This window comes from Zootoca vivipara, chromosome 2 (assembly GCF_965207765.1).
Source record: "Zootoca vivipara chromosome 2, rZooViv2.hap1.1, whole genome shotgun sequence".
NCBI lineage: Eukaryota > Metazoa > Chordata > Lepidosauria > Squamata > Lacertidae > Zootoca > Zootoca vivipara.
In genome coordinates, this window is record NC_142584.1 from 60,587,315 (window position 1) to 60,688,837 (window position 101,523).

The 101,523-nt window shown below is 46.3% G+C and overlaps 3 protein-coding genes and 1 pseudogene across 5 annotated transcripts; 3 read left to right on the forward strand and 1 right to left on the reverse strand.

Annotated features, from left to right (window-relative positions):
* The first annotated feature begins 346 nt into the window (after positions 1 to 346).
* LOC118080028 (cationic amino acid transporter 2-like) lies at positions 347 to 12,355 on the forward strand. The gene is made up of 11 exons (XM_088664352.1): positions 347 to 722; positions 2,374 to 2,529; positions 3,434 to 3,602; positions 3,852 to 3,982; positions 4,315 to 4,537; positions 5,001 to 5,137; positions 7,043 to 7,145; positions 7,969 to 8,111; positions 8,894 to 9,060; positions 9,525 to 9,633; positions 10,712 to 12,355. The coding sequence occupies exons 1-11, from the start codon at positions 347 to 349 to the stop codon at positions 10,837 to 10,839; spliced, it is 1,842 nt and encodes a 613-aa protein (XP_088520478.1). The 3' UTR covers positions 10,840 to 12,355.
* A 2,564-nt stretch (positions 12,356 to 14,919) lies between these two features.
* On the forward strand, positions 14,920 to 27,517 carry LOC118080437 (platelet-derived growth factor receptor-like protein; annotated as a pseudogene). Its single transcript, XR_015948439.1, has 6 exons — positions 14,920 to 15,068; positions 16,998 to 17,334; positions 17,478 to 17,629; positions 18,319 to 18,612; positions 26,747 to 26,886; positions 27,315 to 27,517. The product of XR_015948439.1 is annotated as a platelet-derived growth factor receptor-like protein (transcript).
* Positions 27,518 to 28,877: 1,360 nt separating this feature from the next.
* Positions 28,878 to 62,176, reverse strand: CCDC69 (coiled-coil domain containing 69). Its single transcript, XM_035105696.3, has 9 exons — positions 61,937 to 62,176; positions 47,946 to 48,015; positions 43,695 to 43,858; positions 39,863 to 39,950; positions 38,127 to 38,200; positions 37,762 to 37,863; positions 35,896 to 36,015; positions 34,728 to 34,825; positions 28,878 to 33,575 (listed from the first exon to the last, which is right to left on the reverse strand). The coding sequence occupies exons 1-9, from the start codon at positions 61,982 to 61,984 to the stop codon at positions 33,410 to 33,412; spliced, it is 930 nt and encodes a 309-aa protein (XP_034961587.3). The 5' UTR covers positions 61,985 to 62,176; the 3' UTR covers positions 28,878 to 33,409.
* On the forward strand, positions 59,669 to 94,572 carry GM2A (ganglioside GM2 activator). Of its 2 annotated transcripts, none has more exons than XM_060271630.2 (4): positions 59,669 to 59,816; positions 83,958 to 84,110; positions 90,266 to 90,448; positions 91,441 to 94,572. In XM_060271630.2, exons 1-4 carry the CDS (start codon positions 59,784 to 59,786, stop codon positions 91,609 to 91,611), a joined length of 540 nt encoding a protein of 179 aa, XP_060127613.1. In that variant the 5' UTR covers positions 59,669 to 59,783; the 3' UTR covers positions 91,612 to 94,572. The 2 variants fall into 2 exon arrangements, with proteins under 2 accessions (XP_060127613.1, XP_034961588.1); XM_035105697.3 differs by lacking the exon at positions 59,669 to 59,816 and adding an exon at positions 76,108 to 76,258.
* The last annotated feature ends 6,951 nt before the right edge of the window (positions 94,573 to 101,523 follow it).

Here is a 101,523-nt window from a genome sequence, read left to right on the forward strand (position 1 = left end):
TTATACCCCGCCCATCCAGGCGGCTTCCAACAGAAAGATAAAACACAATAATCTATTAAACATTAAAAGCCTCCCTGAACAGGGCTGCCTTCAGATGTCTTCTAAAAGTCTGGTAGTTGTTTTCCTCTTTGACATCTGTTGGGAGGGCGTTCCACAGGGCAGGCGCCACCACCGAAAAGGCCCTTGCTGGAGGGATATTATGCTTGCTATTTCATTCTCGTGGATGTCAAAGGTCATCCAGTCCAAACCACAACTGAGGCAGATTGTCAGGAGGGTTTGCTGATGTCATTGCTGTTTTTATAGTCGCACCAGTGTTTATGAACTCTTTGGATTCTTTCTTTTTCAGATGTCGGTTTCGGATTCCGTGCTCTCCTTCTATCAAATGGTTTCCCGTAGAAAAAGAATAACAGCCTGCACCTGTAGAGAATCGAACTTGCGTCGCTGCCTTTCCACCTCAGACTTAGTGGCTCTGGGTGTGGGCAGTACTTTGGGTGCAGGGGTGTATCTCTTGGCGGGAGAAGTAGCCAAGACCAGCGCGGGCCCCAGTATTGTCATTTCCTTTCTGATTGCTGCTCTGGTGTCCATCCTGGCAGGACTGTGTTACGCTGAGTTTGGAGCCCGGGTGCCTTTGACCGGATCAGCTTATCTCTACAGCTACATAACAGTTGGAGAGCTGTGGGCATTTGTCACCGGCTGGAACCTGCTGCTCTCCTATATAATTGGTATAAACAAGTTTTGGGCTTCTGTGTTTTGACATCTACCAGGTGGTTTCATTGATAAGAGATGGGCCTAAGAAAGAATAACTAGGCAGGCAGAACTTTTTTTAAAAAAAAAAAGTTGATGTGAGTTGAATTTGTAGCTCAGAGCACATGTTCTGCATGCAAAAGGTTCCAGGTTCAGACTCTGGTATTTCCAGTAGGGCTGCGAAAGGTCCTATTCTCAATCTTTGGAGCACTGTTGACAGTCAGAGAAGGGTCTGCTCAGTAGAACTGACTCAATATAAGGCAGCTGCTTGTGAATGTTTCTGACAACCACATCCGTTCATGCCAATTTCATCATTGGAAAACCAGGGTAGCATTCAACTAACTTTTTTCTGTTAGTGCAAGGATTAGTGCTAGGGCAAGGGGATGTGTGCTCCACACTATCCCCATATCTTCTCTGGAGGCTTGGGAGAACCCACAGAACAAATTCATGGAAGAGAACCAGAGAACGTTCTGCTGCAGAAGGAGAAATCCTTGCACTGAGGGACTGTTCACCAAAGCACAATGTTGAACACAACCCCTAGACTAGACACAGTGTGGATGGAAACAAATGATGCATCTCCTGTCAAGAAATGACCCCCTATTTCTTTTGGGCCTCAGTGTATTTAGTCTGCAGTTTTCCAGCGATGTGGTGGGCACAAGAACGTCCACTACCAATCGCTGGCAGCCAGTCATTTATTCATTTGAAAAAATGATTAGCACAAAATCATGAAGAATCCATATGCGAGTACAAAATGTCAGTAGAGGAGAATAGGTCAGTATACACTTATTTAAGATGACCCCCCTCCAATGTGATACAGTGACAGGACATATCTCGTGCAGAGGTGTTTTTTTCTACTGAAAATATTGTGGTCATTTAAGACACATATTTATCTGGCACGTTTTGTACCCTGCCCTCATCCAATGAAGGTCAGTACAGAAATGTTTTAAATGATAAAATAAAACCCTATCGATGTCTAATAGCTAAAAGTTGCTGCTCATTTGACTTCTAAGGGATCTGTCCAGGGGGATCTTATATGATAGGAGAGAGAGAGAGCTTCCACTGCAAGTTCACATCATGGTGGGTGCATCGTTCCCGATTTGCAAAAAAGTGGGTTTTCATTCAGCTTTTTATTTTATACTTTTTATTTGACATAACATAGGTAATGTGCCGTCTGGACTGTCAAAAATTCAGTGTTCCCTATAAAAGCAGGATGAGTGTAAAAACTGCCCACACACACACACACCCCGGCAATAAACTGAGATGAAAAGACAGAATGAGAAAAAAAGAATTATGCAGCAAAGGGGTGAAATGGGAGAGCACGGAGGCAAGAAGAAAGACATGCTCTACCTGCCTTTGTAGTGTGGTAGATAATGTATGTGCTGCTCATATTCCTTTGAAAGAGAATGCTAAAAGGGCACAGCTTCATAGTACACAATGGAAATCCTATACCTGAGAATGCTGCTGTTTCGCACGGACCATCAGAGGTCCATAAGCCTTGAAAAGCTGATACTTTATACCTGCATACATAGAACAGCACTCAGGTCCCTGCAATATCCCTCATTTTTTAAGGCTCAATGTACTGTACCCATATTTGGCAGTGCTATTTTTAAACTGGCTGATTCTCTACAGGTACCTCCAGTGTAGCCAGAGCATGGAGTGCTACTTTCGATGAGCTCCTGGGCAAACGGATTGGCACCTTTTTCAGCACCCATATGGCCATGACCTCTCCGGGACTAGCTGAATACCCTGATATCTTTGCTGTTTGCCTCATTGTCCTACTGACAGGTATGTTTGTACTGATCTTTTTAAATTTATTTTTACTATTGTAAGGATCCTTGAAACCCACCCTGCACCAGTTACATTGGAGATTGCCTATTAAATTTTATACATGTAATGAGTTTTTCCCTTCCCACCATGGACTTAATGCAACTCTGGCAAATTGGTTTTGAACAATACTAACATCTCAGTATAGTTTCCAAACCCTGTAATTGTCACCCACAGTAGGGTCGGAGAAATTAATGGGGTGAGCTCCCGTTGCTCGGTCCCAGCTCCTGCAAACCTAGCAGTTCGAAAGCACGTCAAAGTATAAGTAGATAAATAGGTACCGCTACAGCGGGAAGGTAAACAGCATTTCCGTGTGCTACTCTGGTTCGCCAGAAGCGGCTTTGTCATGCTGGCCACATGACCTGGAAGCTGTGCGCTGGCTCCCTCAGCCAATAATATGAGATGAGCACACAACCCCAGAGTCGGTCACGACTGGACCTAATGGTCAGGGGTCCCTTTACCTTTACCGACAGGTATTTTGCATTTACTCTGTTGCTGTCTTTCTTGTTTCTGCTGGACTTGCCACTTGTTCTTTAACAGTTCTCCATGGTTTTGAGCCGGGGTGTTTCCCAGCCTTACCTGAACTTGCCAAGAATTGAACATGGGACCTTCTGCATGCAAAGTCCAGTAGTAAAGGACTAGAGGACATGCTTTGCATGCAGAAGGTCCAATATTCAATTATTGGCAAGTTCAGGTAAGGCTGGGAAACACCCCTGCTCTCAGATTTTCCATATGGTACCAGCAACTGCTCACATCTACTGTACTTTGCAAAGGACACTGCCTCAGGCCTCCATCCATAATAGTTGTGAGGCCCAAGCAATGAGACATTTGCATCACAAATGTCTTGTATCTGTTGACTCCTTAGGTCTCCTCTCAGTTGGGGTAAAAGAATCCACCACAGTGAATAAAGTCTTCACAGCTGTCAATGTGCTTGTCCTTCTATTCATTATAATCAGTGGATTCATCAAAGGGGACCTGAAGAATTGGAAGATGAGCAAGAATGATCTGTTAATGACTGCTACCCTCAGATTTAGGTAAGAGAATGGCTACACAAGCTCTTGGGCTGGTTACGGTTTATTTCTACAGAGAAGGCTACAAATTATTTAAATATCTATTTGCTGTCCTTTCATGAAATCCCCAAACAGCTACCTGACTTTGCCTAATGGTAGGGCAGATCCATGTCCACCTACCATTTTCCTGCCTCCTTTGCTGTACCTGTCTACCAACTATATCCAATCAGATCCTCCTGACATTGATTTCCTTTATGTCACCTTCCTTGACAGGAACCAATCTGGCAATGGAACTTGGGACTTTGGGGCTGGAGGGTTCATGCCCTATGGCTTCAGTGGGACCTTAGCTGGAGCTGCTACCTGTTTCTATGCTTTCATTGGGTTTGACTGCATTGCGACTACAGGTAAGCAAGAGAGGAGACAACTACAAAATGTCCATGATTGATAACCCCATCCGGCAGCTAATAAAGAAAGGAGAAAATATCTATTCACCTCACAAGGGAGCCAGTTGTTATTAAAGCGCTCCTGTGTCCAATTCCCCTCCTAAGAGGAGTGGAATGTGTTGCGACTTAGACATTGCTGTTGTTGGAACAGAAACCCATAGGCAATCCTTTTGGAATAACCGGAGCACCATGTAAATATTTGCTTAATCTCTACAGTGACAGGTTAACTACACTTGTGTGAGACAACGTGTGGATTTCAGAATGGTGTATCTTCTTGTGTTTATGTTTACCAGGGGAAGAAGTAAAGAACCCCACAAAAGCCATCCCAATGGGGATTGTTCTCTCTCTGCTCATCTGCTTCTTAGCCTATTCCGGTGTTTCAGCTGCCTTGACCCTGATGATGCCTTACCACCTTTTGGACACCATGAGCCCTCTGCCAGTGGCTTTTGAATACAATGGATGGAGCATGGCCAAATATGCTGTGGCTGCGGGGTCTCTCTGTGCTCTGACCACCAGGTAAGGACAGGATGTGCAATTTCCCCCATGCTTGCATTTTAAGGATACAAGAAGAGCATTGCTGGGTCAGACCAAGGGTCCATCTAGCCCAGCAGTCTGATTCCAGCAGAGGCCAGAGAGATACTTCCAGGAAGCCCACATACAGAGCATAGAAGCAACACCCTTCTTCCCCACTGTTTACTCCCCAGTTAGTGGTACTGTATTTAGAAGTTCTGTTTATCTAACATGATGACTAATTGACCTTGATAGACTTGTGCTCTATGAAGTCATCTAATTCACTTCCAGGGCTGTCACTGTATCCTGTGGCAGTAAGTTTTATAAATTAACGGTACCTTTTGGATCAATGTAATTAGCTGACCCCACACTCTAGTATTATAAGGGGGAAACACAGTAATCTTCCCTCTTTCTTTTTCCTCTCTCTCTCTACAATTCACAATTTCACTTTCTTGGCCTTCTTGTGTAGCTTGCTAGGTTCTATGTTCCCGATGCCACGGATTTTATTTGCCATGGCCAGGGATGGACTCCTCTTCCAATCTTTGGCCAAAGTGAGCAGCCGACAGAGCCCAGTGATTGCAACTCTGGTGTCTGGAGCTGTTGCAGGTATGCATGGGAAAAGGCCCTAACATTGACTAGACCTCAGAATGAACCTGCCAGTAGACAATGGGCTAAGAATCCTACTTTGGACTTGATCTAGTTTAAATATGAAATAAGGAAGCTAAGAAGACCCCCTGCTGGGTCATATTTGGGTGCACACAAGTATGGTCAACGTTCTGTCCTCCAGATGTTGTTGGACTCCAATTCCCATCAGCACCATTCACCGTGGTCAATCGTCAGGGATGATGGCATCTGGAGGGCACCATGTTGGTTTTCCCTTGGTGAAAGCAACACTAGTTGCTTTTAAAAAAGGTCTGGAAATGGGACATTAGGCTAGCATTTCAACACAGAGCAAGTCAGCCTGTGGGACTGAATATTAGACTGCCAGAGTTCCTTGACCTTCCCCATGCCAGAATCAGTCTTAGCTGCAGGCATAGCTGCCAAGTTATCCCTTATTTTAAGGGATTTTCCCTTATGCTGAATAGGCTTCCTCGCGAGAAAAGGGAAAACTTGGCAGCTATGGCTGCAGGTGGATTCCAGGGTGTATCTCTGTATGCTTGTAAAATGCAAGCTTTTCATTAGCAACTAGGGGCTGTGCCCCTGCTTGGTTTGCTTACCAGCCTTATCTATTCCCTCACCCACCAACCCTCCCACCTCAACCCCTTCCTCCTCCCTTCACACCTGGCCAACCTCTCCTGCCACTATACCTAAGCAACTCCCATCTACCCCAGGCACACTTCCTCGCCTCTCCTTGATCACATCTCCATCCTTTGGGTCCCTCTTCCTCACCTTGCCGTGGCTGCCTCCTGCTCACCTGCCTGCATTGCCATCCTCTAGTTCCTTCCTTCTTACCTTGCTCTGCATCTCTGTCCTCTGGATCCCTCCTCCTCTCTTCTCCTCGCTTGTGCCACCTACCTGCCTGATATTAGAGAGAAACAGAAAGAGACTCCAGCCAATATTCCTAACACCTTCTCCTCATGATGAGTGAATCCACTGAGCCATTTTTGTGGTTCCTTTCTAATATTGTCTTGGATTGAATGTGGGCAAGGTAAAGCAATCATTTAAATGCTGCATGTTATGATCTCATATCTCAGTTTCAAGGAGATTGCAGTGGAGTGCCGAACTCGGCACATGAGAGACCACTTAGGTGTACCTTCCACATTTAGCTTGATAAAATGCTATAGCTGACAAAAAAGTCTCTATGGATGGATTTCTTTTCTTTTTCTCTTTCTAAACAAGATTATGTAAATTGTCCCTCTGGCAGGATGCTGTCAGTGGCTCCTGGCTGGTTGCCCAGGAAGTATAAAGACAAGGGAAAGTTTCTTACCGTCCTTTTTTATTCAGTATTTACAGAGAGAGGCTATAGAACCCAGCCTCTTAGATAATGGCATTGTCCTGAGTGAATCTCCACCCCCCCCCATCTCTCCCACTTCCTCATTCGTCACTTCTACGGGTGCTGTTACGTGCCCTCTGTCTTTGAGCTCGTTGCTCTCCTACTTTTAAGGCTCACCGGGTTCTGGAAGAGGGAGGGTCTGGGATGCTTTCTAATGACACCGTGTCAGCCAGCTGCTGTTCTGATTGTGCCTCCTCCTCTCCTATTATTTCCCAACTTTTCCCCTCATCTACATCTGAGCTGTGACCTCCCAGAAACCACTGTAAATCTATACTGTCTTCCTCTTCTTCCTCCCTGGGAGGGTCAGGATGGGGAGGTGGTCTCCACCATTCCTCCTCTGCCCAGTCCCTGACACCTTCGTTGAAAGGCGGTACCTAGACCTGTACTTTCCTTGATGGGAGGGAAGCTCACTGGGAAAGGGTTTCTGCAGGAGAGCATATCTTCATCTACAAGGCTACAAGAATTAGCAGAAAATATTCGGTGGTGTTTTCTACAGACCCTCTTCCTTCTTCTCACAGGTTTAATGGCTTTCCTTTTTGATCTGAGGGCCTTGATTGATATGATGTCCATTGGGACATTGCTGGCCTACACACTAGTAGCTGTCTGTGTTCTTCTCCTCAGGTAATGAGTTGTTCGTTATTTATTTCTCTCTGATGCAGATATGGGGTGCTCATCATGACAACATCCCATGTAATATAAATGTCATTCCAGAGCAGTAGCTTCATTGGTCTGTTTTACTTTTTAAAAAAAGATCCTCCACTTATTGTAGGATAAATAAAACACCTTCTGGAGCTGGCTTCTGAGGTAGCTGTGGTGAAAATGGAAGCAAGGGCAGTCTTTATTCCAGATTAGTTAATCTAGAATACATGTCTGTGGCTCTTTTCATTATCAACGCTGTCTGCACTCACCACTGGAATGAGATCTGCAACAGGTTAGCCCTGACGAAATGCAGGGGAAATCAAAATTGGCTGGGTGGAATTTCAAACCATACTAGACTAGCTTCTATTTTACACATTTTAAACAGTCATGACATTACTTCAGGGCAGGCCCTTGCCATACTGATAGTTTAATCTGCTTTGTAGCAATTATCTCCTTGAAACTAGTAAGATATCAGTGGGAACAGCCTTTGGATTTCTTAACCACACACACAAGTAAATGATAAAAGAAGAAAGAACAATTCATCATAAAAGAGATTATTCAATCGCAAGGCACAGTCTGCAAGGCCTCCCTTGGCATCTCTTTGTTCAAAATCTTGTTGCATGTGAGTGAATGTCATCTTTACCTTCTCTGAGGCTTTCTTTGAGCTGGACATTCCTGGAAACCTTGCACTGCCAAAACCACTTCTACCGTCAGCCAGGGATGCTGCAGATCCCACTGACAAAGCAATCCAGACAAAAGGTGGATACTGACTGGTGTGTTCATTGATGTTTAACTTGCTTTGCAGGTACCAACCTGATCCCAGCTCCCTTGGCCCACCAGAAAAGAAAGGCCCAAGCAGAATAGCTTGGGTGGACCTCCTCATCCATCCTCAGATGATCCCGAACCAGAGCTCCTCCACACTAGTGTCCCATTCTGTGCTTGTCATTGGTGAGTATTGGAGCATCAATTGGAGGGGGGAATGCAGTTTGCATTTACGGTACAGGCAAACTTGCCTGATTCAGGCTTTGGGAAATGATACCCGGCCACTGTAGAAATTTGCACTTCTTTGAATTTTGCAGTGTATAGAAGTTATGCAGTGACCAAGGAATGTATACATCGATGCATTAGGTAATGGAAAATATAAATATTAGGAAAATGTGCTTTGTAAAAAATGTGTATATGAGGCAACTTTGCATATAAAAAGGTACCTATTAGAAGATACCGGTAGCTGTTCTCGAAGCTACCACAGTGTTCCTGAAGCTACCAACATGAGTCTGGCCAAACTGCGGGAGGCAGTGGAAGACAGGAGTGCCTGACATGCTCTGGTCCATGGGGTCACAAAGAGTCAGACACGACTAAATGACTAAACAACAACAACAATTAGAAGAAAATTCTCACTGAAATGCAGGTGAACTTTCATGAGGGTATAAAGAAAGAAGTCACAAACTGATGTGGAAATTGAACTTCAGATTGGAACAATAAGAAATGAGGTCTTTAAGTTAAGGGAGCAGGATGAAACCAACCAAGGAGCTGTTAAGTATAAAGAATCGCCCTGCTTAGTTATTAGAGGCCTCACTTGAAACAAGTACATAACATTATCCGGTCAACTGAGCCTTGCCATTTTGATTAGTTCTCTTCCAGTGCACTTGTTGTGGTGCATGGGGTGGTCTTTTGTTCCAGGAAGATGCCCCCCCTCACAGCATGGTTTTCAGAGTCCATTTTCTCTCCAGCTGTCCTAGTCTGCATCACGTGTGTGCTGAGCACAGCAGGACTGCCATGTTTGTTATCTGGAGGTGCCTGGTGTGTCACCTGCCTTGTTCTCCTCTTCCTGGGGATTCTGGTGGTGTCCCTAATCATCTGGAGGCAGCCACACAGCCAGAAGACAGCAGACTTCACGGTAAGGAAGAGACTTCATCATTGACACTGTCTAGCAAGCCTCACGACTATGTTTGACGTGTTGTGAATGTTCACGGGAAGCATGCATCTACCTAGGAGTAACTCAACACAGAGGATTGCACTATAAGGGTGTGTAGAGAAATACCTGTCAACAGGGGTTTTTCTCTGTGGGGTGAGATCTGTTTCTTACCACCTTTGCTTCTGACCTGAGGGCTGTTTGTCTGCTCCTCATTGTCCTCCTCTTTCCAACACAGCCTGTGTATTGTGTGCATGTGTGTGCGCACGCACGCCAGCTTGCCAATATCCTCCTTAAATTGTGGGGCCCAAAATTGGGCCCAGTACTCCAGGTATGGGAGCACTTTTCTCTCTGCATGCTCTCTCAGAGTTACCAAGGGCCATAATAGGGAATAATATTCTTTTTGTACTGTTCATGTCTAATCTCAAAATATCTCTGCACTCGTTTAGGTTCCCTGCCAGCCATTCTTGCCCATTCTCAGTGTCCTGGTCAATAGCTACCTAATGGTCCAACTCAGCGGCGACACCTGGCTTCGGTACATGGTGTGGATGGCTATTGGTAAGCCTTTAAGAAATGTGCCACAATTCAGGGAACTTCAGGAAATAATGATTTGGAAAGTAAGTGTCATCTGAATTTATTATGAGGCAGTGCTACCTACTATAGCTCTTATCGGAACTAATACAAGATGGACATCAGGTTTGGCAGTGGCCTAACCACCACGGTGGGTGTTTGGACCCCCTGCCCTTCCTTCTTTTGCCAGGATTAGGCAGCACAGCAGCAAAGATGCTGGTCTAACTGCTGAACCAACCATTGCAATTTCTAATATTTGGCTCCTTCTCATGGAATTGGTTCATGCACAGGGCCGCCCCTACGACCAGGCTGGGTGGCACAGGGCACCAGGGCGCCTGCCTGCCGGGGGGCGCTGCAGAGCTGCGCCCACCGTGCTGGGAAATGGGGCAGGGTGGGGGCGCCGGAAGGATCCGTTGCACCACGGCACCAGGGGGCCAAATATACTTAAGACAGCCCTGTTCATGCATACCTGGTGGTCACTTGATGACTGCAGTACCAGCACTGTAGCCCACCTGGGGACTCGGTGGAACCAGGCAGCAGGGTACGTAAATTAAATAAAACCAATGTGTTTAAATGGGCCCACCATTGATCTAATTCTGAGACAGAGCTTTCACATCACACTGCATTGCCTCAGATGCAGTGCTTTTCAACAGAGACAGTTCAGATGTTCAACAAGGCAAGTCAGTCAGCAAGCGCTGAGTAACTAAGAGAAATCAAATTAAATCCATGTATGTGTGAATTAGTCGGTGAAAGAATTTGTGCTTAGAAAATGACAGTTACAGAAGAGCATTTCATCCATAGGCTAAATCAGGGGTAGCCAACAGGGTGCCCTCCAGTCTTTGTGGACTACAACTTCCATAATCCCCTGGCATTGCCCATGCTGGTGGGGCTGGTGGGAGTTGTAGTCCAAAACATCTGTAGGGCACCAAGTTGGCTAACCTGAGCTAAATGTCCTAATGTGATTTCAGGTGAAGGAGCTTTCTCTAAAACGGATATATTTGTGAGGGGGAGGGCATGTTTGGGGCATTGTTGGTTCACCTTGTCCTCTTATGTGCTGTGCCTGTAGGCTTCCTAATTTACTTTGGCTACGGGATCCACCACAGTGCAGAGCGATCCAGCCACAAAGATCCATCCCCAGAGAAGACAAAGCAGGCAACAGGTGACATGGATCCAGCTGTCACCTGGGAAAAATAACTCCGTGGTGTGGAGCAACTATCTTCCCTGGTGAAAGGACGTCATAAGAATGGGATTTCATCCTTCCCTTAAATATCTATAGATGTGTCTATTTGTAGCACTCCAGCCTGGTGCTCTCCAGAGGTTTTGGGCAACAACTCCTATCAGCTCTGGCTAGTGCAGCTATACTTGCTAGGATTGATGAGAGTTGGTAGTCCAAAACACCTGGAAGGTACAAGTTTGAGGAAGGCTACTCTTGAGCGAAACAAATAATTGGATACTCACAGTTAAGTAATGCATGCAATTCATATCCACTGGCTGAGCTGGTGTAGCATCGTGGCTGAGTTCACCAACAAGCTAAGTTATTGGATGCATGGAATAAGGTTCACTGGTTCAGCGGGACTTTTCCCCACCCCCTACATCTGCTCTGCAGGGTTTGGAGAAGCCACGTTTAGAGGTTACACGGGGCAGGGGGAGAAGTCCCATTGCACAAGTGGATCTTGTTCTGTACCCGCATTTAGCATGGTTTTGTCAGACAAGCTACAGTTCCCACAGCTTTGCTCCTCGCCTCCACAAATCTGGATTGTGGGGATAACGGCAATAACAGTGGCACAGCTTGTTGTGCAGGTTTATAAGCCATTCAGGAAGTTTCCCTGCTGCCCAGTTGGCATTGGCCTTCCAAGGTATGGAGGGTAGCTGAGCTGGCAGCAGAGACACCTCTGATGGACCACATCCCCTCACTCCCTCATGTGATTCTAATCACATGGGGGAAGCTGAATACCCAAAGGGAACTCCATCTAGAGCCCAGCACCAAATACACGCACTTCATAAAGGCAATCAAATGGATGGCAGACCCGGCCAATACTTGTCAACTGGTCTTTCCTAGGGCTACCACTTTCCAGTGAGGCTGAGCACAAATCTGGCTGGACATACAGTCATACCTCAGGTTGAGTATGCTGCGGGTTGCATACTTTCGGCTTAAGAACACAGCGGACCTGGAAGTGTTTACCTCCGGGTTCTGCCATGCGCACATGCGCAGAAGCGTTCTGCCATGCGCACATGCGCAGAAGCGTTCTGCATGCTTCGAGCATGTGCAGAAGCACTCTGCATGCTTCGCGTGTGCGCAGAAGCACTCTATTGGCACTTCATGCATGTGCTAAAGCGCCGCTCGGGCTGCATACTTTTCAGGGTGCAAACGGCACCCTGAAACGGATTGAGTATGCAACCCGAGGTACCACTGTACCTGAGAAAGAGGAGGACCCACCCTGCCTCATGTTCCAGAGTGGGTGAAGCTGGGCACTGTAGTTTATCCCAAGTTTATGCACAACAGACCTCTGTCTTCTATTGCACATCCAGTTTCGCTTGCTGAAATTTTAAATGCACTTTATCACGCAGAAGTGTCTGTAGTTGTCTGTTCCTTTGGGTTTGGGAGCAAACAATGCTAAAGTTGCGACAAAGTTTGTTTTGACCATTATCTGTTACAAATCCTCCATTTTCACTCACCTAAAACTAATAAAAAGGAGCTTTTATTATTGTTATCATTTATTATCTTACTATTAATTGATAAAGGTTGCAGCTTATTGATTGAATCATGCATGCACACAAGCTAATTTGCTCAAAAGCAGGTTGCTCCACATGCTTAAGTATCACAGATTTCCCTGGAGTTACTCGCAGAATGGTGGTACAACATGCCATTATTTTATTCAGTCTGTTGCTTGTGATGCGCCAAAAAACTTTTTCTGTATTTTTAAAACCACTTCCCCATCAATTAACGAGCAAATATATTGCTACCATTTAACCCTCTGTTCTATTCATGCTCATTACCATTACAAAGACTGACTTTGGGTGTGTCCAGGTGTCATTCTATAACACTTGCCAAATTTTGACAATTCTAATGGTTTGTTTTAGAGCAGGCACGGCCAAACTTGGCCCTCCAGCAGTTTTGGGACTACAACTCCCATCATCCCTAGCTAACAGGACCAGTGGTCAGGGATGATGGGAATTGTAGTCTCCAAACAGCTGGAGGGCCAAGTCTGGACCATCAGAATCTGTATGTGTGGTTTCTCATGTAGTGTGCATGAAGCCAGCCACACAGAAAACCTATATATGTGTGTGCGTGTACACACACACACTAATAATAATAATAATAATAATAATAATAATAATAATAATAATAATTTATTTATACCCCGCCCATCTGGCTGGGTTTCCCCAGCCACTCTGGGTGGCTTCCAACAGAAAAATGAAATAAAATAATCTATTAAACATTAAAAGCCTCCCTAAACAGGGCTGCCTTCAGATGTCTTCTAAAAATCTGGTAGCTGTTTTTCTCTTTGACATCTGATGGGAGGGCGTTCCACAGGGCGGGCACCGCCACCATGTGTGTGTGTGTATATATATATATATATATTGTTGTTGTTTAGTTGTTTAGTCGTTTAGTCGTGTCCGACTCTTTGTGACCCCATGGACCATAGCACGCCAGGCACTCCTGTCTTCCACTGCCTCCCGCAGTTTGGTCAGACTCATGTTGGTAGCTTCAAGAACACTGTCCAGCCATCTCGTCCTCTGTCGTCCCCTTCTCCTAGTGCCCTCAATCTTTCCCAACATCAGGGTCTTTTCCAAGGAGTCTTCTCTTCTCATGAGGTGGCCAAAGTATTGGAGCCTCAGCTTCAGGATCTGTCCTTCCAGTGAGCACTCAGGGCTGATTTCCTTCAGAATGGAACACACACACACACACACACACACACACACACACACACACACACACAGTATATATATATATTTATATATTATAAACAATGAAGGGTACAAATCAGTTTTTAAATTTGGGGGGGAGGGAAATACCTGAAGGCTCTTTTCTTGAACTGGCCAAGTGGAAATCCAGATAAGAAATAGGGGCAGGATTCACTTCACTGAGTCCCATCAGAGTAAGTCCTGCTTCACTTGCTAAAAAGGAATTTCCCCTGCCTCCACCTGTACTCTTCTGTACCCCAGATTGGCTCTGGGGTGATCAGGAGTGCAAGGGAAGGAGAGGGAGGATCGTTCCATCTGACCAACTGCAATGCTTGCAACAATGCGTTGTTCACCATAGTGTGACGTTTAATTTCACCTTAAATATTTATGTCCCAGTTGTATAGTCACAGCAATATAAGCTGCAGGGGGGGTGCAGAATCTGTGCCAGTGTAACTCCTATTTAAGGAGTGTTTAAGACAGATTTACCAGTTATATGCACATAATATGTCCAGTATATCAAAAGATCTGACATAAGACATTCATTTTAAAGACGCTATAAAGCATTCATATTTTAATTTCTTTGTTACATTTGTATACTGTCCTTTATTCAAGGATCTCATCTTAGTATTCAGAGGATCTGATGAATATCTGCAGTTTTACAGCATCTCTGGAGCTGTGCTGGGGGGGGATTTTGGTTCAATTCCTATCTGGTTCAGGGTTCCTGAAACAATATGTATCCTGAAATGCAGCTACAGTATATATTAGTGAAAGTAACTTAGAAAAATGCATCGAATTAGGGGAAATTGCTTGGGGGAATACTAGTATATTGGGCAAAATATACAAAAATGTGTATCGCTATGAGAAATTCAAACTAAAACGCTGGGAAATTTCTATAAGGACTTTTAGAAATAAACAAATCTCATAATGACGTGGAGAACTGAATATTGGAGAAATGAAGAACTGAGAAAACAGAAATGAAGAGACTCTTCCACCTCTAATGGAGAGAGGCACTGGTCCTCGCCTGAGCTACTTTCATTAAATCTAAGAAACATCAACTACTTTCTCTGCCTACCCCCCACTGCTTTCTGTGGAATGCATCTGAAAAGGGATCAGCCATAATATTTTGTAATTGGAAATTGTTGGTTTTAAGCCTGGAGCGCGTCTGACCGAGTGCTGCACTGAATAGGCCTATTCACCTTCTCTGTAGGATCCTGAACCCTTGCGGCATTCATGTGTGAAAGGGATTTTGTTGGAAGGGGCAAGCCAGGAGTTTGCTTTGCTTTGAAATCTCCTGCCGTCCCTGTATGTACTACCCACCCCCTTGCCTTCCCCGCCCACCAAGGAGAACACTTTGGTGTGAGATTTCTACTAAGTTGTGAAAGTTGCAGCAGCACGTAGCAACTTCGCCACTTGTAAATTGGCTGTGCAGAGACATATTTTCTAGTCTCTGGTTCGTCCCAGGATGAATTTCAAAGTGCTGGCTGTTTTGAGCTGCTTCATCCTCCTCTTTCTTTGGGGTAAGTCATGTTTTCCTTTGTCCTTTGTCCCTCTGTGTTCCTACGATTCCTCTCCCTTCTCTGGCAGAAAAACAAATGTTAAAATGCTCAGTGCATTTCTCCATTTCCCACACAAGGAATTTCTTGTGGGGAGCATGAACACCCACAGCCTCTCATTGCTGCTGTGCACCGGGAGCCAATCTGTGGTAGAGATTATCTCCTGAGCTTTGACCTGGTCTTGGACTAGATTGCAAGTGCAGAGTTCCTACATGTCCAAACAATTGGGGAAACTACTATATAAATATGGGAAGGGCAGAGGCCTACCTAGGCTCCTTTGCACCCTTGGCAAGGAGCTGTATTGGCACCCTCCTACAAAACAAACCCACTTCACCACAATAATCACATTAGAAATTACTACATTTTACACGACCCAAATACTTGAAGCATCCAGGGTGAGGGCAATGCGAGGAGGAAGGGCAAAACAACCCCAAACGCCTTTGTGTCGTGGTGCATGAAGGATAGGAAGCTTCTCCCGCATTTGATCTTATCATCGCAGCATCACTGTGTTGTTACACACAAATATTTCATACACTCCATAGTCTGATAGGTCACTTTTGGGTACCAGCCCCTAGGTACACCTCTGGTGAAGGGGCAGATGAGAACAAAGCTGCTCAGCAAACTTGCAGAATCACATTCGCTGGAAGATTCTCTGAATATGATACAGTGGTGCCTCACTAGACAAATTTAATTCGTTCCACGGGTCTTTTCTTATAATGAAAAATTCATCTAGCGAATCCCATAGGAATGCATTGAATTTTTTTGGAAATTTTTTTCTGCCCATAGGAACGCATTAATTGAATTTCAATGCATTCCTATGGGAAACCACGATTTGCTAGATGAATTTTTCATAAAACGAATTCGTCTAGCGAGGCAACCTCCACTCGAAAAATCATTTCGTTAAGCAGGGCATTTGTTAAGCGAGGCACCACTGCATATCAAAACTGTTTGAGAATGTCATGGTTTGATTGGACTACACTTGGGGATACATGCATTCTGCAAAAACTACCAAGTCTGAGTCCAGCATTTTAACTGAGTGTTTTTAGAGCGGGAGAAATTCGTTCTGCAGGCAAAGAGAAGAAGTCTACTTTAAGGCAAGATGTTCTGTGAACCCCTAGGCTGCCAACTGATTCCAGTGCTTGTTGGTCTCATTTGAGCTCATGGGAGAAGTCCAGAGAAGCAATAGCAGATGGTGTGGTGGGGCCAAGATACTTACCTGACCTCCCTTCAGGTGAGTCACTGGCTGCTGCTTGCCAGGAGGGGTAAGGTGGCAGCAAAGTCTGTAGTGGAGCCAATTGGGGGCTCTTGCCCATGCATGTGCACCATGCCACCGCCAACTAGGTGCTCTCTGGCTGTTTTGGACTACAACTCCCATCAGACCCAGCCAGCACAGCAGCACTGACAAGGGTTGATGGGAGTTGTAGTCCAAAGCAGTTGGAAGGCACGCACTTGGGGAAGCTTAATATCTGTTAGTGCATTGTGTACAGTGGTACCTCGGAAGTCGAACGGAATCTGTTCTGGAAGTCCGTTTGACTTCCAAAACATGCAGAAACCAAGGCGCGGCTTTGGATTGGCTGCAGGAAGCTCCTGCAGCCAATCGGAAGTCGTGGAAGTCACGTTGGACGTTCGGGTTCCAAAGAATGTTCGCAAACCAGAACACTCACTTCCGAGTTTGCAGAGTTTGGGAGCCTAAATGTTTGACTTCCAAGGTAACTCTTTGTATTCAGTTGGCAATAGTCGTGATAGGTGTGGCAAGATGATGTTCATAAATAGAAAGTTTTAAACAATAGGATTGGTGCAAGAGACTGATGACACCAGTCCTATATCATGTATATATGAAGTGAAGGTCAAGGCCACTGCTGTGATGTTTCATATAAATGTTTCTCTTCATAGCTGAATGCCAAAAAGAAAAGCTTTCCAAAGCTACGGAGAAGGCAGCCACAAGGGAGCTGAAAGCCAGTGGCTCCAAATTTCCCAAAGTGCCGAGTAAAAAAGTTAAACAGGGGACTCCAAAGTTTCTAAAGAAAAGCCAAGTTAAAGCCACGACTGTTCCCAGGGAAGGCAAGCCGACCATTCTGACCAGGGCAGTGGCAAAGGGGCAGTTCCAGAAGGTGTCCAACACGCTGGTGCTAAGAGCAGGCGAAGCCCTCGACTTGCGCTGCAAAGGCAAGGCGGTCAAATGGAGATACCCTCCCTACTTGGAGGATGACGATGTGGAGAGGCGACTGCGGTGAGCATATTGATGGCAACTGTTTGTGTTGGATAGATGTGACGTGGTCCTGCGTTCCGTGGTGAATGTGCTTATGGATGGAACGCCCCAGGTCTGGAGGGGAAAGCGCTTCCTTGCCTCACCTTTGCCCTTCTCTCTTTCAGAATCAAACACTTTGAGAGGCACAGTCAGCTGACCGTTGCCAATTCCACCGCGGCAGACACGGGCGAGTACAGCTGCTGGTCCTTCCAGTGCCGTGACAGCGAGTGTCGTGATGGAGAGGACAAGATGGGCAAAACATTCATCTTCTTCACAGGCCAGGCTTTTTTCTTGGTTTAAGGTGTGGGGGGGGGTGGACCTCTTCCTCCCTGCTTCTGGTCTTCCCTTTCCTAGTCATTATTTCCTAAGACACCCCCACACACTTATGAGGGTCACTTGACAATACTGGGCAGGGCCAGAAGAAAACTGGGCAGAGCTGCAAATGTGAATATTGCTTGTGTGCAGTTGGCTACTTTTAAGCACACTTACAGCACCACCAGCCATCCTCGGTCCATGCATATAATAATAATAATAATAATAATAATAATAATAATAATAATAATAATAATAAATTTATTATTTATACCCCGCCCATCTGGCTGGGTTTCCCCAGCCACTCTGGGCGGCTTCCAACAGAAATATTAGAATACACTATTTTCTTAAACATTAAAAGCTTCCCTAAACAGGGCTGCCTTCATCCAGGCAAAACACTCAGGAGGGTGAGAGGAGGGCTGGTAAATGAAATGGCTGTGGAGGGGGGTGGGTATGGCCTGGGGATTACCGGTAGTCCAAAGGCGCCATTTCAAAAGCTGGGAACCCCTTTTCGTTGAAAGGGCAGCATCTTTTTTGACAAATGATTGTGCGTGGCTTTTATAGAGAGGCTATAGATGACAATAATGTAGGGCCCTGCCCAGGAGAAGACGCTGTCTCTGCACATCCAAGTGCCCCTTTCTGTTTTCCCCTCAGACCCTCAGGAGCTATTTGTGCCCACAGAAGATTACTATGAGGTGATTCAGCTGCGTACAAACCACCCCACCCTCCTGCCGTGCCAGGTGACAAATCCAGCAGCCAAAGTGACGCTGCACCGGGAGTTCCCCCCCGAAAAAGTGCTTGTGGATGGGCTAGACATCTCTCATGATGTGAAGAGGGGCTTCATCATCCACCGCCCACGACCTTCCCATGCTGGCTCCCTCTTCTGCATGGCCAATGTGGATGGGGTGAGGCAGATCTCCACAAAATACATGCTGATTTATGTGAACTGTAAGTTGCCTTAACAATTAATCATCTATCTCTCTATCTCCCCAGTGTGTCTATGTGTATAAGAGAGAGAGGGAGAAAGAAGAGTGCACCAATCTGCTTGCCTTTTTCATTTTAATGTTTTTTAAAAACTCAGGTTGTCAAATTCAGATTAATTCAGCCCAAACTGTCCCAAAAGGGTATGCGGCTGCTTTAGAGATAAAAGAAGTTCATCTCATCAAACAGTTCCATTCTTTTGCAAAAGGGAATGTGACTATGAGGTGTGTTAATTCTTTTTTTAAAAAAATATTTTTTATTAAAACAAATTTACCAAAACAATTGAACAATCAAAGTACCCAATCACATCCCCCCCTTTTATTCCCTCCCAACCCTCCCTCTCCCAGCCTCCCTGGACTTCCCTCAGCTCCCCTCTCTGGTTTGTTTATACATATTATTCTCTGCATGTTATAATTTGGTCCATATCATTCATTACCTTATCTATCATCTGTTTTACTATTAAAGTTGTGGATGTTTATTCAAAACCTGCCAAGGAGTCCAAGTCTTTCTGTTGTCTTTTTAAATAATTTGCAAAAAGTTCCCATTCTTCCTTGAAGTCACGGTTGTCCTTCTCCAATAATTTGTATGTTAACTTTGCCAGTTCCGTATAACTCATCAGTCTTTCTTGCCATTGTTCTTTTGTTGGGATTTTGTCAGTCTTCCATCTTTGTGCTAACAAGACTCTTGCCGCTGTTGTACCACACATAAATACAGTCAGTTCTTTGTTTTCCTTCGCAGGTCTTGTCCTAAAATCCCTAACAAAAATGCTTCTGGGTTTTTTTTACAAATGTAATTTTAAACGTTTTTTTCCAATTCATTGTAGATCATCTCCCAAAACTTTTTGACTTCTCTACATTCCCACCACATATGATACAAAGTACCTTCTTTTCCCTTACATTTCCAACATATATTTGACCCCGTTTTGTACATTTTCGCCATTTTTACTGGTGTAATGTACCATCTGTACATCATTTTCATATAATTTTCCTTCAAAAGAGAACTATCTGTAAATTTCAAATCTATTTTCCACAGTTGCCCCAGTCCTCAAATTATATATTATGTCCTATATCTTGCGCCCATTTAATCACGACTGATTTAACCTCCTCATCTTTCGTTTCCCATTCTAGCAGAATACTATATGCTTTCTTCAACAGCTTCATGGCTTCTTCTATAACCTTCTTTTGGAATCTAGAAATTGTATAACTAAACCCTTTTTTGTTGTCTTCCTTATACATCTCTGTCAGAGGGCCTGATATGGCTACTCTAGAGTAACGACTCCAGCATGGTCTTTTAAGGCTTTTATTAAGTGCTGATTATTTACAGTGTGCAGAGCGGTAAAAATGCATCCTTAAGGTGAGGTGTCAGAACCTCCGAATGGCGATTGGCGCGTTTTCTTCCAGCACCAAAGCTTTGGTAGACCCAACCTCTTCCCCCTACGTTTGCGTCGCAATTCGGGAGTTGGGGGGATTGGCCTCCCCCCCGTGCGCCCAACTTCCTGTCCCACCTGAGGCATGGGCTCCACAACCTTGCCTGAGCCTCGGACACCACTTCCTGACTCTCCGCTGGAGGCAGAGCTCTCCTTACTCTCTCCAGCGCTTGGGGATGGGCTGGAACTTAAGATGGGAGGGACTTCCCTGTATCCCTTGTCCCTCACATCCACCCCCCTCCCAGGCTCCTCTCCCCCCCTCCTAGGGGCTCTCTGTTTGCTGGGGACGAGTGAAACCCCAAGAAGTCTGTGGCATCAGAGCCTGTGGGTGTAAAAATTTCCCCCCAATCCTGCGATCTTTCCCCTTCCCCCTGAGAAGACGGGAATCCCAAAAAGTCAGTGGCGTCAGAGCTGGTGGGAGTAAAAATGTTCTGCCAGTCCTCTCCTGCCTCTGACGTGGTCGACCTCGGTGAAACCCACACCTCTTCTTCCGTATCCTCAAATTCCGCTTCCCATCTCCATGGAGAGCTGCTGCCTGCGATCCCTTCCTCCCGCCCCTCCCCCTCTCCCTCCCTTTCCATGTGCCAGGGCTTGGGCCTGTGGGGGAAAAGGGCGTGGAACTCTTCCACTAAAAATTCCTCAGGTACTTCCGTGGCCGGTATCCACTCATTGTGGGACGGCGGAGTGTCCTCCCATGCTATCAGGTACTCCAGCCCTCTCACCCCTCTCCTTGAGTCTAAAATCTCAGTTGCCTCATTGAGCTGTCGGGCGTCTCCCGTCTCCCCCCCTCCCTCTGGAGGCTGATCGCTGTCCCTGAACCTGGTACTTTCTCTGTACGGCGACAGCAGCGATCTATGAAACACTGGGTGCACTCTCATGTCCTCAGGCAGTGCTAGCCTGAAGGCTACCGAGTTGACCTGTTGCGTGACCGTGAAGGGGCCCAGCCTCCTGGGTGCTAACTTCTTGCATCGCCCCCTGGTGGGAAGACCTTCCAAGGATAACCAAACCTTGTCCCCCACCCTGATGACCTCTCCCGGTCGCCTGTGGCGATCTGCCCCCTTCTTGTACGCTTCCTTGGCCCTCTCCAAGTGTTCTCTGAGCTGCTGGTGCACCGTCTCCAGGTCCTCTGCCCAATCCTCTGCCTGTGGGCCCTCTTCCTCCTCCTCCCCCTCCCTCTCCGGGAAAGATCTGAGGTCGCGCCCGTAGTTGGCTTTAAAGGGCGACACCCCTGTGGAGACGTGCACCGCATTGTTGTAGGCAAATTCTGCCAGTGGCAGGCGATCCACCCAGTCCGTTTGCCTCTGGCTGACGTAACATCTCAGGTACTGCTGCAGAATGGCGTTGACCCGCTCCGCCTGTCCATTGGTCTGCGGGTGCCGAGCCGTAGACAAACTGACCTCCACCTGCAGGAGGTTCATTAGCCGCCGCCAGAACCTGGAAACAAATTGGCGGCCACGATCTGAAATAACTCTTAAAGGCAATCCATGCAGTCTGAATACGTGGTCAACAAACAGTTTGGCCGTCTCTTCTGCCGAGACCGCCCTGGCACACGGTATAAAATGGCACATTTTGGACATGAGGTCCACCACCACCAACACTGCGGTTTTGCCCCTGGACGACGGCAGGTCTGTGATGAAGTCCATGGACACTACTTCCCACGGCCTGTGCGGTGTGGCTAATGGCTCCAGCAAACCTGCTGGTGGCGCTCTGACCACCTTTGCTCGCTGGCAGGTGTCACATCCCCTTACATAATCCCGAACATCCTCCCGTACCCCTGGCCACCAGAAGTGTCTCATGACTAGGTGAGTGGATTTGTCCCTTCCGAAATGACCCGCCGTTGGGTTGTCGTGCATCTGCTTGAGGACCTTACCTCTCAGCTGTTTGGTGGGCAGGTACAGGGCTCCCCTGTAAAAAAGCAAACCCCTCCTTTCCTCAAAGTCTTTAGCCTGCTCCCTCCCCCCTCGCAGCTCTCCGAAGATGTGGGAGGCAAACTCATCTGCTGCCGTCAGTGCTGTGAGTTCTGCCTCACTCACCACTGCTGCTCCGCAGGACCATGCTGATGGGGGGAAAATGTGCCTGGGTGCTGGTGGCAACTCCTGCTCCATGTACTCTGGTTTGCGGGAGAGGGCATCCGCCCTGACATTCTGCTCCCCCGGGATGTAGTGGATGGAGAAGTTGAAGTTTGAGAAGAACTCTGCCCACCGTATCTGTCGCTGGTTGAGCACCCTGGCCGTTCTCCAGAACTCCAGGTTCTTGTGGTCTGTGCACACCTGGATGGGGTGCTTGGCGCCCACCAGGAAGTATCGCCAGTGCTGGAAAGCAGCGCGGATCGCAAGAAGTTCCCTATCAAAGACCGTGTAGTTGCGTTCAGGCTGTGTCAGCTTCCTGGAGAAGAAGGCACAAGGTCTCCACTCTCTGTTGGCGTCCAGTTGCAACAGGATCGCTCCCAATGCCCGGTCTGAAGCGTCTGTCTCCACGCGTAGGGGCGCATCCTGCACCACGTGGAACAGGTTCTGGTCGGAAGCGAACACCCTCTTGAGGCTTTCGAACGCTGTTTGCGCCTCTGGTGTCCACCTGAACTTCTGCTTGCCTCTCAGGCAGTCCGTGATGGGAGCCGTAACCCGCGAGAAGTTCTTGATGAATTTCCTGTAGAAATTGGCGAATCCTAGGAGGCGTTGGGCATCTTTGCGCGTCCTGGGGCTGTGCCAGTCCAGGATGGCCTGCACCTTGTCCTTGTCCATCGCCAGCCCCTTGTCTGACAGTTTGTAGCCCAGGAAGTCCACTTCCCTGGTGTGAAACTTGCACTTCTCCAGCTTCACATACAGGTGGTTCTCCTTCAGGCGCTGCAACACCTCCCTGACATCCTTCACATGTTGCACTGGGTCAGCGGAATAGATAAGGATGTCATCCAGGAAGACCAAGCAGTTCTTGAAGAGAAGGGACCCCAGGACGTGGTGCATGAAGGCCTGGAAGCATGCTGAGCCCCCTTGCAACCCGAAGGGCATAACCAGATATTCAAAAGAGCCCAGAGGCGTGAACATCGTGGTTTTCCACTCATCGCCTTCCCGGATCCTGATCAAGTTGTACGCCCCCCTCAGGTCTAGCTTGGTGAAAATCTTGCCCCTGCGTGCCGCTGTCAGGAGATCGTCCACTCTGGGCATGGGGAAAGCCACTGGCTCTGTCACTGAATTGAGCCGTCTGAAATCCACCACAAGACGGCGCTGTTGCGTGTCTTTCTTGTCCACCCAGAAGACCGGGCTGCCCCCTGCTGCCTTGCTTTCTCTGATGAACCCCCGTTTGAGGTTCTTGTCTATGAACGCACGCAAATCCTCCAGTTCCTGATCTGACATGGCGTACAGCTTGGCTGGGGGTATCGTTGCCCCTGGCACCAGGTTGATCTGGCAGTCGAAAGACCTGTGTGGGGGTGGGTGGTCGGACTCCGCTTCGCTGAAGACCTCCTGCAGGTCCCAGTACTGCTTGGGTATCGCCTCACCCCCTTTGACATGCATGGTGGCCACCGTGGCTATTGGAGGCCCCTCCCCTGGGTGGTGCTGCATGCAATGTTCCAGACAAAAGTCCGACCCAAACGTGATGCATCTCTGGTGCCAACTTATGGAGGGGTCGTGGCGCGCCAGCCAGCTCATTCCCAAAACGATGGGGGGGGGTCTGAGATGGTTGTGACGTTGAAAGCCAGTGTCTCTGAGTGCCTTCCCACCGTCATTCTCATGGGGGGGGTTTGATGAGTGATGGCCCCTCCCAGCAACTCCCTGCCGTCAATGGTGGCTACGTGCAGGGGAAAATCCAGCTGCAGAAGCTGGATCTGGTGCTCTTCTGCAAAGTTTCTCGAGAAGAAGTTGGCCGAGGCACCACTGTCAATTAGGGCGAGGACCGTCAGGGGATAGCCATTTGGGAGCGTTAGCGTGACTTCTAGAACCACTCCTGCTCTGGGAGGGGTGGGCTGGCTCTGCTCCTCTCTGTGCGGGTGGGCGGGCTGGGGCTGTTGTCTGCTGACTGTGCCTGGCTGCTGCCCCTTGTCTCCTGCAGCCAGGCTGTCTCGTTTCCCTGCTGTGGTGCTTCTTCAGTGGGGGAGGGTACAACCATTCCCGCCTTTCCTTGCCACTCCCTGCGATGAGGGCAGTCTCTGACGCGATGCCGGGGGGAGTTGCAGAGAAAGCAATTCCCGCCTCTTCCCTCCTTGCGTCTTGGCGCCGCCGGGGTTTGAAAAGTCCGCGCGCGCGCTCCACCGATCTCCATCGGTTCCGGCTCTGGGCTTGGTCTGGGCGGGTCTGGGGGCGGGCCCTGGGGTGGGGTTTGGTGATGTGGTCTGTCCTGGGAGCGTGGGAACCAAGGTTTTGCTGCGCGCGCCGCTTGTTTGTCATTCCATCTGGATTCCTGTCTCACCCCCACCGCTAGCGCCGCTTTGCTTAACTCATCCATAGTTCGCGGTTTAGGACCTCTTGCCAGCTCATCCTTAACGTCTGCGTGCAAACCCAGGTAGAAGGCTGATTTCACTGGCTCACTTTGCAGATCCCACCCCAGTTTGTGCACCAGCATGGTGAATCTCGCCCAGTAGTCCCTAACTGTCGATTTTCCTTGTGTTAAGTTATGAAGCTCCTCTTTAGTGGCCTCCATTTCACTGTCACTAGCGTACATTATTTTTAAAGCTTCTAGAAATAATTTTGCGTTCTTCATGCAAGGATTTTTTTGCGCGATGAGCGGTCTTACCCATTCTCGGGCGGCCCCCGTCAAATGCTCTATGATAAAGGAGACTCTGTGCGCGTCATCTGGGAATTCTGCTGCATGCAATTCCAGCGCATAATTTATTTCTGTCTCGAATCCTAGGTACTCCCTAGGGTCGCCGCTAAACTTGGTGACTAGGCTCTGTCCCCTTCTCACTTGGACTAGCTGCGGCTGGGGCGCCCCCCCACCTCTAGCGGCTTTCTCCTCTTCCAACTTTTTCTGCAGGTCCAATACCATCACCCTTAGCTGTTTCTCAGTCTCCTCTTTTGTCCTCACCTGGTCCACCAGCTTGTTCAGCTCCTCCTGCGCCCCTCGCGCTTCCTCCTGAGCGGCATGCAATTGCTGCTGTGCCTGCGCTGTGAGGTGCCGTAGCTCCTGCTTCGCTGCTTCGGCCTCCAGCCTCCAATGCTCAGCCTCTTGAGCGCTCATCGCTGCACTCCAAAGTAGCCAAAAAAAGATTCGGAGGTTGCTGTCAGAGGGCCTGATATGGCTACTCTAGAGTAACGACTCCAGCATGGTCTTTTAAGGCTTTTATTAAGTGCTGATTATTTACAGTGTGCAGAGCGGTAAAAATGCATCCTTAAGGTGAGGTGTCAGAACCTCCGAATGGCGATTGGCGCGTTTTCTTCCAGCACCAAAGCTTTGGTAGACCCAACCTCTTCCCCCTACGTTTGCGTCGCAATTCGGGAGTTGGGGGGATTGGCCTCCCCCCCCGTGCGCCCAACTTCCTGTCCCACCTGAGGCATGGGCTCCACAACCTTGCCTGAGCCTCGGACACCACTTCCTGACTCTCCGCTGGAGGCAGAGCTCTCCTTACTCTCTCCAGCGCTTGGGGATGGGCTGGAACTTAAGATGGGAGGGACTTCCCTGTATCCCTTGTCCCTCACATCCTCATTTAATTGTCTGTAATGTAACCAACTCTGAACATGGTCTTTAATTTCATCATAATCTTTTAATTTCCATTTTCCTTCTTGATCTCTGAATAAGTCTCTGTATGTAGGCCACTTCCCCTTTTTGCCGAGCAGTTTGAGTAATGAAGCTTCAATTGGTGATAGCCACCAAGGTGTTTTTTGTTCTATTAAATCTTTATATCTCTCCCATACTCTCATTAGTGATCTAATTAAATGATTATGAAATCCTTTATGTACTTTCCCTTTCCCATACCATATATATGCATGCCATCCATATCTGTTATCATGGCCTTCCAAGTCTAATGCTTCTTCCTTTTCCAGTTTTTTCCAGTCCTTAATCCAAACCAAACATAAAGCCTCATAGTACAGTTTAAGGTCTGGGAAGGCAAAGCCTCCTGCAGGTGTGTTAATTCTATCCAAGGGATGTGCTTATGATCAGGGAGATTCAGTCATGCCTATCAAGGAAAAGGAGTCTTGGTTTGCTGACCACAGGTTGCAAAGGAATGCCCAAAACCAATTAACCTAATTTAGAATGATTTACTGGTATATACAACTCCCAGGCAATTAGAACTCAGGCAGAGCCTGCGAGAGCCTATGAGAAGGGAGTGGGAAATATTGTCACTTTCCATGATGTCCACTGAATGAGGCCTTTTTCTCCAGGCAAGAAGTAATTAAGATTTGGCAGGGAGTTGGTGGCACCTGTCAAAGTTTGGAGTCATTATTCTATCAATGACACCTTGATACAAATCTTTGCCCATTGCACAAAGGCTGCCAGTCGGATTTAGAAGGCTTCACAGGCAAGGCCTTGTCACAGAGCATCACTAAGGCCGGAGAGTGTGGGAGAGGCCTCAGACTCAGTATCCACTGCCCCATTTCCATTCAATCTGTGCTCCAAGTGGGAGAACTGTAGAATTTCGCAATGCCATGCCTATCTAACAACTCCACAAGAAGCAATGAGGCAGTGGCAGAAACTGATGCCTATATGCCAATTTCTTTGGTGTGTGTTTTATTTCCAACTCTACAGATCCTTCTTCAGTTCCCAAGCCAGCTATCAGAGCTTCAGTGGCTTCCTTCCGTGTTGGAGACAATTTCAATGTCACATGCACTGTCTTTGGGGAACCAGAAATTGCTGTCGATTTCACATGGGAATATCCAGGACAGCAAGTAGGTAACAGGTTGCTGATGGGGTGAGTGGGTGTGGGATAAGAAAAGTGGCTTGTACTATAACAGTACAGGTCTTTTCAGCCCATCTCATTTCCTGCTGATCTGTGGAATTTCCCCCTTAGAAATTGAACAAAGGCTAGCCCAACCCACAAACCTAGCCAATGAGAGCGTACAAACCCAAGCTGAATTGGCCTGACCTCCTCAAATGAGTAGGCCAGAGGCAGAATGAAAACATAAATTGTTCCTCGGCAGATAAACACCAGGCAACCTTGTCATGCGGTTTGCTTGCACCTGAATAATTTCCAAGTTACAGGAGTGGGTGCCGCTAGACTTCCACACACTGGGAAAAGCCACTGCTAAACTCTTTTGTGCACTGACTACCATGTGCTCTGCCATGTTTCTCAAATAATGGCCTTCTTCACTTTCAGATTGGCAGACCACCCTACGTCCGTGAACGCACAGATTTGGTGCGACGTGGTGGGCAGGTGCAACAGGAATCCACGAAGCACGTGCTGTGGATGATGGTTTGTATACCTGCACTGCTGAAAATCTGCAAGGAGGCACTGCAGTGTCCACCCGCATTCGCTTGGTTCCTGCCTCACCAGCCCCGAAGAAGGCAAAGTCTGGGTAACCACCTCTGGTCCTGCATTGCTGAAAGTCCAGGTCCTACTGGAAATCCAAACACTAGAGGCTGCCATCAAAAACTAACAGTTGCCTTCTCTTATTTTGTCCTTTGCCCTTTCATGTTTGACTCATTAAAGTAGCAGGAATCTTTTTGAAGCAGAGGCAGAGAGTACCTTTTTGCCAGACGGGAGTGGGACAATTGTCTGGGTACGGAGGGTTAACCCTGCAATTTTCCCAATTAAGATCCCTGCCAACAGCTATACGCCCTGTTAGGGCATATATGTGTGTACATGCAACAGCAGTTTCGAAGGCAGGTATATGCATGAGCAGAATTTCAGTAAGTAGGGGATTTTTATTTGTTTTAAGTGCCCCAGCGCTTCAGTCCAAATCTGTATTACCCACATCCATACCCACCCCGTAGGTCCTATTGGACAAAATGTAGAGCTGGGAGTTCTAGCCATCTCATCTGCTCTGGCCCTTGTGGAGATGGTAAAACCTTTATCAGGTAGCAATTTGCATCACTGAATGCCTCTTTGTTGGGGGAAAAAAAGGAAAGGAAAAAAAGGCCTTCACAAAGAAAACTTAAGAGAGAAAATTAGAGATAGAACAACCAGAGATTTTCCAGGAAGGCACTGACCATTTTGGCAACATCAGCTTATTTTATTTTATTTTAATGACTTTACCCAATTATTTATGATGTCCATTTTCATCTGTACTTCTTAACTGGTTCTAAGTAACAAATTCCAGGGTGCCTGCTTTTCCTCTCTAGGTCTAAGTAGGCCTGCCAATTTAGGTGCAGGCCCAGTGATTTTCCACTGAACTGAAATGCTCTTCACTATAAAGTTTTTTACTAGGGCTGCAGAGTCTTCAGAAGCATCACCCATCAGGGAAGGGTGTTTAAATTCTTTGGCTTGGATCCAAGTGTTCCATGCGTTTAGCAGTGGGCTCCTATAAACCATCTCCCCGACTAAATAGCCAGATGGAGAAGTCAGGGCTGTGTGTACACAGTTGTGGAGGTCCCAAGCATGTACTCAGATGTCCCGCTCAATTCAGAAGGCCCCGCCTTCTATTGCATATGTGTAGGACCATAGCCATAGGAAGCTTGCAATTACATGTTGGGAGGTGACTGAGAGAGCAGCTTTCAGTCCTCCCCCTCCCAATTCTCATGACCTTCCCACCCCACTTCCTGCAAGAGTGCGCGCATGCGCACGCGCACGCACACACACACGCACACACACACGACATTGTTGCCAACAATCAGCATCACCCTACAGTCCCATTATCAGGAAAGAAGGATATGCACCAGGGGACCAAGAAATAAATCAAGAGGTTATGAGGATGGCAGAGAAGGAGGCCAAACACCCCTCCCCCTTATAAAGAACAAGTATATTTCAGAAATGGGAGGGAAAGTACATTTCATTCATTTGTATGCTGCAAGAAATTACATTCATTTTGCAATACTGGAAAATTTCCACCGGCTGCCATTTTACAACTTTCTCATGCTATTGCAGCAGGCTGAATAATATAATAATAAAACCTGTTATCATTAAATGAACAAAAACACAAAACACCCTTCCCTGTTTGCTAACATAGAAATGAGAGCGCCAACGCCTGGATCAGATCCCCAAACTCTCATCAAAATAAGCACCCTCCTTTGTTAATAACTGTAAACAGAGCTCCTGCCCTTTGTCTCCTTCGCTACGGCGTACTTCACGTATTTCATTAGCCAGTGGTTTCAAGGTGCGATTCTATGACGGAGGCTGCAATCCTCTACACACTTACCTGGGTGTAAGAATCAGGGAACTCAAGGGGGCTTACTTCTGAGTATACACTTTTAGGCTTATCCACTGGCCGCTTTGCAAAGTATTGAAAGCTGACATAAGTAATGGAGTGGCCCCTGTATTCTTCTGAAAAACAAGTGAGAGGTTTTATTCCTGTTATCCCTTCTTGGGCTGCTTCCAGCTCCGATTCTGGACTGGGTGGTTGAAGGCTTATGGTAAGAAACACCTTGACTGATGGTGGCCACTGCAAGGGGTGAGTCAAGAAAACCAGCTAAATAGACTGAAAGAGCCACCTGGCTAATGCTACTCTATACTATTTGCATCACCTCTTAAAAGTGCCTGGCAGCGTTTGGATCTGGTGTCAACTCTGGCTCCCTTCACTGGGACTGCAGAGCCTTTGGGGAGTTTCTCTCCTGAGAACTGTTGGCTCAGAAGTCTTCCTCTTCTGTGCTATGTGCTGCTTCACTTCCAGGAAGGGTTGGTAGAGGTGCCTCTGCAGGCTGTCTCAGGCCTTCAAGCGCTCTCGGCATAATGCCTCTGAATACCAGTTGTTGGAAATCACAGGTGGGCAGAGTGGGGTTGTGTCCATGTCTAGCTTGAGACTTCTCACAGGCATCTGGCTGACCACATGAGAACAGCATGCAGGACTAGATGGGTCATTGGCCCTACATTCTTTCAGCTGGCTAGAGATAACCCCCGCAAAAAGTGTTATTGCCCTTTCCCCCCTCACAAATCCTCTGAGACATACAGTGCAGACCCGGCACTTACAGTCACCAGGGTCGTCTTTAGCAGATGCAGCGCTGGGGTGCAAATATCCGCCCAGCACTCCCAAATTACCATGGATAGTGTTGGGGTGGCCATAGCTGCGCACTGCCAGCCATCGGGGGGGGGGGGAGACACAACTCTCCATGTCACTGTGAGAGAGCGATCCCTGCAGAGACTTGGGAGGGAAGCTGCATGCCCGTCAGCCTTATGGTTGCCGGGGCGCAGCTGGCGGGCGTGCAGGAAAAGCCACACAGCTCCCCCCACTTGCTGGGGTGCCCCTAAGATGCTGGCGCCCTGGCGCGATGCACCACTAAGCCCTATGGGAAAGATGGCTCTGACAGTCACATCTACATCCTATGTTCAAACCGTTCTTACACAAGTTTTTGTGAAGAATCCTGGGAACCAAGCGGCTGGTTACCATAGGTCTGTGTGGCCAGCACCCTTAAACTACAGTTCCCAGGATCCTTTGGTGAAAACCATGGTTGTCGTCTAAGAGTGCTTTAAATGTATGGTGTCGATAGATCTCAAATTTTGGACATCTTTGGGAAAGGGTACATTGGTGAGGCTCTGTGGTCCCAAAAGCCTACAACAGCGAAATAAGAAGAATATTTACCTTTTTCCGACCCCTGCTGCCGCTATAAGTGACACATAACATGCTCAGCAGTGCTTACTCTCTGAAGAAGTGAGTTGTTCAGGGAGAGGGTGAGCAACCTCCTTGGATTCGCAGAGCTATATGAAGTTTCGTTTGTGGAAGGGCATAGCTCAGTGGTTGAAAGCATCTACTTTACACACAGTAGGTCCCAGGTTCACTCCTCAACATCTCCAGGTAGGTCTGGGAATGTTTCTACTTTGAGGGCTGCTGCCGGTCAGTGTAGACAATACTGAGCTAGATGGACTGATGGTCAGACATATTATAACACAGCTTCCCAAGTTCTTTATGCCAAGTCGGATTACTGGTCCATCTAGTCCATATTGCCTACTCTGACTGGCAGCAGCTCTCAGGTAAGGATTTCCCCCCCATTCTGACTACCTTTACCTGGAAACTGGGATTGAATCTGAGACCTTCTGCATGCATGTGCTTTTCCACTGACACAATAGCCCTCCCCTGCCTCAGAATCCCTTTAGCAGCACTAAGGCCAGATCAGAAAAGTGCCGGCATGAACTACAGTACCAGAAACTCGGTCACTTCGATTATTTCCACCCCCTCTGCCAATTCCCTAAAATCCACACAGAATTTGCTTCATAACTTACATAATAAATGCAAAAAGAGAGAGAAAATCACTTTAAAATAATAATAAGCGGTGAGAGGTTTTCAGCAACACACACATATGTGATATTTACTGTGATCACTAGTTAAGAGTTGCTCGCTCTCACTTATCATCACTCTGCCCTACAGAAGTGACAGATTTTCCAACTGATGCCATACCGAAATTTTGTGGAAAGCCTCAATTAGATATAGCGTTATTACAAGCTAGCTGTGTTTCTCCAAGATAAAACCATTTCACTGCTGCAGACAGAGATGCGTTATACGTGAGGAATGACAAATAAAGGTTTGCCAAGACTGAGGGTTGGGAGGGATCCAATTGTTGGTTGCCCAAATTATTATTTCAGGAACTGAACATGTTAGCAAACAAATGTCACTGTCTCCAAGCCATGCTGCAGAAGCGGAACCCGCACCTTTGCGCTAGGCCTCCACAGCTGGCAGCCCACTGACTGTGACGCAGCCCACCGGCTGTGAACAATCTCCTAGTTTTGTCGTCTATCAGGTACTTCAAAAATGGGTGTGTGCATGTGTCTGTGGGAAACACCTGGCTGACTACCATGCACAGCTGGTGGGGCTGCGTTCAGCTGGGTGGCCCACACCGTTGCGGAGATCTGTGTGGTGTTCTCTCAAGGCAACAACCAGCGGTTCACTGATTTTTCCTGAGCGTCGCTACTGCGATGAGCCACCGTTTTTGCACTACATGCTATATTCACATACACAGTACTAACCACCGTTTCCACGCAGGGAAGTATAAAATGCTTCTTGATTAGAATCAAGACATTTTACACACCCTTTGTCTCAGTTCAAATCATCTTTTTTTTTAAAAAAACAAACAAACCCATAAACACCATTACGTGCGCCTGCTATCTATTTAGTCTAGTTTCTCCAGCCTGGAGCAACTTTGTTTCTCTGCAACTACTAGCACTGCTTCATCACAGCCAGTGGAGGGCACCATCTTCCGTTCCAGCTTCTCAAGAAGCTAAATCGCTTTTTTAAAAAAGAAAAAGAAGAAGGAAAACTCCCTTGGTTTCCAAAGGCTTGCAATTTTAAGGCCGTTTCCAATCTGTTGTTTTCTAAACTGACAAAGAACTCATAAAAGCAGGCAAAAAAATACCTTCTATTGAAAAAAAGAAGAATTGTTTTTGAAAGGAACCAAGCGCAAGGTGCCTGTTCAATTCTCTCCCAGCTGCTTATCTGATGCAGCAGTTTCAGCACGGAAATGATGACAGCCATGTGGGCAGGGATCGAACACATCGTGGAGGAAGGGATGTAAAAAAGATTATAGTCATGAAGCAGAGAAAATGACACAGCAGTCATTTTCTGGAGAGACAAAGCTTTCCCAGCAACACAGGAGCTGATTGTGGTGGATAAGTAGCTCCTTTGTGGCTGGGTGAACATCTAGAATGCACCTCAGCCACAAAAGTTTGTATCCATAATTTTGCCTGCGTTCTCCAAAGTTTTGCATTTAGGAATCAAAATGCATGTTTGGGGTGCGGTCTGCCTCCTCCCGCTCAGAACAAGCATGTGAACTCTGCTTCCTGCAAAACCTGGCAGATGAAAGGGCGTTCAGATCTGGGCCTGCACCTTCAAACTTCCATTGCCTCTCTTCTATCCTATGGCTTCTTCTCACCTACAGCTTTAGCTACTGAAATCTTAAATTATGGGTTACTCGGATTCCCACCGTATCTCCGCCATTTCCACCATTGCCTAATATATATGAGGTAGCAAGTCTTGCTACCTCCCTGAGGGGTGGGGTAGGGCAAGACCCTTAGTTAGTGCTTAGTGGCATACACAGAAACAGCTAGCATTAAAGCTGACCTCTTTTGTGTGTGTGAGAGAGAGGGGGGGGATGCGGAATACCCCCCATTCCTAAGGCAGGCCAGTTCAACCTCTTCAAGTGCCACAAAACAGTGAGGCCACCTATGGGAGAAAATCAAAGCACACAGAACCTCCGGAACCTTCCTTGCACCCGAGTGCCACTCAGCATGAGAGTTCTAGGTCTAGTCGACAATAGAGAGGCCTAGAACAAAAGGAAGGAGCCACCTCTCCCCTCCCTGCCCCACCCCAGTCTTTCTGGCCTATCCGAATGCTACGTAGCGATGAGTGTTGCCTCCGTGGAGATAGGGAACGGATGGGGAGAGTCGCCATTCAGCACTCGGTAGAGCAGCTCTTCCTTCTCCCGGTGAGCTTGCGCTCGCAGCTGCGACTCCTTCTCCAGGGACTCGCGGAGAGTGAGGAGCTCGTCAGACAGTTGCCTGCAGGGCAGAAGCACAGAGTCAAATGACTTTGGAGTCCTAGAACCGGTGGAGAGACGGAGGCTGGTGGGGCCAACTTGGACATGTAGCAGGCAACTGTGTTTCCCCTCGTCTTCATCCCCAACTGTTTGCTGCTATGAAGACAGGAGGGAAGACTCTCTCTACTGAGATCAAAACGACAATCACAACACCCCCAAATGGGGCCTATGGGAGGGGAAAGTCCAAATTGGCGCCAAGATTTGTGGAGGGACCAATCTCCATTCAGGCCCCGGGGGGGGGGGAGTTGAACAGATATGCCTCCCCTTCCATACAGCCCCCACTTCCCATAGGCTGTCTTCACAATGGGAATCAGGCTCCCTTGGCCCTGTAAGTAAAAATGAACACATAGCAGGCAGCAATGTATCTTAAGTGAGTGGCCCCCAATTTTCATCATGAGCACTTTCTCACCTCTGTCAAATGAAGTGGGGAGATGTAATACTGTGGGGAAATGTAATGGCATTGATATCAGGGGTATGGGGAACATGAAATGTACACACTACAAATGTTCAGAAAAGTGTTTTTATAAACCACCAAAGACTCCCTCAATAGAGTCTTCTTTCTTTCTTTCTTTCATCATCATCATCATCATTATTAATTTATACCCCGCCCATCTGGCTGGGTTTCCCCAGCCACTCTGGGTGGCTTCCAACAGAAATATTAAAATACAATAATTTATTAAACATTAAAAGCTTCCCTATAGCAACTTTTCCAATCACAATAGCACACTGACACAGGAAGTTGAGCAGGAAACGCATCAGAGAAGAGGTCCTCTCTAGCACAAAGATTTGCTACTGCGGTAGCTGGTTTGGCACTGCCACAGCTATGCTGTCTGTGCTGATCCTATTGCCGTTGTTGTAATTATTATTTTGATTTATAGGGTTTCTTACCCACCCTTCTCTAGAAGGCCCCATGGCAGGTTACAAGAATATAAAACACAATTATTAGCATCAGATAGAACAATGTACAGTCTCTGATGGGCTGCATCTGCTTATGTAGGACAAGCACACTGAATCTAGGTCCTGACCCATAGGCTTTCCCTGGGCTCTCTTTAGATGCACCATCCTCAGGGCCCTTCACCAATAGATGCTTACTGCAGCTAAGTGAAGGTCTTACCTTGTCACTGCCATGTGGTTCTGCATCCGAACTTGGAGATCTTCATTCTCCTGTTGAAGGGTTTTAACTTTCTCCTCAAGCAACAAATTTCTCTCCATCTGTAAGCAGGCCAAGGGTGTGATCAAACACCAAATGCAATAGCAGCACAGTTCACCCCAGGTACTGTATCTATTTTAGTTCAGAGCTATCTAACCATATGATCCATCTACCAAGAAAAACTTCGGTAGTAGAGCAGAACCCCGGTTGTTGTTTTTCAAGAGAGTTGCAGTTGCCCAGCTCACTTCACAAGCAACTTGAGCTGCAGGGGTGGCCTTTTTGTCCCAGTAAGCATTTTCTGAACATGGAATTGCTTCCGTCAAACACAGCAATGCTCCATTCACCTAGATGTTTCTTCCCACAGACCTTAATACACCTATAATCAATTTTTGTCTTTAGAATACTCTTTGGTCCACTCCAGACATCCTTCATCCATGATGATTTGTGCTCATGATGCTTTCAGGACAGTTTAATCCTTCCCGTTCTGCTGTGGTCCCAACAAAAATTCCCCACTTGAAATGGGGAATTTGCACTGGGAGGGATGTTTCCACACTGGGGTTGATGGAAGTTTCCCTCCCAGAATAACAGCTTCGAAGAAAGTGGCCAATATTGTTGGGATAGTAACAGGATGGGGAAGCATATGAAACGAACCCTAAGTCTTCTCATGCACTATGCTCCTAATCTCAATTAAAAGAACATTCTCCACTGCTGCTATCTACATTTGAATTTTAAGCAAAACACTTAGCACTGTGTGTAATTTGGCCTTGATCTTGGATGCTGGTCTTGCTAGGTGGGGGGGGGAGTTTAAAGGCCAGGATACAGGACTTAGAATGTGTTCTCTTCTGCAGGAAGCCACAGAAGTCTGGTGCTAGAGGTTCTGGAGCAGGAGTGGGGAGCCTGTGCCCCTCCAGATTTTAATGGGATATCAGCCCCTGCTGGCATGGCCAATGGTCCGGGATTATGAGAGATGTCATCACCAAACAACTGGAGGGTCACAAGTTCTCCATCCCTGCTCAAGAGTAAGTGTTTGTGGTACTCATTAGCTAGTTTTGAATGGCAGAGCACAAGGTCCCCTCTGTAAGACCCTACCAAGTCTTAGGAATAGCTATAAAAATGAGTACATTGAACCCACCACTGTTTCCAGGTTGAGTAGCTTTTTGTCCAAGTTGTGAATGCGTTCGTTCTTCATCTCAATGACAAAATGTAGACTCTCTAGTTCCTGTTCCCAGAACTGGCTGGGGCTCCCATAATCCTAGAAAACAACAGGGGAAATGTCAAAATGCACCCTTAAGTAGAAAGCTGGCAAAGCAGACCTTAACGTAGAACCACAACTACATCCAGGGTCTCACTGTCTCCCCAGCCATGTGAGAGACTAGGCCTGCAATTCTAGATCCTATGCCTGGGAGTAAACTCCATGGAACTCACTGGGACGTCTCTCTACACATGAATAGAATTGCACTGTAAGGGCCAATTTGCTCATGCAAGTACATTATTCGATGACTCGAAGCACTGGGAAGCACTGCATTGAACCATGTTCGCCTTGTGGTGTTTTGTTCCTGTCAGAGGGTCGTCGTGGCTACTCTAGAGTAACTCCGCTTGAGTCCAGTTTGTCTTTAAAGACTTATTGTGCTAGATATTTACAGTGCAGAGGCAGCTGAAAACATGACCTCTCATTCCGAATCAGAATCCGGCAATGGCGTACGTCTGTTCTTACGTCAGCAAAGTAGTTGGGGCACCCCAAAACGCTTCCCCCTTGACCTGTGTCATGGTGCTTTCCTTAACTCTTGCGCCGGAAGGAGCGATGCCCTCTCAGTCTCCTCCCTGTCAGGGCAGTGGAAGGGCTCTCCAGCATCCTTGAGCCCTTGCCCACATCTCTCCTCCCCTGTGCTTCCCAACGTTCCGCATGCTGGTTTCTCTCTCCCTCCGAGTCTTTCCCCTCCCCCCTGGCTGCTTCAGACCCACTGCTGCTCCCTGTGCTTGGCGAGGTGGACGTTAGGATGATGGGGGCTGGCTCCCTGGAGGGAGTCACCCTTACAGTTCCATTACAATTGCTTTCACACATTCAAGTTATCCCTCCATGTTGTATTCATTGGGTGAGAAATCAAGTATTGCTTTCGCTTGTAGAGGTGTCAAGTGGACTTTATTTGTGCTTATGGTATGACAATGCCAAATGGTTGCTTAGAACAGAAGTAGGTAAGCACTCTCCTCTTTCCCATTTTTATGATCAATAAGCATTGTTCTTTGGACCCATATATTGGCCTGGTTTGCACATCACGCTAAGGACTCATCCACACTTCCATTTGCCCTGCTGATTTCCTCTGGGAAAATCCAGTTTACTGCCAAATCAGAGCAAGCATCTATCAGATATAAAGCTAATGAGTGCATTTTCCATGGGATGGTGGAGCAAAGGCAGAACCGCTTGGACGAGTGCCTAGAAAGCATAGGAAAAGCAGAGAAATGCTTGGACCTCTGCTTTCCAAGCACTGGACAAGCTTAAGTGTGGACAAGCCCGAAGTTGAACCACAATTTGGCTGGGATGCACAAGCAGGGATTATCATGGTTGCCCTGCTCCTCCCTAGTTTGTTTTGCTGCTATGCTGAGCTAAGCTATGGCTTGGCTTAGCAGGTTGCCTGAAACCAGGGTCATGGCTTAGCCCCCCCTTGACAAACCACGAGCCAAAAACCATGATTCCAACTTAGGGTTAGTCTAGAGAGAGCTAAATAAGTCCTGGTTCAGAGGACACACTAAGCCAAGCCATGGCTGAGCTCAAGAATGATCAAGGAGGAGCAAAGCAGCCACGATCTCCTCTCTAGGAGCTCACACACTTGCACATTTATGTTAAACCATGGTTTAGCTTAGCATTGCATGTGAACTATGGCAACCATCATTGTCTTTGTTTTCCCAGCAGTGAGAGAATGAGGTAACATTTGTGTCTTGGTTAATAAACAGGTGAAGAAATCCCATCTAACTGATCGTGACTGGTTTTGTTTTTTGGCACCTGGATGTGTTTCTTATAATCTCTGCTCAGGATCGACTCTTCCACCCGTTTCATTTTCTCTTGGAAGGACTTCATCTGGGAACTCAATCTGTCTACTGTCTCCTGGAGAAGAAATATGAGGCAGAATAAATCACTGCTCCGGCAAGCATACTGACACCACCACCCTGAGCATGTGTGCATGATGCTGTTTGCATTGATAACATTAATCAAGTTCCAACACATTTTAGTGGGTTTCCAGCCAAACTCCCAATGGCCAGTAAATCCAGCAGGGCCCAGCCAGAATGACCCGGAATTATAAGTCCACAAAATCTAGAGGAAACCATGTTGGCTGCCTCTGACTTGGAGCATATCCAGAGTGACAGCACCTGCAAAGATGACTGGGACTTTTGGTAGGATTCGGTCAGGAGCACTTTCTCTTCGTCATGTGCTTTCTGGAGTTCTGCAAGAGAAACCACAGACTGTGGTCAGAAGAAACCAGTGAGAGACACAAGCCCTGCTCTGATCTAGCCAGGGGTTCTCTTCAATACACAGCTAGTACTAACACATCACACTGTTTGTCTCAAGAGTATATTCAGAGAAAAGGGAGGACAAAATGTGAATGGAACTCAGTCTTGAAATCTTTGTGGTCATGTCTCTCTTCCTTCATTTGCACGTAACTCTAAGCCAAACCAAATGAGCAAATCCTGCACGATCTCTCCCAGACAAACTACAAGTGGCAAAACCACAGCTTCAACATGTGGTCTATCTGGAGAGAGCTAAACCAGACGATGGGACACTAAGCCAGGCCATGCCTTAGAGCAGTACAGCAGCAGGAGGACTAGGGGGATCCTCGCATTCTCTTTCCCCCTCTCCCTCCTTCTGACAGAGATGTTCAGTATTTAAGCAGAGAGGAAGTGAAAAAATTAAATATGCAACATAGCAAGGCATGGAGAGCCTAAAATGAATATGGAACTGAAGCTGAACAATGGGAAATCAATTTAGGAATGTCACAACACGGCATTGTTGAATGGCAGGATGGAAAAAGTAGAGTCTCATGGACACGCAGTATTTTAGCAGTGGAGTTGCCTTTTCTTGCAATGCATCTATAACCAAAGTATTTCTAGAAGCCACCAATTCATTAATGACACTAATATTTAGTAGCTGGGAGCCAAGCACTTGACGTGCCATTATTTCTGTAATCCCTCCTCTGGTCGTTTGCTTTCCTCTAGGCACTTGCTGTCTTTATTCCTTTGGACAATCTACTTGCCGATTTGAAGATGCTCCCCATCATACTGCAGGGAGGGCACTTTCTTTCCCCATCCATGTTGCGGCTACTGCAGTGGTGTAGCGTGGGTTACTGGTACCCAGGGCAGGCAGGGAAAGTGCAGAGGGTGAACGGAGCCTGCCTCCAACAGGCTTCTCACCCACTGCCTCCATCCACCTGCCCACTAGACCAACCTGCCTGCTGCCATACCTCAGCTGCCAGAGCTCCGTGCCAGTCGTGGGGGTGCCTGATTGCACCCCCTTCAAAATGGTCCCCCTGTCCCCCACGCTACACTTCTGTGCTACTGCCACTTTTGAAAAGGGGAAGCAGATTGTGGTGAGTGGGGCACAGCAAGGGAGCCATGAGGAGGCAACAACAGTTCTGGGAATGCTTGCGGACAACTGTGCCTGTGAACAAGTTCTTTCATACCTGGCCCAGTGGTGCTACAATGCCAACGTAAAGCTCACCAAGGGAGGCAGCAGAAGTAACTTCACCAATAATTGCTTTAGAAATGAGTTTCCAAATAGCACGTAGGATTCTCTGCCTTTCTCCCTCACTTTGACAGGGGCCCTGTCACATAGTACTGTAGTCTGTATCCAGATTAGGCCTCCATCACCAGGGTTGAGGGTCAGGAACGGCCTACTCAGCACTGTAGTGGGATTTGCATACCATAGTGCAGGGGTGGGGAAACAGCAGCTCTCCATATGATGTTAGGTACTGTAGGAATTCCCATTCTTCCTGACTCTTTGATAGGAGTTGGAGTCCAACGACATCTGAAGGACCACAGGTTTCCCAAGTGCTTTCATGCAAACCGAACAAAGCTTACATGTTTTGCAAGCAGGTTTTTTTGGTTCTCACCTCGGAGTCTCTCTTCCTGTTCTTTTTTCAGGAAGTCATGCTGCTCAGAGAGTTGTTGCTTGCATTGTAAATCCTTCTCCTTTTCTACCTGGGGTGGGGAGGGAGGCACAGGCAATATTGCAATGTTGTTAACAAATAAGACTTTACTGCCAGCATTCTGCATGATACTTCACATCTCACACAGAGGAGTTTACATCATTTTAAGGCTGGAGACAGGCAGCAGTGTTCAAGGGGCCTGATTGAGAAATGCTAGCAAGAAGCATTGTTTACTGACTGTGGTGTCTGCACAGTGAAGTCATCCCCTTATTGCTTCCAGTCAAAGAGGGTGGGCAGGTCTCTGAAGCATGACAATAGCGGCAAAACCCCGTTTGACGTGAGACTATTGCAGGGCGTGTCCGCACCTCATGGGAAGAAACAGAGTGGTGTAGTGAGTCTTGGATTGAGAAGTCAAATCTCTGTTTAGCCAGTGACCTTGGGCCAATCACTATCTCTCAGTCTATGGGATGGATGGAGGGGGGCGGCACTCATGGTTGCAATTTTGAATGCCTCAGAAAAAGATGGAGTTAAAACTGTAATAATTTGATCATGATGATGGTGATGATGGTGGTGTAACCTTAATTCCTCCCCTTTCCCCCCCTTTCCTCCATATCAAACTGGAGAACTGGAATATAGGAATAGGGCAGAAAAAGAAAGGACCTGGATGTCAAAGATGTGATCATATGGCTAGAGTTGAGTGTACACATGCAGCCCTATCTTATATATGTTCACTTATTCCAGTGAGATTTATTCCCAAGTAAGGGTGCAGAGGATGGCAGCCCTGCGGTACAATCCCACACATGTCTGCTCAGAAGTAACCACCAATGAATTCTATGGGATTTATTCCCAAGTTAAGTGTGGAGTAAGGGAATATTCACTGTGCGACACTTTAAATTGTCATAATATGCACATATATTATGCCAAGGACCGTAAGAATTAGCATTCAGTGAAAGGAATAGATGCTCTCCTACATCTGCATATTGTTGTTGAACATCAGAAATGGTGGCAAGCTGTGTTGCAGGGAAGCTTGTCCACCTTGCCAGTTTTCTTCTTGGCAAGCCCACAATGGTCTTCCAATGCATCACCTCAGTGTTCTCTGGAGCACAGTTCGAATACCGCAGGCCTGTAGGTGATTTGGGAGGAGGTTCTAGCACATGTTTCCTCCCCCTTCTCTAAGTGGTACATTCCATTCTATAGGCACTGAACTATGCAGATTCTAAAACTATTGCCTTGTTTCTTTAAACGGGTTCCGAATTCTTGTGTGGAGATCACCACAGGCATGCTGCTGACTTGCTGCCAGAAATCTTTCAGGGTGAAAAATCTGTGCAGTCCGATCTTCCATACACATTGGCTGCCGGCTGTATACACTGCTGTTCATTCTTCAAGCAAGTAACCAGGATCAAGTCAAATCTCCAGGAAGAATCTAGCGCCTTCTGAGGACTTGCTGACCTATTTGTGACACACTTGGCTATGTGAGTGCCTGTTGTTTGTTAGTGCAGGTATAAAATTACACCTAACACCTGATCCTAGCAACATTCACGCAACAGAAAGTCCCACTGTGTTCACTGTGGTGGACTCCCAAGAACATGTGCATATGATAAAGTCCTCTTGCTAGGAACAGACAAATCAGTCTAATTCTGGTTCATGTTGCTTTCACATGTGTTCATTATTAAGCCTGTTCCACTCATTTTCTGCATTAATGAAATTCTTATTAAAATATGTACTTCCACTATTACAGGGTGGTCCGAGGACTGCCTTTAAAAAAAACCCATTTCCCTTCTTGTTTTACAGATACAGCGGTACCTCTACTTACAAATAACTCTACTTACGAATGTTTCTACTTACAAATGGAGCTCCATCCGCCATCTTGGATGCGGTTTAGATAGGATTTTTTCTACTTACGAATTTTTAGATAGGGTTGCTTCAACTTACGAATTTTTTCTCCCAATGTATTCCTATGGGATTCGACTTACAAATTTTTTCTACTTACGAATGTGCATTCAGAACGCATTAAATTCGTAAGTAGAGGTACCACTGTACAGTCAAACCTCAGTTGTCGAACGTAATCCATTCGGCTTCCAAAATATTCAACAACCAAGGCATGGCTTCCAATTTGTTGCAGGAGCCTCCTGCACTCAAGCGGAAGCTGCGTTGGACGTTCGGCTTCCAAATTTTTACTTCCGGGCTTTCAGCCTTCAGGAGCCAAAACGTTCCAAAATGGAGGCATTCGGGATATGAGGTTTGACTGTAACAGACTCTTCAAGAAAGCTCAGCTGCCCCTGCAATTAGCATGCAAATATTTTAATGGGGCTGCAAATGAAATTCCAGAGAATGTGATGGACCGTGCTATTCCTTCCAGGGATATTGTAGTGGGTGGAGAGGATGTTTGCCCTCATGGGTCCATGGGGGCAGCCATCTTTCCCCCCCAAACAAAGTCCCCAGGATGGCTGGCACATCATCACATCCTGGCAGTCTCAGAGGCAGTTGTGATTCCATTTTGAATGCCGTCACAGCAGTAACTGGACTTTTTGGCTGCTTGGATCAGCTGCTACCTGCAAAGGAAGCCGGGAAACATTTATAAAAGGCAGACCTTCTAGCAATAGCGTAAGTTAGCTCCCTATCACGGTTTGCAAAAAATCCAAAAATCTGAAGGATAAGCATGCTCTGATTTGTACAGCAGCCCAGGAGGTATGGATCAAGCCAATGCAATAGGAAAATAAACTAAGGGAATTCCTCAAGCATCTGCCACCCTCCCTGTTGAATCTTAGGTGCCTAAGGATCAACCAATCAGCTACTAAAGCTACAATCATATTTGGGGAAAATAAGCCTAACTGAACACAGTGAGAGCAAAGACTGAGCTATATGCATTAATTCACAATTTACATTTTGAATTCAATACAAAATACACTCAAGATTTAAATAGCAAAAAATGTGTTGTGGATATTTAGACATCCACACCTCCCCACAATATATTTGGAATTGGGAGCTCGACCCTTTCCTAATTTTTGCTTCTTGGGTTATTGCAGGGTGACCTAACCATTTCAATGAATGGGCTGGCACATGAATCTTGTAATTTACATTCAGGGCTTTAAAATAAATATCTGCTCAAAACCAGCACACAGACAAGTCACTGCATTTTCAGTTACATAAGTTGGATTTTCCAAAGATACCAACAGAACAGATTCAACATAAACCTTTTGAAATATGACAACCCTTTCCAAATGGTAATATCCATTCATTTCCCAGGGAACTTTACAATTATTAACCAGTCAATTACTTGATTTTCTGCAACCTGGAAATACAGGGATGGCCATAAACAAAAGAATATTTTAAATTGTGTTGCTAAATAATTGATCGTCCACACATATGTGCAGAAATTTATCAAAATTCTGTACCTGCTAACAAGACTTCAAGATCTGGTTTCAGTTAATGCTGACATTTAGTAAAGCTATGATTTAGTGGGCAATGAATTACACAAAGGCAGTTGACTGTAAGATATGCTAGAGATGAATAATATAACAGCATGGGGCAATTCTTTACCACTCATTCCCATTGTGGTTGTGCACTAGTTCAATATGCACAACAGTGTGTACCTGGCGAAGAATTAGTTGCACATTCAACCCACTGGACCTGCATGACTGCTTGCTAGTGTCTTGCTAGCGTGTGGTTTCTCCAAACAGCATTTTAGGCTCTGTAACTGTGAGCCATCAGAATACTGCTCAGCAAAAGAGAAATGTCTGGTCTGACAACGTCAGGCATCATCGCTTCAAAAGGGCAAGAAGAAGACAGCTCCAACCTGGATTTTAATGTCTTGGCTAAGTTTCTCAGTTTCAGCACGGTGAGCTTCCTCCAAACACACTTTCTCCTCCTGGTGTTGTTGTTGGAGCCTTTTGATCTCATTTCTCTGTTTCTCCAGCAGCTCTGCCTTCCCTTTCTCGGTTTCCTCATGTAAACAGACTTCTTCAATGTGGAGGAAAGAAGGAGAAAGCACATGGACATGAGTGGGTTTCTGTAGTATAGGTTTACTTCCACCAACCCAAGCGTTGACTGTGTAGTGCATTAGTTCCAATACCCGCCTGACTTGCCATTCAGTGTGTTAATCTAAATATCACTTCACACTTTGGAAGGGGCAGTTTCACGAATGCAACTGACGTACTTGCATTCCTCTTGAGATATATGCACCAGAGCGTGCTAGATATGGCCTATCTAGGATGTAGGCATGCACTATTTTTGGACTCCCTCTAGGAGAGAACTGGGGTTAAGAGCACGAGGTGTGAACTGGTTTGTTTACAGGTTTGTGGTAAGGATCAATGTGCATCTCTTTAAAACTATTGGAAAACTTCTCCTCCGTCCAGAGAAATCTGGCGACATGTTAAGCCCGATTTGTCACCCCACAAATAAGGTAGAGGACTTTGAAAGGCCATTTTTACACACAGCTCTAAAAAACAAAAACAGAAAAACCATTCGCCCATCTGAGTCAAGAATCAATGAGTTGAAAGGGACCCCAAGAGATATTCTGCCCTACAGCTCAACAGCTATATGTCAGAAACAAATCCATAGTTTGTTTTGGAACTGTAATAATAATAATAATAATAATAATAATAATAATAATAATAATAATAATTTATTATTTATACCCCACCCATCTGGCTGGGCTTCCCCAGCCACTCTGGGTGGCTTCCAACAGAAATATTAAAATACACTAATTTCTTAAAGATTAAAAGCTTCCCTAAACACGGTTGCCTTCAGATGTCCTCTAAAAGTCTGGTAGTTATTTTTCTTTTTGACATCTGGTGGGAGGGCGTTCCAGAAGGCGGGTGCCACTACCGAGAAGGCCCTCAGCCTGGTTCCCTGGCTTCTCGCAGCGAGGGAACCGCCAGAAGGCCCTTGGCACTGGACCTCAGTGTCCGGGCAGAGCGATGGAGGTGGAGACACTCCTTCAGGTATACTGGACCGAGGCCATTTAGGGCAGGCATCCCCAAACTTCGGCCCTCCAGATGTTTTGGACTACAGTTCCCTTCATCCCTGACCACTGGTCCTGTTAGCTAGGGATCATGGGAGTTGTAGGCCAAAACATCTGGAGGGCCGCAGTTTGGGGATGCCTGATTTAGGGCTTTAAAGGTCAGCACCAGCACTTTGAATTGTGCTCGGAAACTTACTGGGAGCCAATGCAGGTCTTTCAAGACCGGTGTTATGTGGTCTCGGCGGCTGCTCCCAGTCACCAGTCTTGCTGCCGCATTCTGGATTAGTTGTAGTTTCCGGGTCACCTTGCTTGTAAGACCTGCACTGTGACACAGGCCAGTGTGTGCTGGTTTGTAAGCAATGCCTTTGAGAGCAGGATGTCAGGCTGGCACAGTTAGTAGAGAAGTGCACAGATTACTCTTTTGCTCAAGTAATTGGAGTAAACCTTGCCACTCCAATAGCACTATGCTCTCCCTAAAACATATCAGGAGCATAGCTGCACATTTAACAGCTATAAAGGCAGTTATATGGATAAATGTTGATTCTTTTTACATCCTCTGCTAGAAGCACCCTCTCCTTAAAGATATTGTTGCTTCCCCCTCCTGACTGGACTGGACTTCACTGTTCGTTAAATGGAGGTGTCATGGGCGTAGGCAGGGGGGCAGGAGGGGGCAATTGCCCCCCTAGAAGCAGGGCCACTGGCCAGCCTGCCCCACTGCCCGCCCGGTGCCGTCTCCCTTCTCCCTGGCTGGCTGTGGGGCGGGCGAGGGAAAACACCAGAGCCGCGCAAAGCGTTTGGCTGGCTTTCCCTCCCTCTGCCCCACAGCCAGCAAGGGAGAAGGGAGACGTCCCTTCTAGCTGGCTGGCTGTGGGGCGGGCGGAGGGAAAACCAGGCAACCGCTTTGCGCGGCTCTGGGGCTTTCCCTCCACCTGCCCCAGCGATTGCAGAGGGGGAGGAGGGGATCGGAGCAGCCCGATTTCGGGCTGATCCTGGCTCCCCCTCGCCCCTGCCGATGATGGAGGGGGAGGAGGGAGTCGGAGCAGCCCGATTTCGGGCTGATCCTGGCTCCCCCTCGTCCCTGCCGATCGCGGAGGGGGAGGAGGGAGTCGGAGCAGCCCGATTTCGGGCTGATCCTGGCTCCCCCTCGTCCCTTCCGATCGCGGAGGGGGAGAAGGGAGTTGGAGCAGCCCGATTTCGGGCTGATCCTGGCTCCCCCTCATCCCTGCCGATCGCGGAGGAGGAGGAGGGAGTCGGAGCAGCCCGATTTCGGGCTGATCCTGGCTCCCCCTCGTCCCTTCCGATCGCGGAGGTGGAGAAGGGAGTCGGAGCAGCCCGATGTCGGAGCAGCCCGATTTCGGGCTAATCCTGGCTCCCCCTCGTCCCTGCCGATCGCGGAGGGGGAGGAGGGAGTTGGAGCAGCCCGAAATCGGGCTGCTCCGATGTGGCCCCGCCCCTGCCCCTTGGCCCCGCCCCCTGCCCCCGCCACTTGCCCCCCCCTGATTTTCATCCTGGCTACGCCCCTGGGAGGTGTTGCTTATTTAGGGGAAATTCCTTGGCTAAGTGACACAGCGTAGCTGCCAAAACTTTAGATCACGGTCAGTTTTTCACCTTACTCAACAAATACATAATTCATCTCAATAAATTCTACCTGCCTACAACAAGTAATATCAGGACAAGTTACTATCATGGGCATCACATAGAATGTAGACTTATACGCTGCATGGATGAAATTAGTTTCTCACAGGAATTTTAGAAAGTAGTTCTATTTATGTTCCACATGGGAGTAGCTTATGCAGATGCTGCTAGCATTACTAATGCTCTGTTGTTTAGGGAGAAACATGCCTGTCTTCAGTTCCTTGCACCTATATTGCCTGAAGCCTCAGTTTAATATGTACAGGGGAATCTATGTTATCCAGTGTTGCACAGTTGTTCCAGTCCTAACTAAGCAGATCTGGGTATATAAGAAACCTCCCAAACATGCATAATTTCCTGAGTCTGGGTACCACCTGTCTACACTGCGTTTCTTTTAATGAAATGCACATTTGAAAGTGAATCCTCAATTCATACTCTGGGACAGTTAGTCACTTGTAAATACCATTTTAAAATGAAACTAGAGCTGGATTTGATGGGCTGGATTTGCCTCGGATCCAGAAATCCTGGATTAAAATCCCTATTCCATTCTGAAATTTAGGATGCTATTTTTTTTATAAAAAAAAATTCAAATATTACCAGAAAAGAAATGTTGGCTAGCCTAATTGAGTTTCCACTGCCACTTGTAAAGCCAGAATATTAAATCAGCTTGCAGGATTGTAAAACGCTTGGTAAAAGCAAGTCATGTCCACACCATCTATTTCCCCAGGATTTAATCACTGGCCATCCTGGATGTTTAAAGCAACAAGCTGGCACACACACCCAAAACAAGTCTACTCGCCAGTTAACAGTCCAGCCTGTACACATCCGTCAGCAGACTCCAGACTATGTATCAAGGCAAGCTGGAAGTTCTACCAGGAAAAGATCTACTCCTGAATAAGCACCTCAGTTTGCTGCTTGTCATAGCAGGTGGAAGCACTTACCCACTGAAGGCTGGACTCACAAGTAACCATTTCTGAAGCCTTTGTTTCTGCAGCTAGATGTACGTATCATTACCTTTTCATGTGTTCAATGCCTGCCCTTGTGAATGCATGGCCAGGAATGGTTGGGACTCTACATATCACCAGTGCTATTTTCCTAGAAAAAGAGGTGCTGGAACCAGGGGTTTTATCCAGGGGAAGAAACTCACAAGAACTCAGTTCCAGCACTTCTCAGGTGGGCACCTTTGCCATTCTAAGAAAATGAGGAAGGTGTTCATAGTGAGTTCTGGCACCTCTTTTTCGAGAAAAATAGCACTGGCTGGAACTCACCACGAACTCACCTTTGATCCCTTATAATGGCAATGGTGCTCATCTGAGGGGTGCTGGAACTGAGTTCTTGTGAGTTCCCCCTGAAAAAAGCCCTGTATATTATATACCTTTAAAAAATAAAATAGACATTACTGATTTTAAAATGGAGAAGCTTCAAAATGATTTATGTCTTTTGGTATCTTACCATTTTCTGTCTTCAGTGCCTTTAGTTCACAGGATGCCTGTCCTCTTTCATGCTGAATTTTGACCTTTTTCTGTAGAAAAGACACAAACAGGATCACAACTCTCTCTTTTTTTTCTCCATTTGTGAATGCTGAACCAAAACCGGGAAAGAACTATGCATTTCTGAGAGACCTTTATGCTGGCCTGTATTGGGACATTTCCTCCTGGTTTCCTGAGACACAAAAATAATTCAGCCATTCTTTGAAACGGGAGCTGCAGCACAATTAAAATCTCAGCTCCTCATGCAGATATATGACTCCTCACCTCCCAGGTAAAGGTAAAGGGACCCCTGACCATTAGGTCCAGTCGTGACCGACTCTGGGGTTGTAGCGCTCATCTTGCATTATTGGCCGAGGGAGCCGGTGTACAGCTTCCAGGTCATGTGGCCAGCATGACAAAGCCACTTCTGGCAAACCAGAGCAGCACATGGAAACAACGTTTACCTTCCCGCTGTAGCGGTTCCTATTTATCTACTTGCATTTTGACGTGCTTTCGAACTGCTAGGTTGGCAGGAGCTGGGACCAAGCAACGGGAGCTCACCCCGTCACAGGGATTCGAACCGCTGACCTTCTGATCAGCAAGCCCTAGGCTCAGTGGTTTAACCCACAGCACCACCTGGGTCACCTCCCAGAGGACTGCCCTAATGTGCCAGGAACAGCTCCTGCATTGAGGGATGTTTCACAATCCACTGCCAGGCTTAATTTCTCTTAGCATGAGAACATGCCACTGTGGCAAAAGGTTGATGGGGCAGTGCCTCGATTCACCCCAATGAACCAGCTGTCTGAAGGTGTGAACAGGGAAGATCTTGCTGTGGCCTCGGACACACCTCTTTGCTGCTGCCTACACACACGATGAAGCAGAGAGAGTTAAAAGAAAGATCCCCGCAGGTCTCGGAATGCACATAGATCATAACACCCACCCCACTCCCTTGAGATTTATGGACCTTCCTCCTCCTCCTCCTACCTAGCTTTCTGCTTTGCATCCTTGCAGCTGGCGTTCCAGACTCCACGCCTCCACCTTTGCAGAGCAAGGAGCACAATGGGCCCCTCGCTCCCTCAGGGGGAAGGAACAGCTGGAAAACATGAAGGAGGCTTAAAGAACTGACAAACAAGGAGTGTGTCTGGCATCAAACTGCACAGCGCTGGGGTGTGCATAACACACTTTCCAACGGCCTTGCCATGCACCTCCCCTTCACCCGAACTTCACACCGCAGATGCCCCGTTCTGCAAGAGCAACTGGATGGTCAATCGCGACGTCAGGCAACTGGGAGAAGCTTAGTTTGCTACCCCTGTAGATCCGCAGCTCTGAGGATGCTTTTTATAGCCAGCTCTGGAGCCTAGAAATAGCCTGTTCCAGGGCGCAGAGTGAGCGCAGGAATGAGAAGGGTTTGTGCGCGCATTTTTTTAAAAAAAAAAACAGGGGCAATAAATCACAGGCAATTACAAGGATAAAGCCCAGTCCTAATAACTCCTCCAAATATCTGGCACAAGCAAAACTCGCTTAGGCTGCCGTTCAAGTGGTTACATCATCACCCAAGGAATGCTTTGTTAGAGCGTCAACTGCTGCTACCATCCCCACTTGAGCTCTGGTCCTGTCAGAGTTTCCATCCCAGCCTCGGTTTTAAATAGGGGTTTATATAAAAATGGGATTTAGGACCTTGCTTGGTAATATGGACTTGGCAGTCCTCCTCATGGCCCCAGGCGGGTCACGTTTATTTGCATTAATAGCAATGGAAGAAGGAAAACCATTATATTTAGTTATTTCTAAATGGCCCAAGAATTCTCCCTTTCCCACCCACTAACCCCAGCAGGCAAGGGGGCTCTTCACACATTCCACAAGAAGCTCCCTCCTTGATCACTGTTGTGTTTCTGTGACTCCAGGCCTGTCTTTTAGCAGCTTGACAGCAATGGTAGCTAGTGCTCAGCAGCGCTGGTGGGGTGGAAGGCCGAGAGACCAACAGTAGGTGGAAGCCGATTCTTGCTTTGTCCCCATCTTCCTCCCTGCTGAGTCCTACAGGGCTCCTTCACACTTTGTTTGCCCCACGCCTAGAAAGTGCGGGTCTAGTTGGTTTTCTGCTTGTTGTGTGTTTTCGAGGCTCAGGTCTTCTGTTTGCCCCACCGCTTTCCCCCAGGAAAACAGTCTCTTTACCGCTGAATTGAAGCAAACGTCAATCTGTGGAAAAACCGGTTGACATTCCTGGGTTTTTATATTATTATTTTGGTCATTCAGAGGTCACAGTGCATCCTTAGAGATCTCTGCACTCAGCTCACCTCTGCACAGTGGGCAAGCATCCCACTATTTGTTTATATAATCCTGTATCTCACACTCAAAGACAGGCTTGACGAGAACAGGCAGGATTTTTCCAGGTGTTTATCCATATAAGTATTTTGCTGGTCTCAATTTCAATTCATGCTAGTCCAAATAGCAAAGGTAAAGGACCCCTGGACGGTTAAGTCCAGTCAAAGGCGACTATGGGGTTGCGGCACTCATCTTACTTTCAGGCCACGGGAGCCGGCGTTTGTCCGCAGACAACTTTCCGGGTCATGTGGCCAGCATGACTAAACTGCTTCTGGCGCAACTGGACACTGTGACAGAAACCAGAGCACATGGAAATGCCGTTTACCTTCCCGCCACAGTGGTACTTATTTATCTGCTCGCAGTGGTGTACTTTCGAACTGCTAGGTTGGCAGAAGCTGGGACAGAGCAATGGGAGCTCACCCTGTCGCGTGGATTCAAACTGCCAACCAGGCCCGGCTCTAGGTGCACTCCCGGTGGCGTGGGGCCGGCAGGGGGGCACTGTGCGATGAAGCCGCGCAGAAGCCGTGCTGCGCGCTGCAAGGGCAGGGGCGCCGGAGCGATCTCTGTGCCTCAGCGCCAGGGCGCCCGACCTGCTCAAGACGGCCCTGCTGCCAACCTTCGGATCGGCAAGCCCAAGAGGCTCAGTGGCTTAGACCACAGCACCACCCGCTCCCTAGCAGACTGAGGAGGTGAAGTGGGTGAGCACAGGCAGATCTGTTCGTATTAAGAGTCCCAAATATTGTTACAATAGTACTCTTTTTTAAAAAAAATTCCTCACAAGGTTGGCATGCAACCTATTTTGGTACAAATTAAATGCAAGTCTCTGGTGCTTGTCAGATTTAAGGGAGCAGGAAAGGCCTGTCACCTTGGCCCCCCTTGTGTGGTGTAGTGGTTAGAGCAGGCATCCCCAAACTGCGGTCCTCCAGATGTTTTGGCCTACAACTCCCATGATCCCTAGCTAACAGGACCAGTGGTCAGGCATAATGGGAATTGTAGTCCAAAACATCTGGAGGGCCAAAGTTTGGGGATGCCTGGGTTAGAGTGTTGGACCAGGACCTGGGCGACCTGGGTTCAAATCCCCACTCAGCCATGAGGTACATTTGGAGACCTCGGGTCACCTAAACTACTTCACAGGTTGTGAGGGAGAGCCACCTTCAACTCCTTGGAAGAAAGGTGGGATATGTAATAAAAAAATACCCCTAAGAGTAAGGGTGGGGAGGCAAGAACAGCCAGTGAATAGGTCTTTTGCTTCCTTCATGGACTACTAGAGGCATTGGTGTCTGTTGCCGTTCTGGGCCGCCATTTCTTCTGATCTCATACAGCTGGAATGGTGAATCTGTTGCTTTATCTATTGTAGGGTTGGAAGGGACCCTGAGGATCATCTAGGGCAGGAATATGCAACTGCCCCATACAGGAATCGAAACCTGCAGCCTTGGTGTTGTTGGACTCCAGCTCACATCAGCCCCAGCCAGCACGGGGATGATGGGAGTTGTAGTTCAGGAATATCTGGAGGGTTATTATAGCTCATCCCCACTCACACCTCCAACCCCTATATAGAATGCAAGAAAGAGCCACGGGTAAAGTGGGGAGGGAGGATTAGTACAGCTCCTTTAAAACTCATCCTGGCACTTGGATTTTCTGCGGTTATTTCGCAAAACAGACTTCGAAGGATTTGCTGTCGGCTGCTATGTCTCTAAAGGAAGAAGTTCATGCAAAATGTATCTGGGGAAGCTAGGGGCTGCAAAAGGACTTTTAAAAAACATAATGGTGTGGGCATCAGTGCCCAGTGAGACAAAGCAGAGCGTTTTGGGCACTGCTTGTTCTGTACATGATCACACTGTCCTACATTTGCTGCACTAACTACTAGAGCCCATCTCTGCCAGGTTTTCTCCTTGTAGAATGCTATGTATGCGGTGGAGGAGGAAAGATATAAAATAGCTGCATAGTGTCTGCTTATAATCAAAGGTAGCATCCAAATTCAGAGAGCAGTAGAGTGAGGTTGGGCACTGTTTGGGGGGATGGGATATAGATGTTAGGGAGTGCTGCAGTAACCCCATGAGTCTGGGTGGTGTGTGTGTGTGTTTCTTTTTTAATACAGTGTGTGTAAAGATAGATACCGGTAGCTGGGTAAGAAAGAAGGGCACATGTATATGTTGCGTGTATTACAGTGACTAACAAAAAGAGAGAGATTAATTTCTGATAGCAAAATGCCTTCCTCAGCTGCTCTGCCATGAATCAAAGGGTCCTGTCAACAGATGGTTTTTAAAGCATCAAACAACACTTCAGGCAAGTTTGTGCTCTGGACCCTGGAAGGATGCAGGTGGTTGTTGCTGTTTATGAATATTTTTAATTAATTAGGCAAGAATTTCAATCACATTCAGGAATAAATAAATAATGGGGGGAAATGCAGTTGAATGAAAATAAAAATCACACACACACACAGTGCAAATTTGGGTCTTTTCACAATCCCTGGAAAAATAACCGTCATCTGTATCTGTGATCTCTGCAATGTTATTTGGAGTCGAAGCAAGTTATCTTGGTTTAAATGGGTATCTCTGCCAGCTCCAGCCACTCAAGGAATGAGGCTCTCCCCTTCTCTCTTTGACCTGCCATATGCGTTTTTATTTTTTTAATTATGGCGATTGCGCCACAGTGGAAAACCCTTTATGTACGGATGCCTGTACTGTAGAAAATCATGGCTTTATATAATGCTCCACAAAAGCCATTGTTGTTGTTGTTTTGTAAATGTACACATAACTAATTACTGCACATGTAATGGACATGATGTAGGGTTAGACTTAGGCTGCAATCCTAACTACAGTTTCTAAGGACTACTTACTTCGCTGTGTAAACATGTGCTGAGGCTGAGCACTGTTTATCGATTAACACAGTGGTTTTCAACCAGTGTGCCGTGGCACCCTGGGGTGCCTTGAATGATGGTCAGGGGTGCTGCGGGCAACACTGGCCTCTGACCCTCTTCCCTCCCCTCCCTCCTCTGATGCCCTCTTGCGTCTCTGCCTCCCAAAGGCTTGTGTGGCTGTTTGTTGCAGCAGCCCTGGCTACAAATTCCCCAGGCAAATGGGGGAATCCTCTTCCTAGGCCCCTGTGGGGCAGCATGAGGAGGCATCTCTCTTTGGGGCGGGGCAGGGGAGCTCAGAGACCAGGAGCGGTGGTGGCACCTGCCCGGAGGACTCCCACAGAGAGGGGAGAGGAGGCTGAGGGAACACTCCACAAGGGAGGGTGTTTGAAAAAGGCTGTGGGGCTGCAGGCTCTGCAAGCAAGGGGTGATGTAACTGGGCTCCTGAGCCCCACAGGGGTGCCCCAGAAAGAAGGTAGTTGGTCAAGGGAGCCATGGCTCAAAAAGGTTGAAAACCTCTGGATTAACAGGTTAACACAATTTGATGGGAAAATGAAAGCAACCGCATAACAAGCTAAAGGGTGGAGCACCAACTCATAATCATTACAGACAATGTTTAACTCCATACTACCCATTACTGTATTATAGTTGTCCTCGTGTGCTGCTTCTGAGAATGAGAACTTACGCTTCGTGTAAAACGCATGCTTGCCGCTATAGGGTTCTGTGCGTGCGTGCATGTCTATAGCTAGCTATATATTTTGAAAAGTTGTTGTTTCGTCTGTTCCCTATGCATTTGGAAACTGCGTAAGACATCACAACTAAATTTTGCATGATGGTGCCTGAGATCGATGAGCAGTTTTTTGCCTATGTTTGGATACAATTGGACACCATTTTTAGGGTTGCCATATTTCAAAAAGTAAAAAAAACCAGGACACCCTGAGAATTGTTAAGCTTTTCTTTACAAAACGCCAAAAAAAAAAAAACCACAATTTTTTCGACTGACAAAACACCACCTTTCAGAAATTCTGCCAGTTCTGCCTTTGAAATCTCGGTAATGTCCAGGAAAATCTGGACATGTGGCAACCCTTACCATTTTGAAACATGATGGTGTAACTTAAGTTTTCTAAACTGTACTGATTGGGGGGTTTCTTATCATTCCTGAGCGATGCATGTGACCTACAGAGGAATTGACTTTGTTGCCTTGGGATCACCTGCTGTGCATGCATGCACATCCCATAATGGTCCAGTCAAGGCAAAACTTCTACTACTGTACAACGCTTGCAGCTTGAGTCTCTGTGCCTGTTTGCTGCATTTTTTAAACGAGTCACTGCTTTTGCAATGCAGCTGTATTGCGAGAATGTTACGATATTCTTGCAGAACACAAGAAGGTAATGGAGATGCAGAAGAGCAGCCGGACCCTGCCACATGTGCTAACAATCATTCTTCATTTCCTGGGGCCTCTGGGGCTGCAGTCCAGTAAACACTTCCCTGGGAGCATGTCCCATGGAACTAAATGGGACTTACTTCTGAATAGAGATGCATAATAGTGCATTGTTAGTGACTGTTTACTCTTTTAGGACAGGTGTCTGGTTTTGACACAGGGTGTGTTCCTAACCGCAGTTGCAGGTGGAAAGATGACCCAAAGGGAGGGACAACAGTAGAAGAAGTACTGTATTCCTTTGTCTGATTTTCTGGCTGCTTGCAAAGTAGGCTTCATATACGGTACTTTTCCTCCACGGTATGGATCCCTGGAGGATCCCTGGGAAATCCATGTATTCGCCATCAAATCTAATGCGCACCTCAATTTTCGGAACCTTGAAACCAAAAAAAGTATTTGCTGGCGAATGTAAATGTGCCATCGAATCTAATGTGCACCTTAATTTTAGCAACGTAATTTGGCCAAAAAACAGTGAGCATGAGATTCGTTGTTATTGTGACTTTTTATATTGGATCAGATTGTTGATATTAATGTTTAATGTTTTGTTGTGTTTTTATATGTTTTGGAAGCTGCCCAAAGTTGCTGGGGTGACCCAGCCAGATGAGTGGGGTATAAATAAATTACTACTACTACTACTACTACTACTATGATACAACCTTGTTAATGCATATTCTTCAATGGATACTTGGAGGATAAATGTTACATCAGCATCAGCTCATATAAATGGGTTAAAGGGTAGTTTTCCTTCAGACCTTTCTCCAATATATAAAGCTAACTGGACTGTTTTGTTATGGCCATTGGCATATAAAATATTGTAATATATAACAGGTTTTATGTACAAATTAACTGCAGGTGTGACACAAGTATTACTTGGACTTGGGCAGTTTACTAGGACACACTATTCAAGCAGTCTCCTCTGAACTGAGCTGCTTCTCAAACACTTCTTCTCCAATCCAACCCCAGAAGCAGCCCACTCAAGGCATTCCCTATTAAGGAAAAGACTGTGGGTTCTACTTTTCCATCTGATCAGTCGTCTTCCAGATGGAACTCGAGCTCCCATCAGCCTCAGGCAGCATAGCCAATGATCAGGGATGATGGGAGTTGTAGTTCAGCCAGATCTGAAATGCCACAGGCCTCACTCCTGCCTCATATGATAGTCACTTCTCTCTCAGGCAGACCACAGAAGGAGAGAGAGCACAGCAATCAAAACATGGAAAAAAGAAATAAGAAGTCAATAGCCATTTTCCCATTCTGAAAACTGGTTGGAATTGCTGTCCACCCAGCAGATGTTGAAAAAAACACCTTCTGTTGACAATTTGTGGACTGTCTTCTTCAGCTGATTAATATATGCCTGGGAAGATCACAGATGATCATTCGGGGGGGGGAATTGTTGGGAATGGGCTGTAGCTCAGTGGTTAAGCACCTGATTTGCTTGCAATCCCCAGCATCTCCAGGCCAGGCCAGAAGGGACTCGTGTCTGAAACCCTGGACAGCCACTGCTCTGTCACCAATGCTGAGCTAGAAAGACAGACCAATGGCCTGACTTCCTATGTAAAGTTGATGATCAATGCTACTATCACTTTAAAGTATGGGCAACCCACACAGGTCACAGCACAAAGAGATGGTTAACTGCAACCCAAGAACGCATGAAAAGCCCCCACCGAACGCCCTCCTATTCCCACACAATTATGTCCAGTGTTTCCTCTTCCTTGTACATTGTTCTAGCCTGCTGATCAGGTTCTGCTTCCTTACATTTTATCTAACTTGTCGCATAGGGTGGCCACTTAATGCGCCGCCACAAAACCCAAGAGGATTCAAACGGAGGACGAGCCATTACTATAATGTAAATAGAAGTACAGTGTATCTCAGCATGGTGCTTGTGTGCCTGCTTAGTCTCCTGTCCCCAAACCAACGGTTGCCGGCCACATTCCAGTAACCTGCTCTCCTGCCTTTGGGTTGTATCCCCTCAGGTTAAGGTGACCTGGTCTGGTTGTCAAGATGAAGAGTCACAGAGTAGACCCATGAAACTGATGGACATGACTTATGACCCGAGTTCAGTCATGCCCATCAGTTTCATGGGTCTACACTCTGTAACTCTTCATCTTGACAACCATACTTGGACCAGGCAACCCTTAAAAGAGAGGACTTATTCAAGCAGAGGAAATGGGCTCTTTCAATTCGGGTATGTGCCCCCCCCATGCTTGCAGTGTCATTCTCCGAACAGTGCAATACAGTGGGACCTTGGTTTATGAACACCTCGGTTTATGAATTTTCGTTTTATGAACTCCGTGGACCCATCTGGAACAGATTAATTCACTTTCCATTACTTTCAATGGGAAAGTTCGCTTCAGTTTATGAACGCTTCAGTTTATGAACAGACTTCCGGAACCAATTGTGTTCATAAAGCGAGGTACCACTGTATGTTCAATCCAGGTCTGAGGGGAAGCCAGGACTCTTCCAAGGCAGCAAGGTATCTCCCAGCCCTCCTCTCTATTGGAGATCAGACTGCAAGAACAGAGCGTGTGTCGTCCTGTGCCAGGCTGAGGAATTCCACACCCCGATATAATGTGTCTCTGCAACGTCCTGGCAGTGCACAGCAGCATTCCTATTGAACACATCCCCACAGGATTCTGGTGTGCTGCACCAAGACAATCGCTTCCTTATCTTCTCATTCTTCGGAGAAACAAAAATAAACGACAGGAAAGGCTGAGGCCTACCAGAACCCACAGGCCTGAAATGGCAAAGCAGCAGCTGAACAGCTCCACCTGAGCAGTTGAACGCTGGCTAGGATCCCACAGTCAAAAGCTTCTCCAGTCGGAGGGTATTTGTCTCTTCTTTTGAGGAAGCGCCAAGGGGTGGTGGTGTAAGTTTCCAACCTCAATTCTTGCACATGTGCAAGAAGCACGGGATTTAGGTTACTGCGTGACCAGAGACAAAGGTTTTGAATAGCCCTCTCTGTGATGTGCGGGGAAGCTGCCTTCTACAGAGCCAAACCATTGGTCAAAAGAGCTCAGTGTTATACACAGACAGGCGTCTTTCTAAATCCTACCTGGAGATGCTGGGGATTGTTGAACCCGAGACATTTAGTGTATCCTTTGTACTGCACTGTTAAAGCCTTTTTATTTGCCAGGGAATTTAGTTTTAGCTGGTTTCATGTTTCACCTCTCTTAATTTTATCATATTTTTGGTTTGTATTGTAACGCATTTGTAGTTTTAAATTTATTTGCATGCCACCATGAAATCTATTATTGAACGCGTCACAGTTTAAATTTTTTAAAATAAATAAAGAAAATGCTATCCTGAAAAAACCTCAGATAGGTATCGGATGTTGCTTGCTTCTGTTCAAAGGAGCCGTTTAAGTGAACTCATATTTCCCAAACCAATACTGTACACAAACCCAAATGCAGCTGATATAAATTAAAAAATTGTCCAGTAGCACCTCAGAGACCAACTAAGTTTGTTCTGGGTATAAGCTTTCGTGTGCATACACAATTCAGACTTCTCCAAATTTTGGCATGCAGTTCTCCAACCAAACAACATCTGTTAGGGGAAAGTGCATATATTCATGAAAATAATATACAAAAATTGGGGGAAATTCCTAGCAAAAATGTGTAGATTAAGAAAAATGCACAAATGTGTGTTGATTTTCATGCCGACTTTTAAAAAGAACATTCACAAACCAATGTGGAAAGCTTATTTTAAGATTGAAAAATTGGGAAACTGACAGATTGGTCTAGCTTAGACGGAATACAGTCATACCTCGGTTTAAGTACGCTTCGGTTTGAGTACTTTCAGTTTAAGTACTCTGTGGACCCGTCTGGAACGGATTAATCCACTTTCCATTACTTTCAATGGGAAAGTTTGCTTCAGGTTAAGTACGCTTCAGGTTAAGTACGGACTTCCAGAACCAATTACACTCATACTTCAGGTTAAGTATGCTTCAGGTTGAGTACTCCGTGGACCCGTCTGGAACGGATTAATCCACTTTCCATTACTTTCAATGGGAAAGTTTGCTTCAGGTTAAGTACGCTTCAGTTTAAGTACTCCGCTGACCGTCTGGAACGGATTAATCCACTTTCAATTACTTTCAATGGGAAAGTTCACTTCAGGTTAAGTACACTTCAGGTTAAGTACAGACTTCTGGAAGCAATTGTGTACTTAAACCGAGGTACCACTGTACTTTAAGATGATATTCATGGTGTAAAATTTGTGAGAAGCTGTCACTCAGATTTGCTTGGTGTAAGTTCTCCTAAGTATGGATAGTAGTAATTCGAGTGCATGGTATGTTCCCATTCTAGCTCTTTCCATATCTCTGAAAGTAATCTCCCAAACACTGTCCCCCCTGCTCACTGCAATTTTAAAATGTAATGCAAACTGGAGAAAAGTTGCTGTCAAAGCTCTGGCTGGTCTGATAGGAAATTGTTTGACTTTGCTTATAAGGGGATTAATGTGCTTTGCAATACAGTTAAGCATATTTATTGAGCAGAGACAGGTGCACGCTGCAACAAAAAAGAAAAAAGGAAAGAAAAAAAAGAGCAACAGTCACAGATGTTCTTTAGTAAACCTTCCCACAGAATTCAAACATATAGAATAACATGTTTGTCTTCTGAGATCTCTTTTTCCCTGAGAAATGAGCAAAAATGTGTGTCAAGAAAGGAATGTTTATGGACAGTGAAAGCTGATGAATATATACTTGCAGAAATATTAAGTTATATGCTGGGGTTTGCCCCATCATTTTGGCAAGGCTGCATTTGAGCCAAGCTCATCAGGCTTCAGCCCTAGAAAAATGTAGTCATCATACCATATTGAAAGCAAGGACACTTCTGAGCATGGGCAAAGCGTGTTTTCTTTGCCAGTCTTAAACAATGGCCCCTCCCTTCTGCGAACAGAAGGCAGAGTTTTGTGATCAGTGGCTTGAGAACGTACGTTTATCTTAGAAATTAACAACGGCACATTGTGAAATCTGTTGTTATAGCAATCTGTCCGAATCAGGAAGCAGAAACAGTCACACCTGACCATGGCAATAAAGCGACAGACTTAATCAAACAACATGATTCAAAAGGGAATTCATCTTGCTTGGTCATGTAAAATGTCCTGAAATGCTGCATTTTGTTGTAGATAACGGACCACTGAAAGAAAAGGCAGTGCAGCTTTTTTTCATTCAAGCTACTCTGTAACCTATATAGACAAACTGTACAATCCTACACATGGGGGTGTGTTCAATGGGACTTACTTCCAAGGTAAGTGTGTTCTGTATGCTGTTGTATATTACAGTATGCAGTTTTAATGGTTTTTTATTTCAGGGTTGGGAACCTGTAGTGCAAGGACTGTATGTGGTCCTCAGCCTAATTTCATGTGGATAGCCGGGAGGGAGGAGGGGGTTAAGGCATGAGCAAAGCCAAGGGAGAGCAGAGGGGCAGCTGTCCACCCCCCAGCAAGTAAATCAATAATAAAAAAAAATACTTAACGAACTGAGGTTCTGCCCCTACTAACATGAAGCCTGCCCCCTCCCCAACATAAATCCTGGCTAGGCCCACGGGGTAAGGAGTGGCAGATATAAAGGCAGGTGGCACTGTCTACTTTGAGCTTGGTGCCCACCTTACTGCCAGCATGTGCCCCCAAATTTATCCTCAAGGCAGCTCTTGGAAGAAATTAAGGTCCCCAACATCAGATAATATATTAAAACTCAGAGGGCTAGGATGTAAACATTAATCAGAATATGCCAGCTCCTGAACAGCCAGCATAAATATTCCAGCAAAGCTGTGGGTTGTTTTGTGGCAGTGGTTTTTTTAACAGGAAATTGCCAATATCGACATTTTTTCATACATTTCGCCATCACACACACACACAAAAGCATGAGAACAAGAGGCTATTTACAAGAATGAAGACATTGTCCTGATTTCGGATTTTGTGAAGCTTGAAATGTACACCAGAGCTTCAGGGTAGCTGCCTGATCTCTCACTTGAGTTTAACAGCACACAACTGGAAACGCAAAAAAACTTTATACAATGCTGGATAAGAATCTCACCTCTAACCCAGAGACAGCACCCTGAATCTGCACACTCCCATCCTTATCTCCCAAATAAGCCTCACATTTGCTTTGACTTAAGCTGAAGATTGCCAAAACATCTTTCTTCTTTCTAGGACAATAATTAGGAAAGTGCTTTTATTTTATTAAAAACAAAATAGGAAAGGAGAATATGAGTGGAGATTTCCGCTGCCTTTCATGGAATGCACTCCCTTTTAAAGACGTGGGATCTAGCACTTGCCAGGGGCGACCCTTGAGAATTACAGGCAGATGCTTTGGGAAGACCACACGTAACTTTTCGAGTTTTCAGAAACTCAGCATATGACCTCGGCAACCAGAAGCGATTTAGGATACACGACCCACGTTTTAACCCCGATCACTTGATCCAGAATTACTACCACCACCCCACCCCACCCCACCCCAGGGTCTAGTGTCAGCCAACCTGCAGGACCATGGCATTCATTCCTGCATAAATAGTGTGGCCTACTTCCCCTGCGTCATCACCTACTAATTAATTAATTAATTAATTAATTATAATATTATTTGGTTACCGCGCTTCATCTGGAGATCTCAGGGGGCTCACCACATACAAGATAAAAAAAACACAAAATTCATAATAAAAGCAAGAACCAAAACAAATGCTTTCTCCTCTGTGGCAGCTTTGCATACCCAACCTCCACCCTTCCACCCCCCAGGGAAAAGCCAGAGAACGAGATCGTTCACACGTGACGCCAGTTTGAGCATGCCCCACGTGTACACGCTAGTCGAACTGCGGCAACCCGGGTCTACAGACACTTCACAGCCCCCCTCCCCTCCCCAGGTACGAAAATCCCCCACACTCCTTCCAGCCAATCGCGCGTTCCCAAAGTTGACCCGCGCCCCCCTCCCTTTCAGATTATACTTCGGAAGAAATCTCTTTGTTTGGAAGCGGCTGGAGGGCAACGCGCCTCCCCAGCCGCCCCCCTTCCCAAAGGAAGGACTTTAGTGACCACTGGCCTCCAGCTTGGCTCCTCGACTTGTTTCTTTTTTTGCGGGGGGCGGGTAGGCTAGCGTCTCTAACTTTTCCTCCCACGCAAGGAGCCTTGTCTCCGGGGCCGTCGAGCACGGTGGCTCGGTTGCTAACTGTTCCTTCCTTCCTCTCTCTCTCTCTCTTCTTTGCCCGGACGTCGCAGGCTAAAAGTCTCTCTCTCCGCTCTGACCCGCTCACCGATTAGATGCGGGGTGTCTAGCGCGCCAGACCCGCTGCCCTTTCGTTCCCCTCCCGGTGCCTGTCAAAGAAAAAACTTCGCCTCCTCTTAAAAAACTTCGCGTCCCCGTCCCCCTCGGCGTTACCTTTCTTCCCGATTCGCAGCAGCCCATTTTGCTTCCCTTGCAGCCCATCCCTCTCGGAGCGCGGCGCGGGGAAAGCTCTCCGCGGAATTCCCAGGGGTTAAGAGCCGCCGCCGCCGCCGCGGGACGGGGAGGTCTCCCTCATCCCGCGCGCTGCCTCCTCCGACGACAAGACCCCGAAAGTGAACCTGACAACAGCCTGCATGAACTTCATGCGGAGACCGTCGCGCGCCGTAAGTCTCCGAAGAGATGCCCCTTTGAATGGTTCCCTTACAAAAAAAGAAGAAAGAGAAACTAGATAAAACTCCAGCTGCTGGAGAGTTAAGAGAAGCACCGGCGGTTGTTGATTATACGAGGCCGCAAGAGGGAGTCCGAGACGCAGGGGGCTATTCCATCTCCAAAGAAGAAGAAGAATTATTGAATCATCGAATCATAAAATTGTAGAGTTAGAAGGGATTCTGAGGATCATTCTAGTCCAGGCATCCCCAAACTTGGCCCTCCAGATGTTTTGGGACTACAATTCCCACCAGCCCTAGCCAACAGGACCAGTGGTCAGGGATGATGGGAATTGTAGTCCCGAAACATCTGGAGGGCCGAGTTTGGGGATGCCTGTTCTAGTCCAACCCACTGCAATGGAGGAATATCTAGCTGTCCCATATGGGGATAGAACCTGCAACCATGCCTTATCAGCACCACGCTCTAAAATCATATCATATCAATTACATTTGTCAATCACTTTATCTTGCCTGGGGCAACTTACAGCCAAACAGGCAGGCAGGCAGGCAGGCAGGCAGGCAGACGACGACAACAACAAGAAAATTTTATGAGCTTTTCTTGTTTTGCCATGGCATCTCAAAGAGACTTATAATATTTTAAGGAAAATACAAACACAATTAAATTAAAACCGGCATAAAAAGAACGATCTAAAAAGACAATTCTGTTTGTTTGTTTTTGTTAAGCTAAATTAAAGCACCCCACCAATGCAAAAGAAAAAAAGGGGGGAGGAGCCACAGATAATATAAGTCTTATGTATGCATGTAAACTAGGCCTATGTGTTTCATGGTTGGGTAGGGGTTGGGTAGGGAATGTGACATTCTAACCATTACACCACACTGTCTGTGATTTCATCGAGTTGGAATGGTCAATCCAAGAGTCATTGAGTCCAACTCTCTGCAATGCAGGAATATGCAGGTAGCCCATATGGGGATCAAACCTGCAACCTTGGCATGATCAGCACCACATTCTAACCGAGTGAGCTAACTGGAGTTTCTTCTTCTTAGATTTGTATCTTGCCTTTCCTTAAAAGCCCAAGAAGGTGATGTCGCACTTTCAGAGTGGGTTGGTGGAATATATGCATTTGGAGTTGCATATGCCTGGCATCTTTTTTTAAAGTGGGCCCTCAGCTGCAAAGCGTGTACAGTTACAGCGCTATACTATGCGTGTGTCTGCTCAGAAGTAAATCCTGTTGAGTTTAATGGAGCTTAATCCCAGGTAAAGAGCTATAGGATTACAGCTACAGAATCCCAAACCTCTGCAGCCCAAACACACACAAATAGTGGCTGACAGCCATGCTCAAACCCAGCAACATTGCACAGGTACATACATTCCTCTTTCCCACTTGTGTGGTGTTTTCCGTCTGGATTTAAGGGCAGCGGGTTTTGCGGCATTTTGTGGTTTTGGCTGTTCCTCAGCCCTGCCATCTCCTTTCCCTCGGAGCAGCCCAGTATTAGCTGTAATACGATAACCTTTTCGGATATGTTGATAGGGCGGGCTTCCTGCTTTCTGGGCAGCAGCATGGCAGGGAGTGTTGTGGTTACAGACTTCAGTTACAGCACATGTTTGTTTTTAAAATGTTGCCATTTAAATCGGGGGCCCTGGGCGAGATTCGGTTACATCCCTTAAGACCCTTCCCTCAGTAAGAAGAAAGGCAAATGCCTGGCTGGGAGGAATCTACCGTGTTTCTCATATTATAAGACATGTCTTATATTTATTTTTTCCTCAAAAAAACCCACTATGGCTTATTTTCAAGGGATGTCTTATTTTTTTCCTCCTCCTCCTGCCACGGCTGGCATTGCTGCTGCGCCTATCACTATGTCTTATTTTCAGGGTATGGCTTATATTCCTTGAATGCTTAAAATCCTGCTATGGCTTATTTTATGGGTATGTCTTAAAATATGAGAAACAGGGTAGATAAATGGACACGTTCGTTGCCTCCTCCTTGGAAGGAAAAAAAAATCTGTTAAACTAGCTGGCTGTAAATAATTACAGAGGCATCCACATTTGCATGGTGCCTGGTGCCTGGGATATATCCTAATATGCAGCAAAGGGTCTTTGCGGCAGAGTTCTAGTTCATTCAGCTCGCTGGCTGTATCCAAAAGCATGGAAACTGGGGGCTTTTGGTGTCCATCCATAAAATGGCTATTGAGGCAAGTGCACTGCTTTTCAGGGATATTCTGAGCCTGTTCCTTCTCCCACAAGAGGCATCTGGCTGGCCACTGTCAGAACAGGATGGGCCATTGGCCTGATCCTGCAGGCTTTTCTTAAGTTCTTAGGTTCTCCAAGACTTCTGGTACAAATACCGTCTGGGCCAAGGAGAGCAACAGACCTCCACTTTGTTCTCCCTCTTCACACATGCCTTTGCCTGCGAGGTTCACCTGGATTGAGAGCAGGCTCCTACAAGTGCGACTTCCAACAAAATGTTGCAGCGCTCTGGTTAGCATTGCTCTTTGAGAATATCCCATTCCATTCACCTTCCCTGACACTCTTATTGCAGGGTGTGATTCCTTTCGTGTGGTGCAATGGTTAGAGTGTTAGACTAGGACCAGGGAGAGTAGAGTTCTAATCCACACTCAGCCATGGAGCTCACTGGATGACCTTGGGCCAGGCAACATCTCTTAGCCTGACCTACCTCACAGGGTTGTTGTGAGGTTGAAATGGGGGGGGGCGTGTCCACCACCTTGAGAGCCTTGGAAGACAAAGGTGGTATATAAATGTCAACAACAACAACGGCCAATGATCAATCCCACCACATTGACCATAATACAGCACTTGACTTCATTATTTATATATATGATTTGTGGGAAGGAGGAAGCCTCTTTCTAACTCAAGGTAAGTGGCTGGGAGAGGAAACAGCTACTTCCTGCTGCCGCTGCCTCCTCCTTTCCTCTCCACCCCATCTTGGATCCTGTATCTGAGGGGCATTGACATGCCTCTTGAACTCCCCCAGCTTAACAAGCAGATATTCAAACTTAGGGCATGTCTTGTTAGCAGTGCCCCACAATTTCAGTCTGGCCTTGGTGTGCCAAACCTGAATAGCAGGAAGCAAACACAATGCGAGTATCCTGGAAAAGCCGCTGCAGCTTCTAGCATGACACTTGATATGTAAACTGCACAATGAACCAGCTCTGGGCCTTGAGTGCTACTGCTTAAAGCAGGGGTGTCCAACCATTTGGGGAACATTTGAGAATCTAAGGAACTCTCATGGGCAGCACAAAATCGCCATGTCACACGCAGAGGAAAAACTAGTGATGGTCAGACCAAAAATGAATGAGACATAAACTAAAAAGCAAGACCCTCCCCACAAAAAAAAATAGGCAACCTACTCCCAAGCAAACAATCCCCAAAGATGCAAATACTCATTTAATAAATAAATAAAAATAAAGATTGTAATCTGAGGGTGTTGTGGTGCCCATTGGCACCACCTTGGGAACCCCAGACCTAAACATACAAAGGATGTCAGATCAGAATTTCAAAAATAATGGGGGGCTCTTGTGTTTGAAGTAATACGAAGTATCAGTTAGATGAATGGGTAATGTTTAGGCAAGACTGCCCAGATACCTTTACTGCTCATTTTAATGATCTTTGTAAGGGTTTTTAATTTTACAACTGTTTCCCTTAATAACTTTAAGTATAACTCTAGTAAAACCCCTTTTAGAGGTTTTATTATAATTAAGTGATATACAATTTCTGTTAGTTAAATAAAGTGCTGAAATAATGGCTTTGTGTGTGTTATTAACTATAGGAATGTGATGTCCTGCTCTATAATAAAATTGTAAGTCTGTTGTCATGTTGCATTTTGCATGGCTGCCAACAGGCAACTCCAACATGATGACAGACTGGCAGAGAGGCAGGCAGGTGAGCAAGCAAGCAGTGTGGGAGGCAGGTGGCCCAGGAGAGCTGCTTAAGGGGGGGCACTTCGGAAGGCACTTGGGCTCTCTGAAGTGCCTCCTTTAAAAGGAGTTGGACCAAGTTATGAGGGAGGGGTGGTGATTTGGGACAAGCTGAGAGGGGATGGGGAGTATAAAGGGAGAAGGGGTTAGCCGGGTGCAGAGGAAAGGGGCTTGGCAGGTAGGGGGATTGTCAAGCAGAGCAAGCAGGGGTAGCAGCCCAGTTAAGAATGCAAGTATATAATAACTACCAGAGTTCCACTTTGTTCAAAAGTATGGCAAGATGGAGGCAGACATTTCAAGAGCACTTCAGTTAGGAGCAAGGTGTGGAAACAAGGCAACCTTTTGTTGCCAGTGTCACTTGTCACTTCCGTGCTCAGTTGAATCTATGCTTCGGTTTGTGGAGATGGACTCCCCTACGTAGGTTCAAATCCCCTTGACAGAGTGATCTCCCGTTGCTCTATCCCAGCTCCTGCCAACCTAGCAGTTTGAAAGCACACCAGTGCAAGTAGATAAATAGGTACCACTGTGGCGGGAAGGTAAACAGTATTTCTGTGCTTTCTGGTTTCCTTCATGGTGTTCTGTTGCGCCAGAAGTGGTTTAGTCATGCTGGCCACATGATCCAGAAAGCTGTCTGCAGACAACCCTTGGCTCCCTTGGCCTGAAGTGAGATGAGTGCCACAACCCCATAGTCGCCTTTGACTGGACTTAACCATCCAGGAGTCCTTTACCTTTTTACTTTTATATTCAGCAGCATAGATGCCCTTCAAAATAGAGTCCTCTGGCAGCCCCAAGCAATTTAGTTGTGCTGCAGTCACCCAGATGTGGCTGCCAGGCATTGGTGGAGCAGCTAGTGACACTGCAAACCTTCATGGGACCTGATTCTTATCTGTCAATCAAACTACTCTGCAATGTGTACATCATGAGCAGCCTGTAGTTGCCAAACCAGCTGCTTGAGCACTCTGGAGTTTGGGGCCCCACCTGCTGGATAGAAAATGGAAGTGCATTTCTATATGGGCTGGGAAAAGTTCCTTCCAAGCTGTTTCCTCTAGAATTGGAATAATTCGTTTCACCCACCTGTCACGGTCAAGCTGCTGCATTCCTGTACCTGCTGTGTGGTGTTTTTTTCCAGAAGTGGTGACTTGTGATGCTCTTTCTCCATTGCTTACCACCCGGAAATGATTCAAAGGAAAGAGCCAGGCTCTTGGGCAGAGTGGTCAGGAGAAGTGGAAGCCACTTTAAGCCACACCAAATGGGGACATCGCTGCTCATTGAAAACTGCAGTCCTAAGCATGCTTCCTATGCAATAAGCGTCAAGGCTGGGATGTTTCGTTAAAGTCAGCAGCAAGTAAAACTGAACGTGGACTGCAATAACAAATGTAACACTTTGTCCCCAGTAGGGAAAACAATAAGCAACCTTGCTGGAGACTGAAAGTGGTAGAAACAGGGAGTGAGCAGCTGCGTTCTTCTTTTAAAAAGGGAGACACCTGCATTAACACTTGGCATCGCCGAGGTAGTTTTACTTGACAATGGAATGAGTCCTCTATTAGAGTCTAACACTCACTGAGTACACAGGACACCAAGAATTGGAAGGGGCCAAGCAGTACTCCCCCCCCAAAAAAAATGTTTAGGGGTATTCTCCTTTTCCTACTCATATTGAAATACTGCCCCTCAATGAGGCCAAACTTAGATTCACAAAATGTTTAGGGGTATGCATACCCCTGCGTGCCCCCAGAAAAAAAGCACTGGGACTAAGGGCATCATCTAGACTGACCCCTCAAACCCATAACTTTATAACTTTTCGTTATTTTCAGGCACGGCCCTGTCGTCCACACACTAGTGTTCACTGGAAAATGTACAAAACGGAACTTTGCTTTTCTGTAATGTGTGCAGTGGCTCTTATCCTAGTCGACAATTTAACCTGAGAAGAATTGGACTACTGCGAGGGATAATATCAAAAAGCGTTTTGTCCTTGTCCAATGTCAATAGGCTCCACTAAGGGGCAGTTCTCACAATTTTATCTTTAGGCAACTGGTCTGCTGCCACGAGAACCTTATCACTGATACGAAAAGCTTCTAGTTACTTGTTCCTCTAGCTGACTTTCCCTGTCCTTGACACAGTCCAGTATTCATGTTTTCTTTGGGGGCTATATATAATTGCATTCTAGACAGTTCCTTCTTCAAAGTGGGATCTAGGGGAGTGCGACTGGTCGCACCCAGCACGGAGCTTCTGGGGCGCCACAACTATGACATCCAACGGAAGGCGAGAGGTGGGGGAGGGTGCCGGATTTTGGCACCACACAGGGCACCACTGAAATTTGAGGTGCCCAGGTCCACCCACCACTGACATGTTCTCACCTTTTTCTCTTTGCCTTTGAAGGCTGAAGTACCCTTGAATTCAGCCCCCATCTGTGCTCAACGTTTAAAGCAGTACCATCCCACTTTATGCAGTCATGCCTTCTGCCAAAGAATCCTGGGAACCCTAGTTCTTTAAGGTTGTTGAGAGTTGTTAGGAGACCTTATTCCCTTCAGAGAGCTACATTTCCCAGAGTTCCCTGGGAAGAGGGCTTGATTGTTGAAACACAATCTGTGATCCAAGTGCATTACAGTGGAACCTCGGTTTATGAACACCTCAGTTTACGAATTTTTGGTTTACGAACGCCGCGGACCCATCTGGAACGGATTAATTCACTTTCCATTACTTTCAGTGGGAAAGTTCGCTTCAGTTTATGAATGCTTTAGTTTATGAACAGACTTCCAGAACCAATTACACCCATGCTTCGGGTTAAGTACGCTTCAGGTTGAGTACTCTGCGGACCCGTCTGGAACGGATTAATCCACTTTCCATTACTTTCAATGGGAAAGTTCACTTCAGTTTATGAACGCTTCAGTTTATGAACAGACTTCCGGAACCAATTGTGTTCATAAACCGAGGTACCACTGTATGTCAATCTGAACACTATCTCCATGCTTGTTGATACACTCTAAGAAATGTAACAGGTTCATGAAACAGGGCTTTGTGTTTGTTTTTCTTATGTCTTTTGTGTTTTTTATATTGTGATTTTATGTTGCGAACTGACCTGAGATCTATGGGTATAAGAAAGTATACAAAATAACCAATTAATTATGAAATACATATGATTCTATGAAATTTAAATAATTAAATTATTTAGTTTTTAAAATAAAATTGTTAACACCATGATGGCTCTCCTTCAGCAAGATTTGTTCTTCTATGTGCTTGGTTATTTTCTCTTTAACAATACTTTCCACCAGTTTTGTTTGTGCTCTTTAGATCTCCTTTAAAAAAATAATAATCAAGATACAGGTGATGATAACTATTATTCCAGGTACTGTATATGTTATCTTTTAATGACCATACATGTTATCTTTTAATGCCGACATAAAACTCTGGAATGTATATTAAGCATGTAAGCAAGTCACATATCTCTAGAAAATACTCAACGGACAATTGATAGGGGCTGTTAAATCAAAAAATTTTTTTTGTATAAAGCTCATAGAAAGAGGTACATAACACCTACTCCTTATGCCTGTGTTAAACAGATCATCATTCTCTCCACCAGAGTCTGTCCCAAATAGCTTGCAAGCCGCTGCAAATACAGGAATGCATGGCAATTTCAGATCTATGGACCAGCAGTGGTTAGAGTTTCGGGCTGATGGGAGTTGGGAAATCCATTATCTGCAGAACCAAAGGTGTCCCATCCCTCCTCTACATAGAATAGCTCAGCTGTCCTCAACTTGGTGCCCTCTAAATATTTCAGACTACAGTTCCCATCAGCTTGTGCTGGTTGGGGCTGATGGGAGTTCTAGTCAAAAACATCAGGGCACTAGGTTGCAGAAGGCTGGAGCAGTTGGTGGAATTTTCTCTAGCAGAAGAGAAGTCCTCTCCGATAATCACATAGAACAGGAAGGCTTTCTGTTATAGTACGAGAACTGTATGGGTTTCCCTCTCCCACTCACTTTTGCTCAGAGCAGACCCACTGACACTCAAGTTAGCCATGCCTATTAATTCTAATTTGCTGAATACAACCCTGTATTTTAGCCCAGCTTTGGATGCAAGGCTTCCTGCCCAACTTCTGTCTACAGTCATACCTCGGTTTAAGTACGCCTCGGTTTGAGTATTTTCAGTTTAAGTAGTCTGCGGACCTGTCTGGAACGGATTAATCCACTTTCCATTATTTTCAATGGGAAAGTTCGCTTCAGGTTAAGTACGCTTCAGGTTAAGTGCAGACTTCCGGGACCAATTGTGTTTGTAAACCGAGGTACCACTGTATTGAGTCAGTGTAACCAGGAGCTCAATCTAGGCAGCCAGCAGTGGCTCCATCTGGCAGCCAGCTATGGCATTTGTCAGCAAATGTATTGGCTGATGCTGGGCGTATGTACACTGTTATGATAACTTTGAGGATTAGGCTTGGCCGGCCCACTGCTTCCCTGGTATTTCTCAAGCCCAGCAGGGACCAGAGCTTGGCAGTGCAAATCAACCCATCGCAGGGGAATTCTCTCCTCTGCTGATACCAAGAAAATGAAAAGATCGTGCCTCCCCAGAAGGGAGAGAGGGAAGGGCCGGTAGGAGATACACTATTTATTTCCTCCCTTTAAGCCTTTGTAGAGGATAAGGGAAGAAGCAGTTGTCATTGCCTGGCTGGTGCGAAAGGAAGCAATATGTTCCGTGAATACTACATCTCATTGTCTCAGTCCTCTGCAAACTTTCTCTCACACAGAGTGATATATGGACACTCCGACTCTTGTTCAGCCTGACTGCTAAATAAGGCTGTTGCAAACCCAGGCCTGCTAAAAATAGCCTAGCGTTCTCGTGCCCTCCTTGACCTTCCAGATGCTCCCTCTCGTGTAGCCAGCAAATGTGGTTTAAAGAAGGAGAGTAATAGCTCTTCAGATGACTTTTGCACCTCCAAGGTCCTGGAGAGACATGCTCCCTCCCTCCCTTCCCCTTTCGAGCACAATTGCAGGATGATTTAGTACTCTTCTGGTAGGGACAATAAACTATGCAAAGCTTAACATCTCTTTGACTCATGCACTGCATGATTAGGTGTCAACAAGACAGGCCTTTATCTCGGAGTGGGGAAACCTGTGGGGTCATCCAGATGTTGTTGGACTCCCATTCCCATCAGCCGCAGCCAGTGCATGGCCCATGGTTGGGGATGATGGGAGCTGCAGTTCAGTAGCATCTGAAGGGCCACAGGTTAGCCACCCCAGATTTATCTAATGCAGGAGCATTCCAGATGTTACTGACAAATAAAGCAACTGATATACAGTTGTACCTTGGTTCTTGTATGTAATCCATTCTGGAAGTCCGTTCAACTTCTGAAACATTTGAAAACCAAGGTGTGGCTTCTGATTGGCTGCAGGAGCTTCCTGTCAAGTGGAAGCCGTGTCGGACGTTTGGCTTCCGGAAAACGTTCGAAAACCGGAACACTTACCATAGGTACTTCTGGGTTTTCGGCATTCGGGAGCCAAAACGTAAGAGTACCAAGGCGTTTGAGAACCAAGATACAACTGTATATACATAACTTCTCAGAAGTCTCAAGCTTAATAAGGCTTAATCTCAGGAAAGTGGGTAGTATTGTAGACTTACACTTTTAAGTTTAATACCCAAGCTAACATTGGAATTTTAGCTGCAAAGTTATGTGTAGTGCATTTTAAGTTCTAAAGGAGCAATCCTAAGGTGAGGATGGGCAGTGGTGTGGGGAGTCACTGTCATTCATAAGAGTTCCACCATCTTTGCCAGGAATCTGGACAACCCTTTAACTGAATTTGTGGTGATGGGCCTGAGAGACAGAATGTGGACCCCTTTGGTGTATCTCACTTCTGACTGCTCATGGATTTTGCAATACACATATTCTAAAATGCACAATTTGTGTGCATGTATATAATATTTTCTCTCTCTCTCTCTCTGCTATGGCTGTCTTGAAAACTGTATGCTGCATTTGATGTTTGTGGTCTTTAGACTAAATAAACTGAAGCAGAAAGAAAATAAATAAAACCGGATCTCCAACATGGTCGAGAGGTTGAATATGTGAGATGAGGATAAGAGTTGAGTGGCAGTGGCATGGCAATGATTGGATAAGAGCCTGGCTGAGTCAGTAGTGTGGGTGCCATAGCAATAAGTTACACCTAGAGTGTGGGTTAAACAGGACATTTTCCATGTTAATATCATATATCCACCCCCTCCCTCCTTTTAGTACATCATCAAAAGATTGCTTCAGTCTCATGTGGTCTGCACACCCAAAAGACGCAGCTCACACTGGTTTCCCAGAGACTTCCACACATAATAAAGCCTTAACACATCTTTTACAGATAGTGTAAACAACGCTTTGGTTAAATGTATGTGCCCTGAGGGGGGGGGAGTTGTGTGTAAGTTCCACACCTGATTCATGTGCGCCATACAGTTGCATAATGGTGTCCCATTTTCTCAGAAGATGTGTTGGTAGCTCACCTGTCATTTATGAAAGATAATATTTCCTGATGGTTGTTGTTTAATGCTTTTTGTGGATTTGGTTTTATGGTTTGCATATTTCATTTGCTATAAGCCACTTTCAGTTTTTCTTTTGGGGTGGAGAAAGCAGACACACATTTAAATAAAATTTTTTTAAAGTCTTCTGTTCATTCTTTCCTTATATACCGGGCAGTAACGACCCGTGACTTTGACCTGGTAGGTATGGAATGTAACAACAGCATTGGAGAAACTCTTGTAGGCAATTTCATCCAGCCCAGTAGAGAAAGTAATGGGCCAGTCCACAACCCCTATCCTGCCTATCCATCATTTGTGCACAGTAAACAGATTTTGAGGGTTTCTTTAGGGTTTTGTGGTGGCTTCCTGCCATGATTTTTGTTTTCTGCTTTTGCTAAATTTCTAGGGGTATGTGTGAAATTTATATTCTACCTTTCCTCCAAGGAGCTCAAGGTCAACTACACGATGCCCCACTCTCGATTTATCCTCTCCACAGCTATATAGGGTGAGAGATGACAATTTGGTCCAAGTCACCTATTGAGGTGCATCACTGATCTGGGATTTGAACCTGGTTCTCCCCCATTCTGCTTCTGCACTCTAATCTCTATGGCACATGCGAAACCCTCTAAATATTGCTGAACTACAACTTACATCAGCATGAGGCAGGGGGAGCAGCTGCCCCCCCCCAACCAAGTAAATCAATGAAATACTTAACTAACTGAGGTTCTGCATCTGGAGCACCGAAGGTTCCCCACATCTATGGTGTATTTACATTTGAATATTCAGCATAACTAGAAAGTAGAGACGCCAACAGAGTCTCTTCTACAGTTTCCTAGGCTCTCCAGTTCTCCAGCTGAATATAAAAGTGGGGAAGAGAAAAGTGAATTCTGCTTTGCATGCAGAAGTTGCATGCAGGTAGGGCTGGGAGATCCTTGCCTGCAGGGCCCACCCATGAGGCAGACTTAGGTAGCAACTGTGGGAGAAAAAGTATGCATGTTTGTCTGGGGGCTAAATTAAATCCATGCACCTGCGGTTTTAGCCAAAGAATGCCTGCTCCTGTAGCGTTCTAAAATAGGAGCAAAGGAGAATGAAACAAAAGGTCAGGGGGCTGAGCTGCCCCCCCTCCAGGCACCTGCAATTTAGGCATTGGTACAGAGCCCTCCTCTCTGTTGAATATGTGAGAACAGCAACACATAGAGTATTTATTCTAATAACTCGGCTGTTTATTGTTTACAGCTGCCCAAGGCCAGGGCCGGCCTGCCCATGCAGTAGACTGAGTGGTTTTGCACCATGCTTTGTTGTTATGCTTTATGAATTTATGAATTTATGTATTCATGCCTTTAGCATTCATTGGTCTACGTGTTGCCTCTTTTGTCACAAGTTTCAGAGTTTGCAGCACAGGGGTTAATTAATTATTTGCTCATGCGGTAGACTGAGGTAGACGCTTTGGGTGGTGGAATCCTCCTCTGAGGGCTAGGGCAGCAGCTTCCAGCAAAATCATGTGGAACTCTCATGAGATCTCATGAAACTCCCGCGCGATCTTGCGAAAACTTGCCGGAAGCCATTGCCTTATGGCCCTGGTAAGTGAAGCTTTGGAGCAGGAAGGCAGGTGTTGAAACCAGATGGGCCACTCCTGCCCAAGGCAAAGATCTCAGGCCAAAGAATTATTATTAATAATAATAATAATAATAATTCATCTATACCCCACCCATCTGGCTGGGTTCCCCCAGCCACTCTGGGCAGCTCTCAATAGAATATTAAAAAGCAAGTTCAACTTAAGTGGGAAACTGGCCCTGATTAGTAGTCCATTTGGGCCTCTCAGGTAGCTGAAGAGTTTATTTTGGCCCAACCAGTTAACATAGCTCTCTGCCTCAAAAATAAAACAATCCTACTCAGTTCTCTCACACGACCTACTTATGCTGAACCTTTATGGGCTTGCCTCTTGGCAGTATACAACACACACACATACCACGTACACATGTACCCTTGGCCCAGAGGTTACTGAATGGCTTCCCACCCTTCCCTGTCAACAGTTGCCATCAGCAACAGCAGCCCACCTGTGGCAGGGATGGGGAAAGGTATGGCTCCCCAGGTGTTGTTGGCCTCTGTCTCCCACCAGACGCAGTCACCAAGGCAGAGAGAGGCGTTTACCAGAGGACGCAGGCAGATTTAGCCCCCAAAGGGATGGTGGCCCTGAGGCCTGAGCAGATGCATATTTAGCCTACTTCCTCCCATAATAGTGAATGACTGGAATTTGAGATGCGGTGGAGAGAAACCTGCTCAGCACCCAAACAGCAGATGCTTTAGTTTTTATCAGCCAGATATTCCTTTAAGAAATTTAGGTACAGTATTGCGAATTCAAGTGAATGAGGCACATTACTCAGCTTCCTTCATGATTTTCATTTGAGTTGTTTCTTAGCTTGATGGGTTTTTTTCGTTTTTTTTTAATCTCTACTCTAAAACAACAACAAAAAACCTCTTGCATACACTACCTTATCATTCTACAGAGTGACAATGTATGCATCTTTTCAATGAACTTTAAGTAAATTATGATTGTTTGTGATTTGGGTTCCCTGCATTCATCTGATATTATATATTTACATTGCATTCCTATACATGTTGCATCAGAAGGAAGTCCCACTGATTTTAATGGGATTTACTTCCAGGTAAATGTGTACAGAAGTTTAGCCTTATTATTAACCAATGAATTGTAACCAACAACACTTGGAACATCAAACTGAAAAATAAATAAAAATCATTCTCCCAAAGTGGGTCAAACCTGAAGTTCCCGTTTATAAGTACCACTTAATTTGAACAGGTCTCTCTCTCTCTCTCTCTCTCTCTCCCTCTCTCTCCCTCTCCCTCTCCCTCTCCCTCTCCCTCTCTCCCTCTCCCTCTCTCCCTCCCTCCCCCCTCCCCCTCCCTCCCTCCCTCCCCCCAAAACTACTGTACTCTGGAATTTATGGCTACACAAGATGCCTTTGTGCACGTGCAAATGGCCTTGGCCTCATCGCTCTAGAGTCACTAGCCAAGCCACAGATGGGATGAAAAGGATGTGATGCCCTCGAATGCATGATCCCGACCTTCTATTTTATAAATGAAACACGGTCTGCGCGTGAATAGAAGCGCCTGCGTCGTCCTCCTCCTCCTCTCCCATTTCTGCGTTATCTGGGGGAAATGCGCCTTCCATCCCAGCAGAGGGCAGAGCCGCTTCCCTCCATCAAGGGCATGCTGGGTGATAATTTCCCGGTGCCTGATCTCGGGAAGGGGGGGGGGAATCCCTCTTTAAATGCGATAGAGGAAGGAGGGGAACCTGTGTGTCTAGTGCCTGCGGGGGAAAAGGCAAGCCGGCACTTGAACTGAGCAAGCCTTTCCTTGACGGCGTCAGGTGCTTGCTGTCTCCGGCTGCTGAGCAGCTAAAGTCCAGCGTCTCGTTTTGCACCCGCCCTTTCCGCGCTTGTGATCTGCCTGCTCGCCTCGCTTCCTCGCTCTCCTTTGCGCTGCGTTCAGTTTCAGCCTCGCCTTCCTGCGTTCCGGAGCAGCCCCAGAAATGCCCGCTTTGGTGCTCTCGCTGGCGCTGTGCGCCCTGCAGATGTGGCCAGCTGTGGTCGGCGGCCCTCCCCAGCAGCGGTTCGCCGTGCTGGACAAACACTGGCCCCTGAGGCTCACCAAGGTAAGGGGCCAGCTGCTCGGCATCTCTTGCGGGGCGGGAGTGCGGGATGGAAGAAACACCAGGGACAGAATCATTGCCGCACACAGAAAGAACAAGGATGTAGTTCTGAGTTCCTCCCTTGCGGTTTTATAAATCATTTAATGTGTCAACACGAATAGAAGTTATTAATATTGCAGTTGTTGTATGAGGGATTATTATTGTGGCCCAAGCCATAAGGTGGTTAGATTGGTCCATAGCTGCCAAGTTATCCCTTTTTAAGGGAAATTCCCTTATGCTGAATAGGCTTCCTCGCGAGAAAAGGGAAAACTTGGCAGCTATGGATTGGTCACAACTAGGGCCAGGACCTTTTCAGTACTGGCCCCGACTTGGTGGAACGCTCTTTCACAGGAGACCAGGGCCCTGCAGGTCGGGATTTGACATCTTTCTGCAGGGCCTGTAAGACGGAGCTGTTCCGCCTGGCCTTTGAGCTGGACTCAGTCTGACCCCTATGTTTTCCTTATGGTTTCGATTTGGGCTACCTTAAAATGAGGCTGCATTTTAAAAAAATTAAAATTAAACTGTATTTTAACCCATATTTTAATCAATTGTTTTTCTTTCTATTACGTCTTATTGTAATTTTATTGGTGTCAGCCGCACGGTTTTGACTGGGGAGGGCGGGATATAAATAAAAATTTATTATTATTATTATGCCGGCCAAACAGCCGCATCATGCTTATAATATTTTATTGTTAATTACCGTATGCTGTCTTAAATGTGCATTTTATATTTGACTTCAGTTCGCAGTGTTTTATTTTGAAATGTTTAATTTTTTTTGTTAACTTCGTGTTAAATATGTATTCTGTAGCTGACCTCCTTTGTAGTGTGTTAATTTGAAATCTTTTGAGATGGTATTTTGGTTCCCTGTTAACAGTGTTGCTTTGACTGTGTACTTTATATTTGACTTTCTTCAGAAATGTTTGATTCTGCATTGTTTCATTGATGTTTAATATGCTGTGAACTGTGTAGATTTTTCTAAAAAATATAAAGGGGTATAGAAATGAAATAATAATTGAAATTAATAAGATTATGGAACACAGAAATAAAGAAAATAATTAAATCTAGCACTTGGGGGCAACTATATCTAAATTATATAATTTGAGATTTGAACGATTGGTATTAATTGCATTATAAATTGGTATTGTTATAATGGGGCTATTATTGGATTGTAATTGAAAGCTAATAAAAATATTATTAAAGGAAGTGTGGGATGGGGGGTGGCGTTGTTAAATGAGAAATATTCGGGTGGGGGCATGTCTTGAATGTTTGCACACTGGTGGTACCCATCTTGGCACTGGTGAGTCACACACACCTCTGCTTGGATGGCCCATTATTGCAGGGCTAGCCAGCATAGCTCCCTCCAGATGTTGCTGGATGGACTGCAACACCCCTTATCCCCGACCTTTGGCCATTATGGCCTGGGCCAATTGCAGCTGCACTCCAATATCTGGAGAGCACTGTGTCAGCAATCTCTGCTTCAACATATTTCTCGGTGCCGAAATTTGCTTCCGCAGAAGTGTGTGCCTTGCAAAGCGCTTCATAAAATTGCTTTCTCTTTCAGGCTATGAGTGCATTTCTGCACAGAGATGCATTTGCATGTGGAAAACACTTAAACTCTTCTCATTCCATGTGGCGGGAGGCTGTTCTCACAGTTGACGCTGCCTGCTTCCTTTAGCCTCTCTGTTGCTGTCTGCATTGATAACTATCCCCTTCCAAAAGTCAGTATAATTAATGAAGCTCTAGCAACACAGTTAAGAGTCTTGTGGCACCTTAAAGATTAATAAATTTATTATGGCATGATCTTTCAAGGTGCTGTTCAACGGTGGAATGGACTCTCTGCAGAAGGTGGTGGGTTGTCCTTCCTTGGAGGTTTTTAAGAGGCCGTTAGCTGGACATCTGTCAGGGATGCTTTAGTTGCATTGCACAGGGTTGGACTAGATGACGTTCGGGGTACCGTGCTAGGATTCAGTCCTTCAACTTCTGTTTCCATAGGCAGCCACAATGACTCTGCATATGCTGGGTTTAGTGTTTCAGCTAATGCTTGCCACTTAACGGAAAGTGAATTAGGTAAGTGTTAATTGGATAAGTGTTACATGCTCATCAGAGTGATGGTGTGGCATTAATAGGTTTGCATAACATAGTCCAAGAATAATAAGTGGAGCTCTAATTGGGCCTGCTTGACTCCGCCAGGATAATACTGTGGCTGCCAGTGACAGGTGGAATATGGAGCATTATAATCTGCCTACCTGATGTGGGATGGATCAGAGCCAGTTATTGGGTTGGAAGGTTTTCAGATGGTAATGATCTTTGGTAAGCCCATCAACCATTATTGCAGCAGCAGCATCTTGACCCAGGCGAACATGGCTACTTGCAAAGCTACACCTGGGTCATGTGGATTTGTACAAGTCAAGACGTAAGGTAATTACAGTTATAAAGTATGACTTATTTGCACCAGGTTTTACTGTGGGTTTGCAGCTATTCGCATTCCCATTTAATTCGCAGACCACGGGACATTGCCCTCAAAGAACAGCAGTCTCAATACTTAACCCCTGTAAATTCAGGTTTGCTTCCTTAGTGCTTTCATTTTCCCCGCAGCTGTGGTCATAACTATTTCCGGTGCGCTCCTGATCTTTTTGATCCCTCAGATTTGCAGAAAGCCAGAAAACTGCAGAAGCAAATCACATTTAAAAAACATCACCAGATATATTGGGCAGCAATCTGAAAAGGGTGTGTTGAGTATTTACAATCACTTTAGTTTCTTTTCCAGCATGCCAGTAATGGAGAGTCAGGCGCTTAGCCTCTTGTGTGTGTGTGTGTGTGTGTGATCCCTCAGATTTGCATGAAAACTGTACAAGCAAATTTACAAGTTGCCTGATGGTGTGCTTTTGCAAACCTCTTGAGTGGAGAATCTTTTTTTTTTATATATAAAAAAAGGCTCTGTGCACATGCCTTGTCAGTATTTAACTGGCTTAATAGAAGCAACAAATTTGAAGGCAAACACAAGCACAAAAGGGAAAGCCCGCTGGTATGATTGGAAAAGAACAAAGTTGTTCCTCATATGCAAATTCACATGTGTGGGTGTGGATTTCTGTGGTCTAATTCAAACTGGTGGGGTAGGATTTGGAGGGGGGGGGGGAGAGTTAACAGCAGAGTAATGCTCAAGTGTGGACAAGCCCATGGATAGTAACAACTGTTGATAATAGGAACATGCCCGAGGCTTTGCAATTGAACGTGGATTTGAATCAGAATTCACCTACACGCCCCAAACCTCCCATTGCTCAATATGCTGATCTCTTTCTTCCTATTTTATTTCAAGCAGGAAAACGATGTTGCAAGTGCAGTTTCTAAAAGCTCCTACTCACTCTGCTGAGGCTCACAGGAAACTTGCTTCAGCAGCCATCTTGCTCCTCCTCCTTTAGGGATCGCAAGTGCAGTTAGATGTCTCTCTTGGCACTACGTGACCTAAGCAACGTACTGCGATATTGATCCTCAAATATTATAGCTCAATTGGTAGAGCATAAGACTTGTAATCTCAGGGTCATGGGTTCAAGCCCCACGTTGGACAAAACGTACATTGCAGGGGGTTGGACTGAATGACCATTGCGGTCCTGTCCGACTACAGTTCTATGATTCTCTATAGCAGTGTTTCTCAACCAGTGTGCCTCCAGATGTTTTGGGACTACAACTCCCATCATCCCTAGCTAGCAAGACCAGTGGTCAGGAATGATGGGAGTTGTAGTCCCAAAACATCTGGAGGCACACTGGTTGAGAAACACTGCTCTATAGCAATAAGATACTGAAGCAAGCCATTGGTTCTATCTGTTTCAGTACTTTGTACGTATAATATAAGAGTTTCTACCTCAAGAATGGGGAACCTGCAGCCCTCTAGATCACTTCACTAGATCACTGGTGGTTGGGACCTGCTTATATGTAGATGCTGAGAACTGAAACTCTGCTCTTTTGCAATCAGAACATGTGAAATACAGCACTTCTCCATTCTACGCCTTGAGTTCACCTGCTATCTGGGGAACTTGTTTTGTTTTGTTAAGCACATTTGTTCCATGTCTGAAAACAGAAATTTTGTAGAGGACATGACAAGCAGAAGTGTTTCTTCCATAACCTAACTGTATATCTCTCCCTTTCCACTTTTTTTTTTTGCTACTGCTGAATTCCAGCTTTGTATTCGTAGCAACCTTCCCAATGCATTTGAACCTTGGGACAAAACTTTCCTGTTTAGAATGGTTTGTTTTTATATTTTATTAGTTTATGAATCACCTTACACATGGGTCCGAAGGCAATTTACAAACATAAAAACAGATGATAATCATTTTTAAAAGAGTACCCAGAATAAATGGTGATAGGTTTAAAAATGATACAAAACGAGCCATACAGAATTATGTGTACTCAATTCCTATACTGGCTACATAGGAAGCTGTCTCATACTGAGTCAGATCATTGCGTCCCACATTGTCTGGCTCTCCTGGGTTTCAGGTAAGGAATTGTTCCCAGCCGCTGCATGCTTTCCTAAAATATAGTGCCTAAGGTTTTCCCCTCCCTCTTGGGTCACATTTGGAGCTGATCTGCATTGTCAGAAATGCCACGTAGCATTTCTGGAACTGTGCTACTTCAGAAGTCAGGCATGCTGTTGTACAATGGAACTTTCTTCCGTTTCAAAACCTTTATGCCTGTGGGAAGCTAGCATAGAATCATAGAATTATAGAGTTGGAAGAGATGCCCAAGAATCATCTAGTTCAACCCCCTGCAATGCAGGCATCTCTACTAAAGCATCCATGACAGGTGCCCATCCAACATCTTCTTCAATGAAGGAGAGTCCACCACCTTCTGAGGAAGTCTGTTCCATGGTTAAACAGCCTTTTCCATCTGTGAACCAAAATGAAAGGTTAGCTGGTTGGTCAAATGTAACCAGTTATAAACGTCATGGCTATTCAGTTCTTAATGGACGCTTTCAAAAATTTTATATTTGAAGGAGGAATGTAGTTCTTTAATTACAATGGCAGAGTAATGACAATCGAATTGGTGGGTGGGGTGTTTTTCACTGCCAAAATGTTTCAGATAATTGCTGTAACCGGCACTATAGTCCACATTTAACCAGTCACAGAAGTCGGTTACAGAGCTAATTGTAGCAATCACTTCAAAGAATATTGCGTAACTGTGGCTAACAAATTGTGTCGACATGCTGATGTGGGAGGAGGGTTGTACGTTCTGAGCATGTATCTGAGCAGGATGGGAGAAAGCCAAAGTTATCTTGCTTCTGGAATGCCTTCCCTCCTGGCAGTTCTACTTGCTTTAGGGCAAAAGCTAGGCCTGCTTAACAGGACCCACAGTGAACTTGAGAACATCAGCCGATGTCCCAGTATCCTGCCAAATTCTTTTCTACTTTATGAAGTAGTGTACTGTACTGTACTCTTGCTGATTGCTCAACACGCAATGGCTTCCTTGCTCTGGATGTTCTAATTATCATAGAATTGTAGAGTTGGAAGGGACCTCGAGGGTCATCTAGTCCAACCCCCTGCAATGCAAGAATCTTTTTGCCTAATGTGGGATTCGAACCCACAACCCTGCGATTAAGAGTCTCATGCTCTACCCACTGAGCTATGGTAACCCAGAGTCTCTGCATTGACCACTCTTGAGGCGCATGGAAATTGTTTCTGGAAGTCCCCATTTGCATCAGCAGAAAACTGAAACCTCTTTTCAGTGTTGCACTGAAGACGTTACTGGCATGCCTAAACCTTTTCTTTAAAAAGGTAAAGGACCCCTGACCGTTAGGTCTAGTTGCGGACGACTCTGGGGTTGTGGTGCTCATCTCGCTCATCTGGCCAAGGGAGCCGGCGTACAGCTTCCCGGTCATGTGGTTAGCATGACAAAGCCGCTTCTGGCAAATCAGAGCAGCGCACGGCAACACCGTTTACCTTCCCGCCAGAGTGGTACCTATTTATCTACTTGCACTTTGATTTGCTTTCGAACTGCTAGGTTGGCAGGAGCTGGGACCGAGCAACAGGAGCTCACCCCGTTGCGGTGATTCGAACCGCCAAACTTCCAATTGGCAAGCCCTAGGCTCAGTGGTTTAGATATATTTTCATGCTTTGTTTTATGCTGTTGTAAACTGCTCAGAGGTTTGTTAGTTTGTTTTGCGATGAAACAGTTTGTAAATGTTGTCAGATAAAACAAGAAATAATGCCCGGCCTTAGACATGTTATGGCAACATGGCTTTTCATTCACAAAGCTGCAGTAGCATATGGTTGCCTGGTATTTTGGTCCTTGTTGGGCTAAGTGGGTGGTCAAGGGACACTTTAGACCAGCAGTGCCTCACCTGTGGCCCAACTCCTTGACTCCAACTCCCATCATCCCTGACCATTGGCCATCCTGGCAGATGGGATTTGGGAATCCAACAACCTCTGGAGGGCCACAGGATTCCCACCGCAGCTTTTTAGCAAAGTGAATCTCAGCCGAGAGCCTCACGAGAGGATTTGTTGAAACACTCTTCCATATCACTTATTTAATATTAAACGTTGGGAGTCTGATCTCTGAGAAATGGGATGGGGGAGCCTTAGAAGGATACGTGCCTTTCTCAAGGTTGGTGAATCATTGAAGTTGGGCTGTACCCCAAACGGAGGACAGTGGGCAGGACACCGTGAGCTTCACAGAGTGTCTGAGGAGTGCCGCGGCTCTCAACATGTAGAGGCCTGGAGTGCTGTGTGATGAAATAAGATTTTGGTGCTCTACTCCGTCAAAAGAGATCCTTGGGAAAATCTAGGCAGGTGCCCTTGAGACGACAGTGGTTTTACGGGTTGGGGCCGAGGGGAGTTGTCCCTGCCTAGCCAGCCTGTTCAACGGCTGAATCAAATGTTGGGAAACTCCCAAGTTCCAAAAAAAGCACTTCTGGGAATGAGTTGGAGTCTCGGCGGCAGGCATACTCGCCAGATGTGCTGCATGCTGATTACAGAGCAGAAGTGCCTAGGAACCAGAAGTCGCCTGAGGTGACCTTAAAAGCGCCACCATCGCCCGCAGATGAACATGAATCATTGGCATGCTTGCCGACAAAAAAAAAGGGGGGGGACAGCCTTCCAATAGTGGTGGGAAATGAATTAAAGACCACCAAGGGCAAGCCTGCCCAGCCATGCAATTTTTTTTTACGGTATGTGCATTTGTCTTAAAATTTGTTGTTTCATCTATATTTTGAATGTTGTTATATCTGCTGGTTTTGTTGCCATTTTAAAATTAACGTTTCATGCCTTTTTATTTGTAAGGTTTTCTCCCCTTGATTAAGTGGTGTACAACTTTTGCCAAATTAAGCCACTTCCTGCGGTATATGGGGGCTGGCATAAGGCAATGGCATAGTCTGCTTGGTGCAGCTTTGCCAAGTTTTCCAGTACTGTGACGCCTGGGTAGGTAGAAACTTGTTTGTGTTATCAGAAGACAGGAATGCAAGGTCCACGGAACATTGTTTGAAATAGGACTCCCGCTTCCCTTAACCAAGGTCTGCTGGTTGGAAGATCCCCACAAAAGTCTGCTTTGGAATATTCCGCTACGTTCACCTTCGCTTTATTTGCTGAGTGTGATGACAAGGGCCAGACTGGGTACCTTCCTCTGCTTTAAGCGCCACACGTTTATTTTAACGCATTTTCTCCTCTAAACCCTTCAGATCCAGAACTTCGCATGGCAGAACTGTGGCCCCTCATCTGACCCTGCTGTGATCAGGAGTTTGTCCATATCTCCAGATCCAATTTCGATGCCGGGAGATGTGACAGTCAGCGTAGCCGCTGCTACCACTGTGGCCCTCACTTCACCTCTGAAGGTATGTATGCGGAAGGCCTGTGGGCCAAGCCAGGCAGAAGTGGTTCCTTCACACTGGGAACAGTTTCAGTGCTCTAACGAGGACAAACACGACTGCTTTCTCCCAGGAAAAACCGCGCTTTCGCATTGAGTCGGAACAGTCTGCAACAGGGTTCTCCATGGGTTGCCATTTGTTTCAGCTTTGCACTAAACCGCAGGTTTTCCCGGGGAAAGAGGCTGGGCAAAGGCAAAACTGCTTGGACCTATGCTTTTTAGGCATGAGACGAGTGGAAGTGCGGACTGAGGCCCATCTGGTACTGGTACTAGATTGCATTGGGGCATCAGGAATGCCAAATCCAGGTGTGGACCACAGCTTTCCCCGCTTCCCTCCTTTTTCTTCGCCTCCAGAGTTGTGGTCAGAAAGAAGACATCTTTTCCAAAAGGACAGGCATGGGGAACTTGTGGCCTTCTAGATGCTGCTAGACCTCGGCTCCCATCACCTCTGACCATTGGCCGTGCTGGCTGGGAATTAGAGCTCAGCAGCAGGAGCTAGCGTAAAGGATATAGTCGAGATTTACAGGCCTCTCTTTTCTTTTCTGTTTTTTCTTTTCCAAACAAAGGAATTTGGTATGTAAGTGCATATCAAGAAAGTATGAGCCAAGAAAATGTGATCTGGAAAAAAAGGACTTCACTAGATGGGACAAATCTCTCTCATTGACATAGGATCTCCCTCTGTGTCTCTGAATGGAGAACTGAAGTCACAGAATCATAGAGTTGGAAGGGACTCTGAGGGTCACCTAGTCCAATCCCCTGCAATGCAGGACTATGGAGCTGTCCCATACAGGGATCGAACCTGCAAGCTTGGCATTATCAGTACTGCTCTCTAACCAACTGAGCTATCCAGTCCTGTGTTTAAATGGGAAATATCCCTTAGGATAAGGCAGAGGAGTGCCCAAATCAGCCAGCATAATGCAACTCTTTAGATGGGGCAGGGCTTGTGAAAAGCTATTATTTTCCCTAATAAGAGGTTTCCTTTCTCTGTGCTAAAGTGGGGTAATTTGAGCCTAAAATGTCTAATCATTAGGTAGACGACATACAAACATTTCTACTTGGCATGTCGCACAGGTAGACTGAGCAGAAATGGGAGCTTTCTTCTGCACAACAATTCAGACCCCTTAACAGCCTGTGACGGGCCAAAGAAACAAACCTGGGACAAGCTAGTTCTGTTCACTCTCCAGAATCCCCTTTTTGAAACAGAATTGCATTGTGTTGAGTTGAGCAAACCCCTTAGTCCTGTGGGTGCTAGGAGCTGGCCTTACCATGACCACCTATGCTGAAATGTTACTGCACAGTTTTCAGTGGGATCAAGTTCTGCTGGTGTGGGTATGAAGCACTCGAAATTCCTGCTATGCTAACCACGGCTGAGCATCTGACTGGCTATCAGCAGGAACGGGCTGGGCCCAACCGCATCCTCCCCTGTTAAGCAACTGCATGACCATAGAATTGTAGAGCTGGGAGGGACCCCGAGGGTCATCTAGTTCAACCCCCTGCAATGCTGGAATAGGATGTTAAAATCTGTTTCATTTGCATGTTTTAAGTCTCAACCTTACCTCTTAGTGCAGCCAAGTGGGGTGGGGTAGGGGGTGGGCTTGGGGGCCTGGGAGAGAACCCAGGAAGAGGCAGTGTCAGTATTGAAATGGCCTCCCTTTATGAAAGATTGTGATTATTTATAGATAATACTCCTAACGCAGGCCAAAACATGCTGTGTTTGTGGGTTGTATTGAAGCAACACATCTGATCAAAATCTTGGTAGCTAAGATATGTATAAGTCAAATGCCTACCCACAAACACCTTCTCTTTCTGGGCCCAAGGCCTGAAAACTTTGATTTTTTGTGACTTCAATGATGCAAGTCGCTTGGATATTTACCTCTCTTGCTAGTATAATGATTTTCAGAGCTGCCTTTATTCTCATGACCATGCTTAGTGGTGGTATTCCTGCTTTAGAGATGGGGGAAACAGGAGCAAAGAGCTCCTATGTGTAGAGTTGGAAGGGATCTCTAGTCCCCCTACAATGCCAAATCCACATTTGGAGGTGGGGTTGTGGGCTTCCCGACTGAACCATCGCATAGGGGCTGCGAGCTCAGCCCCTGCGCGATGGAAGGTTCCCGCCTGCGTCATCCCCGGGCCGACCAATAAGGATTGTCAAGCGCACAGACTTGGTGTGAGAGTTCAATCTTGGTGCCTTATCCTTTGCTGCAGGGCAAGCACAAACCATAGCTGGCCCATTAGGCCAAAATGGCAAACCGAGGTTGCCACAAACCAGGAAAGGAGGCAGGAAATTGCTGCGAGGGAGGGAGAAGTGTGTGCTTGGATGCTTAGTCCGGGCTAACATTTGTTATGCCAAACCATGGTCTGCCATTCCATCTTGCCACAGCAAACGCATCCATGGTTCTCGAATGGGCTTGAGATATGAGAAAGAAGGCTGTGATGAGTCTTTATAACCAAGCAGATTTAGAGAGTTTAAATGTGAGGCATCGGAGGAAGTGCAAGGGAGCTTAACTTCCTTTTACGAGACTTCAGATGCAATATGGAAAGAGGAGGTGACCTCCAAAGAGGAACCTGTGTGTGTGTGTGTGTGTGTGTGTGTGTGTGTGTGTGTGTGTGTGCATGCGTGCGTGCACCACCTGTTTCACATTCAGAGAGCTGTGGCCTTTTGCTTTGTTCTCAGTGTGGGTGCCACCACCTCTGGGACCCCAGAGGACACCTTGCCCACCCCTCCACTTGCACTGCCTTCCTGCATCTCCCCTCCAGCAAGCTCCCTAATTTTATTTTATTTTGCAAGATTCCTTTTCTTGAAACATGGGAAAGAAGTGTCACAAGAGGTAGCATGACTTGCTTGTGTGTTCCTGTCCAGGGCTGCTTTTTAGGACTCTCGCACAACGGGACAGGAATCCTCCTTGAGCTGGCGCACTCTCCCAGGTGTCCGTCCTATTTAGCAAAAGCACAATGGTCCATAATGGCAATTCCTGGCAAAAACTGTCAGAGAACAGCTTGCTGGAGAAGAGACTTGGGGAGGCAATGCTGGGTGCTTGAGCAGTGGGATCAGATGGGGGGGGGATACACCCTGGGAATATCCTTGCACTGCCTCTGGTTTTCTCGAACTCTCCATCCAAAGCGAGAGGTCAGGCAGAGGAAATCACTTCTTCATGGTTAAACTGTGGAGGCAGTGCTCAGCACCAACCTGGATGGCTTTAAAAGAGGATTAGACAAATGCATGGGGGGATGAGGCTAGCAGTGGCTAATAATCACAATATGTTCTCCTTATACTGTCAGAACCAGTATGCCTCTGAAATCTAGTTACTGGGGAGTGCAAGCATGGACTCAGGTTCTGCTATGGGGCTTCCCTTAGGCATCTGGATGTGAGAAGAGGATGCTGGACTAGATGGGCCTTTGGCCTGATCCATCAGGGCTCTTATGTTCGGATGACAGCAAAGATGCAGCTGGGGCAGAGGGCCATGAGCCTGAATACTCCAATGTTGCAGAAAGGGAACTTTGCTTATTGGGGGAAATGCCTGGCATTACTGTACAGAGCAGCCTTATGTGCAGTGAGTGGAATGAAAATAGCTCGGCTCAGCTGTTCCTGAAACATCTCTGAAAGCAAGAGAGGCCTTGTGAGCTATCATGCAGGTAGGGCCTGTTTTGAAACCAGTTGGAGCTGGGAGGCTTAATTAGGCTTGTTCCTTGCCTATTCAGCCAGGTTGCATGTTTAAACCCAAGTGTGGCAGTAGTACACGTGGAAAAGATCTAGGGGTCTTGGTGGACCGCAAGCTTAACTTAAGTCAATAGCGTGGTGCAGCAGCAGCAGCAAAAAAGCTAATGATCTTCTAGGCTGCATCAACAGAAGTCTAGTGTTCAGATCAAGGGAAGTCATAGTCCCACTCTATTCTGCCTTGGTCAGACCACACCTGTCCTGGGTGCCACAAATTAAGGAGGATATTGGCAAGCTGGAACATGTGCAGAGGAGGGGAGACCAAGATGATCAAGCGTCTGGAAACCAAGTCTTATGAGGAACAATTGAGGAAGTTGGGTATGTTTAGGCTGGATAAGAGGAGACTGAGAGGAGATATGAAAGCCATCTTCAAATATCTTATTGGGTTTTTGTTTAAAAAACCCTGTGAAGAGGCAGCAGGTAGTTTCAGATTGAGAGGGTATAACAGAAGCTGCTTAAACCTTCACTTTCCAGCCCTTTGTGTGTTCAGAAATGCACACGCATGCACGCACACCCCCCTATCCACATTTGTTTTTCTCTCATTGAGAGGGAAGATGCAGAGGGGAGAAGGAATCCTGAGCCGATCAGTGTCTGGGAAGGAAATGGTTAAGCAGCTCCTCTGTACACGAGCACACTTTGAAGCAGGTGCTTTTCAAGATAAAAGAAGGATAAAAAGAAAGATAAAAGAAGGATGGGAAGGGGGTGGTGTATATCTGGGACAAGAACCTGCTCTAATATGGCCATTCATTTGTTGCATCTCAGTTTTACGTATTTCCTCTGCCTGTTGCGGTGGTGTTCTGTGGTTCTTTATTGTTGCATACTGCCCAGCAATCTGTTACAGTGAAGGTCAAGTCAGGGGGGGAAAGCATAAAGAAATCAGGAATTGTTGCTCCTTACTGCTGTCTTGTGGTGGTACCTAAGAGCTGACTCCAATCGAAGCTGCAAATTAGAGCCCACTCAGGTGCTTCTGGGGACTCACAAGTTCCCAGCCTCTGGTAATAAGAGGTATATCGATGTCCGTACCAAGAGGTGAAATATAAATGCTCGAGTTGGTTACAATGCTGCCAAATTCAAAGTTTATTCCAAAAGCATAAAGAAATCGGATTCCCAGAAAATGAATCTAAAATTCAAGAGGTTTTGATTGAAAATCCGAATAAATCATTGGCAAACTTATATAATTTTCTCCTAGAATGGGAATTAAAAGATGAAGTTGTGAAAGCTACCATGATAAAATGGGCCCAAGACATTGGGAGGCCCCTATATAGTAATCAATGGGAAAAATTATGGAGGGAGGGAATAAAATTTACAGGGTGTGCAGGGATAAAAGAGAATATGCTAAAATTGGTCCATAGGTGGCACCTGACACCAGATAGAATTGCTAAAATATATAAGAACAAATCGAATAAATGTTGGAAATGCATGGAAAAATTTGGTAGCTATTACCATTGTTGGTGGCAATGCGAGAAAATTTATAAATTTTGGAATATAATTTATGAGAAATTGAAAAAGATGCTAAAGCTAACGTTCGAAAAGAAACCAGAAATATTCTTGTTAAGCATGGTACCCGAAAATATCCCAGATGATAGAAAAAATATATTTTTGTACGCATGCGCTGCAGCCAGAATCCTTATTGCCCAAAATTGGAAGGGAGAAAAAATCCCGACAGTATTAGAATGGCAGGAAAAATTGGTGGAATTCATGAACCTAGCTAAAATGACGGCAGCCATCAGGAATATCCCAAGGGAGAAGTGTAAAATAGAATGGAAGTATGTTGAGGACTATCTGATTAAGGAAAATTTCAGTACTGAATTGGTGATTTGTCTAAATTGAAAGAAATGCAGGGAAATATAGAGAAGGTACATATTGAACAATATAGAGAAGAAATAAAATACTGTATAGTGAATCTATGTAACAATGCAAGATAAGAAGATTTTATTCTAAAAGGAAGCGGTATTATCAGTAGTAGGGAGTCAATTTTTAATTTTATTTTTTTTCTTGTTTAGCTCTCTGTATGCTTTATTCTGAAAATCATGATTTGATGATTGTATGCTGGTGTGTGTTTTTTCTTTCTTTTTCTCTTTCTTTCTTTTTTTCTTCTTCTTTCTTTTTTTCTTTTGACCATGTAAATTTTTTTAAAAGGATTGAAATAAAGTATTTATTATTTAAAAATTTAATTTTTTAAAAAAATAAGAGGTATATCGATGTTATCGATGATGATGATGAGGCCAGCGATGGGGGATAATGGGAGTTGTGGTCTTTCAAATGATGATGGACTACATGCTCCCCAACCTTGGCCTGTAGGTAGGTGGGCCAATTGTCCAAGCTATAGGAAGCATTGAGCTGTGGATGTTTATTGAGGAGGAAAGTTGGAGGCTAAGTTAATGTTTGTGTGTAATGTTTACTTCTAGGGAGAGGTTGTTTTGGAGAAGAAGATCGGCGATATGTGGATAAAGGTCCCCTGCGTGGACGAACTTGGCAGCTGCACCTATGATGATCTTTGTGCCAAACTGGATCAGGCTATTCCTCCTGGCCAGCCATGCCCGGAACCAATGCAGACTTATGGCATTCCTTGCCATTGCCCCTTCAGAGCGGTAAGCTCAAGCTTCCCCCTCTTGCTTACTAGGAAGGGGAACCAAAGAAACAAATCCCACATGAGATGGGCAGCTGCAAGGCCTGCCACCAAATTCCACATCCCTGTGGAATATGCAGGTCCATCAGAGAAGGACAGGGGTTCCGTACAGCTGTTAGGCTTAGCCAAGGTTTGCAGTCAAATTTGCTGCATGTTTAATAATCAAGGAAGTATGGAGGGCAGGGGGCAGGGCTCATGGTAAAGGGCAGATAAGAAAGCTTATAAATACATCTCCATGCAAAAATTAGAAACCCCCGTAGTGCAGTGCACCTATAATTAAGCCCCATGTGCATTAAAAGAAGTTAAGGGAGTATGATGAAGTCCAGTAAAGGAATGAACGTGCAAATGGAGCTGACTGTCTTTCCAACAGATAGCTGAGTTTCCTCTGGAAAACCAATACTTGGAGCTGGAAAGATGGGTTTCAATCATGCTGGTTTTGCAGACCCTTAATTCAGTCCCATTTCTGCCCAGCTCTGCTCCACATCTGCATCCTGTAAACTGAAAGGGGGCAGCCTACAAGGTATTTTTCAGGGATGCATTTACCGTAGCAGCCCATTGTGTCCTAAGGTAAGGTTCAGAGTTAGAGTATTGCTCACATGAGGACATCTCTATGGGTATCTAGGCTTGGGCCCTATATGTGATGGAGGAGCCAGAAGCTGCTTACTCCAGCTAGCCACTCTTGCTTCTAGAAAAGAGCATCTTCTAGAGTTTGACAGGTTTGAGTGGATTGGTTTGTATGTTTTCAGTTGTGCAAACTGGGTGGGCCTGCTGGCTCCCAGTGAGGGGCTGGAATATTTCAGTGGCCATACCTATCACCCTGTAATTTCTCCTTGATTTCATACTGTAAAGGATCTGCTTATTGAGTGTTCCTATTGGCACTGTTCGTATACCTGATGGAGGGAGCAGAAAGTGTTGGCTGACAGATTTGTGTGTATGTGTGTTTTCTCCTTTCAGGGTTCTTACAACTTGCCTTCCTCCACCTTCTACATCCCCACCTTGGATTTGCCTCCCATGCTCACCAATGGGGACTACAGGTTCAAGGTTGTGCTGAGCAATGGTGACCAACAGCTGGGCTGTCTCAAGTTGTCGCTTTCCCTGCACTCTGAGAGCCGGTGGTTTTGGTGACTACAACGGAGGCATCTTTGGGCTTGAGTGCCACATTTCTTACCCCACCCCCTCCTCTTGAATTGCTAATACTAAGACTTCTTAGCTGCAACTGCTTTTATGATGGCTTCTGAGGAGGAGCCAAGATGATGATGTGAACAGCAGCCTCTATCTTTCGCTCTGCTTTTTTTTTTAAAAAAAAATTAACTTCTGCTGATAGCTTTTAATCACTTGGAAAAATCACCAAACTCAATGAAGAAATGTTCAGAAATATTTTTTTTAAAAAAATTAGAATTGGAGATGTCTGTGCCTAACCAGTGTTTATGCATTGGTTATAATTAGGGCAGCTTTCCCTAACCTTGGTCCCTTCTCCCCCAAGGCACTGTTGGACCAGATCTCTCATCATCTCTAAACATTGGCTAGGCTGGCCGGGGATGGTGGAAGGTGTGGTCCAGTAATGTCCAGGGGAGCCAGTTGGGGAAGGCTGGATCAGGACCACATCACCCTGGATATATATGCTACACAGGGGTAGGGAGTGCATAATGGCTACGTGGATAGATGTAAGTGCAGTTTCTCAGCTTGGTAAAGTGACACAAACATACTGTAATCTTTATGCATCACTGTCCATAAGATTCCTCTTCACCCCCAGGGTCTCAAACTATGGGGTTGTGAGAATACTGAAAGGTGGTTGGGGTATGCTGACAGGATAGCTTGAGCAGACTCATGAAGCAGTAACCAGAGGAAGAAACCACGCTTCCTGCTTTCTGCATCACAGATCAAAATAGCCAGGCAGGCTCCACCATCTCATCTGTATTTACTTCTGCAAACGCTGCTTGGTCAAGGGGGCTCCTTCACTCTGCTGTACACCAAGCACGCTATATGAGCAAGCAGTTCTAATCCCTCAAAAGGCCCATATCTGTTAGTCTTGTGCTGCCTAAGTTGAACTTTGTGCATGAGGACTAGATCCAAGCAAGAGAGTGGAACAATGAAGGGAACACACACACACACACTTACATCTCCTGATTGCAAACCATATGTGCTGTTTCATGCTCCTGTTTATCTTCTGAACAGAAGTTTGGTGCTTGGTTAGAGAGAGGGGTTTTTGGTGGGATTTATCTGTTCAAGTTAGCTTCTGATAAAAGCAGAAGGAAAACACTCAGCATAAAAGATCTGTATGGTGTTTCATGCAAGACTCTGCCAACATTTATGGAAAAGGACCAAATGCTTGCAGTGCTGTCCCAAAGTATCTGTGGACAGTTTGGGGACTGTTGGGCAAAGTGACACATCTCCATCTCTGTGGGAATTTTCTCTTCTTGTTCAACTAGAAAACGAAAGATGCTTACTTAACTTCTGTTTCCTAAGGAACCAATTAATCCCGCACTGATGGGAGTCCGGGGGAGGGAGGGAATCACAAATCTCTCTTATTCTCAATGAGATGTGTTCTGGATTGAAGGAGAACAAAAAATTCTAACATTCTGATCTAATTTCATGAATCGGCCAAGTAATCTAATGACATGAATATAAGATGTATAGTTGTTGTGCCATATGGTGAGTGAGTACTGTGTATCATTTCTGTAGTTCTGTGTTCTATGAGGTGATGAACAAATTTGCCGGATACATACTACATGTGCAGCACTGGTAAGAGACTGTTACAATAATGAGCCTGGACACCTGGACTAAGAATTAGTCCTTGTTCTGTGAGCCTGCTTGACTGATGCTCATGGAAACTCTTCCCTTAACCCCCATTATGTGCGATAGAGCCCTTGGGGTGCCCCCTCCTTTTCTCTCCCTCCACCTTGCTTCCCTCCTAATGAGACCTTAAGCTTGCAGGGTGATTGTTTTAAGCCTTGCACATTTTTAAGGATTTGTACCTGTACTCTGGGTATACAACATACTTTGCCCTGTTTTATTACCCTTGTTGGTACTGACATTAATAGAACTCTGCCTGAAGTATTCAGTGGAGGTGTTAATTGTAGAAGCCCTCCTTACCTTGTGCCATACTGGATAGGCCATGATACTTCACAGTGCCATCTTGAATATCTGAACTCCCCAAAAGCTGGTCCTTCCATATTCCAAACATACTTTTGTGTCTTACCCATCTCTACCATGTGCTTCATGTTCCCCTCTTATGCAAACAAATATTGAGACTCTGGGGAAAATGCATTGCAACTGATAGAGGAGCAACAGTTTAAAGGAAGAACTACCGTACCATCATAGTCCTTCCAGCTCACTGCCGTCTCTAGTCCTAGCAAATTATTCTTCCAGTCCACTTAAAATATCAGCCTGAAGGGCCCTAAGTCCTAGTGGCAAATCCCTTTGTCAGAGCTAGACTCGCCAAGGCAGCATCGCTTTATCTGCATAGGTGTTCAAATATATTTAATGTGCACACATCCGGAGTCACGGGGAGTGGCACAAGAAAATATATTGCCCTCTAGCTTAAAAACAACTCTCTCGTTTCCTCTTTTGCCTAAGAGGTTTGCACACAAAACCACTGCTGTGCTGTCTTGCAATATTGCTCGTAAGCATGCAGTTGTTATTGAACTTCCCATGTTAAATTGTCAGACCTGTGCCCTGGCAGCCTGCTAGTATTACTCCATATTTTTATATGACCATGTTGCTAAAGTGCCTTGTAAGCCTTAAATAATAATGGCCGTGGTGTGTCCAGATGCTGGATGTAATCACATGGATACATGTATAGAACATGACTGATGTAGCATATGTACCTGTAGAATATATTACTTAGGAGAATACCTTTCATCAAAAAAACCTTTTTGAGCTTGCTACATTTCACAAATGATCACAATTTCCTACTGATTTCATCTGCATTCTAATCATCTCTTAAATTATCTCCACCCTGAATGCTTAGCAGTGGCCAGCTGATTTATTTTGTGGTATCCAACTTTATGATTGAGGGGGGAAAATCGAGTGGCCTTTAGTGTTGGTGCCATACGAAAGTATTGAATAAAATCTTTTTATTCCATACCTGCTGTGTTAGTGTCTGATTGGTCTATGGTTGTGTACTTATGTGGAAGTGCGGCCATGCAAATCTTTGGGAGGGTCACAGTGACACATGCTACAACCCTGAATTCCATTGACAAAGAACAACAAAGGATACAATGATCACATACAGAAGGGAGCCCACTGCAAATTCAGAAGACATTGTTGTCTGGTCCTGGGTTCTTGGAGCTTGTCGAACTGGCAATTGTTGTGCAGGCAGTTGCATTTACAGTTTATTACCACAAGCTGCTGCCACATCTTTTCAACATGTGAATCCACCTAACTGTAAAAATGCAAGAATAGAAAAAACACTATCAACATGGAGCCAAAAAATTATCAATAGGATAGGATTCTTTCTAACTCACACTTTTCGGCAGTTGCGTACACCTCCATTTTATGTAAGTTTTGCATTTATCTTCAAGTCTTCAAATGCAAGGCTCATTTTAAGACTGGCCTAAACTGGCGTTGCCTAGGCATAGTACAAAATGTGCCCACGCTGCAATACTGCATCTCCTTTTCTCCACAATTTCCTCTGATTATTATGCTAAAGTAGATACAGTAGTAAGAGAGAGATGTTGAAGGTTGAGGATTAGAGTATTACTGAGCCTTGTGCTGGGTTTTTACCATTACTCTACATAACTACATCTGGATAGAGTGACTGATAGTTACATACTTAGCCTCAAACAGAGTATTCTTGTTTAGATGTAGCAGTGAATACACCGTTATGGAAATCCCATAATAAGTGAATATGCAATGCGTACACAAGGTCAGTTGAGTCTCAGACCTTGAGATGAATGCTGCTTGATTGTGGCATCTGAGGAATTGTCAATTCTGAATTTGGGAACTTACCTGGAAAGCAGCTTTTGGTGACTGTGGAATGCAAGGAGCTGCCTTCTACCAAGCTAGACCCTTGGTCATAGCTCTGTCTATATACCTTGGATGGGAAACTTGTAGCCCTCAAGATTTGTATGACTCCCAACTTCCATCAGTCCCAACCTGCATAGCCAATGATCAGAAATTATGGGAGTTGGTCTGGAGAGCCAAACATCCTCCCACCCATCTAATCCAACACTAGCTGGTTTTCCAGGGTGTCCGACAGAAGCCCCTTTCCCCCAATAGCTGGAGGTTGCACCCTGCACCTTCTGCATGCAAAGCAAGTCCTCTGCCACTGAGCTGCACCCCTTCACCAGTCTGGTTTGGTGCTGTAGCCCCAACCTGGAAGCTCAGGAAGTGACCTGGAGAAAAGGCAAGTAAGCTCCAAGGCAACCATCTCCCCCTCTCACTGCAGAATGGGAGCAATGTGCATTGTGCAATTTGTTGTGGTGGTCAGCTCCAGAATGAGGCAGAGCCTAGCACAAGACTAGCACTGAGTAAGCCTGGCCTGAGGCGAACTGCTCCCAGTTCTTGTAGATTAGATAAGAAGAGGGCACTGCGTGGAAATGGCCAGAGCCCAGCCCTCCTCCCAGCCTAAGCTTTGGCTTGCTTTCTTTGAGCGATCGGGGTGGTTCTGTTTGTTGTGTATTGAGTCAAAGGATTTTATATCTGTATTATTATTGTCTGTATTTGCATTAGGATAAAGTAACTGCCTTTTGGTTCCAGAGGGTACAGCTACTATTGGTTCATTTAAGCTGCTGTATTTGGATCCTCTGTCTTATTGGTTTCCTCCAAAAGGCAGCACTGTGATTGCTTGATATTGTTCCCTCCAAAATGTATCCCTTCCTAGCTAGTCCCCTGTCCCTATAAATGTAGCTTTCCTCTCCTCAGTCTTCAGTCTTGTTCACTTTAATAAAGAGCTGTTACTAGAGAACTGTCTCCAGCATGTTATGTCAAGAGAGCTGAAATCACAAACCCCACGTCACAACAACTGGCGACGAAGGTGGGATCCGGAATGCTGAGGAGCGGTTAAACACAACCCTGCCTCAGAGTCCGGATTGCAGCTGAGAACAAGACTCACTGGCCAGCTGAGAAGACGACCCTGCCCGCTAGGACAATGGAGAGTCCAAGGGTATTGGAGCCCTTCCAGCCATCAGAGCCCCACACCTGGGAAGACTACGTCGAACGCTTCGAGTTCTTTGCAGTGGCTCAAGGGATCACCGACGCCAGCAAAAGAAGGGCCACATTCCTGAGCTACTGTGGGCCCGAGACCTTCAAGCTGGCCAAGGCATTACTTGCTCCAGCGAAGCTGAGTGAGACATCTCTCAAAGATATTCTTGCCTGCCTAACAAGCCACTTGGCGCCTACTGAGACCAAGATGGCCCGGCGGATGGAGTTCCATAAGAGGCAGCAGCATGCTGGGGAGTCTGTATCCACATTTCTGGCTGAACTCCGGAAGCTCGCTCAGCACTGCGGCTTCCAAAATCTGGAAGAGACTCTCCTGGATCGGTTTATTGGTGGTCTGAGCAGCAAGAAAGCCAGAAGACGCATCGTGGCTAAAGAAGAGGTTACCCTTGCTTCAGCCTTGAAGGAGGCCACCGCCACGGAGAATTATGAAAGAGAGGAGCTTGATGCCAGTCGCAAGGCCACTAAGCCACAGATAGAAGTTGCGCATGCCATGGACGAGCTAGAGGCTACTCCGAGCCAGAGCCCAGTCCGTGGGGTCGAGTTGGTGCGTCAGGCCTGCACAGTGCACAAAGATCGCCGAGGCAGTTGCCCAGGTTGTGGCGGAAACCATGAGCGGAAGAGTTGTCGTTTCAGGGATGCTATGTGCCGGACGTGCGGAAAGACGGGTCACATCGCCAGGGTCTGTAGATCGGCGGCGTCGGGAGCAACAGGAGCACCTAGACTGGAGCATCGCAGACCGCCCACAGCAACTCGTTTTCTAAAGGACTGCCACTACGTAACGGAGATCAACGGGAGGGCCGTGCAGTTTCCAGCGCAAGGCAAGGCACACGTCAAGGTGAAGATTGAGGGTCAGCAGTGCGACATGGAGGTGGACTCCGGATCTGCATTCACCATCGTGTCGGACCAGACCGCGAAGACATTCTTCCCCAGGGGTAAGTTGCCCCCTCTGGAGCCCTTCCCGGCAACCTTGCAGTCGTACTCAGCAGGCCGCATCCATGTTATGGGAATGTGTGCCGTGAGAGTACAGTTCCGGGACAAACAGGCTGTACTCAAACTGGTGATTGCGAAGGGCAGTCGCCCCAGTCTCCTGGGCACTGACTGGTTCCCCGCCCTGGGACTGAGTATCTCAGGGCTTAATTCAATCCAAACCTGCCCTGAGATGAGCGAGGCATTATGCAAGGAATTTGCTGGTCTCTTTAATGGAAAACTGGGTTGTTATAAAGGGCCCCCAGTTGACTTCGAGTTGGACCCCGGTGTGGCCCCAATCCGACTCAAACCAAGGCGAGTGCCATTTGCACTGCAACCCAAGATCGAGGCAGAGCTGGATAAATTGGTCAAGCAGGGAGTTCTCTCACCCGTGGACTCTGCTAAGTGGGAGACTCCAATCGTCACACCCCTTAAAGCAAATGGGGAAGTCAGGATATGTGCAGATTACAAATGTACTATCAATAAGGCACTCAGGGGAAACTCATACCCCATTCCAGTCGTATCACATCTGTTGGCTAAACTGGCTGGGGGCAAGGTGTTCGCCAAAATTGACCTGGCACAAGCTTACCAACAGCTGCCAGTAACCCCACAATCAGCGGAAGCACAGACTATTGTCACACATAAAGGGGCGTTCAGAGTTAACAGATTACAGTTCGGAGTTTGTGTGGCCCCAGGGATTTTTCAAGGGCTCATGGAACGCCTGTTAAGAGGTCTGCCGGGGGTCTTGCCATTTTTTGATGATGTTTTGATTGCTGGAAAAGACCCACAGGAACTGGTTGCGCGTGTCCGTGCAGTGTTGCTCAAGTTCAAGGAGGTGGGGTTGCAACTGAAAAAAGAAAAATGCAGTTTTGGGGTGCCAACTGTGGATTTCTTGGGGTTTAAAATTGATGCATCAGGCATCCACCCCACAGATGCTAAGATTAAGGCCATCATCGAGGCACCACGACCACAGAACAAGACGGAGTTGCAGTCATTCCTGGGACTTATTAACTTTTATCATTCGTTCTTACCCCAGAAAGCTTCGGTAGCTGAACCATTACATAGACTATTGCAGAAAAAGAATGTGTGGCGATGGGGGCAGGAGCAGCAGAAGGCTTTTGACTCCTTGCGAGGAATGCTGAGTAGCAGGAGCGTCCTTGCTCATTATGATGAGTCAAAGCCGCTGGTCCTGGCATGTGATGCCTCTCAATACGGTCTGGGGGCTGTGCTGAGTCATAGGGAACCGGATGGGTCGGAAAAGCCCATCTCTTTCTATTCCCGTACGTTGTCGCCCACAGAGCGCAACTATGCTCAAATTGATAAAGAGGCACTGGCTATTGTGTCCGGAATCAAAAGGTTCTATGATTATTTGTACGGTCGCCATTTCTCCATTGAAACGGACCACAAACCACTGTTAGGGTTGTTCAACCCAAACAAACAAACGCCACAAATTCTCTCCCCCAGAATGTTGCGTTGGTCAATATTCCTGAATGGGTTCCAGTACACCTTGACCCATGTGCCAGGGAAACAGTTGTGCCACGCTGATGCGCTGAGTCGATTGCCCCTTCCTGGCGGGAGCAATGAGGATCCTGCTCCGGCGGAGCACATTATGATGCTAGAAACACTTCCGGGGGCTCCTGTAACAGCTACGGATATAGCTGAGAAAACTAGGAAAGATGCTGTTCTCTCCCGTGTGCTCACTTGGGTGGGGAGGGGGTGGCCAGGTGGTCCGCATGAAGAAAAATTCAGGCCTTATGCGACAAGGCAGCACGAATTGTCCATGCATAAGGGTTGTCTCCTATGGGGAGATAGGGTGATCATCCCAGCACCACTGAGAAACAGGGTTCTTGAGACGCTTCACATGGGACACCCGGGAATGGTCAGGATGAAGTCGCTAGCCCGATGTTATGTGTGGTGGCCTGGAATGGACCAGAACATAGAACAATGGGTACGAACATGCAAGGCATGCCAAGAGGTGCGGCCAGAAGTGGCCAGAGCACCAGTCCACTGGTGGGAGCAGTCCAGGACTCCCTGGAGCCGGCTGCACATAGATTTTGCTGGGCCATTCCAAGGGAAGGTCTTTTTGGTTATCGTTGATGCATATTCCAAATGGTTAGAAGTGGCGATGGTCCCTAGCATGGCATCAGCTGCCGTAATCAAGGTGTTGAGGCAGCTGTTTGCTACCCACGGGTTACCTGAGACCATTGTATCAGATAATGGGGCAGCTTTTGTATCCCAAGAATTCAGGGCATTCTTGGCTGATAACTTTATAAGAGGGGTCACATCCGCGCCCTTTCACCCATCCTCCAATGGGCAGGCTGAGCGCATGGTAAGAACAGCCAAAGAATCCATTGCGCGCTTAATGGAGGGTAACTGGTCGGCTCGCATTGCGCGAATGTTATTTTTGCAGCATGCGACGCCGTGTACTGCGACGGGCAAGTCGCCAGCCGAGCTGCTCTTAGGTAGAAGACTGGTAACGGTGCTGGATTATGTCCACCCAGATAAAATGCCAAACCGTAATTCAAGAGCAACCCCCCAGGCTGAGACTGACACAACAAGGTATCTCGCCCCTGAAGATCTGGTCTGGGTGAGGAACTATTCACGAGGTCCGCGGTGGGTGGCCGGTGTGATCACCCGGGCTAGTGGACCTGTGTCCTATTATGTGACCTTGGAAAATGGGCAAGTTTGGAAGAGACATATAGATCAGCTGAGGCGCCGGGCGCTCAGCAGGGAGGAGTCAGATAATTCATCCCTGGCTAATGACGCACAGCTGCAAGACCAGAGTGAAAATGGTCCAGAGGTACAGTCACCAGGGGCTTCAGCAAATGAACCAGGGTCTGCTAGTCCTCATGATGACGAGGTACAGGTCGGGGACCCTGAGATGTCTGGGACTCCATCTGTTCCTGATGAAACCCCTATAGCAGCCCCTCCACCACAGGTAACACCCAATCCAGAACCTGCAACACCTGTTGTCAGGAGATCAGGTAGAAGTTGTAGGACCCCACAGTACCTGAGGGATTACGTCTGCTGTGCTCACTAGGGGGGGAGGGGTGTTGTGTATTGAGTCAAAGGATTTTATATCTGTATTATTATTGTCTGTATTTGCATTAGGATAAAGTAACTGCCTTTTGGTTCCAGAGGGTACAGCTACTATTGGTTCATTTAAGCTGCTGTATTTGGATCCTCTGTCTTATTGGTTTCCTCCAAAAGGCAGCACTGTGATTGCTTGATATTGTTCCCTCCAAAATGTATCCCTTCCTAGCTAGTCCCCTGTCCCTATAAATGTAGCTTTCCTCTCCTCAGTCTTCAGTCTTGTTCACTTTAATAAAGAGCTGTTACTAGAGAACTGTCTCCAGCATGTTATGTCAAGAGAGCTGAAATCACAAACCCCACGTCACAACACTGTTCTTGCCATTAAAGCACGTTTTCAGCTTCTTGCTTCTGTCATGGAAGCCCTTTAACAGTCAGGAGAGAGAGTCAGGATTGCTGTTCACACACACACCTTTTAAGCACATATAATTTTGATTACACACACACACACAGTTTTAATTTTTAGCCATGTTCAATAGTTTTTAATGATCGTCTTTAGCGGTTCTAGCAGGGTGTAAACAAATATATAACAGCAAGAAGTCAGTCCCTCAGAAATCTCTGAGGGAAAGAGTGAGCTTTTAAAAGGCCTGGAGCGTTTGTTGCAAAACTCTTTGGAATACAGCTGGTAGAGCATTAGACTCTTAATCTCAGGGTCGTGGGTTCGAGCCCCACGTTGGGCAAAAGATTCACTTCGTGAGGTTGGGCTAGATGACCCTTGTGGTCCCAACTCCACTACCAGATGCAAAGAAGGCGAAGGCGACGACCAGGCGGGGCTCCTGCAATTGCAGGTCACCTCAAACGCCCCTCCTCTCGAGAGGT

Bases quoted from the DNA above. Each gene is read 5' to 3' on its own strand.
- LOC118080028 (XM_088664352.1), top strand. From the start codon at position 347: ATGTCGGTTTCGGATTCCGTGCTCTCCTTCTATCAAATGGTTTCCCGT. The intron at 8,112-8,893 runs GTGAGTATTGGA...TTTTCTCTCCAG, and splicing joins CCATTCTGTGCTTGTCATTG to CTGTCCTAGTCTGCATCACG. The intron at 9,061-9,524 runs GTAAGGAAGAGA...GCACTCGTTTAG, and splicing joins AGAAGACAGCAGACTTCACG to GTTCCCTGCCAGCCATTCTT.
- CCDC69 (XM_035105696.3), bottom strand. From the start codon at position 61,984: ATGGGCTGCAAGGGAAGCAAAATGGGCTGCTGCGAATCGGGAAGAAAG. The intron at 43,859-47,945 runs GTAAGATACCAA...TCCACATTGAAG, and splicing joins GGCACTGAAGACAGAAAATG to AAGTCTGTTTACATGAGGAA. The intron at 36,016-37,761 runs GTGCCAAAAAAC...GTTGTTTTCTAG, and splicing joins ATTATAAGAAACACATCCAG to GATTATGGGAGCCCCAGCCA.
- GM2A (XM_035105697.3), top strand. From the start codon at position 76,136: ATGCCCGCTTTGGTGCTCTCGCTGGCGCTGTGCGCCCTGCAGATGTGG. The intron at 84,111-90,265 runs GTATGTATGCGG...GTTTACTTCTAG, and splicing joins CCCTCACTTCACCTCTGAAG to GGAGAGGTTGTTTTGGAGAA. The intron at 90,449-91,440 runs GTAAGCTCAAGC...TTCTCCTTTCAG, and splicing joins GCCATTGCCCCTTCAGAGCG to GGTTCTTACAACTTGCCTTC.